Source organism: Salvia hispanica, chromosome 2 (genome assembly GCF_023119035.1).
Source record: "Salvia hispanica cultivar TCC Black 2014 chromosome 2, UniMelb_Shisp_WGS_1.0, whole genome shotgun sequence".
Classification (NCBI taxonomy): Eukaryota; Viridiplantae; Streptophyta; class Magnoliopsida; order Lamiales; family Lamiaceae; genus Salvia; species Salvia hispanica.
The window spans coordinates 24,145,941-24,255,350 of record NC_062966.1 but is presented as its reverse complement, the minus strand read 5'-3'; the positions used below and the strand labels follow the sequence as shown (position 1 = coordinate 24,255,350).

The window sequence follows — 109,410 nt, the reverse complement described above, 5'->3', positions numbered from 1 at the left end:
GTAAAAGACCCGGGCGCCGTCAAGCAAAAGGAAAACATGCGGCTGAGTAAAACATCCCCGGGGACTCTCCAAAACATTTTAATAGATTATGCCCCCTTACCTAGTGAACCGGTATGCATTTATAAAGAATATCATGGTACCCAAAAAAAATTTTAGGCCGTCAAATAATACCTCCCATTTTCTCATAAATAACAATTCCATGTCACCAAAGTGGGGCCACACACCCCAAGCCGGATAGCAAGGCGGCCCCCGATCAACTCGTACACTACCCCATGGGTTTGGGGCCCCTACTCCCGGTTTTTATATGCCCTATAGCCTAATGGAGCGGCCCCAAAATCTAGGCATCGGGCCAAAATATCCAAAAAGATTAATCGGTTAGATGAAGAAAGATTAATATAAAAGTATCTTTTCTTGCTAAAACGAACGGTAGAAACAAGTAATAGCCTTGATTCTTCAAAGATTCTTGAGTTTCAACTTCAATTCTTCTCAAAAGATGAAGAAATATTGGAGAAAAGTAGAAGAAAATTTTGAGAGAATATGGGAGAGAGAGAGACGTGAGTTTGGGGTGGGGGGCGTGTATTTGTGATCTAGGGTTAGGGTTTTTCCCATGTATTTATAGAGTGCAATAATTAAATCCCCAAATAAATAAATAAAAGATTTGGAAATATTTGATTGGAAAAGTTAACGTGAATTAAGGAGAGAAAAATAGGGATTTCAAATTTATATGCTATTTAATTAGCATATGATTTAATTTGGTATTTCATGGAGTAGAATAAAATATCACGGAGCAGAATAAAAATAAAAATCCTCCCCAAATAATTTGGTATTTTACGATGTTAAGGCTTGAAACTCTCCCCCCCAATAAGACTGCAGCATCTTGATCTTTTTAGAGTACAGATTCTCAACCAGTGCCTTAAATTGCTTAAGCACAACACACACATCACTCTTGTATTTGAGTAAATAAACCCAAGTAAATCTACTGTATTGATCTATGAATGATACATAGTAGACATAACCGTTTCTCGATATTGTGGGGAAAGGATCCCAAAGATCACTATAAATTAGCTCAAGAGGTTCAGTACATATAGATTGAGAAAGGGAGTAAGGGAGTCCATGTGCTTTAGAAACACAACATGAGTTGCAAAGGGAACTTGATTTCATTGCACTAAATGGAATGTTACAATTGTGGACCATCGGTACCAAGGGGGGGTATTGATCCTCATAGTGAGTTAAAAGGGCACAACAGATTGAGGAGCTCCAACTGATTGGGGCCTGACATGAACCAAATGAGCAGCAGGGTTGGATATATATGGTGGTTGCTGAGGTGCTAATCCTCGTTGATTCTGTGAGTGGAATCCTTGCTCAAATCTGTACCGCATCGGTAGCAGTCCCGGCTTTCCCCGTTTACATTGATTTTTTTGTCTATGACCTCGACCTCCTCTTCCTCTAAAAGATCTCCCTCCTCTAGCAGTGTTGTTGTTGCGCCAAATTCAATGATGGCTGAGATCCTTCCATGCTTCCAGCTATGTTTGCTCCAGAACTTAGACGTGATTCAAAACTCAGCAGTGTTGATGTAACATCTTGCACAGTCCACGGATCGACTCTTGTTGAAATTGACACCACCACAGGATCATACTCATGTCCTAGACCAGTGAGAATGTGAAGTATCTGGTCTTCCTCAGATACGAGATTTCCAGCTGATCCCAAAAGGTCAAAACAGGATTTCATCTTATTGAGATAATCCTTCATTTTTCATAGTTTGAACCATCAACTTGTACTGCATCGCTTTGGCCTTGGATCGGCTTGCAAAATTTTTGAGCAGCGCACTCCAAATATCCTTGGTTGTTTTGAGGCCAACCAATGCCTTGAATGGAATCCAAAAAAAGGGGTATCCAATAAATGTTATCAAATTTCCCAAAAAATAATTAAACTTTCCTTATCAAAAATATTTTTTTGGAAATAAAAGTTAAACCCCACCAAAAGATCACAAGTTTTCATAATAAAAACAAAAAGAAAAAAGTGAAGCTTTTTGGAAAACAAAACGACCTTGGGGTTTCCCAGCAGATCATGTTATTTTTTCCCTACTCAAACCCCCCCCCTTTTCCCAACCGCTAAATTTTTAATGGGGAAAACACGTAGGGGGTTTGATTTTATAATCATACTCGGTGGCCCTCTTGGAAAACAATTTTATCAATAATAGTAATTATCATCCATTTTCAAGTGTCCATAATTTTTAATTTTAGAAAGCCCCGAGGCACCAAAATATATTCTTTATCAAATATCCGGTTCCCAACCATTTTCACATCCGTTTTATCCTAAATTCTACATGAAAAGGAATGGGCCCAAAAACCCGGGAAAAAACCCGGAAAAACCCCGCCCCGGAAACTCGGCCCTAACATTGGGTTGATTTAAATGAGTTTGGGCTCTGAGGACCCGGGTCAAATTAAATCAAAGTGGCATAGCCACGGGGATAAACAGAGAAAACAAATCAAGGCATGAAAACAATATCTCATTCTCATAAATTTTGGTTTTGGGAAAAAGCCCTTTTTTTAAAAAAAAGCCCACCTGCGTCGGCTTGGCTCGAAAGTATTCTCTTCTCCTGTTTATCCATTTTGAGAGCCAAAAATATCACCTTTAAATTAGGCGTATCATAAATCAGTTTCAATCATTGATTTAAAAGCATCCCAAATTCATCAATTTAGTTCCCCTTCACTCAATCTAAATGCATGTGGACTCAAGAACACCGATTAATCGGTAGAAGAAGAGAAGATCAAAATTAAAGTACCTTTTCCAAAAGAACGAACGGTAGAAACAAGTTATAGCCTTGATTCTTCAATAAACTCTTGAATTTCAACTTGGATTCTTCTCAATTGATGAAGAAATCTTGAAGAAAGGTAGAAGAAATCTTGGAGAGAGTGGGGAGAGAGATTTTCGAAATTATGGGGGAGTGGGGCGTCGATTTTGTGAATGCTAGGGTTTAGGATCTCTCATGTATTTATAGAGTGCCAAAATAATATCCAATAATTAAATAAATTAAAGATTTTAGAAGATATGGAGAGATTTGATAGTGGTTGGCGTTGAATCCGTTGAGAATTAGGAGGATTTCAAAAGTTATAAGCTATTTATTTAGCCTATAATTAAACTCAAATATTTCACGGAGTAGAATAATATATCACGGAGCAAGAATAAAATAAAATACTCCCCAATTTAATAGGAATAGGCGTGATTTGCCTTCTTCAAAAGGGATTCAAAATCAAATCCTAATTTAATTAGGATATGGCAATATCTTCTTAGATTTGGCAAGATATGCTAGGATATTCTAGCATATTTATATTTATTCATGGAAGAGAATAAATAAGGGATCAAATAATATAATAACAATTCCTTCTTCTCCAATATATGAGATTTTCGAAAATCTCAAGAAAATCAAAGGGTGGAGTTTTCGAAAATTCCATCAACAAATAAGGAATATTCGGACTTTGGATTTAATTCGGATAATTATCCCAAGCAATTATTAAATCCAAGAAAAAATAGGATTTCTTCTCCAAATAATAATAATAGGAGGGATCGAATAATTCCACATGATTAAATAATGCTCCTATTTAACTCTCACTCATCCCTTAGGAAAAATAATACACCATAATTATATTACTCCGCATCAAATATTCACACACAATCAATCATTTCTTTACTTCCTCTTCTTTTCCTCAACGCATTGACCTTTCAATGGCCACGTCATATTTTCCACATCTTTGACTATTCAATAGCCACGTCATGCTTTCAACAAGTTGACTATTCAACTCAATCTCAATTCTCATACGCAATTAGGTCACAAAGACACCATGCAATTAATTACTCATCAAATAATCCACATATCATAGCATTTAAGGCATTTAATGCAAAAATTTAATAACCCGAAAATTAGGGTTTGAAAAAGTGGGGCGTTACAATGGCACTCTCTGAGAGAGATGAAAGCAGCCACGCACAAGCCTTTGATCCTGCCGACGCCAAGCTACATACTTGGGATTCATCACTGTGTGCCCAGCTGAGGTTCCCGGCGCCGTTTGCGGCGGAGGCTCTACTTCTCCAGTCAGGAATGATTCCATACCATATCCCCACACAGTGGCTTCAACTTGTTGTTGCCACATGAGGAAATTTTCATCGGTTAGCTTTTTCGAAATGGGAGGGATTTGTGGTAAAACAGGGACATGGAAATTTTGATGTGAGGACTGTTGGGAGTTGGCGGTTTGACTCTAGAGAATCCGCCATTTTTATGAGCTAGAGAAGGGGAAAATAAAAAAGAAGGGTAAAAGAGTCAGGATCACAATCCTGCTCTGACACCATGAAGAAAATGGAAGCTTTTCATAGTAATGAATAAAAGAGAGGATGCAGATAACTCAAAATAGAGGCTGAGTATTTTCATTCATGTATGCTTCAACACATTACAATGTATATATAGCTTGCTAGAGAATCATCTAGAATGGGCTAACAAACAACCCTAAAAGCATCTTCAACAAACTAAGCAAAAGACAGTGTTTTAGCAGTAAATCAGATATCACGTCCTCCTTTTTACACCTTGTGTTACCACATCACGCCAGCTCCGCTTGTGGTCCTGCACACTAGCTGCGTTGCTCTCCACGTCAGCAATCTCACGAGATTTCTCATTTCCTTTGCTCGTGGATAATCCTTGTTCCACGCTGGCATCTAGTAAAGCATCTCTTTGCACACTATGATCCTCAATTGGCTCCTTAGCACATGTGTTCATAGAATCCCTTCGACAAGGCTCGCATGCATTTGATTACATCCTTTTGTATATGCATGTAGAAACATTTGAGGGGCATATTCCCACCTACCAATACATTGGACCCGTTCCTAGGTGAGACTGTGCAAACTCATTATGCCACTTGGTATGAAATGATTGAAATTTTTGTTACGTGAAGCCTCCATCGTCTCTTCCATATAGATATATACTGAATTAATTGAATTGAATTGTATTGTGAGTATATTTTACAGAGAGATTACTCCTTCTTATAGAAGATTAATTATTACATGTAAAAGATGGTGAAAATAGATATTCAAATTAAAATACTAAAAATGTATATGCAAGGTAAGAGATCCTTTAAATTATGTGCTTCGTTTGATCTTCTTTAATCTTTGATTCTTTCTAATCTTGCTTGGTTGACCTTCTTGGTTAACAATCCCTTTTAAATAAAGTAATAAGGTCATCGATATTTAACTTGCCACGTACATTTGCAAAATTCTTTGAACCAACAACTTTGGACATGTGGCTAATAATATATAGTAACGGCTCAAATAAAAATCGGTGTATTTACAATATTTGATTCGCCTAAAAAGTATACTTATGACAATTATACACTCTTATTTGAGTCAAATCATCTTCTCAAATAAGTAGAAATAGATAATGTTATAAAGATAATAGAAAATTAAATAAGATGATCAATTTATTACTTATTCTTCTTAATAAAATTTACAAAGACACACATTGTGGCTAAGTCATAATGTAATTGCATAACTTTATTTTATTAAATATATTCAGCTAACTTCCAACTATTTTAAGTTCTTTTCAAACTTTTCCTTTTCTTTATTGAGAAATAACCCACACCCTGTACAAACATTTAAGAATGTATAAGCAATAAAAATTTGTTGTCGCGAGACGTGAGTGTTAGGGTGTTTGGCGCAAAATAATAAAGCAGCAAAAATTATAAAGGTCCTTGTTATTTATTTATTTTTTACTTTTGTAATAAATGATAAGGTCACAAGTTCCCTATTTAAAATATCTAGACCCTAGGGTTGGTTCGGCTATCTTTTATATTTCGGGAAAGAACCAATAAAGAAAGCCCGAAATGGATCTTATAATTGTGCTCGACTCTCTATTACAATAATTGATAAAAATAATCTAACTAATGCGGAATGTAGTCTTGGTATCGTTCCAAGGACCGCCTCACGCAGTGTGCTTTTGGTTTTCTCCTACAGGCTCGACAGTTTCCTCAATTGGGCCTTTTTGTGTGGGCTTAGTTAACTTTTCCTCAATTGGGCCTTCTTGTGTGGGCTTTGTTAAATTTTCCTCAATTGGGCCTTCTTGGGCGGACTCAGTTGTCGTTTTCTCAATTGGGCCCTCTTGTGTGGGCTCGATTTTCACTTCCTTAATTGGGTCTTCTAGTGTGCGGTTGTCGTTTCCTCAATCGGGTTCGGTTGTCGTTTCCTGAATTGACACATTTTCTTTGGACTCGTATCATTGGACTTGACACCACCGAGTGACATGGGATTGACCGATGACTTCGGTATAGGGGTTTCAGAGCGGTGATTACGATATTTCTGAAATTTGATTTTGAAAATATTAGGGCATTTAAACTAGTCTTAAGTTTAAAACCACAAATGATGTAAACACATACAACATTTTTTTATTAAAACAAGAAAGATAAGGTAATTTTGTTGAGTGTCAGAGAGAAAAATTAATAATATAGATAGTAACCTATAGAAATGAAATATCTAAATACTTATAACTTATCATAGTACTATGATATAAGTTGTTGAAAAACAAACCTGACGATGACTTGCTACTTGCATTTTTGTTAGTCCAGGCACATTCATCCTCTCCAATATCTCCTTTGGGGATAAAATCTTACTTCCATCCCCTAATTGTTCTACAGCATCCACGAATTCCTCGTGTAGCTCTTTAGTCCACTCCGTACACATCTTTCTCTTAATGCCACACTGAGGCGTAATGTAGCTGTCCGCCATCAGCCTTTCGCGCTCTCTCAACACGCGTACGGTTTCCCTCGCCACGAGCTGCCATAGATATCTCAGCATATCGGGGTTCGCTGGCCTCTTGATGTAGAGAAACGCCCCGTTCTCAATCGCACTCATGGCCATGCTCGCGTCGTCATCGTTCGACATCACTAGATGTGTACAAGATGAAATATTAGAGAAATAAATTGAAATAAATATTGAAATGAAAAGGCCCAAATTTGGAGAAAGTTAAATAGCTTACAAATTGTTGGTATTTCCATGCTTACTGCTAGTTGAAGAAGGTTCATTACATCTGGAGAGGTGATATTTGCTAGGACCAAATCGATTTCCGTGTTTCCATTTGTTAACATCAAGATAGCATCGCTAGCTAATTCGAAATGAGTAACTAATGTTCCAAAAAACGATAAAAATAAGATAAAAAAGAAGATAAATTTAAGTTAATTGAAAATATTTATGGGTTCCAAAATGCATAATTAATTATAGAATTATAATAGATTTTTGTAGGTGAAAATACAAAGATTATTTATAGAAACTATAAACTAAAATAATCATTATATATCTAAAATTTATGACATGTTCATTGGATCTACTTTAATTTTCATATTAGGTGTGTGATCCAAAAATAACTCAAATTATTTTCGTATGTATATATATATAGGCGTGTGATCCAAGGTCTCAGATTCAAATGTAACATGAAACCCCTTAAATTTATTTTCACATAACTATAAAAAAGAGAGCAAATTTATGAATATATCGATAAGACTTACATAAATAATTAAAACGTTAAAAATATATTTACCTGTATACTGGCATGCTTCCATCAGGCTTGCGGTGTTTAAACAATTGAATTCATGGTCCACAAATAGAACATGAAGTTGATTCGTAAGTACCGAAAGATATGAAGTCATTTCGAATTAGGGTTTTTGCACTTAATTTTAATCCAACAAAAATCTGCAAAGAGGCACGGAAAATGTATAAGTTGATATTGAAATAAAAAGTGAAAAAAGACAAGAAAATTATGCAAGAAAATATGTATTAAGAGTTTAAGTCCTAATGAGAACTGAGTTCTATTTTTCTTTTGTACAAATAGAAAGTATGGATACAAGGTGGTATTTATAGTGGGTTGTGGTCTTGTGGATTTCCAATACCTGATTAAAATTGTTTAATTAATTGTGTGATTTTGAGTTTAGTTATTTTCTACTCGTTTTCACACGGCTGATTTTAATAAAAGTTTTTTGAGGCAAGTGATAGTACATGATTATACTTACCATTATATGATACTAATTTTTATTTTATAGTTACCCTTCAATGCAACAACTTTTGCTTACCTATTTCACGATATTAGTCACAATTCTTTTTTCAACTTTCCTTGTAAAGGGATAATTTGCATAAACTTTAATCAAATTTTGCATAACATATTTGAAATCCATCTGTAGATGATAGAACCGTTAATTTAATTTGATTTTACAGCAAATTAATATTTCAGCGTTGACGTAGCTTACATTATCAGACGTCAACCAAAATCATGTCATGTTTTATATATGCAATGAAATAATATCAGTTTATATTAAATTAAATACTCCCTCCATTCCCTCATATACTTGAGTCATTTTTCCATTTTTGAAAATTCTCTTATAGTTGAGTCAATTTTATATACACCTTTTCTCAATGTTACTTTACTTAGGGGCGGAGCAACCCTATAAGAGAGTGGAGCAAATTCCCCTCCTCAAATATGTTTAACTATACTATTTTATTATCCAATTTTGCAAAATTTTTTAATTTTTCTTATATTTGTCCTTCTCTAATTCTTAAACTTTTCTCCAAGTATAATTTTGCCCCCTTTTCATCTATAATCCTACTCCGCCCCTGACTTTTTACTCTCTCTTATTTTATTCACTTTCTATTATTTTCTCTTACTTTTTTTCTCTTTCATACTTATCTATTTATTTTAAAACATTATTAAACATTCTCTTAAACTCCGTGCCGAAAAGTTTTGCCTCAACTATGAGGGAATGGATGGAGTAATTTCATGGTTGAAGAATAGTTTATATTAAGTCATGTTAACACCAAAATTATAATTAATTGCGAAATTCAGAACAAATCAATAGTTTAATAATTTGCAGTCGGATTTCAAAGCGTCAAAGCTGGTGTAAAAACTTGAATTTGACAAAAGTTTATATATTTACCGGCAGATATCCTAGAAAAAGTCTAGAGTATTATTTTTTGTTCAAGTAATTCGACTCTTTTATTTTAGGCACAAAATTAAGTAATATATCAAGATTAAATTGATATTAATTTAGCTAGTTCTAGTCATAATTATTATTTTATTCTAATTATAAAGTTCTAAAGTTTTTATTTCAAATAAAATAAGAGAAATAATGGATAGGAGAAATTAAAAAAATTAATTCTTATCAAAAGATGAAATGTATTAGTACTTATATTACGATGTCCCAGTTAGATTAGGAACATAAATTAGTATGCTTGATTTGAGAATTGAGATGAAAGGGGCAGTAATTTATCTCTCGAAATCGCCATAACAAATAAAGTTAGAATATCTATGATGCTGGAAATCTTAAAATTTGATCATCATTTCATTTATAAAAAGGTAACTGAAAAAAATATTGAAGACCATATTGTTGTAATATGAAAAGGTATGTCATTGTAATATCGCGACTATAATCTCAGTAAATATTAGAGCATCTCCGGTGGCACCCTTCCCACTAGGACTTTCACTAGGACTTCCCACAAAAACCTCTTGACACATCACTAGGACTTCCCACTAGAACTTCCCATCCCACTAATGTAGGACTTCCACTAGGACTTCCCACAATAAAATAAAATCACAATTATTCAATTTATACGTTTCAAATTTACGAAATTTAATGAGCCGTATATATAGAGCCGTATTTATAGAGTTTTTTTTTTTAAAAAAAAAACAAAATTTAACTCGGACGTCCGACCCCCTCCACAATGGCGGACGTCAGGTAGGACATCGCGAGGATATCCGAGGACATCCAACGGGCTAATGGGACGGGCGTGTCCGACCTTTTGCTCCACAATGGCGGACGTCGGGTAGGACTTCCGCGACATCCTACTGCGACGTCCGCCGTTGGAGATGCTCTTAGGTTGATATGATAATAAAAATAAAAAACCGAAAGTCAGCAAAAATTCGATAGTTCCTCTATACCTAAGTGGCATAGTATGTTGGGGTGTCACACCACTAATTCTCTGACAAAATGGATGTATAATTGGACTCATTACAATCAGACATCCGTAAATATTTTTTTATCGGTAAATAATCAGTGGCTTGTAAGGAGTAGACAACTTTAAGAATAAATATTTAAGTAGAAAATAAACTATTTAATTATGGAGTAGTGATTTAGAGACATAATGTCTCCAAGCCATAATAACATTGTGACTAATTTACCCTAAAAATCATAAATACCTAATTAAGCCATAATAAAATTTGGTAAGTTGCATTACAATTATTGTTAAGTTTCATACTACTTTTATTACGTCTGACTAATTCTTGATCACTAAATCAATCTGATTGATATAAGTTTGTTATGTTCAAGTATTATTTTTGTAAGTTTGTTATTTTCAACTAATCTTGTTGTAACTTTGTTATTTTCAACTAGGTTTATTATTTTCAACTGATTTACCTAATTAGTAGTATTAATATATAATATAGTATTATCAAATTTTAATGTGTTGGGTGTTATATTAAAGTGAGCTAAAAAATTTATTATTTTTTAAAGATTATTGTGAATAAAAAGTGATTAAAAGAATAAGTATCAATATTGAAGATTATAGTATTATAATTACAAAGTAATTATTTTTTGTCACATGTTATAGTAACTCTAAGTATTTACAGTTCAAAAATATTAGATAACTAATTATTTATATTTTATAGCACTAATTATTTGTTAAAAATTATTTAAATTCACATTTATAAAGACTAATTCATTAAGAAGTCTGAAATTATTTGTTTGCTGATAAATCTTATTTTATTTGTAGACAAAATGTACACTAAATCTATAAAGCTAATAAAATTAATATTTAAAATTTTAAAGAAATATCTTTAAGTAAATGCATTAAAATGGGCATATATAAAAAAAGTTATCAAATCATGTTTTAAACAATTAGATGATTGCAACATGTTATTAAATGCATGCATCATCTATGCATAATCAAAATTTATATCCTTAAATAGGTGTATTTAGTAAACAAATTAATGTAGGGGTAATAAAGTACATATACAAAATATAAATTTAATTAAAAATATAATATAATATATACTTACCATTTTAAGCATTATGGCTTGGAGACATTATGTCTCCAAAACATTTTCCTATTCGAAATTCGATTTCCATATCTCCATATTGTTGGATGAAGCAAGCAAATTAGAATTTCCTTTTAGTTTATTTCCTTTTAATTATTTCCTTTTAAGTTTTATTTTTCCATAAGTTTAGTACCTTCTTTTGCCTATATAAAGGCCTTATTGTTGAACAACAAGGACAAGACTTAGAATATTTGTTTTGCTAGGGTTTCTTACCGAATATGTAGAAAATTATTAGGGAGCGTGGTGAGATCTTCGGCAATCAGATAGTCTGGTTCGTGGACGACACATGTGCTTATCGCTTGAATATTCACAAGACATCCGAGTGAAATCTCGCAACGAAACCCATTAATGGCACGATTTTCGTTTTCAACCCAAGTACTGGCCAACTGTTTCTTAAGGTTATTCACAACAGCGTGTGGGGCGGACAAGACCGGCCTAGTCAGCTTGCCAAGTGGAAAGCTACCGAAGAAGCCCTTTCCGGCCTTGTCCGCTCACTGCCTGTTGAAGAGCAGCCGAACCTGATCATTGTGGCCCGTAAAGGAACAATGCTGTTGGATCCCATTGAAGTGCAGTTCCTCGATTTCCCGAATATTGTGATCAAAGGATGTAATGTGCTGCTGCCGTTGCTGTTGCCATTCCACAGGATTGACAAAGTTTCTGATGTGATACTCAAGGCCACAGAGCCGCAGACGGTATTGTTCAACGTGTACGATGATTGGTTGGAGACGGTCTCGTCCTACACAACTTTCTCGAGGCTGATACTCATTATACGAGCTCTTCATGTGAACGATGAAAAGGCTAAAGAAATGTTGAAGACTGATGATGAGACAATTGTCACTGAGCCCCATCATCTATGGCCGAGTTTAACGAATGAAGAATGGGCGAAGGTTGAAATAGCTCTACGAGATTTGTTACTTATCGACTACACGATGAAGAACGATGTGAACGTATCGGCATTGAACAATTCCGAGATTCGTGGTATTATGTTATTTTTCTTTTCTTTTTTTAATCTATTTATTTTGAACTCGTAATAACACGGCTGCTTTTAATAAATTATTCTTTTTAAATGCATCATGATTATACTTACCATTAGTATACAATATGATGCTGAAAATCTTAAAGTTTGATTATCATTTTTCTATAAAAAGGTAACTGGAAAAATATATTGAAGACTATATGGTTGTAATATCGCATGCACTGTAATATAATCAGTAAATATTTGGTTGATATAATTATTGTAATACTGCACTGTAATAGCAGCAAATATCAGGTTGATATAATTATTAATACTCGTGGGAAATCATAATAAAGCTGCATAACTTTATTTTTATAAGATACATTCACTAACTTTCTCCTATTCAAATTTCTTAATTCCTCCCTTTTCTTTTTTATTGAGAAATAAGCTCCTCACACGGACAACAAATAATGCTCCCTCTGTTCACCATTTAAAGAACCATTTTTTATTTTTTGTTTGTCAATGATTTATAGAACCATTTACTTTATTCCATTTTTTAGTATGCAGACCCCACATTCCACCAAATCTTTACACTAATATTCAATATAAAACTAATACTTTAAATGAGACTCACATTCCACTCACTTTGTCCTTTTATTTTATTTTTAAAAAAAAATAAACAGTTTTTTAAACCTCATGCTGAGTCAAAGGGACCCTTTAAATGATGGACGGGGGAAATATATAATATAAGCAATAAAGAATTAAAATCTCACTACAACAAAAAAATCGAATAAGCACACTTTTTAATGGTATTAAGGATGTTAATTTGTGTATCTAGTTATACCACTAACGCTTCATAAAGTGTCCTTATTGTTAGTGTCCCAACTGAAATTAGTTGCACCTAAAATACTCCCTTGTGACAATTATACCTCTTATTTGAGTAAAATTATCTTCTCAAATAAGTAGAAATAGATAATGATGTAGGAAGAAGATCAAATTACAACTAATCTTAAATGCATAACTAGAAAACACGAATTTGGGTCACTATAAGAACGATTTTAGTTTACTATAAAAGCGATTTAGTATACTATAATTTGTAATAAAGTATTTACTCTGTAAAATATTTAGTTCATTATAATGATTGTCTGGTTCACTTCATGTTTTCAAATTCGTATTGTCTAATTATACATTTAACTAGTGGTTGCCCTATATCACTAGTGGTTGTCTAAAGACACACGTTGTGGCTAGTCACAATGTAATTGCACGACTCAATTTATATAGAGAAATAAAGAATGTATAAGAAATAAAATTATTATCTTGATGTGGATCGACTTCTTCAAGTTTAAACAATACAATTATGGATACATAATTGAATAATGCTCAATTACTTTATTAAGTTACTAGCTCTAATACTCAATATCACCAAATGATAAGTCGCTTGAAGAAGATAAGTGTATGCCTTGAGCAATATTTTCTAGATTTGCGAAGAGTGTTTCATTTTGCATATTATCAAATGTGGGCTGGTTAGCCATCCCTGTTTCATTAGCCATTTCACTTATCGATTCATGATTGTCGACCCGGCCTTTTGATTTTTCCTTCATTATTTCGGGCATGGACCCGAACCGACTTGGCTTGTGGCTTGACCCCTCACCATGGTTAGCCATCCTTGTTTCAGTAACCCTACCCTCCATCTCACTATTCGTTGAATGATCAAGGGCCCGCTCTTTTAATTTGTCCAGCATGACTTGGGGCATGCGCCCGAACCGCCTCTCCTTGTGGCTGGACCCCTTACCACCAGATGACTCTGGCTCTTTGCCGCGAACTTGACGCATTTTCTAAAAATAATTTTAAAACATTAGGGTATAAGAGAGAAAATTAATTTCACAAAACAAGTAGGCTATAAAAAATGAAGTGTCTAAAATTAAGCTGTTGAAAAACAAACCTGAAGATGACTCGACACGTGCTTTTTTTCTAGGCCAGCCATATTCATCTTCTTCACTATCTCCTTTGGAAAGATATCTAAATTGAAGCAATTATTAAATAAATGTTAGCTAGTTTCAATAGTATGAAATGTTCATGTTTCAAAATTTTATATTTATAGTGTTAGGAAAAAATTCTTGCTTCCATCCCCTAGTTGATAAATAACCTCCTCAAATTTGTTGTGTAGCTCGGTAGTCCAGTGGGTACACACCTTTCTCTTCACATTTCCTTGGCTCATCATACTATCATCAAAGTTGAGTTCGTTTTCAACGTATTTTTCGTTATAATAATCGTTTCTTTTACGCTTCCCCTTATCCATATTATTGAACAAGTTGTTAGGGTTTTCCATTTCCCGAAACTCGATGCCACACTGAGGCGTAATGTAGCTGTCCGCAATCAGCCTTTCGGGCTCTCTCATCACGTGCATGCTCTCCCTCACCACATGCTGCCATAGGTATCTTAGCATCTCGGGGTTCACTGGCCTCTTGATGAAGAGAAATGCCCCGTTCTCAATCACACTCACGGCCATGTTCGGGTTGTCATCGTTCGACATCACTAGATGTGTACAACATGAAATATTAGAGAGATAAATTGAAATAAATATTGAAATGAAAATGTCCAAATTTGGAGAAAATTGAATAGCTTACAAATTGTTGGTATTTCCATGCGTACTGCTAGTTGAAGAAGGTTCAATACATCAGGAGAGGTGATATTTGCTATGACCAAATCGATTTTCGTAATTTCATTTGTTAACATCGAGATAGCATTGCTAGCTAAATCGTAATGAGTAACTAATGTACCAAAAAAAAGATAAATAATATTAAAATGAAGAAGATAAATATAAGTTAATTGAAAATATTTATGAGTTCCAAATACATAATTATAGATAGAGTTAAGCATATAAATGTACTTAAATAGAATTTTGTAGGTGAAATACAAGATTATAATTAAAATAATCATTATATATCTAAAATTAATGACATGTTATTCGATCTACTTTCATTTTTTCATATGTATATAGGCCTGTGATCCAAAAACAACTTAATTTAAAATTTGTTTCATTGTTAGCGATATCTTTTTCTTAGGATAATGGACGATCATCGCCAATGCAAACTATTTTTCATTATAGAAACCTATAAATCAATAATTAGCGAGATTTAAAATTTGCCCAAAGGATGATAATAATTCTGATAGAACCAGACACATTTTGGATAACCAAAAAACCAAGTTCAGCGATCAAAGGTCTCAGATGCGAACTCACCGTGATGAGACCCCTTAAATTTATTTTTACTTAACTATAACAAAAGCGCGCGCGCACATATATATATATATAGGGAGATGATCAAAATAAGAATGTCCTTAAACCCAGGAATGCAGACCAAATCTTGGCCCTAAGATTAGATAATCTAATGGTCAATAATTAACCTAAAACACGGAAGTTCATAATTAAGTAGTTTTAGGTCATATTATAAGATTTTGGTTTATGTCATGTTAAGATCATTTTAGGTCATGCTTTGTTAGCATGACCTAAAAATAAACTAACTATGACCTAAAAATGCCCTACGTATGACTTTGTTCTGCGTTTCTGTATTTAAATCTAGTCTTCATAGATCAAAACCCTATATATATATATATATATGAATATATTGATAGAACTTACATAAACAATTAAAACATTAAAAATATATCTACCTCTATACTGGCATGCTTCCATCAGCCTTGCGGTGTTTAAACCATTCAATTCATGGTCCAGAAATAGAACATGAATTTGATTCGTAAGTACCGAAAGATATGAATTCATTTCGATGTAGGGTTTTTGAATTTAATTTAATTCAACAAAAATCTGCAAAGAGCCACGAAAAATGTATAAGTTGATATTGAAATAAAAAGTGAAAAAGACAAGAAACTTATGCAAGAAAGACCTCAAGAGAACCGAGTTCTATTTTTTTTTTTTTTTTTTGTACAAATAGAAAGTATGTATACAAGGTGGTATTTATAGTGTGTTTTGGATTTCAAATAGCTTATTAAAATTGTTTAATTATTTGTCTGTTATTTAATCTATTTATTTTCTACTCGTTTTCACACGGCTGGTTTTAATAAATTATTGTTTTTTTTAAATGCAACATGATTATACTTACCATTAGTATATAATAAGGTGCTGAAAATCTTAAAGTTTGATTATCATTTTTTCTACAAAAAGGTAACTGGAAAAATATATTGAAGACTATATTGTTGTAATATCAGCAAATATTAGGTTGATATATTTATTGATTGTGGGAAGTCATAATATAGTTGCATAACTTTATTTTTATATGATACTACATTCACTAACTTTCTCCTATTTTAATTTCTTAATTCCTCCCTTTTCTTTTTTATTGAAAAATAACCTCCTCAAACAGAAAATAAATAATACCTTCTCTGTCCACTGTTTAAATAATCATTTTGCCAGTTTGGTTATTCACGATTTATAAAATCATTTACTTTATTCCACTTTTAGTACGCAGACTCCACTTTCCACCAACTTTTACACTCACAATCCAATATAAAACTAATACTTTAAATGAATCACACATTCCATTCACTTTCTCCATTTACTTTCTTCACAAAGTCAAACAATTTTTTAAAACTCGCGCTGAGTCGAAAGGGCTCTTTAAATGATGGACGGAGGGAATATATGAGCAAATAAAGAATTAAAATCTCTATGTGGGTCGACTTCTTAAATAATACAATTATGGATACATAATTGAAGAATGCTCAATTACATAATGAGACACTCTAATTTAGAAAGCTCATATCAATTGATGATGAAGAGTGTGTGTCTAGTGCAATAATTCTGGATGAGGGTGGAATGCTTCATTTCCCATACTATTATATGTGGGCTGGTTAGCCATCCCTGTTTCAGTAACCTTAGCCTCCATTTCACTTCTTGATCCGTGATCGTAGGCTCGGTCTTCTGATTTTCCCTTCTTCAACCGGGGCATGGACCCGAACCGCCTCATCTTGTGGCTTGACCCTTCACCACCGGACGACTTGGGATTGGCCCCTGGGGTTGACTTTCGTTCTTCGGGCGATCGCCAGTTCTCATTCCGACATTTCTAAAACATAATTTTCTAAATGTTAAGATTTTCTCAATATATTGTTAGGCATTGAATTTATATAAAATATCTTATTGTATGATATAATTAAATTGTTGAGAAACAAACCTGAAGATGACTTGCCACTTGCATTCGTGTTAGTCCAGGCACATTCATCTTCTCCAATATCTCCTTTGGAAAGATACCTATTATATCAAATTGAAGAAATTATTATAGATAAATGTTAGCTAGTTACACAATATTCATGTTATGTCTATGACTAAATTAATTTAGGGAAAAAAAATGATCTTACTTCCTTCCCCTAATTGGTTTACAGCATCTATAAATTTCTCGTGTAGCTCTTTAGTCCACTCCGTGCACATCTTTCTCTTGACCTTTCCTTGGCTCATCCTACTATTATCGAAGTTGTATTCATTTTCAACATATTTTTCGTTATAGTAGTCGTTCATTTTACGCTTCCCATTATCTACCGCGAACGAGTTGTTATTAGGGTTTTCGACGTCCCCAAACCCGACGCCACATGGAGGCGTAATGTAGCTGGCCGACATCAGCCTTTCGCGCTCTCTCATCACACGCATATGCATGGTCTCCCTCGCAATGTGCTGCCATAGGTATCTTAGCATCTCGGGGTTCGCTGGCCTCTTGATGTAGAGAAACGCACCGTTGTCAATCGCACTCACGGCCATGCTCGGGTCCTCATCGACCGGCGACATCACTAGATGTGTACAAGATTAAAAATCAAATAATTACATACATACTTAGTGAAAAATAAGTATGTTGAAATAATTAAAAGGGTCCAAAAATTAGAGAAATTTAATAATCTTACAAATTGTTGGTATTCCCATGCTTACTGCTAGTTCAAGAATCTTGAATGCGTCAGATGTGGTGATATTTGCTATGATCAAATCGATTTTCGTCTTTCCATTTGATAACATTAAGATAGCGGCGCCAACTAAATCGACATGACTAACTAATATAGGAGTACCAAAAAAAGGATGGATTAATTAAATCAAAAAGAAGAAGTTAACTATAGACAGAGATAAGCCTATCAAATATATACATAAATAGATTATATATCTAATAAAAATTATGACATCTTATTGGGAATTTCTTTCATTTTTTTCTGATTATATCAAATTAAAGGTAATTTGCTAAAGATTCTCACGATATCCTAATTGCATATGTTTAAAAAACAACAGTACTACTATTGAATGGGTTTCCGTGAATTTTCATATATTTTGTGAATTTGATAATTAGTTGAATATTTTCAAACTCAAGATGAGTAGTAGCAAAAATTCGACAAAACTATGTACACGAAATAATGGAAAAAAAATATAATTACCTCTATACTGGCATGCTTCCAGCAAGCTTGTGGTATCTAAATAATTCCATTCATGGTCCACAAATAGAACATGAATTTCATGCATAACCGATAGATATGAATTCATTTGCACTTAATTTGATGCAACAAAATCTGCAAAGATGCACAATAAATGTATTAGAGTTTAAATAAGTTGATATTGAAATAAAATGCGAAAAAAACAAGAGTTAATAAGATAAATACAAATGTATATATGTATTAAGACCTCAGTAGAAATGAGTTCGAATTTTTTGTACAAATTGAAAGTATGGATTCAAGGTGGTATTTATAGTGTGTTGTGGGTTTCAATTAACTGATATTAGTCGCATTTTAATTATATAGTTACCGAAACAATTTTTGCTTACCTATTTCACGATATAGTCGCATTTTTTTTCAACTTTCCTTGTAAAAGGATAATTTGACTAATATTTAATCAAATTCTGATTTTGAATATTAATTGTAAAATTTGTCTGTAAATTATTGAATTATTAATTTATTTTTATGCATAACTAATCAAGATTTCGGCACTAACATAGCTTAATGACTTACTTACGTACCATTATTAATCGGAACCGAAAAATCTGATTTAAATTCTAAAAAAATCAGTTGATAATTAACCTCAACTAAAATAATTGTTGTATACTTTTATGCAATCAATTTATGTAAGCAGTTCTAAATTCATGAAATTGAGAAAGAAAAACATATTTGTTTTATAGAATTCTATCTCTAGATGAGTTATGTACCCTATCAAACATACTTCATGATATGTTGGACTATTTAAATATAGTTTATAAATTATTGCGAAATAATTTAAATAACCTTTGGTTTCATTTCAAAATATTACTCCATTGTCCTAAGTTACATTGTTTCTTTTAGCACAAAAGTTAAAAAAAATAATGATATTTAATTAGTTGGCTAGATAGGAAAAAAATACTACTAGAGATGATAAATTAGAAAAATAAAGAGAAAACAAAGTGAAAAGTTTTTCTGTACGTGCATGTTCACACATAGATCCACTCAATTAATTAATTTATCAAGATTTAATTTATTTAACTACTTCTGATCATAACTAATTATATTTATTATTATTATTATTATTATTATTATTATTATTATTATTATTATTATTATTATTATTATCAAATAAATTACTAGGATATATTGAGAGATCACTTAATTTGGTGATCTAGATTATGAGTCACTAGATTCGGTGATCTAATGGCTCAAGTATAGATGTGAATTTTTGAAAATATTTATTTATTTAAAAAATATAGCAATGCCAATCTGGTAATTATGCCAATTCTTGACATTGCTCAATATTTTCATAATATGATTTATCGTCATTATTCTTTATATATACTTATAATCTGTTTACTATATTAAATGAATTTCTTTACGCGAATACATATCTGTTAGTCATATTCATGAGGTTAATCATTATTATCCTTCAGTCTAAAAATAAGATTCTTACATTTTTTCCACGCAAGTTTTAAAAGATATGAAGAAATATTAAAGAAATATGAGTTGAATAAAGTCCGTGAAATGAGTTCGACTTTTATGTAATACTAATTTTATAGTTACGCGTGATCAGTAGAAAAACTTACTAGAGTGTATCATTCTTTCTACTTAAGTACTTATTTGTTTAAATGGATTAGTTTACTAATTGGTAAAAAATGGGTTAATTGTCAATTTGATGGCTCATGGCATTGTCAAAATTGAAAATAAAAGCCTAAATAAAAAATGTTAATGACACGAAAATAACAAACTTAATATTTTGGACTAAAATTGTAAAACAATCATATATATTTAAGACCAAAAATAAACTTTTGTCTTTCCTGAAAGCATAAATCTGTCTAAACATAAAGAATGAATTTCAATGTTTTTATATACTCCTACTTTGTTTTATATTTTGTAACGTCTAACTTAATGATTATAATTATTGATTACCTAGTTAAACTTTATCTATACATATATAAAAGATGAATTTTAGTCTTTTTTAAAATATTTATATGTTTTGTTCTTATTCTGAGATATCTATAAGTTATGGACCAATTTGATATTTTAAGTAACTCTCATGAATATTTATTTAAATATTTTAATGAGCATTTGACTAATTCTTAAAGCACTACAATAACTCATTGGTGGTTACAAATATTTAAATAGAATAATAAGCATTTGACAAATTTTGTAACCTATATTGTCTTGATTTTATAATTTATGATGTTTTAATTCCATGATTTCTCATGTACTAATTTTGTACCTATAAAAGGCATAGAGTTGTGGATGAAATACACACTAACAAAACATTCTTCATTCTCTCTCAAGCTCTCAATATTTTATTGCACATTTTAGGAACATTGTTTTGTTCGATTTTGAAGCCCCATCAAGTTTATAGGTGCCTAGCAGGTTTGAGATGTTATATACGTTAGGAGGAAGTCGTTTTATCTTTGGGGGAAAATACGTCAATCGAGAGCACTAACCGTAATGTAATTTGTCTTGCGGAAAGAGGGTTTTTCTTGACTAATTTTCATTGTAATTTTCATTTCAATTATTGTTTTTTTATTATTATTACAATAGTTAGAGTACCGCGTGTATATGGTTCTAGAATTTTATCCGAATATTTCTTACAGTTCTTAGAGAGGGAAGAATTGTAACATCATTCACTCAAACATGCATAGTATTTATCTTCATCTTTACACAGTTTATTATTTTTAGTAGAGAAATATGAAGGATTGTTTTAAATATATTTTTCAAAAATGTCAACACTTAATATAGTTTCTTTATCATTGTCCAAATAATTGTGGTTGTCTTAATTCAATTTTAAATATGTTTAATTTAATGTCTTTATGTGTAAAATGAATTGAGGAGTATATATTTATTGCATTTTTATTATACAGTAGTATATTTTTCTATTTTAAATTTTATATAATTATATTGCTTTTTATTTTAATTAATCGATTAACAATTTAAAATCGCATGATAAAAAATATATTCAAACACTAGTTATAAATAATGATAACTATTATAAATGGTGGAGAATTGAGAAAAAAATTAAATGAATATATTTTAGTGCTACATTGTGCATTTATTTGTCATGGGCTTATGTTGTCGACTCTTGAGATAAAAATCTTACTAATTTATGGGCCCTAAATGTATGGGAATTTTAAACTTATCAATTATGACGCCCCAATATTGGGCCGCTTAATACATGAAAATTCAAATAATAAATTTAGGAAGAAAATAAATAAAAATCCAAATTCATATAATCGAATTAAGGGAATTCAGAAAGAAAATTTGTATATCTACTAACAAATAATCGAATTAAATACATTTTCGAAACGACAAGCAACCAAAATAATGACGTGTAAATTACATTTATCTTTACTTAAAAGAAGAAAATAATGGCACGAAAAGTAAAAATGATGCCGTGGGACCCAGACGCTAAAAACCTCCAAATAAGCCTAAACTCCAGGTCACGCCATTCATATAAATTCAAATTTCAACAAATTTAATTTAAATACAACTAATATAATCCAAAATCCAAAATCATCACCACCTCCAAATTTCGTTTTGCCAAACTGAAAAATAATCTCTGAAGCTTCAGCGCCTTCATCAATGGAGCGTCTGCGCCTCTTCCTCCACCACATCCTCTCCTTCCACATAATCCTCGCCTCCACCATCTCCCACTACCTCTTCTCTCCCTTCTCCAAAATCCGCCGCTTCCCGATCATCACTCCAATCTCCGAGTGGTTCCTCTCCGTCTACTTCAAATTCGCATGCAACCTGATCCAATGCACAGTCGATTTGGACGACCAGACCACCATGCATTTCCTCGCTCCCGCCCACCGCCGATTCAACAAGCCCAATCTGGTGATGATCCACGGCTACGGCGGCAACTCCAAGTGGCAATTCGTCTACCAGGTTTGGCCGCGTTGATTTTTGTTGTTACAGTGTGGATCGATCTCGATTTATGTGTGTAATTCACACGGAATTGTTGATTGGCTAAAGTAGAAATTCACTCGACTGATATTTGCTTCCGGATTTCACCTGATTTTATCTGAAAATTGCGGCGATATTTGTATACCAGGCTCCGCCGCATTGGTTTTGTTGTTCGTCGATCTCTATTTATGTATCTAATCTCACGGAAATAGATATGCTAAACTAGGAATTCACTCAGCTGAATTTGCTTCCGATTTTCGCCTGATTTAATCTGAATTGAAGCCAAATTTGTCTACCAGGTTTGGCTGCATTAATTTTGTTGTGGAAGTGTGAATCGATCTCGATTTTCGGATCAATTTTGTAAAGTAGAATTCAGTCGAGTGAAAATGGCTTCAATTTTGCGTCTGATTTTTATCTGAATGCAGTGGAATTGTTTAGGAATTTTGATTTTAGGCTATTTTTGTAGGCTGCCTCGCTAGCGGAATCCTTCAACGTCTACATACCTGACCTCCTCTTCTTTGGGAAATCCTACTCGAACCGCACGAACCGCACCGAGACATTTCAGGCGGAGTGCGTGACGGCGGGACTGAGGAGATTGGGCGTTGAGAGGTGCTCGATATATGCCATCAGCTACGGCGGATTCGTGTGCTACCGGATGGCTGAGATGCACCCGGAGCTGGTGGAGAAGGCAGTGATTGTGAGCAGTGGGGTCGGGTGCACGCAGAGCCAGAAAGGGGAGCAGATGAAGAACGTGGGGATTGATGTGTTGGATCTTCTCCTTCCCCGGACGCCGGTTGGGATGAAGCGGCTGGTGGAGCTCTCTGTCTATAAGTCCAATCCGCTGCGGTGGGCCCCGGATTTCGTGCTCGAGGAGTTTATTGACGTGAGTGCTCTAAATGGGAATTCAATGTTGTGCAGCTCTTTTGATGCGTGTTTCTTCTACAGTTTGACAATGCGTTAGCTCTTTTAATGTCGATGTTACTGTTGCATTTGCTGGCCTGTGATGATTATCTTTAATGCTGCTAAGTTAGTTGTGTGGTGATTGAGATGTTGAGTCTGGTTATCTTAGATGCTTTCACATTGATGATGATAAGGTGACACGTTGGATCAATCGTTGATTATGTAGGTAAGGTGTGAATATCTGAATTACGGCTACTGCATGTTCAAGAATTGAGATGTTGAGTCTGGTTATCTTTAGATGCTTTCATATTTGATGATGATAAGGTGACACGTTGGTTCAATAGTTGATTATGTAGGTAGGGTGTGAATATCTGAATTATGGCTATTGCATGTTCAACAATTGGCTGCTCTTTCAGTAGATGTCCTTGTCTTGCAGTCTTAGTGTCGTCGTGGTCTATTTGATGGAGATGTTGCAAGTTGATATTGTTATTGACTTTTCTATCTCAGTGGTTGGTGATAAAATAGATAAAAGCAGAGGAGAGGAGAGGAAACATTTTCAGATATGCTCCTAGGTTTTGTTTTCTTGATCGAGTTGGTTACATATTGCTAGAAGTAATATCTATTTTATCATCTAAGGTCTCAAGCATGAAAGTGGTAGCTCATAAGTTATACCTTGCTTATAATATTAGCAAAAGTTAACGTTTATCTAATAATTACTATGAGTTTAATCCAAACATGTCACAATCAGTGCTTCTTGTTATAAATCAAATTGAAGTTGAAAAGATGAAGTGACTAACATAGATTACTTGTCAGCTTAGATTTTTCTGCATCATTATTTCTACCAAGTTGCAAACAACTTGGAAAATCAGTGGGTGTTGGCCCTCTTAGAGCACCATCTATTTTCAAGCCCGTATCAATCATTTACAGCTTTACTTGTTTCTTTCGTGGTCCCTGATCATGAGAAGCATGTGTTAGTGAAGTATACAGTACAGTGTTTCGCAATGAATTTGTTAGAATTTGAACATATGAACTCCTTCGTTCTCACACGCTGCGTTTTTTGGATAGACAATGTGCAACACTAACAGAAAGGAGAAACAAGAGTTGGTAGAACATCTCTTGGCCAATAGTGAAAAATGCAAGGTCCAACCACTCAGTCAGGTAAATTCACATTTCATCTTATTTACGATAATACAAATCGAGCTCTCACAAAATCATGACATCCTGCGATTATGAAGGAAATATTGCTTGTTTGGGGCGACAAGGATAAGATCTTCCCATTAAACTTCGCCTATGAGCTGCAGAGGTACGCAACTTTTCACCTTAAATGAAAATCTCCATTCTGTAATTCTAGCAAAGCCAACATAAAACACATATTCATCTTTGCTAATGCAGAAACTTGGGCCCGAAAGCTAGTCTGGAAATCCTCCGGGATGCAGGGCATGCAGTAAACTTCGACTCTCCCGATTCCTTGAATGATCTGATAAAAGGATTCATCTTAGAGTGATACATACCAAGCAGGTTTATCTTCATATGGTTGAAATACACGATAAAATGTTCTTTAGAAGCGTTTTTGCTCGATTATAGATGCCGGGGCAATCTCGGATCATAGGCATAGTACACAGGCCGTGTGTGTGTGTCTCTGTGTCTCAAAAGCAGCTGTAGTGTTGTCTGTAAGGCTGTTGCTAGTTGTCCTGGTTCAAAAAAGTGGCTTGTAGAATTTGTATATTAGTTGTATTGCATGAATTTGTGGAAACTAGCAGCTGCCGTGAAATTTTAAATCATCTATAAAACTCGTTTTATTTTTCATCTGTGATTATACGGGTTTAAAAACTATAGGGATCATCTGAGAATTATTGGTATGCTTTTTATTGCATTTACTAAGATTTACTAAAATCACTTATTTCTAATATCAGAATAAAATACAGTATGATATAATTTTTTTATAGGCAAAAATGAATTTAAATCTTAAGATTGCGTCACAGTGGTGAACTTGAATTTGAGACTTTAGCTTGCATAATTTTAATTACTACTATATGATTAATGATTTTCAGGTTGGGTACTGCTATAGCTGTATAAACTATAAAGTCAATTAATGCAAAAATTAAATTCTATCCAAACAAAATTAATAGGGCCTAGTAGAATATACAGACAGCAGATTTCAGACGCAGCCCAATTTGACTTGTCTCCTGTATAAATACTTTGTGACTTTGTCGATAATCAATTTTTTAGGGTAAAAACAATTCTCAGGGTCATATGTTAAATTTAATATTAATAATAATTAAAAATGTAATGCAAGAAAGTTAGAAAAAATAACTTGACAATTAATTACTCCCTCCGTCCCATAAAAGTTGAGTCGTATTCCTTTTTAGTCCGTCCCAATAAAGTTGAGTCATTTCCTTTTTTAACAAAAGACAAAACATCTAATCACTCTTATTTTATTCCATCATACTTTACTCTCTCTTATCTTTCCTACTTTTTTCATCTCTCCTATTTATTTAATATAAATTCTTAATTTCCGTGCCCAAAAGTTTTGTCTCAACTTTTATGGGACGGAGGGAGTATTATAAATAAATTAATATAGACGTACCAAATGAAAAATATATTTTTATAGATCAAGAGAGGGTAGTGATAAAATGCAAATTCGTATAATGTACAAACTTCAAACTTTTCAACACAAAACATGAATACAATATCGACGTAGTGCAATATTTTAAGATTTTGGTGTCAATACAATCTCGACACAATAACCGTTTACACTGTGTTGATATTTTATATATTTCTGTTATTTAATAATCTGTTGATATTTTTTAACTACTAGTTTAAAATTTGTACAATATTTAAAGTTTGCATTTGATCACGGTGAAAAGAATATTTACTGTATATTTTATTTGGCATTAACCATACGTGGTACCAACTTTATGTTTTGAATTCTCTAGAGAGTTGCTGTAAATACTTTTATTACTTTGTTACATTTATAACATCTTAAAATTGCGATAATACTTTACCTATAGCACAATACTAGTAATTTCTAGTAGATATATAGATAAATATTTTTTAAAAAAAGAAATAAAATGAAAATTATTGAGCAAAAACAAAACCTTTTTTTACGCGGGGGGAAGAAATAGGCGACAAATTCACAACACACAGAGCAAACCGGAGAAGAAATTCCGAGCACTCAATCAGCGGCGGAAGAGATGTCGATGCACGACCGCGCCACGGCGGCGGTCCTGGCGCAGATGATGATGGCGGCGGACGGCGCCTTGTTCGGCTTCGGCGTCGCCTACGTGGCGTATCGCAGCGTCCGCAAATACGCGGCCACTGCATCCGCCCTACGCAAAATTCGCGACGCGCCGGAGGTTCAGCCGTCCGATCTCCGCTCGATTCTCACCGAAGGCGACGATTCTACTAGCTCGGATCCTGACGGCGGAGAGTCGTCCAGCTCGAATGGGGGCGGGAGATTGGTCATCGTTAGGGGTAGTGTGGAGGTGAAATCGGCCGCGGAGAAGGCGAATTGGAAGGCCTTGATGGGGAGTAATTTAGTCGCTTCGAAGGCTTCTGGTGAAAAGGGGGTGATTTTGCAGAGAACTCAAACTGTATGTTGTATTCACTTTATTAGCCTATTTTTAAGAGAAATTTATTCTAAAATTCAGCATTTCTACTTTTACTGATTGAGTAGGCACGAAGTGATGATGCTTTACTAGTGATCTCTAAATCATGTTTGTTGAATTAATGTTTTCTCGTTTGAATTGCCCCTTGAAGTGTATATACAATGAGTGGAAGGGGGTTTTTGGATGGACTGCTGACCTGCGCAATATGATTTCTGGATCCTTGAAAGAGCATGAGACATCGTCTACGAGGATGGTAACTTGCTATATCTTCAATTATCATTAAATTTTAACATTTAAAGAGTTTTTTTTATATGCTTTCATTTGCTTGTAGTTGTGGTATCATGTCCTGTTTTATCTGCATTTGCTTGATGCTACACATTTTATAAGTTCAGAATTAATTTTCTAAATGCATTGGTCTTCTCTCGCTCCTTAACTGCTTTAATTTGCTATATATCGTCAAGCATTAGATGGTTTTGCTGTACTAAGCTTCTAACTAGTCAGATTGCCTACATATGCAATGTTCTGAAAAATTGGATTCTATGGCTTGGTCATTAGAATATCAAGCATAAAGGTACTAACTACTAAGAGCCACTTACATTCTGCTTCGTTTCGGGATAACATGTTTTATTTTGCAAGAGATCCATCTTTATAGCTCCACTCTAGTTAGTAACTGGACACTGGATTAGACTGATTAGTCATAGAGAATATTTTTTTGTTTCTGCAACGATGATATCGAGGTTGGTCTTCAATGACATATGCATTGGATATTTGCCTTCAGGTACCTTTCATTCTTGTTGAAGGCACGAAATGGCCGCACTCTGATTATGTTGTTGTCAACATGGAAGGATCAAATCACCCGCTACCTCTAACAACAGTTTATCAGCACTTGCAGCCTATTAGTGCTACTCCTTTAACGTTCCTGCAGGCAATTTGTGGTCTTGAATATCCTGTGAGTTTCATATTATCTATACTTTTTTGTGATAAAAGTTATTGTACGCTGTTCTCTATTATTCATACTTACAAAAATAATTTTCCCTCAGGTTGGAATGCTCTATGAGGAAAAAATTCTCCCTCTTGGGAAGGATATAACTGCTGTTGGAATCTGCAGTCTAAACAACGGGGCTTTTGAGATAAAAGCCTCCAAGGATCTTCCTTGTTTCCTGTATGTGGATTTACCTCTTAAAACATCCATTGATTATGCGTTATGTGTTAGCCTGCTCGATCATGATATGTTCATTTTATCCCATGACTAACTGTGCCACCATGTTTGTCTTGTTTGTGTATTTTTCTAGTTTCCAGATTAATCTTTATGGCCTATTTGTGTACAATTTTAATTTAATTTAATTTTTTTTTAGGGGAGGGGGTATCCCTATATTCTGAGTTGTGTATTGCATGCAAGGTGTTGTGTGATAACTGTTGCATGATTTCTTCGTTTTGTTACCTTTGACAGTATACAAAGCAATATTCTTGACATTCCTGATTTCCTGCTGCTATTTAAGAGTTTGTTGAGTATTGAGATCTGATTTCCTCAACAAGAGATGTTCTAGAAAACTGACCAATCGTGTGCTCTATCTGTAGGTCTGCTTTGACAAAAGATCAACTCGTGGTAGATCTTTCCTTCAAGACAAAAGTGTTAATGTGGAGTGGGCTTGTTTTTGGAACCATTGCTATAGGTATCCTTGGCTATTCTGTTGCAAGGTATGCTTCTCTAAACACGTCTCCTACTCAGATTAGGTTTAAATCTACAAAGAGTTGGCGTTATAGAAATACTTCCACTAACTAGGTAATTTTATCCCAAATGAAGATCTCTTTCTTTCATGGTCGATCAGAAAAGCTTCTCATTTTTCTGAACTTTGATGTTGAAATAGTACATGTTTTAGACACGAGCCAGTTTCTGTGGGATCTTAAAAAATTCTTGCCCACCTTTAATCAGAATAAGACTTTAGCCCCTAGCTTATCTGAACTTCATTTAACTCCATCTCTATTTGTTTCAATGGAATTTTCATTAGCGATTACAACACTAATTTGCATATTGTTATTCTTATTGTCTTCACACTGACTTTGTGTAGGAACTGGACCAAGTATAAACAGTGGAGAAGCCAGCGGCGAACTCAGCAGCAAAATAACTCTACTATCACTGGCACTGAATCTTTGAACGATGAAGTCTTGGATGAAGAAGCTGAAGAAATTCCCGATGGAGAGCTCTGTGTCATTTGCCTCATGAGAAGACGGCGCTCTGCCTTTGTCCCCTGCGGACATTTGGTCTGCTGTCAACGTTGTGCACTCTCTGTCGAGCGTGAGATATCTCCAAAATGTCCCCTATGCAGACAGACAATCCGGAGCTCAGTGAGAATTTACGACTCCTGAGAGTACTCAAGATGCCTGCCAGATTTAGCATAGAGATAAATTACATCTGTGTGATATTTATTTTGTACTAACCGTAGATTCATTAGAAAGTATTGAGAATGTGACAATACATTTGTATATATACTAAATTTTGTGATATCATATTCGATCCATCTTCTCCTTCATTCTTGTTTCTTTTTCGTTTCCTTTAATTGAGTTGCTTTTGAATAGTGTGTGGACAGGAACCAGAGGTGACAGGACTACAAAAGGAGATTAAAATTCATTCAAACAAACAGAGGGCAAAAACCATTTCTTCACAACTATGTCAAACACTCCTTCACTCTCACATCCATCTTCCACAGTGAGCAGAACGACACCGGCTGCCCCTTCCACCACAGCCCGACGCAGCCGTCTTTCTCATCGGCCCGAATCTCCCAGTTGCTGTCGTACTTCCTCAGCAGGGCTCTGGCTCCATCAACGGTCTCCTCTCCCAACACCTCTCCTTTAAAACCTGCATTTTTCATTCTCTCACACCATTTCTCTTTCCTCTCATTCATCTCCCCCATATTCACCAGCACCTTGGCTGCTTCTGCTTCGATCATGCGCCTCTCGTCGCTCTCGCGGCCTTTGTACGCCACGCTGGTCGAGTCCAAGAACCTCCACAGATAATCCACCCTCCTTGAGAAGGCTGTTGTGAAATCTCCACAGGTATTGCAGCTGCAGTCTGTGTTGTTTTCACTCAATATTACTCCCTTTGGCTGCAGGCTTCTTAGCACTCTCAGAAACTCTGTTCTGTCGTCAGGGGCGCTATGGCTGAGGTTGTGCAGCCGGAACTGTGCGCAGACGATTAGTGTTTCGTCTCTGGTGGAGTTGATGGCTTGTGAGTTGAGATTTTGGAGATGGAAACTGTCCATTTTGCTGATCTGCAGGTTCACATTCATGTCCTTGGCGAAGGCGAGGAGTTTGGAGGCGAAATCGTAGTTGTGAGGGGCATGAGCGAAGGGGGTGGCGTTTCTTGACTCGTCGTCGGTTGGGGGCGGAGGGACCACCGTGAGGCGGACTAACGGGGGTGGCCCACCTGCGCGACGAGTCAGTTCTTCAAGGAGAGTAGGCCATTGGAGGCCATGTGAGACTCCAATGTCAAGAATGTGGAGATTGGTTGGTTGATGCTGCTCGCCAAGAATTTGAAGTATTGAGGTGTTTGCAACATTGTTTGGGATTCGAAACCATGGGTTGATGTCGTTGAATTTGATCAGGGAGTTTCTAAAGAATATGGGATTGCTAGATGCGAAAGTGTTTCCGGACGACGACGAGAAGCTGCCGGCGCTGGCACCGCCGGCGAGGTGGTGCGTGATCGCCTGAAGGCCGTGGTGCGCCAGCCGGTGGTTGGCGTCGCCGTTGAGGGAGGCGAGGTCATGCAGCACGTATAAGAAGTGCTGCACGCGGGACGGATTCCGGCCGGTGATGGCAGCGGCGCACGGGTTGAGCAGCTGCTCTGCCCACCTCCCTTCCTTGTTGTTGCCGTTGCTGCCGCCGCCGTTCCCTCCCAACTTGCCTCCTCTCTTGTTCACAGCCGGTTTTCTCGGCCCAGCCGCCACCTCCGCGCCGGCCTCGTGCCCTCGACGGCTCGCGCTCTTCCGGGCCGTCTTTGGGCTCGAGCCGTCGGGCGTCAACTTCCTCTTCTTGCTCAAATCCATGGACATCGATCGGTCCGAAACTACCGAGTCAGCTGGAGTCGGGGCCGTACTGGCCGCGGCCGCAGCCACCGGAGTGTTGAAGCTGCTATTGATCAGCTGTTCAAGACTCTGGCTTTGATCCCACCATGAGTCGCCGCTGAAGTCTCCGCCCTCGTAGGGATCGTCGAAGATCGTCGGAAAGTACGAGATCGAATCCTCGATCCATCCTACGACGTGGTCGGGAGGCGGGCCAGTCTCCGATCCATCGATCGTCATGATTTAATTAGCTATTATCTCTTTACCAAAGCGAAAAAAAGGGGGAGAGCAGCTAGATCAAAAAATGTGTGTTTTATTTCTTGATAATTTCATTTGATGAGAATGAGGCCTAAGATAGGAATCATAAGCATCATGGGGCGGTGTGTTGTTACATTATATCATGTGTTAAATAATACAACAAGAATTAGTCTATTTGGGAATGAGACAAATCGAGGAATATTCAAATTTTAGGGTGTGCTGTTATTTTGGAAGTTGTGATGTTTTTATTAAGCTTTTCTTGATGGTGATTAGTCATAAGTAAAAGAGGAGTAGTATTTTATTAATCATATTCGTCATAGTTGTTGAGTTTGTAAGAATTTGAAATTCTTGGGAAATTGGTGTGGGGTTGCGTTTGAAATTTTCAATAGACGGCATACTCTGAGACTTTTGATTTAATCTATGAAGATAATGTAATGAAAATGTGATTCTTTATTAGTAGAGATTTGTTTTTATTTGGATTCAAATTGACTTGCAAACAACTAAATTGTTAGCTAAGAATAATTCGGTTTATTAATAAGAGCTCTAGTCAGCTGTGGTTGTACGTGTCAACTATGGAAGGCAGCCCAACCCAGCCCGGCCTGGCCCGTTAAAATTTCGACGGCCATTATCAGAAATCAGGCTTGATAGAAAATTCATTGAGCTGAACCAGCAAGTTATTTAGATTGCATATTTGAAGAGTACAAAAATTGATGGTCAGATCCATAGCAGAAATATTATTTTCTTCATAATCTTTTTTTCACTCTTAACCATCAAAATGATGGTCTCATTGTGACTGAACCATCAATTTTTTACTCATGTTAGAAACTTTGAACAAAGATTAGGATTTTTCAAACTCAGATTAATCCATAAAAATTTCACTACTGACAAACCACATATGGCAATCAAATAAAGCTAGAAACTCTCTTCACAACATCCCCAATCAGATTGAAACTCCCAACAAAGATAAAGGATTTTTCATAATCAGATTAAACCATAAATTAAAATCAATCATTTCAAAGATCACCAAGCTACAAGAGTAAAAGGATAAACTAACATCATTGTAGATAATGATTTGAAACTGATATTTCTCTCAGTCGACGGCCTTCATGTCGCCATTTTCGATCATTTTTATACCGCACCAGTGTCGACATACGAAGAAGTTGCATGATGCACAAAAATATCCTTCATGCTCGTGCCTATCCTCACCACAAAGGTCGCAACGCCGTTCTGAGAAGGTGTAATTAGCTCCTCGGCTACCTCATTAGTCGGAAAATGGATAATGGCTTTTGCATCTGCATAATTTCTGTTGGACATGACAATAATTTAGACAAGTGAAGGATTATAAGTAATTGATGTAGAAACAAATCACATACTCAATGGCGCGAGGCGGCTTGTTAAAGGCACACGTGATGTGGACGATATATTCTGCAGATTCGACAATGATACATCCAATTTTTGGGGTGCAAAAGTTTGCTACATGTATCACACTTGTAGGCATAACTGATATATTCGGGTGGGACATGAAACGAAAGAGATAGGGCGCGATGGTGAACTTTCCTTTCGATGGCTAGAGGCCAGGATGCACATTTCAAATAGTCCAATTGTTTAATCAATTCCAATCGAGTCACAGGTATATAAGATGTTTATACCTAACGATTTTCCATAAGGCAGTGACGAAACATATAATTTGTAGGAGTACAAATATATCCATTTAAAAAGTCTATAGGATTCATTCGTTCATAGAACTATGTACTCGATTGCAAACATTTCTGTAATAACACTATTAACACATCTAACAGAGCGAGTGACATCCATCAGAACTCGTACTGATGCTATCATCTTTTTTTCCAGCAAAAATTAACCTTTTTTTGTAATTGTAAACGTCAAATTTGAGGAAGACTAGTATTAGTAGTCACACTAAGAGTGGAATCAAAATCATCACCTCCTAACAAGGAATGTTTGAGTAGTAAATAATGCTACTCCTATTGCTCAAAATATTTGAGTAGGAAGGCCCTCAAGTCTGTGTTTCCGATCATTTATTTACGGCAGTTTTTGATACAAACGAAGAAGTTGCACGGCGCACAATGAAATCCTTCTTGCTCATGCCTATCCTCGCCACAAATGTCGCAGCGGCATTTTGTGGTGAGAAGTTGAAAGGTGAGAGTGTGTGGGTGAGCTTCGTCGTTCTCGTAGTCCTGCCCCAGCTTGATGTTTCTCCACTCGCCGGAAGTAGTTTTGAAGCAATCTGGATGGAAGGATATATCGCAGTGGCAGCAACGATACATCCATCTTTTGGGATTCATCTGCGTTTCACATTGATCGTAGTAGAAATCACCGGGGCGGTTGAGAGTGGCTTTGTACGTCAACAGCAGCTGGTGGTGCTTGTCCCATCTAGAGCTGGCGACTGATGCCGGCAACATCATGCATTGAAGGTGGACAATGAAATCACATGAGCTGCCCCAACCCCAGAACAAATTATATACACGATATCCACAACCAGCAGCACACGTCAAGCGTCGTGTGTACTTATCTTCTCCTAGAGAAGACAAAGTCACACGATTGAGGAGATGCTGCGGGTGTGCTGCGTGATGTATGGTATCCGGCATACAAGCGCACTTGATGTCTGCCTTGAAGTCGCACTCTCCACAAGCATAAAACAGCCCATTCGTATTATACTTACAGACATCGCAATAATGCTTCTCCCAAGGTTTAAGGATGTCGGAAGAGTGAAGAAGTAGGTGGTGACCATCTTTGTGGATCGGAAGAGAGGAGACCTGATGTGGCAAGTGAAAGCGCCATGTGAAGATTGTACTTGCATTCACTGCAACTCATGTAGTAGTAATATTTACTACTTGATGAACAAGAGATAGGAGTGATGCACCCGTCACATATTAATTCCCATCTTTTTCCGTAGTTCTCCTCGTCTTCTTCTTCTTCTTCTGGCCTTTGATTGTCATCAGATGATGATGAGACTAAACTGAGTTGATGTTGATGATGAAGGAATTTATATTTCACATTCACATTCATAATCTCATCATCATCATGAGCTTTGATGAGGGGTGGTAATAATGTTCTTCCAAATTCTTGTCTATTACAAAAGGTGTGATTAGTTCCTCTGCCACCTCATTAGTTGGAAGATGGATAATGTCTTTCGCATCTATATCATTTCTGTTGGACATGACAATAAATTAATTAGATAAGTGAAGGATTATAAGTAATGATATTTGATGTAGAAACATACTCAATAGTGCGAGGCGGCTTGTTAAAGGCACACGTGATATGGACAATATATCTGCAGATTTGGCAATGATACATCCAATTTTTGGGGTGCAAACGTTTGCTTCATATATCACACTTGTAGTCAAATCTGATATATTCAGATGGGACATGAAAAGAGAGAGATAGAGAGTAATGGTGGACTTCCCTTTCCATGGTTAGAGGTAAGGATGCGCATCTCTCGTGGATCCAGTATTGACAAGCTTCATTGGTGCATGTATACGAACTCCCCCTGCGCGTGGTGCCACAAGCATCGCAGTTGAACGAACACCTTCTCCTCCACAACTTCAATTCATGGCTGGGGTGGCTTGGATGACGTATCATGGCGCACCTTTGCTCATCACCATCCATCACTCCACCTCCTTGCGCGCATCTCAGGTGCATCCTGAAATTACATCCTGGGCTTGTACATTCGTAACAAATGGAATTTAGATTTCCACCACAGAATGTACAACACGCCTCCCCAGGCTCCGACCACCACCAATTTATGGGGGGTCTTTGGCTGAGTATGTGTTGAGGATGCAATGGATGCTGGATCTTTTTCGCCATCACTGCACATTCTTCATGTAAGAATTTGGGATCTTGACATCCCTCAATGAAGCATCCATAAGCTTGCTCTCCACTACTGAATAGTTGTTCACAACCATAACATTCATCTTCTCTACAAGTTTCCACCAAAGTGAGTGGATGCATGTGGCTCCAATGAACCATATCCTCTCCTGCTCCGACTCAGACGGCATCTCCTTTTCTTTTCCTTTCTCACTCATTATGTGTGGTTAACTAACTTCTCAAAAACTGACGAACTATATATCTCATCTTTGAAACATTTTAAAGCTAATACGTATATAGCACCACCCACCAATAGAATCATACAAAACTTCCAACCTCAGCAAAGAATAATGTATCAAAACAACAAACTATTTCATTCAAAGAATCTCCTTTTTCTTTGGCAGTTGGCACTGTCTGTCCTTTTCATAATGATGTGTCTAATTTCACTGTGTGGAATAACTCTTTTCTTGATGCATCTGACTAAATATGTATTCCCATTTATTGTGATTTGAGGATTTCTCTTTTTTTTAAGAGAACAAACATTGAACGGATCAAACTGATTCTCGAATACATAGTTTCAGATTAAATACTTACATCTAATAACATAATCATCTTATATCAGACATGAGAGAAATGTGCAAGCAAAAAGAATAATGAGGCTTATATACAAAATAACAAATTGTCATCATTCATTCTTATGTCAAATAGGGATCTGCTACTTCGTTTTGTCACACCTTATGTTTCTTTTCATAAAAGTAAGTTATTGAAATATTTCTTCATTAGGTCTAATATAGAGAAAATGCTACATTTACTAGTCACTCCTCAGCCAGAAAGAATCATATAGTTAAAAAAGAGAAATCCTAGATAAATAACCTCATAAATCCAATCATCCAACTATTGAATACTTGAATTAGATCTAATAGAGTCACATGTATCTAACGTATTCATACCAAACGATTTTCCATTAAGTGGTGATGAAACGGATAACTGGCACAAATCTTTCCATTTTCCAGCTTGATATGATCCATTCATTCTTAGAGACCTATTTACTCGATCACAGACATTTATGAAACTCCTCTAGCAAAGCGAGTGGAATTCATCAATACTTGTCAAAAATCCACCTTTTTTGTAATCGTAGGATATAAAGACTGTAAAAATGGACTCGAACCTATCAAGTATCAAATATAAGATCTTCGACCCCAACATTAAAAATCAGTCTATTTTTGGTCAACAAGCAGATTATAATTAATTTTGAGTTAATAGTAGTTATATCCCAATTTATTTTCTACTGATGTATATACTCCAATATACCTGCTTTTCTGTGCATTAACAATCCTACCCCTAATAAAAGAAGTTGAGACAAAAGAAATAGAAAAAGAAAAAGTAAACGAAAAAAGAAAAGAAGAAACAAAAAAGAAACGAATTGACATAGAATAAAGTATATATCGGAACACAAAATGTTTCACTTCACAGTCTTCACTCCAACAATCTCATTTTTCTTTTCTTGATTCCTGTTACTAAATATATATTCTCAATCATTATGCATTGTGGTTTCAGCATTTCTCTTTTTTAAAAGCACAAACCAAATGGAGCAGATTGATTTTCGAGTATATATAAGTTTAGAATAGTCGTTACATCTAATCGCATAATCTTTTTATATGAGTGCAAAATAGGAAATAAGAGAATACTGATACACTTTTGCTTTTAAGTTCTGAACAAATAGATAATAATTCAATCAAACTAACAATTTATTGATATCAATAAAACTAACAATCAAACTATCAAATGAGTTGATGCTTCAGTCACTACAATGATAACATCTTTATGTTTAACCTATTCAATCATAATAGAGCGTCTAGGCTCGTTGGGTACAAGTAATTATGGTGCATAATATGTCTATAACACTCGATATCGTGTTTGGCCCTTTATACAACAAAAGCTCGATAATATCATATCACCACGTACGTATAAGTTATAACTAATGCAAATCATAATAATAACAAAAACAAGCTTTAACACGCCATACCAAACAACATTTACATGTATTTCAATACTTCCTACCAACACATGATATCAATGCTTCAACCATATCAAGCCTTATCCCATAGTGAGTACCAAACATACCGTATTTATGCAAAGGAGCTGCACACCACCATGGGCTGAATCCGAACTGGCGATGGAAAGGCCCGGCCCAACCCAGCCTAGCCAAGGAACTGAGCTGCACAACCACATTTTACAAGTGAAAACAAGATTGATCTCAGCATTCTTGATCACCTCTTTTGCAAGTTGCTTTACATAGAATGAAAGGCATTTTGTTCACACCACTTGAGCATTCAATGTTTGAGCAAATAAGACCATTCCATTTAAGGAAAATTCCTGTCCAAGAGTCTTTTTATACAAATAGGGATGAAAACAGATCAAACAAGAAGTAGCCAAACATTGAAAAATATCCATACAAATTTCACTACTCACCAACCACATATGCCAATCAAATAAAGCTACAAACTATCTGTATAACATTCCTAATCAGATTCTAGTTAAAGATAATCAAGTAGATATCAACAAACTCATGTGACTTGTATACATTCGAGTCTAGATTATTGGATAGGTAAGACCAATCCATTTTAACCATGTATATAACAAAATGAAAGCAGAAATCTAGAAGATAGAAAAAGGAAATTAATTCTTGAGCTGTATTCAGTTATTCAAAATCAATAAAATTCCAACAAAAAGCCATCAAACATCATCCCGATTATGTTGGTCTCCCCTTTTGCGGTGGTGGGGCCAAATGTCTGTTAAGGCGGAGATCGGTGATTCGTGCGTAGAGAAGAGAGGTAACTAGATTCAAAATCGGCAAATCCATAAAAATCGAAGCTTTCGAATTTAACTATTCGATTTTTGTGTTAATTTTAGTTATTTTAAAAAATATATGGAGTAATCTGTAATCCATACCAAAAAAAATCACAAAATAACTTATTGTGCTAATTTTTTAAAATTAGTTGTTTTTTTTGGTCTATAAGTGCTCTTTTTCAGCCATTATATTGAATTGTATTTTTTTGTCATATTATAGTTAAGTGACTTTTTTATAACTAAACACAACACAATTAATGTCTATCAGTATTTTATTCTTTTTTCTATTGGGATATTGGTCTTCAAAATCAGAAACTTTGCCAAAATTTGGTATTTTCCATAAACTTTGAAATTGGTCTATAATATCACAAACTTTGCATTTTATTTGGTATTTCCTAGACTCACTTAAATAAGATATTTTCATCAAAATCTTATTTTACGTAAACAACAGTGATACGTTTTATGATATTTTAAACCACTTTTTAAGTTTATAACATGTAGGATAAAAGTTACGTTGAAAATCACGTTGATTTAATTGTGTCAAGTATGATAATAAAAGCCTTGTAAGTTAGTCAAATATTGTAGTAATAGATATGTCGTGGTAAATACTAAACAAAATGCAAAGTTTGTGATACTATACTCCCTCTATTCCATAGTAATGGGACAACTTTTTGGCACGAAGATTAAGAAAAATTGTGTTAGGTGAGTTAAGTAAATGGGGAATAGAGAGAAAAGTGAAAAAGGTAAAGAGATGAAGAGAGAAAAAAAGTAAGAGAGCGTAAAGTAGGTGTGGAAAAATGTGTTAACTTTTTACTAAAATAGCAAAATGACTCTATTACTATGGAACGTACCAAAATGATAAAATGACTCTAATACTATGGAATGGAAGGAGTACTAAATTTAAAGTTCGTGAGAAATATCAAATCTTGGGCAAAGTTTATGGTTTTATGGACCAATTTCTCTTTTCTATTTTACTCTATCATGACTTGTCATTATTTATTTTATTTTTTAATTTTATTTCATTGTCATTCATCCTATCTCATACTACTAGTAATACTATTTTATTTATCTCAGCATAATTCAGACGGCACATTAAAGGCAAGGATGCGCATCTCTCGTGGATCCAATATTGACAAGCTTCATTGGTACATGTATTCGAACTCCCCTTGCGTGTGGTGCCGCAAGCATTTTAAGGATTTCACTCATTATGTTTTGTTGATCAAAATAACTGACAAACTATCCATCTTTCAAACATTTTAAGGAAAGAGTTATGTATCACAACACAAACAAAGTATTTCACTTAAAGAATATCATTTTTCTTCAGTATTCACCTTCTTTAGTTTCAACTTTCAAGGTCTGGAGTAGTTCTTTTCTTGATGCATGTGACAAAATGTGTATTATCAACTATCATGTTTTGTGCTTTGAGGATTTCTTGTTATGATTTTGATAAAAGATCTTGGATGAAAAAGAACAATGGTTGAAGCTAAGAATATGAGATGAGAGATTGGGGAAAACCGAGAGAGAATTTTATTCAACAATGTGTAAAATCTTATGTGTTAGACTCTTCTCATTTCTCTATATACACTCAGCTACTAATTGCTGCTTACTGAAAACAAGAAAAGGAAAAGATGCAAAACAGAATTGCAACAACTATTCTAACGGCTAGTTCAAGAGTTCCTTTTCTTCACTTTACTTCTTGCTTAATGGGCTGGGCTTCTTGTGCACAACACTCTTCACATTTCTCTTATTTAAAGAGCACATCACATTCTGAAAGAAAAAGAAAAGGAGAAAAGAAAAAGACAGAGAATTTATCTAACTTATTGATATCAGTTTGGAGAAAAAGTAAAGAAAGGGCAAAAATATTATTTCTCAGATGCACAAACTGAACACACAAAGTAAGATAAGTATTTGAGGATTAAAAGTGTTACTCACAGTAAGATTGGAATCACAATAATCGTCTCCTAACAAATGGATACAATGTTAACTAATGTTTGTTAACTAATGTTTGTTGACATTACATTACATGCATTAACCCCTTGGACTAGAATTTTGAAAGACAATATGGTTTGGACTTGGTGTAGTCCAAACAAATCAACGCTAGTTAACATTGTGTCCATTCCATTTATTAAGTAGTAGGAATATTATTAAGTACTCAAAACATTTCTTGTTAGGAGGTGATGATTTTGATTCCACTCTACTGTGATTTTGCGGTGGTCGCCGAAATGTCTGTTAAGGCGGGGATCGGTGATTCGTGAATGCGAAGGGAAGAGAGGAGACTAGAATCAAAATCGGTAAATCCATAAAAATCGAAGCTTTCGAATTTAACTGTTCGATTTTTGTTTTAATTTTAGATGCTTTATTAAAGAAAGTATATTATAAGAAATGTTATTGAAAAAATACTCCATGCTATAAAATCACAAAATAAATTATTGTGTTAGTTTTTGCTCTTTTAAATACTCACTTTCAGCCATTGTAGTTGATTCATATTTTTTGTCATATTATAGTTGAGTGACTTTTTTATAACAAAACGCAACACAATTAACCTATTCATTACTTTATTCTTTCTTCTATTTAATTCTTTTATGCATTGTCATTATTTATTTTATTCATTTTATTTTATTGTCTCTCGTCTTATCTCATACTAGTAATATTTTATTTTACCTTAAGCATAATTCACTAAACATATACTTCGTATGCTTAAACGAAATGATTCATTTTAAATTGTTAATGTTCCAAAATGAAGTAATAAATTGGAATATTATTACGTGGGGTTTAGGGTTGGATCAAAATCTTCTTTTGGACAAATATTAGTGATTTTCAGTGATATCTCATTGTTTACTGAAATGTTATCAAAGATTCACACATGATAAACTTGTTTGATTGATCTAAAAGACACACAAAAAAAAACATAACAATACAGGAGGAAAGTGGTGACCAGTATCTCTAACAGGTTTCTGATACAACAAAAGAGTAGTGAACCAGCTTATATTTCTCTCAGTCGGACGGCCTTCATGTCTCCTTTTCTGATCATTTCTTTACCGCAGTTTTTGAGACAAACGAAGAAGTTGCACGACGCACAGTGGAATCCTTCTTGCTCATGCCTATCCTCATCACAAATGTCGCAGCGGCGTTTTGTGGTGAGAAGTTGAAAGGTGAGAGTGTGTGGGTGAGCTTCGTCGTTCTCGTACTCCTGCCCCATCTTGATGTTTCTCCACTTGCCGGATGTAGTTTTGAAGCAATCTGGATGGAAGGATATATCGCAGTGGCGGCAATGATACATCCATCTTTTGGGATTCATCTGCGTTTCACACTGGTCGCAGTAGAAATCACCAGGACGGTTGAGAGTGGCGTTGTACGTCAACGGCAGCTGGTGGTGCTTGTCCCATCTAGAGCTGGTCACTGATGCTGGCAGCAAAACGCAACGAAGGTGCACAATGAAATCACATGAGTTGCTGCTGCACCTGTAGCAATCATATAAATATGCAGGTTCACCACAACCAGCTGCACACAACAAGGAAGCAACCAAGTTTATTGAGAACCGTTCAAGGAACATTTCTAAACTAGTCACAAACTTGAGGAGATGCTTCGGGTGAGCTGTGTGATGTATGGTATCCGGCATACAAGCACACTTGACGTCTACTTTGAAGTCGCAACGCACACAAGCATAGAACAGCCCATTCATATCATACTCACACACACTGCAATTTTGATACTTCCAAGGTTTAAGTTTGTTGGAAGATTGAAGAAGTAACCGGTGATCATCTTCGTGGATTGGAAGAGAGGAGATGCGAGGTGGCAAGTGAAAGCACGCCATGTGAAGATTATATTTGCATTCGCCGCAACTCAAATAGTAATATTTACGACTTGATGAAGAGATAGGAGTGAGGCACCCGTCACATATTAATTCTGATCTTTTCCCATAATTCTCCTCGTCTTCTTCTTCATCTTCCTCGATTTGATGGTCATGAGGGGATGATGAGACTAAAGTGAGTTTATGTCGGTGATGACGGAACTTATACTTCGCATTCACCAAGTCATCAACCCGAGGGATGATGGGTGGTATCAATGTTCTTCCTCCCCTTTGTTTCATCACAAAGGGTGTAATTAGTACCTCAACCATCTCGTCTGTTGGAAGATGGATCGTGTCTTTTCGATTGGGTGCATCAGCGTCATTTCTGTTGGAAAGGACAAAAACTAAGATAATTGAAGGGTTATAAGTAATGACATTAATGAAGATTTAAATCACTATGCTAGCACATACTTAATGGTACGAGGCGGCTTGTTGAAGGCACATTGGATGTGGACAATATATCTGCAGAGTTGACAATGATATACCCAATATTGGGGGAACAAAAATTTGCTGCAAACATCACATTTGTAGTCAAACTTGATATATTCAAGTGGGACATGAAACGAAAGAGAGAGAGAGTGATGGTGGTCTTTCCTTTCGATGGTTAGAGGCAAGGATGCACATCTCTCATGGATCCAATATTGACAAGCTTCATTGATGCATGTATATGAACTCCCCTTGCGTGTGGTGCCACAAGCATTGCATTTGAAGGAACACCATCTCCTCAACAACTTCAATTCATGTTTGGGGTGACTTGGATGATGTATCACAGCCCGCCTTTGTTCATCATCGTCATCTTTTGTTGCATCCACCACGTCACCTCCTTGTGCGCATCTCAAGTGCATCTGAAACTTACATCCTGAGCTTGTACATCTGTAACAAATACCCCAAATACACCTTTCACACCATTCACACTTAAGTGAATGACGTTCACGTTCCCACCAAAATTGATGCCGTTTTTGGATGAGTATGTGTTGAGGATGCAATGGATGTTGTATCTTTCTCGCCATCGATACACATTCTTCGTGAAATAATTTTGAATCCCGAAATAATTTTGAATCCCAACATCTCTTGCTGCATCCATAAGCTTGCTCTCCACTACTAAACGGTTGTTCACAACCATAACATTGATCTCCTCTTTGAGTTTCCACCAAAGTAAGTGGATGTTCGTGCATCCAATGATCAAACATCTCTCTCTCCTCCTCCTCTTCCTTCTCCTCCTCATCCTCATCCTCTTCACCCTCCTCATCCTCTTCCTCATCCTCATCCTCTTTCTCTTTCTCTTCCTCATCCTCCTCCTTCTCCTCTTCATCCTCCTCATCCTCATCCTCATCCTCATCCTCATCCTCATCCTCATCCTCATCCTCATCCTCATCCTCTTCCTCTTCCTCTTCCTCCTTCTCTTCCTCCTCCTCCTCCTCCTCCTCTTCCTCTTCCTCTTCCTCTTCCTCTTCCTCTTCCTCTTTCTCCTCCTCCTCCTCCTTTTCCTTCTCCTCCTCCTCCTCAGACGAGGAAATCAACTTTACTTTCTCACTCATTATCTGTTGTTAATTTAACTGACAAACAAAATATCCAATCTCAGCAAAGATATTGTATCACAACGACAAAGTATCCCACTCAAAGAATCTCCTTTTTTTTAGCATTCTCTTTATCTTTTATCATAATGATGGGCCTAATTTCACTGTGAGGAATAATTCTTTTCTTGATGCATGTGACTAAATGTTTTTTTCTCAATTATATTATGTTTGTGAGGATTTCTCTTTTTTAAAGAGCACAAACTGAATAGACCAGATTGATTTTCGAGTATAAAGTTTCAATGGATAAATAAAAGTAGAATGTCCACATTCAGAGAAGTGAGTTCTGAAATACTTATATTCTTCATTACGTGTAATAGAGAGAAAATCTTATTGGTTACTAGTACTCAGCCATCACCACCCAAAAAGCAAAAAAGAGAAAAGAAATAGTACCAGTTTCCAAAAATATTTTTTATTCAGTCCCAATCAAGTAAAATGTATCTAACACATTCATTCGTAGAACTATATACTCATCTCATACATTTAAGGTGGCGTTCGGTTGCTATGACTAATTGTCATGAGACTAGGATTAAGTTGTAGGATTATTTTAGTTGGAGGGGGGAGGCTATGACTAATTATCATGAGACTATCCATCTAGGATTAAGTTGAGGGGGTCAATCTTATGAACCAAACATGATACATGTTTAATCATGAGATTTAGTCTTGCCAACCGAACACCCCCTAAGAAACACCTCTAATAGAGAAGAAACTGACATTCATCAGAACTCATGGCGTTGCCATCATATTTTTTTGGGGGCAAAAATCCAGTTTTTTTGTAATTGTAGACATTAAATTTAAAGATTGTGTCAAAGTTGACTCGATACGATGCATTCGTTCATAGAACTATTTACTCCAAGCTACCTGCTTTTGTGTACATTAACAATCCTACCCCTAATAAAATAGGTTGGGATAAAAGAAAGGGGAAAGAAAATTTTGACAAAGAATAATGTATGTATCAGAACACAAAATATTTCAATCAATTATCACTTCACTCCAACAATCTGCTTTTTCTTTTCTTGATTCATGTGACAAAATATATATACTCAATCATTATGTACTTATTGTGCTTTCAGCATTTCAAAAATTTAAAAGCACAAACTGAATGGATATAAAGTAAGTTTGAAAATAGGAAACAAAAGAATACTACTAAGACTTTAAATAATGGATACATTATGCTTTCAAGTTTTGAACAAATAGATAATAATTCAACCAAAACTAACAATTTATTGGTATCAAGTTAAAATGAGCACCTTAGTTGTTGGTTTCAATCAGTACAATAATCACTTCTTTATGCTACACCACCATGCTCCAAATCCGAACTGATGGAAAGAAAGGCCCAGCCCCGTCCAGCCTAGCCCGGGAACTGAGCTGCTCAGCAGCATTTTACAGGTGAAACAAGATCTATCCTCGCATTCTTGATTACCACTTTTGCAAAGTTGCTTTACACAGAATGACGGGGCAGCTGCACCACTAGAGCATCCGTAGTCATTACAATACGTGGCTGTTTAATAAGAAAAAAGGACAGAAATATTATTTCCCAGATGCACAAACTGATCATGTGAAATAATATAAATAGTGCTTTGGGGGAAAAAAGTTTAATCACAGTAAGAGTGGAATCGAAATCATCGTCTCTTTACAAATATTCGAGTATTAAGGCGCTTAACCATTCCTCAAACGGACAAAATGTTAACTAGTGTTTGTTGGACTAAACCAAGCCCATTCAATAGTATCCTATGAGGATATAAAGTTCATGTCAAAGAAATACCAACAGCCTATTTCGAAAATAAAAGAAGTAGCCAAATGTTGAAGAAAATCCACGAGCACTTCTATCTACATGCAATGTGTCAGTACAAGTACATCAAACACAGCAACTCCTGTACCTATGCATTCTTCAAAACTTCTATCAAAAACATCATTCGGCAATTCAAAAGTAACTCAAATGCAAGAAGCCAATATGAAATATGCATTCTGCAGTTCTTTACTAGAATGACAAATGATTTTTTCCCTGAGATGTTCTTAAATATTTAAAGCAGAATATCTGAAAAATATATAGATATTTTCCTAATATAAGATCCCCACAAGTAAATTGACGCATTTCGTTCAACCAGCAATTATCTTTTGAAAGAATCGCTGGTTTCGTGAGTTCACATCCTTCATACTAAATATTTCACTACTGACAACAACCAACATATGCCAATCAAACAAGACTCACTAGCTATAAGCCCTCTTCATAACTTTCTTAAGCAGATTTCATTCAATTCACCTATTCACAAAACATGGTCACATATGTTTCCAGCTAAACAACATATTGTTAATGATAATTAAGTATACTGGATATCAACAAACTCCCGCGAACCCTCTATAAACAAAAGCCTACAAAAATCCCAATACAACGCCTTGAGCCACTCAGCCACCTCTTCCTACATATTAATTATGAATCAAAAACCGAGTGAATAGTGAGTTCTTTGTAGTATTCAATTCTAGAGTTGGATAGGTAAGAAAATCCTTTTTAACTACTATGTGTTACAACTAAAGTTAGAAATTTTGTGCTCTATTTATACAAAAGCAATGAAAATCCAACAAAAAGCTACTATCAATTATTACCAAGCCAGAAATTCTTCAAATTCTTCAAATTCTTCATTCTCAGCAACATTGCTCCCTCAAGTTTCAGCTCCAACATAGCAACCACCATCAATAAAGGAAGAATGAATGAAACACTCCACTTAGATACAAGTATATGGATTTTTGAAACCAAGTTCAATTTCTTTGATAGCCATTTTGAGCTTTCAAGAGCTGCCTTCTGCTGATTAGCAAGAAAGCCACAATGCAAACTTGCAAAAGCGAAGCAACTCCCACAAACATCAACCCGATTTTCTTCGCCTTATTCGCCTTCCCCTTTCGCGGCGGTGGGCCCAAATCTCCGTTCCTTTTATGAGCTGGGGGCTTCAACGGAGGCGGATGGGGGGACGCCAGCGATACAAGAGACGGCGTCGGTGGTGATTCCGGCTGCTGGGGATTGGGGATTCGTTGCGATTCGACTGCGAATGTGAAGAGAAGAGCGATGGCCAGGATCAAAATCGGTGAATCCATAACAATCGAAGCTTCCGAATTCAACTGTTCTATTAAGCACAGATTTTTTTTCAAATTCCTCTATGAAATTGAATCAACCACCAAAATATGGGTAAAAATCGATCTTTAGCTGGAATTTGGGATTGGAGTGAAGCAGGGTTTCGAATTTTCGGAGAATCAAGTAAAAAATCGGAATGATTCTGGCCCCAAAAACGGAATGATGAGTATAATTCAATTGGTAATATAGGGTTTATGAGAGATTTGGAATTGGGGAACAAATGGATTCTTGAATCAAGGTGAAATTTTGATAAATTTTGGAGAGTGAATTTATGCTGTATTTTTTTAACTATTGCTGCCAGATTGCTTGAACTTTAATCTGGGGACGAGAGTCAACGTTGACTTGACACATGTGTATATTGACTCATTAATTTTAAAATATGTACGTATTGTTTATCTTCTATCAATAATCGAGGAAAAAGGAATAGAAGAAATGGAAAGATTGAAAAATAACTGTTATATTAAGCACAATTTTTTTTTTCAAATTCCTCTACGAAATTGAATCAACCACCAAAATAAGGGTAAAATTCGATCTTTAGCTGGAATTTGGGATTGGAGTGAAGCAGGGTTTCGAATTTTCGGAGAATGAATAAAAAAAATCAGAATGATTTTAGCCCCAAAAACGGAATGGTGAGTACTCCCTCCGTCCCCAATTAAAAGTCATACTTTTTCATTTCAGTCCGTCCCCAATTAAGAGTCACACTTCATTTTTACCATTAATGGTAAGTAGGTCTCACATTCCATTAACTCACTTCACTCACATTTTATTATAAAATCAATATAAAAAAGTGGGTCCCATGTTCCACTAACTTTTTCAACCACCTTTTCTTTACATTTCTTAAAACCCGTGTCCGGTCAAATTGTGACTCTTAATCGAGGACCGAGGGAGTATAATTCAATTTGTAACATAGGGTTTATGAGAGATTTGAAATTGGGGAACAACTTGAATCTACACGTCAAGGTGAAATTATGATAGATTTTGGTGAATGAATTTATGCTTTTTTTTTTTTTTTGCTGTTCTTATTTTCTTGCCATATTGATTATGTTTATGCCTTAATCTTGGGAAGAGTCAACGTTGTCATGACACAGTCACATATGTGTATCTTGACTCAATGACTTTATCTTGTCAAAAAATATAGTAATTGTATCTACAAATACGAATTGGGCCTATCATCAATTCTCTTAGGCTCATGTCCATCTCCTTCCCTCAAGCTCAACTAAGCCCAGTCAAAACTCAATCTTATCTGGATAAGCTAATTATTTTGAGTTTTGAGATTTGACAAATAATATTTAGGAATTAGTGAGGAGCAATATATAATACTAGCAAGTTCTTTTTCCCGGCCCCTCATTGACGGCTAGCTTAGTTTATATAATTAATGAGCTTAAATGGCCAAGCATATGGGCTGATGGGCAAGATTAATTAATTTTATTTGTTGTTTGGCTTAATGGACTTAAATTATTGTTAATAAATGTTTAGTGAATTTATTTTGTTGATGTTGATAAAAATTCATTTTGATTTTTTTTTAATTATTGTTTTTATATGTACTAATAATACTACTTTCTTTCATAGTAGGGGCGTTTCTTTTCTGACACATAGTTTAAGAAGAAAATGTTTATTGTGTTAAATGGAGGCCGAGAAAAGTAAGAGATATGAAAAAGTAAAATTAATATGTAGAGAGAATAAACTAGGAAATGAAAAGTGAATTAATTATCTACCCTATACGGAAATGATTCAACTATAAGGAAACTTTCCAAAATTAAAAAAAATGACTCAACTATGAACAGAGGGAATGCTACTAGAATCTTGAATTTAGATATTTTATTTTTATATGTACATCTTGACATGAGTTTTATGTATTTTTATTTGAATTATAATATTATTGTGGTATGTTTAATGTAGTGGGGTTAATGCGTACTTTAGATACTTTCTCTGTCCCATAGTAGATGTACATCTACTATGTTATTTTGTGTGTTAAATGGCGAGAGAAAATATAATTTTATAATTGATGTGCGGTGGGAAACTTTTTTCTAAAAGGAGAAATGTGACATCTTTTGTGGGACAAACTAAAAAGAAAAGTTTGACATCTACTATGGGACGGAGGGGGAGGGGGTACAATATAGTACTATCATGTATGATTGAACATGCATAAAAATACTACTTCTTCCGTCCTATAGTAGTAGAAGCATTTCTTTTCAGCACGAGATTTTAAAAAAAATATTTTAAATGAGTTAAGTGAAAGGAGAATAAAATAGAAAGTAAAAAAAATAGAGAGACGAAGAGAAAGTAAAGTACTTTTTGCCAAAAAAGAAAATAACTAAGCTATAATAGAAGTATGGAACAATCCAAAAAAGAATACAACTCAGCTAGGTAGATATGAAGGGAGTACAATTAATGATCGAATCTATCATATTCTATAGTGATTTTATCAATTCTTATCCCAACCTTTGAACTTCATCGAATTTGTCTCTAACTTTATTTTATTATTATATCCTTATTTCTCCTGACTCACCAATATAATTCAATGAAAATCTATTCAGCTTTAAGGAAATCACTCCATGCACTTCCGTAACCATGATGAATAATCTAGCCTTGACTTGTTATCATCAAAAACGTAGTCAACGGAACTATTGGAGTACTGTATACATGTGTTGTTTTATATGCAAAGTCTAGTGGAAAGGTTCAGCACACATGATTCAGTTCATTCGGTAACTACCCAATGCACTACTGTAACTTAATACGACGCTCAGTTGAAGCCGGAGATAATACAACTATATATCACAAGGCTACACAAGTTCTAAGAAACCCTAACATCTTAGATGAGACTGAGACAAGTGACAAACACCACACAAACCCTAACAGCCCCAAACCTGGCCTCTACCACGACTCACGAAACCACATACGAACACAGATATGATTAAAAGGTCAACTTCTCTCCGAACTTCTACCGGAGAAGATGATTGCAAAAAGAACTCAAAGAGACATACACACACACACGGAGAGAGAGAGAGAAAATGACGCGTATTGTGCCTTTAAACAATAACAAATGGTCCACTTACGCTTAGTCAATAGTATTAATCCGTCGGTATACACTATATATATGTATCCTTGTTAACATTATGCCGACATGGATCTCATCCAAGTAATCCTATCGTTCATTAAATGTACCATCATCTTCAAAAATCCGACCCTTTTCATCCTAGGTAAAAAATTTGCGAAATGAATCCAGTATAATATATTTATATATATGTATTGATTGTGCTACAAAAACTCAGGCCTCATATGGAGCTTCAAGATCTTGGAGAAGACACTTCTCAGCATATTAATCACGCGCCTCGCCACAGGGAAGATGAAGAACGATCTCCCGGGTTGTGTGGTCGTCGTGAATTCACATGAACTAATAACCATTGTTTACTCGGTCATAGTCACCGCCTATGTAACCGACGTTTACAGGGGCCTCCTGAAACGGTTCGTGATCGTGGTTTTCTCCACAACAGTAAGCATTGTAAGCATAGTTATTATCAAATTAATAGATTTGTTTGTCTTCCTAAGCTTTGTCACACTAATTATTCATGGATTTTTTATGAGTACTATATAGTATATACCATCCTTAATTTGTTTGGCAATCGATATGCTTTGACTAATAATGACTGACGAGTTGAAAACATATGAGTACTTTTGGCTTAAAATATAGTACATCCGAGCAAAACTTTCCAGATTGATGTGAGCTAGGCCAAGATTTCATTTCTTTATTTACCGAATGCACACGTTGAGTGCAGTGTTAGTTTTGCATATGTAATAATAATAATGGCAGGTATTGATAGGCAACTATGTGGAGGATGGAAATGACGATGAAGGGCAGCTTGATTTGCAGTTATTCTTCCCTGTTATGTCGGTAATGGCTTTTACGCAGGCAGTGCTGGCAGTCACGCTGAAAGCATTTCTTGACGATCAGTTTAGGCCGGAGTATTTCGATAATTATGAGAGACGAGAACGCACCAAATTCTGGTGGACTCTGGTCTCCTCCTCGGCTGCCATCTCTGGCCAGGTCGGGCTAACAGGAATTCACTTGAAGGAACTCGCACAAATAATAAGCAATACGATGTTGTATTCCTTGTTTTTATTCTTATTGGGTTTCGAATACTACTACGATGATGGGGAGAAGATCCACAACGTCACTTCGATAGCAAAGGTGAAGCGGCCAGTGAACATGGTGCCGTTGTGGATTTGTTTGTCCATTTTAAGCCTAGTTTACGCTTCTGGAAGCGCATTCTTCTTGTTTGAAGCCATCACACTCGCTGGCCGCGACTATCTCCCCGTCATTCTCTTACTCGACAACGTGGCCAGATTCACGAGGTTCGCAGTCTCAGAGTGGTCCAGCCTCATACTGGAAAAACTCGGAGAGAGAAAGCGATTCAACCCACAGAAGATGGAGCTGCTGAGGATTGGCATTGGAATGTGGTGCTGCGTGCTGTGCTGCAACTTCGCTGTGGGGGTTTCGACACACAGGAAGTACGGCGCAGGTGGCGGGGCCATGAGCGTGTATTTGCTAATTCCGCAATACTTTCTACTTGGACTGATGCTGGGACTCGCTAGAGACGGGTTTCAATCGTTGTAAGAATCTCAGACTGAATCTCAGTTCAAGAAAAACGGGTGGGCTTTGGGTGAACTCGTGAGGGGAGTTGGTTTCTTACTGAGTATACTCTGCGTTTCCATCTTCAGCGGGAGGCGTTTCAGATGGCTCGAGAAGAATATAAGCAGCAGTAGCCTCAACAAGTATTATAGCTTTCTGGCTGTTTTGAGCGTTGGGAACGCTATGTTGTACTGTTGCATTGCGGGTTGGTACCTAGCCTGGCCCTTCCTAGTGAGAAATGGAGATAAAAAGCCTACGGTAACGCACAATCCACAAGCCAAGACGTTCCAAGTGAAAGATGGAGATAAACGGCATAATGTACTGCACACTACAGAAGCCAGGCCGTTGCTAGAGAATGATCGAGATAAACGGCCTAGAGGAGGAGCGGTTAGCAGAATACACACGCGAGAAGGAAGCTCATGGACATGCATCAATAATGAAAAAAAAGATGAAAGGTGATAGTAAATCTATATATGTGATTGATTACTGGCACGATTATATGTTCTGAAACAGCCATAACTTGATTACATCAAAATTCAGATCATTGCTGCTTATATTTTTTTTGTTTCTGTTTTGTCGATGTATTGTTCCGAATAAAAATGTAAATGAATCCCTTGTTTATGTAACGTACTACATTGCATTTTTTTATTTACAGATTTTCCAACAATTTTTCAGAAAGGCAATGGTAAAACGGTGTATAAGCTCGACAGATAAAATAGAGCATATATTTTGTGATAAAGATGCATAACTACGAAGAATAATTTAACGCAGAAACGAAAGAGTCAATTAAATACATGTACTAGTAGTATTGTTTAAATATTACTACTACTTATAACAAAATGATGTTTTGCGCGTTGGATCATGCGTGACTGCAACTTCAAGTTGAAATATCAATACGAGTATAATTAAAGATGCGTCGATAGTTGAAACTTCGACCTCAAAAATTAAATTAAAAAATTGATTCAACCGTCAGTTGATTTTGAAAGTTAAACTACTACGACGATGTATCATATATGATTTTATTTTAAGGTTGATTGAAGTTAAACTACTAGGATATCTGATGATATATAGGGGAGCACTAGGGTGCCCCCTTATTTAGAGTCACAACGTACATCCAATCTGGTGCTGCCATGTGGCACAAAACATGCAATATTTTAAATACAAAAATGCAATCTATTTGTATATGCATTTTCGCAGATTGCATTTTTGTTGTATGTAAATTGCATTTTATAGTGTTGAGTTTTGCATTTTCACATAAATTGCATTTTTTATTGTTAAGTTTTGCATTTTCACATATAAAAATGCAATTCGTCTATATATAAAATGCAATTTAAACAGTCAATATCTAAAATGCAAAACTTAACAATAAAAAATGCAATCTGCATATAACAAAAATGTAATCTGCCGAAATTCATTTATAGCCTCTACAAATGCGTATTGCATTTTTCTGTATACAATATTGCATTTTTCGTGCCATGTGGCAACACGTGGTTGGATGTACGTTGTAACTTTAAATTTAGTTGTTATACTAGTACACCCCTATCTATACATATATAAAAGCGGAGTTCTGGGGATATTTATGGAATTATCAAGGGGAGTTTTGGGGTATTTATGGAATTAAAATTTTTGAGGCTAGAATGATTAGAATAAATTTAATTTTGATAATTAATTTGTATATTGTAACCTCTTTTGTCATCACTTCATGATTTATGGTACCTTAATTTCAAGACCTCTTATGTTGTCTATTTTTCCTATGAAAGGCCTAGAATTGTAGATGAATTATATATCAACAAAAGCATTCTTCATTCTATCTCAATCTCTCAACATTTTATTTTGCATTTCAGGAGCATTGTATTGCTAGATTCTCATAGCTCCATCAAGTACGTCAATGACTAGCTAGTTTAAGATGCTTTTACACGTTAGGAGAATGTCGTTTTATCTTTAGAGATAATATATCAATCTGAGAGCACTAGCTGTGCCGTAATTTGTCTTGCTTTAAGAGGGATCTCCTCGACTTGACTTATAATTCGATTTATGTTATAATTTTCATCGTAATTTTCCTTCCATTTATTATTATTCTTTTTCTTAGATTGTAAAGAGTTAAAAGTAGGGAAAAATTGTAACACTTTAATTTTCTCCATCTTTACACAAATTATTATTTGTGTATCTATACTATCACATACATTATAATTATATTATGTGGTAAATGATGATCACTTGTGATGAATTAATACATTCAAGTATAGATAATATTTGTATGTATATTTGCGTGTACTAATAATGTCAAATGTATGTCTTTGTGACAGAAGACTTATCCAAGTATAATGATAAAATGTATGGGAGTTTTAGGAATATTTACAAAACTGCCATTTAAATTTAAAAATTATAAACTATAATTAAAACTATTTTTTAATTACATTTGTCTTAACTACGGCAGTTTCAAATGTGAGGTTACGAATATTTATTTTCCTCTTTTATATCATTAGAATCTTTATTTCCCTCTTTTATATCATTAGAATAATAAAATAAAATAAACTAGACAACAATAATAGAAAAAATATTATTTGATCGATCTAACGTCATTCTGCCGTTAATTTTATCTTTATTCTACAATCAATACTCATAACATATAAATTAATATAGGAATAAGAAGGTGAAAGAGTCATTGAATCAAAAAGACTTTTAGTATAAAACAAAATGTTTATAAATACTCTTTACAATGACAATTTTTTCAATCAAAATGCAACCTAGCCAAACTAACGTGATGTATTCACAACAAAATTCAATAAATGAAGGAAATATATAAGTAATACTCCCTCCATCCGCCATTAGAAGTCTCATTTGTGGGCGGCACGAGTTTTAAGAAATGTTAAGGAAAGTGGTAGGGATAACGTTTTCTTAGTCGCTTAAGAAGTAGTAAAACAGAGAAGGTATGAATTGCATGCAACAATAAAATGGCCTAGAGAGTAATAAAGCTCATGTATAAGTGTTGAAAAGACACATCATGATTTTCCCTGTCTAAAAGAATTTGCCACATCATGCACACTAACAAACATGTGTTATCAAGTAGATAGAGTTCCATTAACAATTTGAATACCATCATCATCATTCTTCACAGCATTGTGACCAATATTGAAAAGGTTAAGAGAGTTTTGGTCAAAATGAAAAAGTCTGAAATTTCAACATCAATGTAGCAGGCTTCATTCACTTCCGTTTCCCTTTCAACACATGTTATCCTCCACAGTTGTCAGCAATGCTGCAAACAAAAATGAGCATTCAACATAATACCAAGGACCTAACTTTAAAGAAATTAAAATATCAATTCAAATCATATGTAGATCATATTTGATAAGAGGCTCACATATAAACATAGAATAGACCTAATCTCAATCCCAGTTCATGTCTTCAAATAAAGATGTTACACTAGGACCAGATCTGCACAAAATAATAAAAAATTTAGAAAAACATATACAAAACTAAAAAAAAAAAAAAAAAAAGTGGAAAAATACAACCAAGCTTACCTAGTCGAGGAACTTTTAACGACTATATTGTTGAAGGTCCTCACCACGTCCAAAAGTAACTCAGGGGACATACGCATAATCTCATGATGGTTGCTACGATTGCTACGTTGGCCTTTTACATTCATCTGTTAGTGAACATGTTCATAATCTTCAAAATTAACATTAAAATACCAAAAATATAGAATATAGTAATAATTATATAAATGGTACATACATGTACGGTGCAATTCCTCGAAAATTTCAATTGATCAATCGAAAGTCGGTATGAATTAGGGCTGTAATTCAATACCGTGGTCAACTGTTGACTGCCGTTTTGAGCCATTTGAATCCAATTATGATCATTAAAAAAGTGTTGATAAGAACGCCATTTTAGATCCTCAAAAATCAGCCGAAAGCAAAATAGCATAAAACAATATACGTCACGATCATTCCAAATAATTGGAAGCCTCATGCTCCAATTTCTTTCAATGGACATAACACCAAAGTTGGGTGATAGACTACAAAAAGAAAGTTAGTGTTAAGGAAATTATTTGATAAGAAATATTAGAATAATTCTGTAAAAAATTAAGTATTACCCAATACCCAGTTGGTCCAAACAGACTCGACACTCCTTCACAAGTCGAGGAAGCTTTGTTGCTCCAGCAAACGGATATAGGAAAAAACCATTTCATCAACTGTATAAGATGTCGGATGTCTTGTATTTGATGAGTTATGAGATTTTGACTTTGTAGTAAACACAAATTTGGGTGGTCCATCATGTTGAACAGTACATCCTGAGAAGGATCGTCCCCTTTGCCCTTTACAGCAACACCATCCAATAGATTCTCATGATATAACTTGTTCCAATGTATAACTCGAAGTCCAACAATGACAGGACCAAAGATTGTTCTAAAATCATCTTTTATGTCATCCCACCAAAGTGAGTTATCACTTCCCCTATGATAATGTGCAATCGCTCTCTGCTTCTTATTTCTATTCCATGTAGTGCCTAGTAGTTTCGTTAATAAAAAGTCATGCAAATTGAAACTAATTTCTTACGCCAAAGCATAATCATTTAAATCATCATAGAGCTTATACTTCAAAGTTTCTGAATCTTTGATAGAGCTGAAATCATTTTGAATGTTATACCAATCTAGATTTTTTCTAAAAACAGTGGACATGACACAATTTGAAGACCTAAATGCATGTTTAGAGGTCATGCAAGTTTGGCCCAAGTAGAAAGACGTGTCAGGAGGATTGTTGATTACTTCGTAATGGATTATTGGGCTGCAATTAATTGGCCGTATACCCTTTTTGTGATCTGACCTCGGAGGCTCCATTGAGTATATGCTGAAAATGGATTGTAAAATAACAACAAAAAATATGTAATCATGTTGTAAGATTAGTCATGTTCAAATCAACCAACACATATGAAATTCATTAGCAAACTAAGTGCACAAATCCACTTGTCTGCATTCTATAACAAAACACTAAAATGATCTAATTATCATCTCCATTAAGTACAATAGACATTGTTTGGTGTGCCTATTTATGTTTCAACATATGAGGACCACAAAAGCAATGTATGTTAGGACGTGTTTCATGTATAGTTCTAGTAATTTTGTTTACTCAAATTTCTCTATTTTGCTTGAACAAAAATTATGGTGGCTCTAAAATAATTTATAGAGAGGAAAATTCAGACTATAATGCAAATGAATTATGGTTGATTTCAGATTGAAGTTCTAGATTCAAATATACATAGAACATTAATTAGCAAGGTAACTATTTTTAGGGATAACGTTTTCTTAGTCGCTTAAGAAGTAGTAAAACAGAGAAGGTATGAATTGCATGCAACAATAAAATGGCCTAGAGAGTAATAAAGCTCATGTATAAGTGTTGAAAAGACACATCATGATTTTCCCTGTCTAAAAGAATTTGCCACATCATGCACACTAACAAACATGTGTTATCAAGTAGATAGAGTTCCATTAACAATTTGAATACCATCATCATCATTCTTCACAGCATTGTGACCAATATTGAAAAGGTTAAGAGAGTTTTGGTCAAAATGAAAAAGTCTGAAATTTCAACATCAATGTAGCAGGCTTCATTCACTTCCGTTTCCCTTTCAACACATGTTATCCTCCACAGTTGTCAGCAATGCTGCAAACAAAAATGAGCATTCAACATAATACCAAGGACCTAACTTTAAAGAAATTAAAATATCAATTCAAATCATATGTAGATCATATTTGATAAGAGGCTCACATATAAACATAGAATAGACCTAATCTCAATCCCAGTTCATGTCTTCAAATAAAGATGTTACACTAGGACCAGATCTGCACAAAATAATAAAAAATTTAGAAAAACATATACAAAACTAAAAAAAAAAAAAAAAAAAAAAAAAAAAAAAAAAAAAAAAAGTGGAAAAATACAACCAAGCTTACCTAGTCGAGGAACTTTTAACGACTATATTGTTGAAGGTCCTCACCTGAATTGCATGCAACAATAAAATGGCCTAGAGAGTAATAAAGCTCATGTATAAGTGTTGAAAAGACACATCATGATTTTCCCTGTCTAAAAGAATTTGCCACATCATGCACACTAACAAACATGTGTTATCAAGTAGATAGAGTTCCATTAACAATTTGAATACCATCATCATCATTCTTCACAGCATTGTGACCAATATTGAAAAGGTTAAGAGAGTTTTGGTCAAAATGAAAAAGTCTGAAATTTCAACATCAATGTAGCAGGCTTCATTCACTTCCGTTTCCCTTTCAACACATGTTATCCTCCACAGTTGTCAGCAATGCTGCAAACAAAAATGAGCATTCAACATAATACCAAGGACCTAACTTTAAAGAAATTAAAATATCAATTCAAATCATATGTAGATCATATTTGATAAGGGGCTCACATATAAACATAGAATAGACCTAATCTCAATCCCAGTTCATGTCTTCAAATAAAGATGTTACACTAGGACCAGATCTGCACAAAATAATAAAAAATTTAGAAAAACATATACAAAACTAAAAAAAAAGTGGAAAAAAAAGTGGAAAAAAAAAAGTGAAAAAAAGTGGCTCTAAAATAATTTATAGAGAGGAAAATTCAGACTATAATGCAAATGAATTATGGTTGATTTCAGATTGAAGTTCTAGATTCAAATATACATAGAACATTAATTAGCAAGGTAACTATTGTGCAACAGAAAAAACTTCAAAAGCCTTAATTAGTTAGTAGGATAGGTAATCTTTTTTATGATTCAAGACAAGAGAACGATGAGATGCTAACCTGTGAAAGAGAAGGCAAAGAACAACAATGGCGCGATATCCCTTTGCCCGAAAGAGAGCGCACACAAATAAAGAGATTGAATGTCTTTCGAACTCAAATGGAGAGAGGTGAGGAGAAGGATACCAACAGCTGCATCAGAGAGAGATTTAGTTACACGTAAAATACCTAAGATAATGAAAACTAAGAGTATTATAACTTTTTATTAAGGTTGTGCACACACATCAAACTTTACATCCCTATCAAATCTATAGAAAATATATAAATATTGGCAATTTAGCAAATTAGATAATGAATGATAAGATAAAATACTAATTATATACAAACATTTTTATTCTGGTTGTGCTCTAATATTTATTAGTGAAGTAGTTGGGAATCTGTTATAGGTAAAAAGAACTATTATATGGAGTGAAAAACAAAAAATAACTAATGAAAATAAACACAGAAGCAATCCTCTTAACGAGGCAGTGGTCACAAAATTTGATACAAAATTACACAGACTAATTGATAAAGACTGCAAATTTCATTGGCTAGGAATAATAATTGAATAACAAAAGATAAACTAAATCTAAAAGGTTACTGCTACTGCCCATAACAAATTCAAATAAAAAAAATTCCCTAGCAATTGATTACAATTCATCCTTGTGAACTTGCCACTTTTAATTATCGAATTAGAAACGATATCTCTAAATAATAATAAGGATTAATATGTAATATCTTAAAATTTTTGCAGTAGCTACCCACTTATGGTATTTACCCTAAATTTGGTGTTGTTTTATTAAGACCATCTCCAACCATACACCAAAAATGAGTTTTGGTGTAGAAATCTTATCCAACCATACCCTAACTCAAACTCATTTTTTGTGTTTTTTGTGAAACAACACCAAATATGGTGTTACTGCAAAAATTTTGTGAGACAAAAACTCAAAAATGGTGTAAATTTTGAATTTGGTGTAAATGGTTGGAGTAAAACTACTTTTTGGTGTAACATATACTCAAAAATGGGGTTAGATTGGTGTAAATGATTGGAGATGGCATAAGGTACTGAAATCACACCTTTCAATTTGGAAATTGCCGCGAATTATACGGCGGCGATGACGGAGGTTGCAGGTGGTGGTTTGCTGGGGTTTAAGGAAATAATGAAGAAGTGATAAAGGCTGGGGTTTGAGGAAATGGTGAAGAAGTGATAAAGGGAAAAATTGACAAATGAATATTGGAGACTGAAATTGTTGTGGGCAAAACGCAAAAAGTAATTCATCAAACGGCAGTTGACTGTTTAGAGGTACTACTTGTTGGATTATTTGATTCACAAAATATAGGAACACTCAACAAGGATGAAATATGGAGGATAAGTATTTGTAAAGCGGCCGGGGCAAATACGACTATAATCGATTGCCTTCGCTTGCCCTTTTCGCCACCAACCCCCCTTGTACCTTTGCACTTCCCGTTATTTTTTTTGTTTTGAACACCCTTTTCCCCCATTGTTTTTCGACCACCAATGTGCCCAAATAAATTCTTTTTCTATGCATTGATTTCCTCTCCTTTGAATTTTCCCATTTCCTATCTTGAAAGATTGCATAACAAGGGATGACCCAAAAAAAAACAAATAAGATTCACATTTTCCTCTCCTCCTAATTTCCCAAGGTACTTTATATCATTCTTTGATTCTTTTGGCCTTCGGACCTTGAGATGATGTTGGTGAATCGCTCTTCTACTTCCGTGCTTCTTCTTTTGATCGGAAATATCGGCGAGCTTTTTTTTACCTCCCAGCTCCATGTTTGTTTTTTCCAAACACCCATAACTTATGATCACCTTCTTTGGTGGGTTATAAATTTGCCCATTTCGATCTCCATACCCCAAAATCACTTTTCACCTTTGTCATCAAGTTATTGGACTTGGGAAATGGCTGAATAGCAAAAACTCGGGGCAAGGGGGCAAACAACCCAGCTTCTTCAAACTTTAAAACATTTTTGGTTGGCATCGATTAAGAATCCCGCCGTTGCGCGCTTCCCCCCAAAAAATTTATAAGCCCCCTTTCATCTCTTCCGCCATATCAAGAATTGTTCGTTTTTCCCTTTTCAAAAACCCATTCGGTTGAGGGTATATGGAGGAGTAAGCGGTAAATATTCCATGCTCCTTTCAAAACTTTTTAAGGGCGGGTGTAACCGCCATTGGTAAACAGAACTTTAATATAGGCCCTCGTATCTCCAAAATTTTTAACTTTTGAAAAAATCAAACACTTGATTTCCTTTTAAGAAATAAACCCAAATCTTTAAAAAATCATCAATAAGTAAAAATTTGGGGAAATCCATTAGAAAGGGAACCGAGAGTGTATAAACGATCTCCAAAGGGGGTTTTTCCCCTCTCATTTCTTTAAAACTTGGTTTGATGTTTTCCCTAGCTCCTTAAAAAACTTCGGATGATCAATATACCAAACCTTTTACTATATTCTTTGTGAAAGCTTTAAGCCACCAAAATTGGATGTCCAAACGAAAAGCCATAACCACGATTTATCTTTAACAATAATTATCACTTAACATATCATGTTTCCCTTAAAACAAATAATCTTTTTTGGGCATCTTCACACAGCACCAAATTACCACAGATCTTGATAGTAAAGGGGGAAATTTTTGACAATAACATCAAATCCTTTCTCCGAATTTAAAGCTAAAATATTACTTTTTTATGGGAACAATAATAGAGTCATATATAAAACCATGATTTTCATTTTTCCCTTTAAACAAGATGTTACCTTTTTTTGAACAACAACTTTTGGGAAAACTCCAAAAATCACGTCCCCAAAAATGTCTCTTTTTCACGAAGAGTTCTTTTTTCCCGATTGTGATTGCTTGTCCGTGTCCCATAGATAGGATCGAGTGGCTCTAGATACCAAATTTGTTGGATTATTTGATTGAGTGGCTCTAGATACCAAATTTATTGGATTATTTGATTCACAAAATATAGCAACACTCAACAAGAATGAAATATGGAGGATAAATATTTGTAGACTTCTCACAGAAGGATTACAAATACACACAAACAAAAGTGCTTCAGCACTACAAAGATTTCTTCTCTCTTTCTCTCTATGAGCTACGGCTCTTTCCTCCTAACTCTCACTCACAATTCTAACTTGATTGATTATTACATTGAACTGCTACTACCCATATTTATAGAGATTCAAAGATGGATAAACTAGTCAACTATTGCTAGCTACAATACACATCAACATAACGTGGCTTCATTAGCTTAATTAGGAAGAAAACAAATGTAATCCACTAATTCCACCGCCTAATAGATGTTAATGAGGTAGATAGGTTGTGGCATCCTCATGACCAAGGATTACACCACTATGATAAGGTGGTGATGCAGCACCTTCATCACCATTCCTTAAATGTGAAGAAATTGAGTTTACTAATTTCAACACTACTGTAATAATGCAAAAAAAATCGAAACTTAATCCTGGAAATTGGCACCAATAATTTTTAAGATACTTTTAAAGTTTGAAGAAAATACTATGCCGTTGATTATACTCTCTCACCTTAAAATTACAAATTTTGGTAAGTATTAATATAAAATTGATGAAATAGTAAGAGAGAGAGAAATACTAGTAATTAAAAGAATACGTAGTATTAATGAATAGTAGAATATGCAGAAGGGTAATATATGATGAAAAAGTTTTCAAAAATTTAACGGTCAACTTGATTTGATTAATGAATTAATTATTAATATATAGACTAAAACATAGACTAATAGCATATGACATGCACACGACATGGAAAAATTAATTTTGAATTATGAAGCAATTCATTCGATTCAATCGCAACGTATTAATTTTTATTTTGCTCTTTCTCGACCCATCTCTGACTAGATATATCGTATTGATAGTGCATGGATGTTGGCGTTAAAAACGACATCAACCAATCTAGAATCGAATGATATCGTAAATAAAACTGCTCTTTTATATTTAGCATATATGGCAGTATTTTCTATATCAAAACTAATCAGATAAAGTATTGTTGTAAATTGAAAGAAATAAATGTAAGTAATAAACATGATATTTATTAATAACTCACACATACAATGGCTTGAGTACAGTACTTGAAGAAAGCGAAAAAAAAAAGGACTTTATAAATTCAATCGACAGACGATAGTGCATAAGACTATAGAATACCAACAATAATTAAATTAAATCCAGTTCAATGACAATCTAGAATATTAAATTAGAAATCCAAAATACTACTACTTTTAGTATCTAAAAGCAAAATTCATTTTCAAACATTCCACTATTATAATGTAGCAATTAGTATTGTTTTCCCCAACTAAGTCTTCTAAACTAAAAATCGGCCCTTTGGAGTACAAAAATTTGGCAAAAATCGCCCCAATTGATTAATTGATGTCACCTCTTAAACTTTCATTTCGGTCTATTTTTATGGTAATTTCTCTCATATTTTTCCTCAATTTCCATTCCTACTTTTCTTTAAAAAGCAGTACCCCGTCCCATATTTGCACTTTTTTATCTTAGCAGCATAAATTTGAATATAAATAATTAATGTAATTAAATTAGAAGTTTAGGACCATTCACTTTGCCTTTCTTTAAATATTATTTATATTTTGTGTGAGCGTGTAGGAACACATTTTAGTTATACAAAATCAAAATAAAGAGATTAATTTTGTTAGATACACAAATTGATACTCTGTAATAATAATCACTGTTCCCAATCCAATGGTAATAATACATCAAAAATGATCATTTCTGACAAAACACATAAACACACGATTCAATCATTCTATTTGTGGCAAACACCAATCTACTTAAACAGAATCTGGTCCCAAGTAAAACCTTTCTAAAATGTTTTTCAATTTCACAAGTCAACCTAGAGTAAAAAAAAAACCTAATGCAAATTATTATTAATGATCATTATATTTTTATGTGTAATTAACTATAAATGTAATACTAAGTCTCAATAATTCAATCGATCAGCATACTATACAACAAAAATAAGAAAATGTGGTCATTCTTTCTTGATATATTTTGCATATTTTGGTTTAGAGACCTTTCATTCTTGGCAAGGTATGTTTCCTGATTTGTATTCAAATTGGAACAATAAGAGACATAACAGCATATGAGACAAAAGAACTCCCATAAAGTTTAAGCATCTTTAATTATAAACACATTTATTTCGTATTAGTACTAAATAATAAACCCAAAATAGCTATTCTTTTTTACTTCATAGTATTGCTGCTCTATTGAGACACATATACATATATTTATAAGAATAGAGATAATCTGTAGAGAAATGATAGTATGTTCTTAGGTGAGCACTACATGACAACATTATATATCAGCATAGCTTTTGGGATATAAATTAAAATTTGACCACTAGTATTAAATTTCATTAAGAGCCACTCTTCACTCTCCAGCCTTTGACATAAAGAAGCTTGATTTGGTAAATCATTGTCATTAAATTTTAATATAGATGGATGTAACCAAATATTATTGAGAGAATACACGAGACAAAAATTGTAGAAAATAGACTTCTATATTGTTCTGCACACATACATGGCTCCTAATTTGATTTTGTGGCTATTGTTGTTATTTGAAAAATAATGATGCACTCTTCAAAATCATTGACAGCAGCATACGTAGTATTCTCCAAAGTAATGATAAATAAAATTTCATTAGCTACATGAAATAATGATTTAACCAAATCTAACCAACTTTTTCTGCTATTGGCCCTAAAGTAATTTATTAATATTGGTAAGATTATTGTTTTACTCAGAGTTAGAGAAGATGTACGTAATAATTTTGAACAGTTAAGATTTTGCTATTTTATTTCCATCTTTAAGTTGAAATCATATGAATATAAAGTTTCGAAAATAGTTTGGCTGGAGTTTCAATATATGTTTATCGAAGCAAGCAACTAATGGGATTTGTGATCAAATGAAATGCTACATTCAATCTTGAAGTGCCCTTCAAATAAGTTCGAAAGACTTTACTTATTTATTCATTTATAAATTACTATTAAATACTACTAGAAAATAAAGTAAAATTCATAGTTAAAGTTAAACGAACTACAATTTCTCACCAATACATGTATTAATAATAACTCGTATCCTTCGATACCATTGATATGTGATGGATTTCTTCTATTTATCCTTGCATACTCGGTAAACAAATATTATAGAAAGGCAAAATAAGCATCGATATGTTGAGAGTCAATCGAATGAATTGCTTCATATTTCAAAATTAATTTTTACCATGTTGTGTGTAATGTCATGCTATTTATATGTGACTAGTAATTTATTGTATCTTTTTACATATTTTTTGTGATATTGCTATAATAGCAAGATCACTGTCCGCATGCTGCTGATTATCCTTATTTTAATTTGTCATCCATGCTTTTTATTTCTAAAGAGCTTATCGCACAAAATTTCGTATTTATAAAATTTTGTGCGTCTTTTGGTTGTGGCTTTGAGAACTTCGTCTGTGTACCTTCAATTGTTCGCCGTCACCAAAATAGCCAGATTGTTATTTTACTACCATGAAGTTAGAGATGTACAGAAAACAAGTTGAAGCAAAATAGAAAATCGTTTAGGGAGATTTTTCCCTACCGGTTTGGAGTTAGACTTCGACTTGTTGCTGCTATTGTTTGAGACTAGAGATTTTTCCTTCTGCTGTTTTTTGGGTCGTCAAATGAATACTTGAGAGTTGCTTTTGTGAGTATGTATTCTACCATTGGAATTCTTGAAGAGGATAGCCGACTCATTTAGGGTCGTCTAATGCAATCGACACAAACTTCCCACATCCACTATACAAGAAAGGCTACTGAATACTTTAGAGTTGCTTTTGTGAGTATGTTTTCTACCATTGGAATTCTTAGAGTTGAATGATGAAATCATAAAACAGAGGTTCTTGATGTCGAATGCCTTAAGGTGACTGAAAAGGTTCACTAGCACACTTTATCAGGTTATTTTCTCGGACCCTTTAACTGAAAAGGCGACAAGCACACCCTCAGCCATCTCCCATCTCTCAGAAGCTGCATATATATCGATAGAAGCATATAGTGATGAGGAAGCTCAGTTATGAACTCCAACACTTTTTCTGTCATATAAGTATCAGAGTTGGTTCTACATGCTCCCAGCAGCGACCCAAGGATCGCGTCATTTGGCTCCATATATAGGCATCCTCAAGCCTCCCTGCTCGTCCCAGAAGATCAACGAGACACCCATAATGCTTCACACTGTGTTTCACTCTGTATCTCTCCATCTTTGAGAATGACCACAATCCCTCTTCGACTAAACCTCCATGAGCACACCCTGATAGAGCAGAAAGGAATGTGATCTCATCGGGTCTCATGCTCGACTCCTCCACTCCATGGCCTTCCAAGCATGGGCGGACACAGTAAGGGAGAGGGGAGGGCTTAAGCCCTCACCCAATTTTTTGTTTTTGTTTTTTTCTACTGTAATTTTAATTAAAAATTTCAAAAAATACGTTTAGCCCTTCCCAAATTGACGTTGTTGAAGAGTAAAATATCGAAATTTGAAGGTAAAAAAGGGCTGAATTGAATTTAGAAATCAAAAGTTGCGGAGGTGAAGTGAAGAAACAATGGCTGCATAGTTTTTAGAGAAGAAGACTCCACTTTTTGAAATGGATTAAACAATAGTATTATATTAGCACCTAAAAATGTCCTATTATTGAGTACACGTATTATTTTCTTCTCAAAATGAAATTTTTATTTGGGGAGTGAGTATACACAAAAATTCTAAATTGCCAACCAATTAACAATTTCAAAGAATGAATATTGACCAATTCAATAAGTAGTTTACGTTATTATTATAAGTTTTGTTACTCTTATTCTTTAATAATTGATTTTTGCGTGTTTAATTGAAGATTTAAGGTGGGGAGATTAGAGATATTTTAATTGGACTTTCAGTTTAGTTATAATTTGTGCATAAATTCAATTTACAGTTGTCGGTTTGATTGGATAGATAATATTCAATTTTCTATTTTTTTTTTCTCGTCAGTATTATTAAATTATGCAATTTTTTTTTTTTTTATCATTCTTAATTATCATTCGAGGATAAGAAAAAGAATGTGTAAATATGAATTGTTTCATTCTTTTAATTAGGTATTTGCCAATTATTTTCTTGCAATAAAAAAAAATATCTATGCATTTTCATAGATTTATAATTGTGATATGCTATTACTTCAAAAAATATATAAAAAGTTAACAATTTTTTTGGAACCAGATTCTACTTTTTAGTATGCACTGTCTATTTATTAAATTAATAAAAAATAAAGTGAAATATATATAAGTAATTTTAAAATAGAAAAGTGCAAACAAAAGTATTTTCTTAAATAACATATATACATATTACTGTATGAAATACTCGTTCCGTCTCTCATTATATGTCCCAATATTTTTTTTTGGTTTGTCCCTTATTAATTGTATCATTTGACTTTTACTACTTTTATTAATGGATTTCAAATTCAACTAACTAATTTCTCTCCCATACCACTAAAATTTTTACCTCACCTTACTTTATATTTCTTAAAATCGGTAACGGATCAAAGTGTGACATATATTGGTGAACGAATGGAGTATATATAATGGAGCCCCTACTGAAAAAAATTCATGCGTCCGCCACTGCTTCCAAGTTGCATAGTTCTTTGCCAATGCCTCCTCAAACACCAGCCTAGCATTTCCTAGATCTCCACATTTTGCATAAATGTCGACCAACGAGGTAACAACGAACTCATTCAACTCAATCCTGCTTTTAAGAAGCCTCTCATGAATCTCTCTGCCAATATCCAACATCCCTGCTTGAGCAACACTTACAAGAGTGACCTCATCCGGTTCAAAAAGGTCTTCTTACATCCTCGTAAAAGCATCCATCACTTCACTAAACATCCCATTATGTTCATATCCAGAAATCAACGAATTCCAAATCACCAAATTCATCAAACTCATCACGTACCCTCCAATCATCGCATTTCAAGAGATTAAATTTCTATCAGGCATTTCGTCGAACTAGGATCAAAATCGGTGAATCCATAACAATCGAAGCTTCCGAATTCAACTGTTATATTAAGCACAGATTTTTTTTCAAATTCCTCTATGAAATTGAATCAACCACCAAAATATGGGTAAAAATCGATCTTTAGCTGGAATTTGGGATTGGAGTGAAGCAGGGTTTCGAATTTTCGGAGAATCAAGTAAAAAATCAGAATGATTTTGGCCCCAAAAACGGAATGATGAGTATAATTCAATTGGTAATATAGGGTTTATGAGAGATTTGGAATTGGGGAACAAATGAATTCTTGAATCTACACATCAAGGTGAAATTAGTATAGATTTTGGAGAGTGAAATTATACATTGACTTTATCTTGACACATTGACTTTATCTTGTCAAAATATTTAGAATAATATGTGGGAATCGAGCCTAGGGGTGGGTCGATACGATATATCGTATCAAAAACTTTGTATCGTGTATCGTATCGAAAAGAATTTCATATCGTTATCATATCGAAAGTTTCGATATATAGCGATATATCGAAATTTTCGATATATATCGTATTTTCGATATAAAACGATATATCGCGATATAAGGAAATTCATATCGTTATCGTATCGAAAACTTACGATACGATATCGTATCGTATCGAAAATTACGATATATAGAAAATTTGATAATTTTTTGATATTTTTCAATACGATACGAGTGATATATCATTTTTTCGGTATTTTTCCCCCGCCCTAATCGAGCCTGTCATTATTTAATGTTTTTAAAAGCATCGTTTATTTCTCTTAAACAATGACCATTTTTATTACTTGTTGATTGAACTTTTACGTGTATAGAATTTGACTGAATTTTATTAAAAAGCACTTTTATGTGTTTATAGGGGAAAAAGCACTTTATAGTTTTGACAATATTTATTAGTACTTGATTCAACTTTTACGTATATATAGAGGAGAATAGTAAACAAATTTATTTATAGTTGACAATTTCACTTTAGAATAACTCTTAAGCAAATGAAATGCCACGTTCGAACTTAATACTATATGGCTTCCCTTAGAGCATCTCCAATGGTACATAGGCCAGCAATAAGTCAGCAATAGGCTAGCCATTCTCTCCCCTGCCACGTCAGCAACACTAAAAATTCTACCTGCCACATCAGATTTAGGCCAGCCATAGGCCAAAGCAATAAAAATAATTCAAAATATACTACATTTACGGAATTAAAATTACGATTAAAATACGGAATTAAATTTACGAGACATATACGGGAAAATTAATCCATTCCATTAAAAAAAAGTACAAAGATTTTTAAAAAAAAGTACATGATTTTTTTTTAAACAAAAAGGGCTTCCACACACGAGTCCCGCCACTCTCTACTCCTCATCGCCGTCGTCGTCGCCGCCGTCCTCGCCGTCGCCGTCGCCGCGCCGCCGCCTCCACCCGTGGTATCTGAGCCCACGTCGGAACCCGCTAGCCGTGCCCTCGCGATTTCCAAATCAACCCGCATGCTCTCGAGCATCGAGTGAAGAAACATCTTCTCCGTGGGGTTAGTGGCGGTCCTCCAATCTTGGAAGACCTTGTACATCTGATCCCGCGTATGGTTACGCGAATGGAGAGTGTACTCGAGTGGGGCGGGTGGGAGGGCGGAGGACTGGACCTCGCGGGGCGATAGGGGGGATCCGCCCCTCGCAGCCCGTTGCGCCCGCTTCTGTCCAACCGGGCGGGGGCGACCGGCAAATGAAGGAGGGGATGGAAACTCCTCGGCATCCGGGGGGAGATCGTGGGATCCGCCTCGAAGTCCTTCAGCCAACAAAAAGCACTCCCGGAAGGTGAACTCCTTGTACGTCCCCGCCAAGGGGAACTGACTCTCGGCTATCCTCCGGGCGTCGTCCTCATTCCGCCCACTACTGAGCTGACGGAGGGCGTTGGCGTACAAATTACGTTAAAACGGCCCCACCGCGGCCCTGATGCGCTCCCACCCTTCCGGACCTCCTCCCAGCGCTGAAGTCCTTCCCCGTGCGAGCAGTGCCTCCTATAGGCCAGCTCTGATCTTCGCCCACATGTTGACGACCCACCGGTTGTTCGCAACCGGCGGATCGTCGCACACCTCCAACCACCCCCTGGCCACCCCGGCGTACTCATCCTCCTCCGTCCACTTCCTCCGGCCGTGGGGTGTCGTCAACAGCGGGCTGCGACGACTCGCCGACCGCCTTGGCCTTCCCCCTCCGTCTTCTTCTTCGGCGCGGCCCGCCTCGCTGGGGAACGGGAGTATCCGGATCATGGAGATCGATCCCCATATCATGCAATGACGAGAAGGTCATCGCCAGTGAACTGCGTCTCCGACTGGGGTCGACGTGGGAGACGAAGCCGTCAAAAAATCAAGCGAGGACGATATCACAAGTGTCCCACTCCCGGTGACCCACGCATCCGGGATGCATACCGTCTTTGCATCCCCCCACCATCATGCCACATCATCCGGCATCGCTGCTGACATCATCTGGCTGCTGTCCACAGGAGCATACCCCACCCCGGGGCGGCGCGCCCGCTCCCTTGCCCCCCGCCCGGCATCCCCCCCGGCATACCCCCACTGGTTCCCCCTGCGCCCCGGCGCACCGGCCATCACATCCCCATCATCGATTCCAAGGGATGTTAAACCCAGGCCAGCACGCCCATCTGCCCATCCGGATCCCAGTGCGTGGGGGTCCCGAGAATCCACTCGATCGGCTAATTGGGTGGACTCGTTGTTGTGATCCATCGCTCGATGATGCTCTTGTACAGAAAGTTAGAGAGAGAGAAACTTCGTTAAAACAAGTGGTGCAAATGAAAATGAAACGAAAATCGCGTTTATATAGGTTTTAAAAAAAAACAAAAAACAAAAATCGGCGCGCTGGCCGATCGGGCCGCCACAATGGCGGCTAGCCGATCGGCCAGCCCACGCCGATCCGCTCGCCGATTTCGCGCTGGCCGCCTCCAATGGATCGGCTATGCCGGTCGCTAGCCGACCATTGGAGATGCTCTTATATGTTCATTTATAAATTTTACTATCAAATAAGTACTAGAAAATAAAGCAAAATTCATAGTTAATTGAACTACAATTTCTCACCAATAAATGCAATATTAATAATGTCATTTCATCTAAATCATTGATATATGATTGTTTCTTCTATTTCTCAGTACTAAGGCAACAGTATATGATAGACGCCAGCAGTCCGCCAAGAGCAACAGCGAAACCTAAGACAATACCGATTGTAACTAAAATAGGTTTTTTTTTCGGTCATCGACGTTTCGTAATTTAATCAAGTTCGACAACGGGTTTTCCAACAAGCCTTGCAAGAGGCTCAATTGGGATTTTTTTTGGAAATTGGATGGCCCACATTTTGATGTACTAAGTACTTGCAGTTTATTTCTACGTGGATTTTTTCGGCTATTAGCCCTAAAGTAATTAATATTGATAAGATTATTGTTTTATTTAGAGAAGGTGTATGTAACAATTGTGAATAGTTAAGATTTAACTATTTCATCTCCGTCATTAAGTTGAAATTATTTGATTATAAATTTTCGAAAATAGTTCTGGTTGAGTTAAATTTATTTGTAAAGCAAGAAAGTGAGCAATTAACGGGATTTGTTATTTAAGGGTCCTTTAATTTCCTTATAATTTTGTAAAAATGAAAATTTTTATTACATGATTGAACTTTTAATTACGTACGTACGTGTGTATAGGGGAGAATAGTAAATAAATTTATAGTTTTGACTTTTGACATTTTACTAGAGAATTGATCAATCAACAATAGATAGTAAAGATAACTCATCAGCAAAAAGAAATGCTACATTCGATCTTTGTGCCGTGTGCTTCAAATAAGTTCATTAGAATCTACTTATTTATTCATTTACTATCAAATTACTAGAAAATAAACAAATTTCACGATTAAATACTACTATACTAAATCATTGATACACGAATCATTTCATCGATCTTATGTGACACCTTAAGCAATGCCACAATCCGGCAGCAAGACCAAATTGATTCACTATGTTCATAGTGAGAAGGAGCAAATTGAGAGTGAATAGAATAAAACTTTCATATTTTATGTTAATATTACCATGTCATACTAGTATTTATAAGTGATGCATAATTTATTGTGCATTTCTATAATTTTCTTAAGATATTGCTATTATAGCAAGATCACGGCCACGTGCTGCTGATTATTATAATTTCATAACTAAAACACGCGACACGAGGTTGTTATCAAGATTAATACTATCACTTTATGATAAGCAATTAACACTTTAAAATAATATGAATAGTAAACTAAATTAAGGAATTACTACTTTCCTAATTTAAAATTAAAATTGGAGATATCAAATTTCTACGAGAATATGTAGACACAATTACAAATTTAGATAAATTTTACTATTTAAATAAGTACAATTTGAAAAACGTTAAATTTTTTACTAATTCGTCGAGTTAATAACAATTAATTATAAACACATTTATTTTGTAGAATAATGAATAAACCCAAAATATTTATCGAGGCAGACACACATAACATATGTATAAGTGGCCTTTAAAATTTTAGGTTGAATAAGACCAATTTTATTACTCCATAAAGTATAAGAGTATTTTTTAATATACTAATGCCCCCTATAACGAATAAGTGGAAAGAAATCATTAAAATGATTTGATTGAAAAAACTATGGTAAATTATTATTGCATAGTGGTAAATATGTGCTATATTAATTCATTTTGAATTAATTAAGACCCATGAACTGATTTAATTTTAAGTATGGAATAGCTAGAAAATCTAATTACATAATTTATGACCGACTAATTCAATGTAATTTTTTGGACTCTCTCGCAACCTTAAGTAGGTTGTAGAAAACATTCATAGCATATGATAATCATAATGATATGTTTATTCCCCGTTAAGGAATTAAGGTGTTTATTTAATTATGTTTGAATTGGTGAACTCAGAGTACATTGTTGTTAGAGGTCCAAATTTCTTCTTTAATTGATTTCTTCCTCAGATTTATTCTCCCAAATCCTCGTCGTGGCGACAATGACATTGTACCCAAAATACGAAAATTGTCTCAACTATCTTGAGAAGTGTGTATTAATGGGTGGCTTATTCAAAATGGAAAACAAGTGAAGGTTACTTCTCAAGTCTCAAGTTTCTACAAATGTTGTGGTTTTGACTTTTGAAGATTGAATTGTGTCACTTTCCGCTTCTCCAAGAGCTTCATCTTAGTGATTTACACTTTAGGGATTCCATCCCAAAACTAAATTTGGGAGATAGTACTAGTAAATAAATTTGTTGATAGTTTTGACATCGGACAATAACAGTAAATCCAATAATAGCTACTACTAATGATACGATCATTCCTAAACTTATAAGAGCAGCTTCATTTGTCATCATTCGTTTCTGGATTAGTTGATGGGATGAGAGATAAAGCAAAATAAGAATGGATACATTGAGAATGAATTGCGTCATATTTCAAAATTAATTTTTACTGTACCATTTTTATTTATTTCCTGATTATAGCAAGATCACTGTCCGCATGCTGTGCAGATTATCCATATTTTAATTTTTTGATATTATAGCAAAGATCACCGTCCGCATGCTGCTGATTATTCATATTTTAATTTTTTTTTATTATACTTATAATCAATAGTAACACTGTTTCTTAAAAGTAACAACACAATTTGTAGGGACAATACTACGACTTAGAAACAAATGTGAGAAAGAAGTTAAACTTCATATAAAAGAGAAATAAGTTAAACTTCATATAAAAGAGAAATAAGTTAAACTTCATATAAAAGAGAAATAAGTTAAGCCTTAATCCTACAACCAATAATAATAACAATAAAAAAGATTCCCCAATAAGATAGTGCACATTCACAGGTTAGGCCTTGATATCTTAGAACAAGGGTGGGAAATAATTAACCAGTTTTGGAATAGGTACAGACCTAAGGGTTTGCAGTCCAAGCGACGGCTACTGGCGAGCTCTCTTGTTGCTGCACGAAGGACACTTGTACTGCTTGATGTGCTCGGCTCTGGCAGGAGTGATCTTCACGCATTTTCCATGAAACCACTTCTCGCATATGTCGCAGCAGATCCAGAACTCGTCCGATGCGTAGTTCTCTCCACAGGCACCGCATAGTGTTTCCCCATGCTCATCCTCGTCTTCCTCATCTAGTCCCTCATCGTCATCGTTTGGCTCTTCGTCTTTTGGTTGTGGCTTTGAGAACTTCGTCTGTGTACTTTCAATTGTTCGCTGTCACCAAAACAGCCAGATTGTTATTTTACTACCATGAAGTTCAGAACACTGAGGGTGATACAGAAAACAAGTTGAAGCAAAATAGAAAATCGTTTAGGGAGATTTTTCCCTACCGGTTTGGAGTTAGACTTCGACTTGCTGCTGCTATTGTTTGAGACTAGAGATTTTTCCTTCTGCTGTTTTTTGGCAGCACCTGTGACGACTTCAAACACAGTAGGGACGTCGTTGATCATGTTGAAAAGCCGCTTCCTGTACCACATAGGGGAGAATTCCATCATACAAGTAAAACTCAAACAAAAAAACTTAGCAAATTATAAACATGGTGTCACCCGTCTTCTGAAACCCTAGAAATACACCATCATGAATAATTTGCCACAATTAGCGTTCATATAGATACGTCATACGATAATCTGCATATTCTAAAAGACTACGACAGAAATCAAAAGATAAACTGCAAACCAACCCAATACAGACTTAATTATTAAGATGAGAACTGTCCAAAAAGATATAACCGGCGCACGCACCTGTCAGCTTTATCAAATCCGAATCTGGCACCAAAGTAGAAGGCGACAGAAAGTAACCATGCATCACTGTGGACAGCAACTAGAGATAACCAGTCCTTTTCTTGCATCCCATCCCTAGCAAAGTTGATTCCCAGCGCAGGCTCAGGGAGTTCCGGGGGTACTTCTTCAGCAGGTAAATTGACCTCCCATTGCTCACTAGGAAACCCGTACAAGCACAAATTCTCCTTTTCTGGAAAAGGGAAACATCAAATATGTAAAACTAACTGCATAAGACACACTTGAAGACGAGAAAAATTGGTGCACGCACAATTAGTTTCTACCGCGAAAAATAATGACAAAAATGATACAGGCGTAAAGATAAAGGTATATCATGCGTCACATCTATCACAGGATATCAAATTGTGAATGCAACAATACAACATTCAACCTTCAATATCACAGTGATATTAAATGATTCGTTGCTCCCACTTCAAACCACAAACAGCAAAATGTGGCCTCTCCAAGTAACTGGTTATTACATATATATATCTGGACATATATATATCTGGTTCTCACTTGTCGTCACGCCAATGGAAGAAACATTACAAGGACTTTAAGAAGACAGCTGATGCAATTAGGGTCGTCAAATGCAGAAACTAATGTAATCTACACGAACTACTAACATCCATTATTCAAGAAAGGCTAATGAATACTTGAGAGTTGCTTTTGTGAGTATGCTTTCTACCATTGGAATTCTTGAAGAGGATAGCCGACTCATTTAGGGTCGTCTAATGCAGAAACTCATGTAAGCGACACAAACTTCCAACATCCACTAACTATACAAGAAAGGCTACTGAATACTTTAGAGTTGCTTTTGTGAGTATGTTTTCTACCATTGGAATTCTTAGAGTTGAATGATGAAATCATAAAACAGAGGTTCTTGACGTCAAATGCCTTAAGTCACTAGCACACTTTATTCGGTTATTTTCTCGGACCCTTTAACTGAAAAGGCGACACACATTCCCTCAGCCATCTCCCATATTTCAGAAGCTGTATAGATATTCGATAGAAGTATACAGTGATGAGAAAGCTCAGTTATGAACTCCAACACTTTTTCTATCATATAAGTATCAGAGTAGGTTCTACATGCCCCCAGCAGCGACCCAAGGATGGTGTCATTTGTCTCCATAGGCATCCCCTTCACTAGATTAAAAGCATCCTCAAGCCTCCCTGCTCGTCCCAGAAGATCAATAAGACACCCATAATGCTTCACACTGCGTTTCACTCCGTATCTCTCCATCTTCGAGAATGGCTCCAATCCCTCTTCAACTAAACCTCCATGAGCATACCCTGATAGAATAGAGAGGAATGTGATCTCATCGGGTCTCATGCTCGACTCCTCCATTCTAGAAAAGAGCTCTATGGCCTCCCTGCATCAGCCATGAACGGCAAATCCAGTTATCAAACTATTCCAAGTTGCAGAGTTCTTTGCCAATGCTTCCTCAAACACCAGCCTAGCGTTTCCTAGATCTCCACATTTTGCATACATGCCGGCCAACGAGTTAACAACGAACTCATTCAACTCAATCCTGCTGTTCAAAAGCCTCTCATGAATCTCTCTGCCAATATCCAACACCCCTGCTTGAGCACAAGCTGATAGAACACTTACAAGCGTGACATCATCCGGTTCAAAAAGGTCTTCTTACATCCTCGTAAAAGCATCCATCACTTCACTAAACATCCCATTATGTGCATATCCAGTAATCAACGAATTCCAGATCACCAAATTCCTCAAACTCATCCCGTCAAAAAGCTCTCTTGCCTTCACCACATTACCTCTCTTGAAGTAACTTGTGATCATAACCGACCACACGTAGAAATTCCTCGCTCCCACATTCTCGAACACCTCCCATGCCGCCTCCATATTCCCATTGCTGGCGTACATGTTGACCATCACTGTCCATGTCACCACAGTTTTCAAACCCTCGGGCACAGCATCAAAAAACTAACCTAACCGTAGCATATCCCCATTTCTGGCATACCCAGCGATCATGGTGTGTTCCATGTGACCGTCGCCCTCTCCATCATCATCCCAAACAAGGCCAATGCAGCTTCCACATAACCATTCCACATGTACCCACCCAATCATCACATTCCAAGAGATTAAATTTCTATCAGGCATTTCGTAGAACTGTTGTCGCGCACTCGCTATGTCACGACATTTTGCCGTACATGTCAACCAACAAGGTCCCCACCATCACATTGCATTCAACTCCCGACTTCAAGATTTCAGAATGCACAACTTTCCCGAAATTAAGCAGAGAAAAGTGAAGCGCAAGCTTTTAGGACTAATGGGACAGCTGGGATCACAATGCCTCCGCAGCAGCTGCGGCTGCGTATGTACGTCAAGATTGCGGCTTTAGGTGTTACAAAGTTTGATGGTGTTAGGTGAGGCACAAATAAGTACTACTACTAAATTGGCGTTTTAAGTTGGTTCAAAATCACAATTCGCAGATACATTAATCTTCACCCAAACATATCAAAATGAAACTCCGTACGAACGGAAACAAGTAGCGAATACACAAATATGCATCAAAAGGTCCAGTCAAACCGATTCAAAACCTAATGTAACACTAAATTTCACTTCAAGTTAACTTTGCAAAAGTCAAAACATTTTGTCCGCGCATATTTTACAAAATCGAAAATCAATTTCCGAAACACACAACGAAGCCGGCAATTAAAAATGTACCAAAAAAAAATAAAGTTGATCAGTGTACAAAACCGGAATCCTACCAGGATCACATTGCTGGAAAAATTCTTCAACATCTGCAAACAGAAACAAAAACAAAAAATCAACAGGATGAAATGAAAAAATAAAAACAATGCACACACCGTAAAGCTAGGAAGCAAATTATTTCGCCAACAAAAATACGATGAACATTCGAATTTCGGGAAGAAAAATTGGACAAATAAGACACAAGACACAGATATATATACCTGTGGTGAGGGCTTTGATGAGTCCAGTTCTTCTGCCCTTAAAATCCCTAAAAACTTCTTCAACAGTCCGAGGATTGTAGCCTTGCTCCATCTCCGATTCTCGAGCTCAATTTTGCGGGAGAAGGCAACAATGAGGAAACGCGGCAGGAATTCTGTGTGGGGGTTTAACGGTAGGGGATATCAAATTGTCTAGAGAGAGAAGATGAGATGATGGAGCGGATTTGAATCTAACGGGTTTAACTATATTTGAGAATTGGGTGATGAGTCCGACACCCCAAACTTAACTTCTTTTAAATTTTCTCCATTTTTTTATTTTTTCTGTATTTTTTAATGATAATTGAATATTCTATTTTATTTTATTTAGGAATGGCAAAATGTAATATTGCCCGTCGCATCAGTTTTGTTTTTGTAAACGAATATTTGCAAATAAATGACTAAACCAGCGTGAATTATAAAGCAATAATCCACTCAAAAGATTTGATTCAGATTATTTTATTTGGATTTAGTCATTTAGATAGCATGATTTCGTTAATCTTATTTCTCCCTTATTTCTCCCTAACTCAACATTTCATTTTTACATCATCACTAATTTAATTGTTTTATTTTTATATATAATAAAGCTAGCTTATTTAATTTATAAAGATAAATCAAATAAATAGTAATAAAGTTCGTTGTATTAAACACGGGTACACATTACAACGAAGAAAATTAAAAAAAAAAAAAAGTACACGAATGGAAATAAAAAATCAAAAAAAAAATTCAAAGAAAAAAAAATTCAAGGGCGGTGGGCGCGGTTTCTATTTGCCCACAATTCTTCGATGATATCGTGTTGTAGTGCTTGATGGGCCTCCTTCTGGTGTATGTCCATGAACGCCTGGAACCGTTCATGTTCGTTGTGCGGTACACCCTGGCGGGCGGACTCGGTTGAGACACCGTGACTCGATGATGCAACACTTGGGTCGTTGGTGACGTCGAGGACGCCTTCGTGTTCATCTTCGATGATCATGTTATGCATGATGATGCACGCATACATGATATCGGCAATATCCCCCTGGTAGAAAAAGCGCGTCGGACCCTTTACCAGTGCAAATCGCGATTGGAGCACCCCAAATGCCCTCTCCACATCCTTGCGCGCAGACTCTTGCGCTCGGGCAAAATACCTTCTTCTATCTCCGAGTGGGCATCTGATCGTCTTCAGAAACACGGGCCATTGCGGATAGATGCCGTCAGCCAGGTAGTACCCCATGTTATGCACATTGCCATTGGCCGTGAATTCGATGGAGGGGCCTAATCCGTTGATCCGCTCGTTGAAAAGGGGCGAGGAATTGAGAACATTTAGGTCGTTGTTCGACCCGGCTATACCAAAATAAGCATGCCAAATCCAAAGCCGTTGGTCGGCAACGGCTTCAAGAATGATGGTGGGATGCGTACCTTTGTAGCCGGTAGTAAAGCGCCTCGCCACGCGGTTGGGCGGTTCTTCCACTTGCCGGTGCATACGATCGATCTTTGCCGAGCATCCCCGGAAAGCCGTGGGTCCTCCGGTGCCAATCCAGTAGGCGCGGTCAGCTGCGTCCGGCGAGCGAAGGTAGTGCTCCCCCGAATATCTCTCGCACGCCCTGACAGAAATTCTTCGGGCACTCGTTGCCGGTCGTCTCGCCGCATTGCAGATACTCATCGAACATGTCGGCGGACCCTCCATATGCCAAGCTGCCGGATGGCAACGGTGCATTTCGCCAGGGGCGATAGTCCGGGCTTCCTGCTGCGTCTCGCTGGAGCCGGAACTCGGGGTAACGCGCGGACAACGCATTAACAATGCGCGGGAAGAGGAGCGCGCGCATTACGAACCGGCGACGAAATACATCTGCCGGATAACGTGGTTCCTCCGCGAAATAATCGGCGAACAGCCGATCGTGCGCACCAGTGTGGTTGCGAGGGATGTATCGGCGCCGCCGGCAGATTGGCCGTTGGGGGGTGGGGCTGCTGCATTCGAGCGATCTCGCTTTGTATGCGGCGGGAGATATAGTTGTTGATTGGGTTGTTGGCGAAACCCGCTACATCCCATCCGGTGGGAGCGGGAGGTACCTCTTCTTCGGAAGAAGAATGTGATATTTCCTCGTCGGACTGAGCACGAGACGATGAATCAGAACTCATTTAATAAAGATGGAGAGAAAAAAGATTGAAAATTTGTGTGAATGAAGTTTGTGGGTGATGAATGGAGGAAGAGGATGAAATATTTATAGGGGTGGGATAAAATAGCCGTTCGGCCAAAAAAAAAAAAAAAAAATTTTAAAAATCGCCGATTATCGCCGAGCGTCGCCCACAGTGGCCGGCGATCGCTCGGCGATAATCCGGCGATAAATCGCCACTCGGCGAAGCAACGGTAACATTATCGCCGAATTTATTTAGGAATGGCAAAATGTAATATTGCCCGTCGCATCAGTTTTGTTTTTGTAAACGAATATTTGCAAATAAATGACTAAACCAGCGTGAATTATAAAGCAATAATCCACTCAAAAGATTTGATTCAGATTATTTTATTTGGATTTAGTCATTTAGATAGCATGATTTCGTTAATCAAAATTTGGAGTAATTAATTACAATTGAGCATTGACCTTTAATTTAAAGAGAAATAAGTTCAATGCTAATGAATGAGGTTACCAAAGGAGTGATACTATGCTACACAATGAACTAATGTTGCAAGGGTTACGAATTATAGTTCCGTAGAGTATTTTATATCTTCAAGTGTCATGTTATTTTTTCTCGTTCAATACATAAGTATGTTGGTCTAGCTTTATAAGATTTAAATAAAATCGAATCACATGTGACTGACTTTCATCTATATTCTCAATCCAGTAACAAGTCCAATATTTTAATAACTTCGCTCCATAAATATAAATAGTAAAAAGCCAAATGTTCTATCTCTAACCATGACATGAATTCATATCAAACCCAAACAAAGAATGTGAAAAGTGATTTGTTAAAACCAGTACACGAAAAAAATCCCCTAATGTTACAGATGGCCTCGTCATCTCAAGACCGAGACCGACACCGAGCTCGAGCACCACATCAGCTGCTGCTGGACTCACACCATAAAAAATCCCAACCGGCCTTGAGTGAGAAATTTCAGCTCTCATAAAGAGATGTAAATATGGTGTTTTCCAGCATCTAGTAAAACTGTTCCTTCACTTGTATTGTGCATTTAGTCATTTACTGCACAAGAATATAAGATTTCACGGGATGACATAGTAACGAGTCGACAGAGTCGGGATTATGAACAGCATAAATGGAATGAACACTTGAGCTCTATGAATCAATTTAGATTTTCAAAGATAATGGAAGCCTATAATGCTTATATTACTATACGAAAAGGGATCCATGACAATGGGGTTGTCCAGATGCAAATCGTGATTTAGTTCTCTCTAACACATCAAAGCAATTCTAATCAAGGCTTCTTCAGCACGACATAGGAAAGTGTAGACAGAAAAAGGGGAGATGACTGTCTTACATGAGGATATGTTGGCATGTAGTAAACAGGCCGGTGTTGTCCTACTGTCATCTGCTGGCCATACTGCAAGAACACTAAATTAAAGTTTCCATAGTGCCACAGACTGTGGCCAGAATCCTTAGTAGAGCAAACTACAACGAACCTGAGGTCCATTTGGATGGTAATATTGTTGCGTCATTGGTGCAGCCGGTGGATTATACATAACTGGCTGTTGTGGAGCAAAAGAAGCCCCAGCCTGCATAATCATAATAAGCCCAAATATGGATCAGTAATGAGTTGAATATACCTAAGAAAGTGACAAGAATGCAATGCCCAAGAAGTGCCATTTCCTTCTTTGTAGACCAAAAAAATATTAAGGCTCTGATTAGTAGTTTTGTACCCAAAGATATTTCTTCCCAAATTCTGTTATCATTAAAACAAACATAAACATGCATGAGTCCAGGAATTTTATTCTAAACGTCACATTATCAGATAAGAGCATTTCCTCTTTATTCTCAGTCTCTTAAAACACTGAAAAGCCACCCTTACAGTATCACTGGACATGCAATTGAAGGGCTGATTAACTGAATGAACAGAACTAGCATCCATAAGTTCTTATGTCACACGTGTTTGACAAAAAAGGTAAGCTTGATTCATTGAAATATTAACGGCAATCTAATGATCTAAACAAAGAAAAAAAACAACTAGCAACAAAGATGTGTGTATTCACCCCAACACCAGATGAAAAGCCATGCAGAGGTGGATAGTAAAAGGAATTCTCTGCAACGGGAGAAGACGGCCTAGGCGTCTGAAATGGGACAAAGCTCTTAGCATTTGCATTCATTTTAAACTCCTGAAAGATATGAAGACGGGTAAGAGGGTTAGCAAAACACAAACTTGACATGCAAATGTGATGCACCATAGGACATGATCACACTAAATTATAAATGGCATGCATCAAATTTTCCAAACTGTAGTCACCTTGGCATGTGGATTAAGTGTTGACTTCTCTGAAGACAACGAAGCAACAGATGAACTAGGAGACAGTCCACGGACAATGGAAGCTGAAGTACCTCCTCCACGATCAGAAGAAGATGATGCGGAACTACTAGTCCGAGCAAGAGAGGATGCAATCCCTTGTGCTACAGGACATGAGGTGCCCGCTGGTAACTCATTGAAGAAGCTTCCCTTATCCGGACCTTTGGATGAAAAACATGACGGATCAAATTCGGTAGCATTTGCAGATAATCCCACCTTAGAACAGCGTTCTTTATTCAATGAGTTTGAATCTGAGAATGTATATGTACGTCAATCTTAATGAAGACAGATAAATAACATTGCACCAATTGACAAAGCAAAAGTAAAATAAGGGTAGAATTGTCTCAATCAATGAAAATGCCAGTTCAACAACCCTTATAAATATTACCAAAATTTGAAAAAACTCATCCAATAAGACTAATCAAAAGAAGGAAGAGCCAAAAAAGGCACCTAATAAGAAAGGAAAACTTGATTAAGATTTAAGAAGATTCTTGCTTATTATGAAAGGAAGATTTGCTATCTGGACCAAATATATGTATGTGGCTGGAACAATCCTAACAAATAAGAAAGATCGCTCACCCTCAGCTTTAGATGCTTGATTCCGTAAATGTACCTGCAAAATAGAAAGAACGTGATGGTTAGATCCATCAACAACAACACTTCAAAGAAATGTTGTCAAACTGCGGAGTTCAATAGACTCTCACTTCTTGCATTTCTTCGTCCTCCTGAGAGTATCTGTTTGCAGTATGCTTGGCATAACCCACCAACACTGGATGATGTGCATCCCTGCTAATAGCAGCAAGTGAAGATAGCCTTTCTCCCTAATCAGACAAAACAGGAGATATAACTGGAAACTTATATTTCAAATGCAGCATAGAGTAAATTGGGCCAACAGTGTGAGATATAACTGTAATGAAACTAAGCAAGTTGTATAAAAATGGGAAACTATAATAAAGATCAGCTGTCTACTTAAGGATAATAAACCCTTTTACTGTGACAACTACAGTAGGCGCACACAGTTAATAATTTTGAACTCAATTCTCAAATAAGCGGATTCTCATATGGCAGCTTCCAGCATATTGAAATTCCTTTAAGCGGGATGAATTAGCAAATGACACCCTCAGAGGTGGAAACATATGCATAGAAAGTTTAGTTTTACTCTCAACAGAAAAGACCTAACCGATAAATCAGAGAGCAAGAGGGAAGTAACAAATAGTAGACATATCAACTATATATGTGTTTTGTTCACCTAATTATATTGGATCCAATATATACTGCGAGCAAAATTTGTAGCAGTAGCACAAATCCTGATTTATACGGGCGTTTGGCTTGAATACTAAGAATAATTGACCACTTGGTCCCTGCCTCTACCAGAAGCATAATCCAGAAGGGATGGACATCAGATAATGTAAAAGGAGAAATCAAGCATAGCCTGAGTGTCTGTGGCAGAAAAAATTGTTTTTCATTACAAAACAAAGATAAAGAAGCAGAAAAGACAATTAAAGTTGCCTGTTGCCTCTAGATGAAATACCAGAGTGTGCTGGGATTTTGAAACTAAAAGGAACTTTGATTATATCCAAGGTAATTCATGGATTAAATGAACATATTGTTACTTTTTAGGAATAATTAATGAACTGGAAACCCTTCCCCTTCATCACTATCTAAAGTATTGATAATCAGAAGACTGAAGTGAGATTGTGGAAGTAACATAAGAAAGCTATCACTCCTCACGACAATTGAAAGAATACCAATAATAATGCCAGGTATAATGGAAATCAAAGAACAGTTACAGAAATTGAGAAGTACCGTTAGTAAGGATTTCAGTGACACTTGAGTCCCACTGCTTTTCCCCCTATTAATGTCTGTGTGAGTTCTGCCAGTATGCGAAACGGAGACATCTCCAAATGTTTCATCATTTTGCGAATCCAACACCGTCTCCACAATCTCTTCGTATGTGCTGCCATCAGGCCCCCGGTAGACTGATGAAAAGCGAGTTTCTTCATCTATCTCAATGTTTCCATCAATTTGAATACCTCTTTCCTACACAATGACATGACTGAGATAAACAAAAAGCAGAGTCGCACACACTAAAGGAAAGAAAAAAGAACAGTAAGTCAAGTTTCAGTCCAACCTCTGCAAGATGAAGATCAAGAGTTTGCTCGCCCTCAATCTCTCTAGCTATCTTTAAAGCTTCTCTTTCCAATTCTCTCGTCTGGGGACCTCTATCAAGTTTCGTTGTGTAAAGCTCCTCATCAAAGGTGCTCTTGACTCCAAATAAAGTTTTATTAACCTCAAACTGATCCCAGCCTCTGGTATGCAAATAAAGGTACCGTACTACTCAAAATAGCATCACAATACTAAATTAATTGGAGATTTGGAGGAACTTTGTCATGAATAAACAGTAAGTTTAAGAGAGTAAATGTGATATCTCAACCTGTTCCAAGGGCCATCAAATATATTCTCCAGTTCTGGACACCCAGGATCATCTTCATCCGGAACCCATCGCTCCAATTCTCTCCCCGCATCTACATGCTGTGATTGTGATATGCAGGAATCTGTCATAAGCTCATGATGCTTTTCGCGCTGGAGCTCATTCAAGAACCCATCCCTAATTACAGGTACGTCCTGTTCCGATTACAATTTACAATTAAGATTTACTTTAGGATGTTATATCCAATTACAAAAAACCCATGCTAGCAGAATGCTCTGCATCACAATCAAGATCACATAATACAAGTTACAGGTAACTTTATCAGTTTATCAACAAAATGTGAGGGTAGCAGTTCAAATTTGTCATCAGAAAACAAGATTTACGAGGACAGAAATTGTTGAACCTTTGCTATGACTTGCACAAGATCCGTAGCAGGTATGATCAAAGTCTTAGAAGGCGTCTTAGAAGAATCTGAGATATTTTTCTGCCCTTGAGAACCATTCCTAACTGAGTATGCCATTTTCAGAATAACACCTATACCAGCGAAAAAGAGTAAAGGGACATTTCATAACAGCAGGGTTCAAAATAGGTCTTACACCATACAAAGATGCTTTTATCAATAACCATATCCAGCTATATTTTCTCAACATACCATAATCCCCCTCGCTGATAGCATGAAAGATTCCGGAATATACAGATCCATCGTGCACCTGTACTTCCACTTGATGTCCGATGAGGCATGTTGTTAAATATATAAGTCTATCACAAGAATTGGATTCATGTGTTTCTGCTACACCCAAAGTTAATCGGAGTTAGATATATACACAAACTATGAGTGCACAATCATGAATTCTCAACTAAACCACCCCAGCTATCAGCCGAAACCTACTATTAAGAAAGCTTGTTGCAGTGTCTCCTTTGATTTTATGATGACCATATCCATTAGAAGAAGATCTGGGTGGTAGTAGAGTTTGCTGCATATTCATCTTCAGCAGATGCAAGCAAATAAATTAAACCCAGGTCCAGAAAACGTACTGCAAAGAACACAAACATTACATTTAAAATCTTTCAACACGCATAAGAAAAGGTTTAACAAAAGAGAATGAGAAATAACTAAACAGAATCGTAACAATAGTCCAAGGCTTTCAACAAGTAAAGTAACTTCTCTTGGTAATATGAAAGGAACAACGCGCCATCACCATTTAGGTGTATCCGTAGATCATATTCAGAGAGTTGCTAAGGATTCAGTGTAATACTTATCCAACTCACATAGTTTTCACAACACTAGATTACATTTCGTGCACAAATAAGAAAGGTAACGTAGTGAAAACCACAATGTATGAAACAATGCTGCCAAAATCTGATGCACTAATACATAATTTTTTAAATAATAATTAAAAAATGAATTCTAAAGATTCCACAAAGCCAGAAACGTGGTCATGGCATAATACAAGATTAGGGAAACAACAGAAAAGAAAGAAAAAAAAACAGGTAATACAGAAAAACTTGTGCTTGATAACAATCATCATCAAATAATAAACCAACACAAAGAATGAACTGCTTCCAGCGCACCTACAACACGGCTATTTAGTTTATAGCAAGCACCAAGCAATAAAATGTAACTAAAAACTGTTGCAGAAACAAATTGATTATTAGTATATTCGCCGCTAATTTCCTTTGTTCATGTTCAGCTATAGCATTTTCCGAATAAAATCCAAACGAATATCACTGGAATGGATACAATTAACTAAATTAGGAGCTAAATCACCCAAGAAAATCCCTCCTTGAACCTTGATGCAGAGAGGGATGACGGAGTATACTCACGCGAAACAGAATGGGAAGATGCAGAGAGAGAAAGGGAGGCAATCACGGAAGAGGGTTTGATCGAACAACTAAGCGACGTCGTTCAGATACGTCGGAGGTGAAAAAACCGGAGCCGAATCAGGAAATGGGGCTAATTGTGATATGCTTTCGGCAAAATGGAAGTGGGCGAGTGCACATATACGGTACCCGGCGACCCGACTCGACCCGAATTGGATCTGCCATTGCATTTCGCGGAAGAATCGGGTTGGAAATTAGGGGAATTTTGGTTTACTGTTTTAACCCCATTTGATTTTGTTTTCTGAAACCCTAACTTTTTGTGATAGTACTCCTATTTAAAATACAATCATTTTTTATTTTTGTTAGAAAAGAATTGAAATCGACTAAAATCAAACGAAATGCAAAGCTTATTATGATCCTGCATGTAGCAATTTTGGCCAATGACATACAATATTGCGAAAATTTTACTATTATTGTTAAGGGTACATTGTTAAAAAACAACATAAAATTTAATTAAATTATGGCCAGTTATACAATTTTAAAATTTTGTAACTACTGCATGATTGATTATGTAGTGATTGAGTGAATGAATTGATACATACGCAACGCCATTAAAATAATTAGATTAGAAGAGTAGCATAAACCACAAGTTTATTGATCCCGTGGAGGAATATGTAAGATGTAGATACCTATCATTAATTCATTTCACGTATAAAACTTTGTTTAAATGTAAATCAGACTTTTATAAATTCGAATACAATTTCGTTTAAATATATTAGAAAATGCAAGCGAGACTTTTTTTCCATATGAGATGAGATTTAAAGAGTGTTTATTGATAAATTATACTTGGATGATAATTTGTTCAAATGTAAAAAAAAAAGATTTTTCAAAAATTTAAATAATATATTTTCTCATCATTAGTCGTTTGGACATACATAGGTAAAAGTGTTACAACAACCACAATTATGGGAAACCACATTTTGGCGCCACAAGTCTCAGCTTAAAACATCAGCAAGAAAAAAATAAAGGTACTGGGTTTATATATATTGATAGATTTGGCATTAGGTAATCCTATGTTCCTTGCTACTATGAATTAGTCGTTTGGACATACATAGGTAAAAGTGTTACAACAACCACGACTATGGGAAACCATATTTTGGTGCCACAAGTCTCAGCTCAAAACATCGGCAAAAAGAAGAAAGGTATTGTATTTAAATATACATTGATAGATTTGACATTAGGTAATCATATGTTCTTTGTTATAAATTAGAGTTGCTCAAAAGGCAAATAAGTTAACAATCAATCTGACGAACACACAACCTTCAACAATCCCCGATTCCCCATCTCCCGTCGAAAAGACCTCATGTTGCTCATCCGGTCCAGGGGCAGCATCTTCCATCGGCCCAATCAGCCCTTCAACAATCACTGATTCTTCCATCAGCCTATCAATAGTGGTCATTTCTTCATCTTCTAGTGGCTCACCGCATCCAGCTACGACACCATTATTCAACACACCTCAATTCATCATCTCCATCTGGGATGACGTCCTCACCCAATCCAGATGGGAACCAAACAGTCGGCTCATCCATGCCATCTCCCTCTAGGAAGGCATCATATGCGTACCAATAAGATACCAAACAATATATGACGGCATTCCCTCCCAACACTCAAACTGTCCATGAAAGGTAATATCTATCCAGATAACTATGTTCTAGATTCTTTTGAATCCATTTGAATGGCGCATTACTAACGAAATGAATGAAGAGTATGCTCGTAAATTCTCCTATCCCCTAGCCAACTCTCCAAGTGGAGGTCCAAAGCTCAACAAGCTTCCAAAACTCTGAGTTTTGAACAATGACCGGAATCTATCACCACACAACCCTGCGGTGACTCCCAATAGAATATACTGTGGAGTTAGCCAGTATACGCTCATGTCGAGGCTCATCCGTTGCACTGAGATCGCCCAAGCCGCGAGGCAACATGGCACGCTGCACCCCATCCCAATGCCAATTCTCACGAGCTCCATCTTCTGCTTGTTGAATTGCATTCTCTCTGAGTTTGTTGATGATGAAGCGAGAGAAAATCGAGACCACAAACTCCGTAACAGAAGCCAGATTGTTGAGGATGATTATTGGGGCTAGATCATAGTCATGTACCAGGCTTGTGGCTTCAATAATGAAGAATCTGTCGCCAGTAGCTAAGACAAGCTCAGGATGAGAAAACATGACCACAGTGGAAGCAATTTAAGCAGGCGCTTCACTCTACCAACTTGTTCTGATCCTTGCATCGTTGTTGCTTTGTCTAACCACCTATCATAGTTTGGGACGACTCTTTGATGTTAGTCCATGGCATATAGTACTCCCTCCGTACTCCCTCACATAAATATAAAAATTATATTTTCTCTCTCCATTTAACACACAAAACAAAACCTCCTAAAATCCCGTGCCGTCCTATAAGTGTGACATCTTTTGCGAGACGGAGGGAGTAATAGAATTTGAATGTTATATAAAATTTGATCTATATAACGAGTATAATAAATAAAACACCAGCCTTAACTATGGAACCGGAGGCAAGATATGCTTATCACTACTGTAGTCGGCATTTTCATTTTGGATGGCTCTGATGATGTGTTAGAGTTTGTATACTAGAAATCACGTTTCGAGTGATTGAATACTGTAAAACTCTTATTTTATTTTCCAAGGAATAAAACAGATTATTTTTGTCATAATATTGTTATGTTTTACATTTAATGGATGTTAATGCATGTTTAAATGTATAAGTTAACGTAACAAAGTCTAAGTCTTTGTTTTAGCAGACCGGTTGTGGGCGTCGTCCACTTTAAGGTAACACGGTCAGTTCTAAACAGAGAAAAAGATGAATTTCACAACCTAGATGGAATTTGACTATCCATCGAGAAAGGTTGCAATGTCAGTCCGCATATTTCTAAGCCTTACTGAAATAAGATGACTTTGGTGTGGTATAGCACTGAACGGATCAGCAAGACTTGTCCTTGGGCTATCTACTGAAAGGTGAGGTCTTGATAATATTTGTTTCTTAATCAATGTAGGTTAGCATTGAGCATACGGTATTGATTATGCACTACTTTGACTTATCAAATGGTGCGGGTTTTTCGTAACCCAATTATCCTGATATATTGGGTAGTGGTGATCAATATCTAGCGGTGCTAGGATTGCTATTATATTGAATCGTGGGCGAGGAGAGTCTTGTTTGATAATGTCCTCAAGAGGAGTGCGAAACAAGGTTTTATTATTCGGAACCTAGCTAGTTGGAGTTTGATTACTCTATGAATAATAAATAAGCGTTTCATGCTAAGTCCACTCTTGGAATTAATAAGAAGTTAATTAATTAAGTTAATAGCAGACATTAATTAATTAATGGACATTTTAATCTTAAGCACGGGAAATGAAAGTTAAACGGAAACCCGGATTACTTGTAATTTCGGATTTGGATGGGGAGAGTTCAATATTACTTCTGTAGTGGCTGCTCGTAATATTCCAATTATAACTTATATTAAATTGTGGGTTCAATTTAATTAGTGAAAAGTAAATTGGATGAGCCCATATCCAAAACCTTCCATAGATCCCTTTCTGGGCCCAAAAGGAACTTAACATAAATAGGAGAATAAAGGAGACAGAAATAACGCATTTTTCATTATTGAAATTTTTGAAATTTTTGGCCCTAAGCTGAAGAGAATTTTGAATTCCTCTCCTATTCCAAAAAGGATTTCTTCTGTCTTCTTTATTTAAGTCCTAGTATTCTAGTAAGATCAGCCCACACTGATATTGGGATACAGTTCGGGAACCAGAGAGAAGATTTGTGGTCTAGTACTCAAAGCATCACGTGGAGAAGAAGCTAGTCATCTTCAATTCTTTGGAGAATTAATTAGGTATTTATCTACTCCGTAGAAAAGCATGTTTTAAGTTTCAATATTCTTAAAACATGATTAATTCATGTTATGAGCATGATACATGTGATAATTACGCAAATAGGTTTTGTCTAAATAATCTGCTAAATAAATCTGATTATTATGTAATTGATTTATGATGAGCGCTTCCGCTGCCAGTCCCTTCTTGATGACCATTGCTACCTCTCGAAGTGGCTTTTCAATTATGGAGACAATGTTGTAAAACCTAGTGCCAGACATGAACACCACAAAGAAAACTCCCATCACTGAAGCTAGTGCGACTGCAAGATATTTGAGGGTAAGATGTGTGGCCCCAAATACAGAGAATATGGCTTCCGCAAATGATACCAATAACTACCAGAATTTGGTGTGGCACCTTCTCCGATACTCATCATCATTCATCATCAGTCTCCCGGAGCTGATCGTCAAGAAACGCTTCAAGCGTCACTGACAATGCCCCCTTTGCAGTAGCCATTACCACTAGCGATTTGTAGAATAACCTAAAATTAAGCGCCTCGTTGCTAGCTGCTCTAAAGCTGAGAATCAGTCCTTGCAACACAGATACATATACTTATTAAACATCAAAATATTGAAACTCAAAACATTTCTGCTTTGTACATATTGAAATCGAATAATAGCATGCACAAGCACACACTCAATCTACTCTCTCTTTTGATGCAGTTCAAACGTAGAAATCGGGCTAAAACCTTCAGTGTCATATTGACTTAAAATTCGCACGATGCATACGAATCGCGATTTGGTTACATAGTTAGTGGAGATAAGTGATGAATTAGTTTGGTTACTTAATTGGCACACTTTGGTCTATATACTATGATGCCAAAGAGTATTGAACTGGGGAAACGCGCCACAATGCTAGGAAAAATGTTGAAAAGCACCATCTTGTAGCGGTCGATATGAACTTCCGCTGAATAAGTGAAGAGCAGTGCACTAACCGCGGTCAGCCTCACCTCCAATGTTCTCGTAATTTCTTTTGCAGTTAGCATGAAGATGGCTTATTTTCTTTTACAGTAGCTAAACATAGTAAACTTTTTTTGAAGTTTTCTTCTATAATTTTTTTCTAGAATATTAATCTACTGTATGTTTTCTTTTGTGTGGCATGTTTTCTTGCAGAGATTGAGATGTCAATTAATTATACAATGTATGTCTTAAACATCACATTGTAAATTATTGCATTGCTATTTTTGTTGTTATGATGTTTCGTTTTATTTCAATTTTAGCAATGTCAATTAATTATACATTGTATGTATTATTATTATTCTTCTCTTTGATGCAACTACTTTCTTAAACCTTTTTATTAACACTTTATCTCATGTGACTAATTTTTAAACCATAATAAAATTTAATGCGGAAATTATAATTTGAACGATACATTTAATTTTGTGAAATTAAATGATATAGCGTCGATCTAAGTTCGGAGTAGATGACCGTGGTATATTCATTTTCTCAAATCCGATTCCCGGTGAGTGAGAAATAATGGATTAAAGTTGTGCAAAATTGCAAACTTAATGAGCTATGAGAGAAGCTTAGAGAATAATTAAGAGAGTTAATTATCCCACATTGGAAGTTACAACCTTATTAAACTAGTATTTAATAAGAAGGATTATTACATGTAATAATTATAGTGGACTAAGATGGGCTATAAGAGCCCACACGCCCCCCCCGCCGCGAGCCGCGAGCCTCGAGCCCGAGCCCGCGCCCGTGCTCGTGCTCGTGCCCGTGCCCGTGTCCTTGGACTTGGATCTTGGCAATTGGTCTTTGGGTGGTTTTTGGGCCTGGTCGTGGGCTTGGCCCAAGGCTAGTGGGTCTAGTTCTTTTTAGACCACCACCGTTTCCACGTCAGCGAGCCAAGTGGGATGACACCTCGTCAGTATGACGCGGTAAGCCAACGTGGCTGACAGTTACGGTCCAGCATTGATGACAGCCATCAAGGCTGTGTTGACCTCTGCAGTGGACACAGAAACTAGAATCCACACTCTGCATCATACACTCTCTCTTCCTCTGCATTGTTCTTCTGTCGAAGCTCTTCCTTCTCCTCCATCCAGTTCGCCGGAGCTCTGTTGATAGCGGTGCTGCTTCACCGAGACGCAGCCGTTTTATCTTTGGGGACGAAACGCCAATCCGAAGAGCACTATCGGGGCGTATCTCGTCTTGCGGAAATAGGCTTCCTCGACTCGGCTATTTTTATAGTTTCGATTTCCATTTGTAATTTTCGTTTCAGTTCTTTTCTGTATTCCTTCTTGGGTTGTATTACGCCCGGTTATCTCTTGTAATTCTAGAAAACCCAACAGAACTAGTACTATTTTTTATTACATGGAGTAACATAAAATGAGTGTTTTTATTATGTAAACATTCATTTTCCATGACGTTTACTTGACAACTTTATTTAGAGTATCCGCATCGGTTCTCTCTGGGAAGGACGACGCCCATGTTGCTGGCACGACGACACCGTGTCCACCGTTGTGCTCTTGCTACTGGCACGGCGCTGCTCGATGCATCGAGCACGTCCGTGCCACTGAGCAAGCGACGTGGTGCGTTTCTATTCGCCAACGGATTAGCCGTTGGATTTTCTATTTTTTTTAAATCGAAAATAATACCATAAACTAAGAAAATATATATTTTCTGATTCCCAAAAATATAGCGTTGACTGCATGCAATGGAAGTGGAAGAATTGTCCGAATGCTTGGAGGGGGCAACACTTAAGCGGCCACAAAGGCGGCGGCCCAACGCTTATCCTTGAAGCGGTCGCCGACTACCGCCTATGGATTCGGCATGCATATTCCGGTTTGCCGGATCCAACAACAACTTGAACACACTCTATTCTTCACCACTCTTCAATGATGTTTTGAATGGTGTAGCACCGGTGATCGACTTCACCGTCAACGGAAATTCATACTACATAGGTTGCTATCTCGCTGATGGTATCTACCCAAGGTGGTCGACTTTTGTGAAGTCGTTCAGCAATCCGCAAGACCCGAGACGGATACTTTTTTCGCAGCATCAAGAGTCTGCTCGGAAAGACGTCGAAAGAGCTTTTTGGGTCCTTCAAGGGCGATTCAACATTGTGAAGGCCCCGTCTCGGTTGTGGTACGTTAAGAATATTGCCAACATCATGTACACTTGTATTATCTTGCACTACATGATTATAGTTGATGAAGGACCAAGGGCGGCTAACTTTTACGACGAGGATGAAGCCGGAAGCTCAACCGCGAGGCCTCCCCCACGCCGAGGTGTGCATACGATGGTGCACGAGAGGATCGAAACAAGACACACAATGCGCGATACCGAAACCCACATTGAGCTACAAGAAGACCTAATCAAACACATTTGAGCAAAATTTGGCCACGAGTAGTGGGTTTTTTAATTTTATGAATTTAATAAGTAATTTTTAATTTTTAGGACTTTAATTATGTAATTTTTAATTTTTAGGATTTAAATTATGTAATTTTTAATTTTTTAGTAATTTGTAATAGTATTCCGGGTATTTTTAATGCATTTCAATATTGTAGAAATGTTTTTATTTAAATTGAATAATAGAATGGTGGGACCCTTGAGCATGTCCTTGCGGAATAGCATAAATGTGAGTGTTGTGCTACTAGGGAAGAGCATGAAGTAAAAAATGAATGAAAATGAATCCGGGAGCATAGATGGGAATGCTCTTGTGAGCACAACTTTTGGAAAAAAAAATAATTTAGAGAAAACACTAGACATAAATTGTAGAAAATGGACTTCTATAGTTCCATACACATGCTCTTAATTTGATTTTAGGCTATAGTTGTTATTTCAAAAATAATGATGCACATAGTATTCTCCAAAGCAATGATAAATTAAATTTCATTAAGCTTCATGAAATAATGATTTAACCAAATCTAATCAACTTTTTTGGCTATTAGCCCTAATGTAATTAATATTCGTAAAATTATTGTTTTATTATTATAAGCTCTATATATATGTCATACTGTGAACAGTTAAAAGATTGAACTATTTCATCTCCATCTTTAAGTTGAAATTATTTGAATATAAAATTTCGAAAATAGTTTGGGTGGAGTAAAATTAATTTGTCAAAGCAACAAAAGTGAGCAATTCATTGGAGTTGTTTTTCAAAATGGATTGAATTAGACTAAATTTTTAAAAGCCCTTTCTTTATATTTCTGTAATAAAATGACAATTTTTATAGTACATGATTGAACTTTACCTTTATATAGGGGAGAATAGTAAATAAATTTATGGTTTTGACATTTTATCATAACTGATAAAAGTTAAAATTTTATTATATTTAATTTCTGTTTAGATAGGCTAAAATAAAATATAGTGCTAATGTCTAATAGATTACTTCCACAGACGTAGCAATTACATTAGACTATACAATTAATAATGAAGTCATTAACAATATTAAAGAATCCAAAAATTCTGCCCAAAAAAAAGAAACAAGAGTTCTCCTGCAGCATAAAATCTAAACCAAAGAATAGATACACCTCTTTCGTTTATCTCTACCCTGTTGAATGTTGATCCCATGGAAGAACACTAAAACCATACTCATAATAATACAAATATCAGCTGCAGAGGGAAAATAAAACACACAATCCCCAAAGAAACACACACTGTTGTAGCAGCGATGAAATGTTATTACCTATCCAGTTACAAGACATGATACCTTAACCAGAATACTAGTACGCTGCTTCAAAAGCTCGATCATGCTGAAGCTGACGTCTCAATCACGATGCACCATCCTACTTTACAAAATGAAGCTGTGGAAGCCTATCATACATGTTAGCTTTATAGAGGTAGCTTGATCCTTTCGGACCACTTGAAGATGTCTGAGTACACCCGGTCACCTCCCAGCTCCTCCCCTGTAGCCCCGGCAGCAACCCTCATAATGTCCTCGATCAAAGCAAAGTTTCCCATGATGTCAACGTGAGCACCACTCTGGGTGCCGCGGCCTTCGAGAAGAGTGGATGGAGGAGCATGATCGCACTCCCTTACATAAGTTTTCATTCCTGAAGGATTAAATCTGGTTTTTCCACGCCATGCTTTTGCACTCATGTAGCCTGCACTTAAAACAGGCACAGTTTCATCGCCATCAACGGTGAAAACACCATCTTTTACGCATCTATCTATATCTTCTTCAACTACGGATGTATCAATTTGAAATGGAATGTAGCAATCTGCAGCTGGGACCTGCTTGTACACATAAGCTCTTTCAGTTGGAATGCCAATTCCATACATAGAGAAGATCTCCATGTCAGGGGCATTTGGTAACCTGCGAAATGAGTGTTGTTAATGTTTACGAAATGCTGGACACATAAAAAATTGCGAGAAAAAGTAATAGACATAGATCAGATTTTAGAAATGGCATGCTCATTGGCTAACCTTGTTTCTAATGGATTTGACCAATATTTGTAGTGCGAATACTTGGGGTCGTCCAAGTTATCAGCAATACCATAGGAAAAATGAGCACTTCCACGCTCCATCATTTTTGGGGCAATATAGTTTAGCAGATCTAGTAAATCTCCAGCAGTATAAGCTTTATATTCAGAAACAGCTGTGATGCCACTGATACCCATGTCATGATACTCTGTCCACACATCTTCACAAGTATCGTTTGCAAAATTGTTGCCCTTTACAGCATCCTGCACAAAAACAACTTCAAACATCAATATAAGGTCTAGTAACAATCCTTGGCACAATTGAAAAGACACATTCAACTACGTCGCTAGGGTCAGAGATCGCACATGCACTTGGTGGGGGTTTCCCTCGCTAACCCAATACATTCATTGAAATGACACAATGTCGCTTAGAGAGGTTTTCAATTTAAAAAAAAACATATTTCAGAGGCAGGCATAGTAAGTTGAAAGAGATTGAGATATGAGCAATGCCCCCAGCATGACAGGAATTTCTCATGGCTCGGTTGCTGTCCTTTTATAAATGTAAAGCACATTCACTTTGGCGCAATCAAAATTTGCTTTAACTAATCTTCACACATAAACTATAATGTAGCGTTGCTTTATATATTAAGCTGTTGTCATGAAATCTTTACTTGGCCAGACATATTTATTCTTCCAGTCTCAAGAAACTTACCCAAGAATAGGTAAACTGTGAAACTGTTGGAGACTAAATGAGGCACTTCCCATAGTAGGGACTAAATTAGCATAATATAGATGAGTATGACATTGTAAAGTATCACTGAACAAAGCAAGAAACGTTACCCTAAAATCAATCCTCTGAATCTCGGAAGAATGTGCCTCAGCTACATCTTTCCCAAATGATATTATCCTTCCATAATGGGCAAATTTAACTTTCTGTTTAACATTTCCGTCTTCTGTACAGGTTAAGTCCTCAGGTTGGCTGGTATTATGTTTTCTTTTGCTTGCAGCATAACCCTGCTCCGGTGACCAATCAAGTCCACCCCAAATGGTATCTCCGCCTTTAGGTATCATGGACATTGTTGAATCCCATGTCCTAGTCATCTTCATTATGTGCTGCAAGGTTTGGATTCGGAATAGATCCTTATCCAGGACACCAGGAGCAACAGCCCTGAATAGAACGATTGCCCAAATAGCAGGTAACAGTAAGCACATGAACTAACCATAGAAAAGATGGGCTGGTAAGCAATTTCAGCATTAAAATTTTCACTGAAGCAAACAAGAAGTTCCATGTTCATAAATCTACCTGGCAACAGCAATATCTCTACCTTCTGCAGAGAAAAGCCCAGAAACAGCTTTAGGGACACCTAAAAATGGCCCCCCAATGTTCATCACAGCCTTTATATGTTTAGCACACCAATCCGGTCCACCTCCTCCGCCCATCGGAGCAGGTGCCTCCACCCATTTCATGAAATGGAGAAAGTATAGAACACCCATGGAATGTGGAATAATTACTGCCCTGTGTCCACTTGTAGCAACCATCAGTTCGATATTACTTTTTATTCTACTCAGTGCTCCATCACGCACCTGAAAAGTAAATAGGAGTATTTCATAAGAGAAGTGCATCAATAATCCAATTGTCTTGTAATTAAACCTCTCAAGATTGATAAATGTTTAACATGTACTTCTGTGTTCTGGAATGAAAGCCTCCAATCATATGCAGCCATGTACATGGCTTTCTCTTCATACCCAATCCGAGCAAGATTAGCTATTAGAACTGCCCAAACAAAATATCCTGGAGCAAAGTAATCTGCAGCAACTAGGCCGGTAACAGGCCTGACTCTGACACCGGGAGGATCCAAGCCAGTTTCATTATCCAACGACATGTGATCCACCCAACATAGTGGCCTACAAAAGAATTTAAAGGAATCAAATTCATACTCCACAAAAGATGCAAGACAATCTCTTTGTAGTGTTTTTACGAGTATAAATAAGAATACCAGTTAAGAACTCATATAAGAAGCAGGTCAATGATTGATAAGAATCTTTTGGGGAGTGACTGATGTACTGATACTCAGATACCACACATTAGTGAACTATAAATTTTTCAAAAAAGTTTATGAGATATATAGAAATTGAGAAAATGACTGCACCTCAGGTCATGTGTCTCAGTAGCATGAAAACATCTTACAGCAAACTCAAGAGTCTCAGACACACGCATGTACGCGCACGCACACACACAAACCAGCAGGCATCCACTGATCCACCAATAAGTGGGAAGTGATACCAAAACTAATTACTTTACATGGTTAAATGTTCATTTAATAATCCTGCAAATTCCATCTTACTCCTACGCAGAAGATCTAAACTTTTGAACTGTTATCAACAGCCCTTACAGCTAAGTACCACTATATCGGTCTTCTCTAATCAAGTATAAATTCTATTCCCTCCAGTGTACTGAGATCGCTGCCATTTAATATTATACTGTACCAGTAACTAGCAAACTTACTGCACAATCATCACAGTAAAGAAAGTTATCATTGTTGTTGTACTTAGTTGCCACTTCAAGCCAATGGCAAGAAAATCTAGCTTAAATCACACAAACCAAAAATCAAAAAGCATTTTCCTGCCAAAAAATGAACATTAAATCGACCAACACACGATTTGTTGCTTCTGCACAAACAAGCCTCTAAACATAGAAAATGAAAAACACAAAGAAACCAATTTCCTAAATTCTAAATACTAGCATAACAACTAATCTAACTACTCCAATTTATGGAAAGAAGCTCGAATCCAGTAAATCTTTCTAATGGAGAATATCGTTCCTACTCTATCCCCCTCTTTAAAAAAAACAACCAACAATTTCTTCCACAAATTCACTTCATACCATCACAGGGAAGAAACTCCAAAAAAAATCATCAGCACAAAAAGACAAATCAACCGACAAAAAAAGCCAAATCAAATCTTCACCTCTTGTAAACTTCACCGAACGTGCCTCCCCACAGCCTCTTCCTGAACAATCCTTCAGCACAGCTATGCCCCTCCCACAGCTCCAGCCCTCCCGTCACGATTCCGGGAACAAAAACCACCGGATGCTTCGCCCGCAGCCCCTCCTTCTTCAGCTTCACCCCCGGCGGGTCGGGCATTGGCCCCGTAATCGCCTCCGTCACGTACTGCGGGAACGAGGAAGGCATCATGTTGTACGAGAACAGCAGCGCCCACCACACCACGCAGACGCACCCAATAAACCAGCAGCAATTGTCCAGGCACGACCATTTCCGCTGCTTCTTCGGCTTCCGGAGCTCCGGCCTCTTCTCCTCCGGATCCGGCGCCCGGACCGACTCCTCCGCGGCGGCGCGCCTCCGTCGCAGCGACGGCATCGCGAATTGACTACGCTATGGCGGGAAAATCGACCCGATCGGAATTAGTAATTGTGTTTTTTTTCTCCTTTGCGAAATAATTGGATTATTTTTAGTTTATGATAGAGATAGTGAATTAGTGATTAGTACCTAGCTGCTGCTTCACTAGGGATTAGCACCGGCGGCGGCGGCGGAGGAGGATTTGGTGGCGCGGGGCGGAGTTTTAACGGTTGAACGATTCTGTTTAGTGTTTCGCCGTTTCACGTGTTAATACTGTAATCAATAAATCCCATCTAGTGGAAGTTGCCACAATCTAGTTGAATTTATGGGTTTAATTACTGAATAAAACAAGAAATTAATTTTAAAATTTTGGGCGAAAAAATTGTGAAATTTAATATTGTAGCTGAATAAATGAAATTAATGAAGATTCAGATATATGGTTTCATACAATTTATACGAATTAGTATTAGATTTTATATTTTTACAGTCAAATTTTTAGTTTGTGAGAATAAATTTGATTTTTGCTGATGATTTAACAAATGTTAGTTCTAAAGAAAAATGTGAAGGTGATTTTTTTATATATATTTTAGATTAATTATCTGACATAAATCTCTAACAAATCGGATGCTTTTTTATAGATCTATGACTTTTAATTTATTTATTGTTTGTTCTTGGCACGAACTTCAAATCTTGATAACCCTGTATGACGTGGCACGTACATAAAATCAAATGGAGTAGTTTGGATTTTCATTTTTCAGTCTCACCTCGTATTTGTTTTTTGTTTTGTTTTTTTTGTTTTTTTGTTTTTTTGGGTTAGTCAAGTTGAATTTTATTTATTTGAAAGTTCTGGATAATATTACACTTTACAGCTTCTTTTATGCTCTATGTATTCTAAAGTTTCTAGAAAATTGTTTTACTTTGCGTGTCTTTTTTTATTTTATTGTCTTCACAGATATAAAAACGGTATTTTTGTTCATATGAGTAGTAATTTTTATTTATATATTAATCACTTCAGCAAAAATTGTTTTTATTATTTATGTATAAAAATAGTAAACAATATATATATGTTTATAAGAACGGTCATTTTAATTTATAAGAATAGTAATTTTATCCAGAGTAAAGGCCAAAATTGGTCCTGAACATATGTTCATTTTATCATTTTGGTCCTAAACTTTATCTTTTGAATTTTTTGGTCCTGTACATTTCAAATCGGATCACAATTGGTCCTCCGTTAACTATTCCGTTAATATTTAACCGTCAACGATTTTAATCACAATTTTGACCAATTTAAGCAACTTTTAATTATTTAATCATCAAAATTATTTTTTTAAACAAAATCATAAATTATTGAGTGAACTTCAAAAATGGTCCCTGGACTATGGGTTTATCTCGTAAATGGTCCCTGGACTTTAAAAATATCACCAGCAGTCCCTGGACTAAGGCTTAATATCAAAAACGGTCCTTTTGTACTGTTTCGAGATGAAAATGCCCTTTTCAGGCTTTGAGCAATTTTGACAATTCAATTTCGTCTATTGTTCATTAAGTCAGCAACTCATTTAATTTTGCAGGTTTTGTCATAATTGCATCTCTCTCTCTCTTCACACCTTCTATAAATATTGACCATATTCTCTCTCCCCTGTCTCATTTCCCTTCTTCTTCTTCTTCTTGTCTGAACCATTTAATCCGTAAAAATCTAGACGCGATTCTTCTTCTTCTTGGTCCTGCTTCCCTCCGCAACGTCGAGCTTGCTTGCCTTCATGTCTTCGCTGTCCGTTAAAAATTCGACTGATGGAAGAGGAGGAGGAAATGGTTGTAAGTGGCTCCGGTATAAGTACGAAATTTGTATGTACCGGCACAGAGCGACTCTCAAAATCGTTGCCGACGCAAGAAAGGCATCATTTGGAATGTTGTATTTCGTATGTGAGAAAAAGGGCACAGTTGGAGGCTGCAATTATTTTTGGTGGTGTCATCCGAAGCGTGTGGATTTTGAAGGCTGCAATTACTTGGTTGGAAACAATGGTCATGAAGACGAAGTCGGAGGAGAAGATGAAATTGGAGGAGAAGACGAAGTTCATTCTGAAGTATATCCAAAGCGGTGTGAAGGTGGAAGTAAAGTGAAAGATAATATTCTTGTGTTAGTTGCTGGGTTTTCGTTGGTGGTTTCATTTGTAGCCATTATGGTCAGTTTGATGAAGTAGGATTGAACAAGTACTCCATTGCAATGTGCGGGGGAAAATATTGGTGAAGAAACATTTTGCGAAGAAGAATTGTAATTTGAAGTGCTGCATTTTGGGGAAAAAGTTACTTAATTTGCATAGTTTGACTTTTAATTTGCAGATTGTGATCTTGGGGATGAACATTTCTACGTTTGAAGTTTTAGTTTTTGTGATTTGAATAGTTTAATGGCCGAAATGAGTTTTGTTCGATGGGTATGAAATGGGTTCTGAATTGAATACAATATACAGGGTAACTTGCGAGAATTAAAATTTGTAGTGTGTGATCAGAACCAAAAATTTGAAGTGATTAAATTGATGCAATTTGATTAACAAGATTTATGTATTGTTAAGTATTAAGTTTCTGGTTTTAAAATTGTGATTTGAAGATTTGGCTAATTAACCACGGCGAAATGAAAGTTGTTGAAATAATAACATGACTAGTATTCTATACAGCTAAATCAACTCTAAATAATATCCAAATTGCACTTCAAATGCCTACAAACTAAAATTAGATGTAGTACAACAAACTAATATCAGATGCAATACAACAACTTAGATGTAGTACAACAAACAAATATCAGACATGGTACATTAGTGTTTCAAAAACTAATATCAGATGCAGTACAAAACTAATATCATAACGGGTGTTAAAGTAATATCATATCAGGTTTTAAAGTAATATCATATGTCGTCCCAGAATTGGGCATTTCAAAATTTAAACTTTTTCAAACTGTCAGACTCACCCGGATTTGCATGTACTGTCATATATACACATATGGGGTGTTGACACGTAGAGAGAGAGAGAGGAAAACTAGAGTGGCTTTCGAGAAACCCTTCCATCTTCCCACCACTTTTTACCTTTTATCGTTCATCTCCCTTCCCTCCCTCACACCTACCCTCCAATTTCCCTCTCATTTTCCTCTCACCACTTGCTAACATATGCATAAACTCAGTCTCACTCCTCTGTGTCGTGATTGGTGACCAAGCGAATCGTCGTTGCCCACTCCACCAAAGTTGTATCAGCGACCAGAATTCCGAATGGGACGAATGAGCGATCGTGATGCCGCCAAAAAAAAGGGGTCGAAAGAAGAATAACGATGAAGGTGCTAGCTCTAGTCGAAAGACGACGAACAATGACGGTGCTAGCTCGCGTCGACATACGAGGAACAATGGTGGTGCTGGCCCAAGCCGTCCGGTGATAATAGACCTTGATGAAGAGAGATGGAAACTTCGTGGTGAAGATATCTCCATCTTCCACCCGGAGCTTGAATATGGTACGCATTTCATCCTTAAAATTCAAAGTGTTCGGCTATGTAGTTGAAAAATGAAAAATTTGCACTTATGTTATGTTGCGGTCGGTTAGGGTTCTGTGAACATTTATCGAATTTATGCATCCCAAAAATTTGTAATTTGGATTTTGTTGTTTTGCGTGACTTTGCACAGAGACTAGGCCCGATTGTTTTACAATTGCCCTTCACCACCATGGTGTGTTTCGCGCTGGAGAGTACATTACGGGATTGTTAAACTACATCGACTACGTGAGCATATTGCAGTTTAACCTGTTCGAATTGGCAAGTATGATGGTCAGAGTTGGGTATCCAAGACATGCTATATGTGAGTCTTACTATTGTCATCCTCATTTCAATGATGGATGCGTGGGTACTAAAATTGGGCATCCTACTGATCCGCTCATGGACGAAGACGATGTCTCTCGATTTATGAAGGTTGCTAGTACCTCAAAATCGAGGCTCGTTCACGTCTACGTGCTTGAGATTACACCTGCAGATGCTCGGGCACGACAGCAGGAGTACCAAATTGAGTTCTTTAAAAAAAATTTGGAAACAAAATCGTCTAGTAGTGTAGTCATTGAAGAAATAGAGGAGCCCCATTTAGGGGTACCGAAACCAGTTAGGAAGAAGGCAAAGGTTATTCCACAAACACCTCCAAAGGCTATTCCACAAACACCTCTGTTAGGCTGGTATGAACCTGATCCCGAGTTTGAAAAATATCTCGTTGATAGCTTGGTGAAAGCACGTGAAGGATAGAAGGCGAAAGAAAGTGAAAATGAAATCGTTCACAAAAATCTGATGGATGAATTTGTTGTGGTTCAGGTATCCTAATTCGTGCTATAGTTGGTTGTGTTATAACTATAATAACTACCATATCTAAATGTGAACATTACTTTGTAGGATGATGATGGTGGTGTTACTGTTGGACATCCAATTGATGTTGGAAATGATTTTGTTGATGTACAACAGGTATTAAATGTGGAGTTACTTATTGCTATGCATGTATATAGTTGTTAACTGTATACTTATTGCACTTATTGCTATGCATGTATATAGTTGTTAACCGCATGCTTATTGCACTTACTGCTATGCATGCATATTGGTTTTGATATTAGTTTGCATGCATATTGGTTTTGATATTATGTTTTGTATTTGAGGAGGGATATGGTTAACAAATTGTTGACTTTGCAGCCTACAAAATCAGTTGAACAAGGTTCTGAAGTTCAAGTTCAAACTGCAACTGGTGTACATCCATTATTTTGTGTATTTTGTGGTATCCAATAACTCTCACATCTCTGATGACTATTACTACGAAGATTGTGTTTTATTTTTGCCATGTATTGCATCTGATATTACTAGTAGTACACACTTTGTTCAGTAAATTTGATATTAGTTGCCATGTACTACATGTGAGATTAGTTTCGTATGACATGTGATATTAACTATAGCCAATTTGATATTAACTATACCCAATTTGATACTCCCTCCGTCCCAAGATAAGTGACTTGTATTCCTTTTTGAGGTGTCTCACTATAAGTGACCTATTTCCATTTTTAGCAAAAAGTCATCTCTCTTACTTTATTCTCCACCTACTTTATTCTCTCTTCTCTCCTCTACTTTTCCATCTCTCATACTTTACTCTCCCCACTTTAACTTATTTAAATACCATTCCTTAAATCCCGTGCCCAAAAAAAGTAGGTCGCTTATCTTGGGACGGAGGGAGTATTAGTTTTGAATACTGCATCTGATATTACTAGTGGGAGTACTATCTTTTGTAGTATGAAATTACTATGTGCATTTGAAATTATTTTCATATCTGCATTTGAAATTATTTTCATATCTGTATTTTCGTATCAGATCAGGCGTTAAGACGCATTCGATTTAATGTATTTTCCAACTTCCAACTTCCAACTAACTCATTTAATGATACACTATCAACCTATATAAAAACCTGCAAAACCAAATACATACACCTAAACACAACAAAATGGAGACTACCACAAATCAAAATCCAGTCGTTGGTGAAAAATTGTCCGAGGAAAAGTTGAAGAATATCTTTGCAAGATTAAAGCGACCCCAAAATGCAAACGACACGAAGGCAATACCGACACCATCCAAAACTGAGGTCCGTTTCTCAGCACTGGTCTCAGAAACTGCCGCCAATGTCACAGTTGTCTCAAGCTCAACTATGACAACGACGTCTAACAATCAACACCCATTCGAATGGGCAATGGAATGGGAAGAATGGGTGGAAGAAGTCGAACAAGATCCATTCGAGTAGATGTCTATCAACATCAATTTTAAGTGGGGTAGGATTTCCAACATGATCCACACGATTGTAACAAATATCTATATTTAGTGTATGACCACACGTCGGACTGACAACTGAAAAAAATTTTAATGCCCATTTTTATAATTCTACTTCTGAAGACGGTGCATCAAATAAAATTTCAATGCAATATTTCATTCAATCCAACATCAGAAACTTCAAACTTCATAAAATTTGATTGTTCGACCTTAGAAAAAGGAAATTCAAACTAAATTGATGACAATAAAATTTTTTCCCAATAATCACGTACTACAATCTACTCCCTCCGTCCCAGAGAAGTTGGCATACTTTGAAAATGACACGGGATTTTAGGAGGTTTTGTTTTGTGTGTTAAATGGAGAGAGAAAATATAATTTTTATATTCATGTGAGAGAGAACTTTTTCCAAAAAGGGAAATGTGACATCTTTTGTGGGACAAACTATTTATGGACTTTATTTCATCCAAAAATGATCTAGGGTTTTCGGCAAGAAAAATCGAAAGGGGTTTTTGGCATATATCCCCTTTTTTTCCGCTTAAAGTAGTAAGTATTTTGTTTGTAGCGTTGATTGTAGAAGAAGAATTGGTTGCAGGTGGTAGAAGTGGGAGAGCTATCGGAAATATTTCAATGGAAAGAGGAGGTGGCAAAAGGGCTTCCTGGGTGGAAAGAGGAAGAGAGAACTCACGTCGGAGAAGAACTATCAGACGCCTTCCTATACCTCGTACGGCTGTCGGATATGTGTGGGATTGATCTGGGTAAAGCTGCCCTCCGCAACATGGAGCTCAATGCACTCAAATATCCGGCGCCTCTCAACAACAATGACTGTGGAAATCAGTAGTAATTCTTCAATCAATGATGACTCTGTTTTGGTTTAACTCTTTCGTATTGTGGGTCTCGATTTTACGAGATGGAACTGCTGCTGCTTTTGTTGTTCTGTTTAAATTGCTCTTCGATCGTTCGTGACCGGCTTTTCTACATCCCCTATCAATAATTTATGATTTTATTTTAGTTTTTTTTATGATTAAATAATTAAAAATTGCCTAAGTTGGTCAAAATTGTGATTAAAATCGTTGATTGTTAAATATTAACGGAATAGTTAACGGATGACCAATTGTGATCCGATTTGAAATGTACAGGACCAAAAAATTCAAAAGATAAAGTTTAGGACCAAAATGATAAAATGAACATATGTTCATGACCAATATTGGTCTTTACTCTTTTATCTATAACAACAGTCACTTTTACAAAATACTAGTTATATGATTTTGTATTTTTGCTTTTATTATTAATTTATAAAAATAATTGTTATTTCTTGAAGGCTGAAAGGTCATTAGAGGGACAGTTTGCGCACATTTTTTTTTTAAAATAGTGAGTCAAATGATTTCTAGATCAGTTTATTTTTTAAAACATGAATAATGATATTTGATTATATTGGAGTATTTGTTGTCTTAGGTGATATTGATGGCTGGCTATAGTAACTTAGTAGATTACTCCTTTTAATGGAGCACTATCCAATAAACTCAGTCGCTTATAGAGCAAGTGCAACTACTACTAGTTATTATTAATTTTGCATAATAAATTATCCGTAATGAATAATTAATATTGTTTCAAGTTTAATAAGTATCTTAGTAATGAGAAATCACTAATGATTTATATATTTCATAGGATTCGGATACATTAATATATATTTTAAAATCTATTAATTTTATAAATTATAAGACGTGTAATTAATGACATCAATAAATTAAAACTCAAATTTTTATTTGAAGTAATAGAGAAACAAATAAATCTACCTTTAATATAAAGTATCAGATCACACATCTCGTACCTCCCGGTAGCTAGCAGGAGACTCTTGATCTCCTTCATCTTCTCCAACGAAATGCAGAAAGCCGTGGGCGCCCTCCTAAACATCACTAATATCTCACTCTCCGAGACTCCCATATCACGAAAGCCCTGCATCTTGAGCTCCAAACTCTGTTTGCTACGCGAAGCAATAGCACGAACAGCATGGACAAAAGTCTTGCTCCTTTGATCGACCTCCATCTCCGTCGCCCTCTCCACCGCCTTCCTCATCAAATCAGGCTTCAACAAGAGGCAACGCGGGTAATTATGCAGAAATACGCGTATACCCTCTGTAGTTACTCCACAGCTCCTTAAGAAGTCAACATTTGGGAGGAAGATTTTCTCCAAATCCACAGTCATATACCACACGGATCTCTTCACGAGCCCTATCACCTCGTCGTTGGATCCCAACATGCCCTTGAGCGTGGCGAGCTGCGGGATGATCTTCTTCTCCGCGCTTGAATGTTGAATCGCGTTACTGCACGACATTATCTTGGCAATCTCATCGGCAGAAAAGCCGAAGTCCCTGAGGATTTTGATCTTGTGTAGTACAGGAGTATGTGTAATTAATGACATTATATTAGAGCATCCGCAATGGTCCAAAGGGCATCGTCCGAGCGATGGATCACAACAACGAGTCCGAGTCCGGTGACGAGTGGATCTCGAACTCCCAGAGGTACTGTGGGATGCGGACAGGGCGAGATGGGCCCGGGGTTTAAGCATCCCTCGGAATCGAGATGATAGGGATGATGGGCTGGTGCTGGCGGGCGGCGATGGGGAAAGCGGGAGGGTATCAGGGGTATCCGGGGGATGCGAAGCGTGCGGAAGCCTGAGCATCAGGCCCGGGGTGGGTATGCCCAGGATCATCGCGAGATGATCTTGCGCGAGATGATGGATGATGTGGCGAGGCGGGATGCGGGGGATGCGCACGGTAGCATCCGGATCGAGGAGTGCGGGTCTCGAGAGGGGACACGGTATATCGGCCCTCGCTGATTCTACGGCCGTCTCACAGTCGACCCGGTGGATACGTGTTCTCTGCGATGACCTTGTCATTGCATGATATGGGGATCGATCTCGAGGATCCGGATACTCGTTCCGCGAGCGGCGCGCCGAAGAAGAAGCGAGGGGAAGGTCAAGGCGGTCGCGAGTCATCGCAGCCGCGTGACCATACCCTGGCGGAGGAAGTGGGCGGAGATGGTACGCGGGGGTGGCGAGGGTGTGTTGGAGGTGTGCGACGTCCGGTTGCGAACAACGGCGGTGTCCATGTGCGAAGATCGGCTGCTATGGGAGGCCGCCCGCGGGAAGGACTCGCAACGAGGAGGTCCGGAAGGGGTGGGAGCGCACGGGCGCGGTGGGCCGTTTTGCGAATTTGTGCGCCAACGCCCTCCGTCGGCTCGGAAGTGGGCGAGAATGAGGACGACGCGCGGAGGATAGCGCGAGTCGAGTTCCCCTGGAGGAAGTATAAGGAGTTCACCTATGCAGGAGTGCTTCTTTTCGAAGGACTCAGAAGTTCCGAGGCAGGTCGTCTTGGGTGGCGAAGAAGGCGGCCCGAAACTATAGCGCGCTCTCCGGCGGCAGCCGCGGATCCACGACCTCCCCCGGATGCGAGGAGTTTCCATCCAGTCCTTCATTTCTGCGTCGCCCGCCGGTTGGGACGAGCGGCGGCGGCAGGGCGGATCCCCTATCGCCCCGCGAGGTCCGGTCCTCGCCCTCCCACCCGCCCCCTCAGTACACTCTCCATTCGCGTAACCATGCGGGATCGATGTACAAGGTCTTCCAAGAGTGGAAACGCCCCGACCCCACGAGAAGATGTTTCTTCACGAGATGCTCGAGCATGCGTGTTGATTTGGAGATCGCGAGGGCACGCTAGCGGAGTTCCGACGTGGGCTCGGATACACGGGTGGCGGCGCGGAGCGGCGCGCGGCGACGCGGCAGCGATGGCGATGAAAGGAGTAGAGAGCGGCGGGGCTCGTGTATGAGCCCTTTTTTAAAAAAAAATCATGTACTTTTTTTTAAAATCTTTACTCTTTTTTAATGGAATGGATTATTTTTCCCGTATATGTGTCGTAAATTTAATTCCGTAATTTAATCATAATTTTAATTAGTAAATGTAGTATATTTTGAATTATTTTTGCGGGCGGCCATGTGGCCTAAATCGACGTGCGAGTGAATTTTTAGTGTTGGCGTGAGGGGAAAGAATCGACCTATTTTGCGCTATAGGTGCCTAAGTATACATTACGGATGCTCTTAATAAATTTTGAGGTATTAGAATTAACCCGATTATATAACAAAAAAAGTGTTAACATGAAAGGAAATGAGAGTGGTGATCAAGAATGATGCCTACATAGTGTATCTAAGTTTAAACATACTGTATTTCTCATTCACATGTAAATTAGTAGTAGTATTAAACTTGTAAAATAAAAAATGATGATTATGGGCTCGGATCATTTTCCAAATTATAACTTTCAAGTCAAATGCTGGCCATATTTAATTGGGCCCAAAAATTCAGGCCAATTTAGCAACAGTCCATGTATATTTATTTGGGATTTGTAAAATTACAATATTTTTATATTTTCATGAAATAGAATTCATAATTTTATCTAATATATTGAATTTTTATGTACGTCATATTTTGTTGCATTTTATTTAAATGCAGGGACGAATTAATATGGGGACACTTTCGATATTTTTCTTCTAATATATAGCAAGTTATAATTTTTTTAATCCACATCGTTTTTTGTGAATATTGTGGATTATTTTATAATATAATTTAGTTAAAATTCTATTGTTTTAATTTATGTTATTTAATAATATCTAATAAGTACATTTATCTACGACGTAAGCAAAAGCAAGTGCAAGTGCACTTTCTTTTATTGGATTAATCTTCTTTATATGTGAATTGGGTTAGTTTCTCGAGACTCTATAAATTAAAAAGGGGAAAAACCCCATAAAAATAATTGAGAGTCTATAAATTAAAAAGGGGAAAACCCTAAAGTTTGGGACGTATTATTGAATTCTCCATTTTTTAAAAGAATAGGAGTATATATTATAAAGAGAAAATTAGATGTGACATGTATGGATCCACTTACATTTACATGACTATAATGTATGTAATAAAGAAGTGTACCTCACTAAAAAAAATAATACAAATTAGCTCACACTAGGACTAAACACAGACCATATTAATAAGAAAAAGGTACTATCACTATCATACTATTAATTTAGAAAATGAACTATTACTTATGAGTACTTATAAAACCTCAACATTAAAATATAAGTATATTTTTCTTTTAATTTTTTGGGTGGTGGGTAGATGGATCCCGAAATGCAGGGGTTGGCCATGTGGTTGGATCAAATAATCTAAGCAAACAATTAATTTAAAATAAATTGTGAGTATGATGATGATTAAATACGGGTGCAACTACATAAAATTATTGCATTGTCACGTGAGACTCAACGGCTCTATGTTGGATTTAAATCAAAATCCCATTTAATTCGATTATCATAATTTTCAAATATTCAATTCTATCCCAATTCCTACCATTTTAGCATTTTAATTAAATTATATAAACCCCAAATTAATTACAAAAAAACATAATA

General features: G+C 36.4%; 10 protein-coding genes, 3 long non-coding RNA genes, 1 other non-coding gene and 1 pseudogene across 18 annotated transcripts; 2 read left to right on the top strand and 13 right to left on the bottom strand.

Annotated features, from left to right (window-relative positions):
- Nucleotides 1-1,550: 1,550 nt before the first annotated feature.
- Nucleotides 1,551-1,686, bottom strand: LOC125208687. Its single transcript, XR_007174170.1, has one exon. It is a non-coding gene; the product is annotated as a small nucleolar RNA Z247 (small nucleolar RNA).
- Nucleotides 1,687-16,867: 15,181 nt separating this feature from the next.
- On the bottom strand, nt 16,868-17,856 carry LOC125206548 (two-component response regulator ARR14-like). Its single transcript, XM_048105794.1, has 3 exons — nt 17,436-17,856; nt 17,252-17,328; nt 16,868-17,143 (listed from the first exon to the last, which is right to left on the bottom strand). Exons 1-3 carry the CDS (start codon nt 17,854-17,856, stop codon nt 16,868-16,870), a joined length of 774 nt encoding a protein of 257 aa, XP_047961751.1.
- Nucleotides 17,857-22,021: 4,165 nt separating this feature from the next.
- LOC125203804 (2-hydroxy-6-oxononadienedioate/2-hydroxy-6-oxononatrienedioate hydrolase-like) lies at nt 22,022-25,148 on the top strand. The gene is made up of 5 exons (XM_048102259.1): nt 22,022-22,424; nt 22,909-23,325; nt 24,408-24,500; nt 24,578-24,645; nt 24,735-25,148. Exons 1-5 carry the CDS (start codon nt 22,119-22,121, stop codon nt 24,844-24,846), a joined length of 996 nt encoding a protein of 331 aa, XP_047958216.1. The 5' UTR covers nt 22,022-22,118; the 3' UTR covers nt 24,847-25,148.
- Nucleotides 25,149-26,453: 1,305 nt separating this feature from the next.
- LOC125205927 (E3 ubiquitin-protein ligase SPL2-like) lies at nt 26,454-29,481 on the top strand. Its single transcript, XM_048105139.1, has 6 exons — nt 26,454-26,935; nt 27,102-27,203; nt 27,729-27,899; nt 27,991-28,112; nt 28,529-28,648; nt 29,020-29,481. The coding sequence occupies exons 1-6, from the start codon at nt 26,537-26,539 to the stop codon at nt 29,315-29,317; spliced, it is 1,212 nt and encodes a 403-aa protein (XP_047961096.1). The 5' UTR covers nt 26,454-26,536; the 3' UTR covers nt 29,318-29,481.
- Nucleotides 29,482-29,553: 72 nt separating this feature from the next.
- On the bottom strand, nt 29,554-31,463 carry LOC125205926 (protein NODULATION SIGNALING PATHWAY 1). The gene has a single exon (XM_048105138.1). The coding sequence runs from the start codon at nt 31,246-31,248 to the stop codon at nt 29,617-29,619; it is 1,632 nt and encodes a 543-aa protein (XP_047961095.1). The 5' UTR covers nt 31,249-31,463; the 3' UTR covers nt 29,554-29,616.
- A 9,342-nt stretch (nt 31,464-40,805) lies between these two features.
- LOC125208141 lies at nt 40,806-43,102 on the bottom strand. Its single transcript, XM_048107716.1, has 3 exons — nt 42,203-43,102; nt 41,514-42,116; nt 40,806-41,402 (listed from the first exon to the last, which is right to left on the bottom strand). Exons 1-3 carry the CDS (start codon nt 42,979-42,981, stop codon nt 40,925-40,927), a joined length of 1,860 nt encoding a protein of 619 aa, XP_047963673.1. The 5' UTR covers nt 42,982-43,102; the 3' UTR covers nt 40,806-40,924.
- A 101-nt stretch (nt 43,103-43,203) lies between these two features.
- On the bottom strand, nt 43,204-46,126 carry LOC125204845. Of its 2 annotated transcripts, XR_007173652.1 has the most exons (3): nt 45,970-46,126; nt 44,616-44,866; nt 43,204-43,347 (listed from the first exon to the last, which is right to left on the bottom strand). XR_007173652.1 is itself a non-coding variant. In XM_048103590.1 (2 exons), exons 1-2 carry the CDS (start codon nt 46,055-46,057, stop codon nt 44,646-44,648), a joined length of 309 nt encoding a protein of 102 aa, XP_047959547.1. In that variant the 5' UTR covers nt 46,058-46,126; the 3' UTR covers nt 44,513-44,645. The 2 variants fall into 2 exon arrangements, 1 of the variants encoding a protein (XP_047959547.1); XM_048103590.1 differs by lacking the exon at nt 43,204-43,347 and having other exon boundaries at nt 44,513-44,866.
- Nucleotides 46,127-54,077: 7,951 nt separating this feature from the next.
- Nucleotides 54,078-54,609, bottom strand: LOC125203501. Its single transcript, XR_007173382.1, has 2 exons — nt 54,484-54,609; nt 54,078-54,378 (listed from the first exon to the last, which is right to left on the bottom strand). It is a non-coding gene; the product is annotated as an uncharacterized LOC125203501 (long non-coding RNA).
- A 1,875-nt stretch (nt 54,610-56,484) lies between these two features.
- LOC125203407 lies at nt 56,485-57,014 on the bottom strand. Its single transcript, XR_007173361.1, has 2 exons — nt 56,891-57,014; nt 56,485-56,785 (listed from the first exon to the last, which is right to left on the bottom strand). It is a non-coding gene; the product is annotated as an uncharacterized LOC125203407 (long non-coding RNA).
- A 125-nt stretch (nt 57,015-57,139) lies between these two features.
- Nucleotides 57,140-59,266, bottom strand: LOC125203189. Its single transcript, XR_007173307.1, has 4 exons — nt 58,976-59,266; nt 57,923-58,051; nt 57,546-57,619; nt 57,140-57,440 (listed from the first exon to the last, which is right to left on the bottom strand). It is a non-coding gene; the product is annotated as an uncharacterized LOC125203189 (long non-coding RNA).
- Nucleotides 59,267-64,696: 5,430 nt separating this feature from the next.
- On the bottom strand, nt 64,697-66,909 carry LOC125206547 (annotated as a pseudogene).
- Nucleotides 66,910-72,726: 5,817 nt separating this feature from the next.
- On the bottom strand, nt 72,727-77,008 carry LOC125207526 (PHD finger protein ALFIN-LIKE 4-like). Its single transcript, XM_048106907.1, has 5 exons — nt 76,718-77,008; nt 76,514-76,546; nt 73,742-73,970; nt 73,331-73,466; nt 72,727-73,214 (listed from the first exon to the last, which is right to left on the bottom strand). Exons 1-5 carry the CDS (start codon nt 76,806-76,808, stop codon nt 72,933-72,935), a joined length of 771 nt encoding a protein of 256 aa, XP_047962864.1. The 5' UTR covers nt 76,809-77,008; the 3' UTR covers nt 72,727-72,932.
- A 2,514-nt stretch (nt 77,009-79,522) lies between these two features.
- Nucleotides 79,523-85,787, bottom strand: LOC125207590 (polyadenylate-binding protein-interacting protein 3-like). 3 transcript variants are annotated; one of them, XM_048106991.1, is made up of 14 exons: nt 85,495-85,787; nt 84,560-84,704; nt 84,323-84,460; nt 84,074-84,204; nt 83,674-83,864; nt 83,371-83,548; nt 83,046-83,279; nt 81,944-82,060; nt 81,819-81,852; nt 81,183-81,490; nt 80,932-81,054; nt 80,365-80,457; nt 80,223-80,285; nt 79,523-79,927 (listed from the first exon to the last, which is right to left on the bottom strand). In XM_048106991.1, exons 2-14 carry the CDS (start codon nt 84,654-84,656, stop codon nt 79,925-79,927), a joined length of 1,710 nt encoding a protein of 569 aa, XP_047962948.1. In that variant the 5' UTR covers nt 84,657-84,704; nt 85,495-85,787; the 3' UTR covers nt 79,523-79,924. The 3 variants fall into 3 exon arrangements, with proteins under 3 accessions (XP_047962948.1, XP_047962950.1, XP_047962949.1); XM_048106993.1 differs by having other exon boundaries at nt 81,183-81,400; XM_048106992.1 differs by having other exon boundaries at nt 84,323-84,457.
- Nucleotides 85,788-93,857: 8,070 nt separating this feature from the next.
- On the bottom strand, nt 93,858-98,445 carry LOC125205938 (phospholipid:diacylglycerol acyltransferase 1-like). Of its 2 annotated transcripts, none has more exons than XM_048105156.1 (7): nt 98,307-98,445; nt 97,768-98,192; nt 96,483-96,705; nt 96,104-96,384; nt 95,641-95,968; nt 94,805-95,064; nt 93,858-94,694 (listed from the first exon to the last, which is right to left on the bottom strand). In XM_048105156.1, the coding sequence occupies exons 2-7, from the start codon at nt 98,175-98,177 to the stop codon at nt 94,211-94,213; spliced, it is 1,986 nt and encodes a 661-aa protein (XP_047961113.1). In that variant the 5' UTR covers nt 98,178-98,192; nt 98,307-98,445; the 3' UTR covers nt 93,858-94,210. The 2 variants fall into 2 exon arrangements, with proteins under 2 accessions (XP_047961113.1, XP_047961114.1); XM_048105157.1 differs by having other exon boundaries at nt 97,768-98,187; nt 98,307-98,439.
- Nucleotides 98,446-105,187: 6,742 nt separating this feature from the next.
- On the bottom strand, nt 105,188-106,299 carry LOC125206546. The gene is made up of 2 exons (XM_048105793.1): nt 105,797-106,299; nt 105,188-105,191 (listed from the first exon to the last, which is right to left on the bottom strand). Exons 1-2 carry the CDS (start codon nt 106,297-106,299, stop codon nt 105,188-105,190), a joined length of 507 nt encoding a protein of 168 aa, XP_047961750.1.
- Nucleotides 106,300-109,410: the final 3,111 nt, after the last annotated feature.

What these genes read in the sequence shown, in the direction of transcription:
- LOC125207590 (XM_048106991.1), bottom strand. Translation starts at nt 84,656, where the DNA reads ATGAATATGCAGCAAACTCTACTACCACCCAGATCTTCTTCTAATGGA. An exon ending in TGCAACAAGCTTTCTTAATA is followed by an intron (nt 84,461 to 84,559) that starts GTAGGTTTCGGC and finishes CTTTGGGTGTAG; the next exon opens with CAGAAACACATGAATCCAAT. An exon ending in TATCAGCGAGGGGGATTATG is followed by an intron (nt 84,205 to 84,322) that starts GTATGTTGAGAA and finishes TCGCTGGTATAG; the next exon opens with GTGTTATTCTGAAAATGGCA.
- LOC125205927 (XM_048105139.1), top strand. Translation starts at nt 26,537, where the DNA reads ATGTCGATGCACGACCGCGCCACGGCGGCGGTCCTGGCGCAGATGATG. An exon ending in AAGGATCTTCCTTGTTTCCT is followed by an intron (nt 28,113 to 28,528) that starts GTATGTGGATTT and finishes CTCTATCTGTAG; the next exon opens with GTCTGCTTTGACAAAAGATC. An exon ending in CTTGGCTATTCTGTTGCAAG is followed by an intron (nt 28,649 to 29,019) that starts GTATGCTTCTCT and finishes GACTTTGTGTAG; the next exon opens with GAACTGGACCAAGTATAAAC.
- LOC125206548 (XM_048105794.1), bottom strand. Translation starts at nt 17,856, where the DNA reads ATGTCGCCGGTCGATGAGGACCCGAGCATGGCCGTGAGTGCGATTGAC. An exon ending in AAACCAATTAGGGGAAGGAA is followed by an intron (nt 17,329 to 17,435) that starts GTAAGATCATTT and finishes TTGATATAATAG; the next exon opens with GTATCTTTCCAAAGGAGATA. An exon ending in AAGTGGCAAGTCATCTTCAG is followed by an intron (nt 17,144 to 17,251) that starts GTTTGTTTCTCA and finishes ATTATGTTTTAG; the next exon opens with AAATGTCGGAATGAGAACTG.
- LOC125206546 (XM_048105793.1), bottom strand. Translation starts at nt 106,299, where the DNA reads ATGTCGTGCAGTAACGCGATTCAACATTCAAGCGCGGAGAAGAAGATC.
- LOC125203804 (XM_048102259.1), top strand. Translation starts at nt 22,119, where the DNA reads ATGGAGCGTCTGCGCCTCTTCCTCCACCACATCCTCTCCTTCCACATA. An exon ending in AGTGGCAATTCGTCTACCAG is followed by an intron (nt 22,425 to 22,908) that starts GTTTGGCCGCGT and finishes CTATTTTTGTAG; the next exon opens with GCTGCCTCGCTAGCGGAATC. An exon ending in TTCGCCTATGAGCTGCAGAG is followed by an intron (nt 24,646 to 24,734) that starts GTACGCAACTTT and finishes TTGCTAATGCAG; the next exon opens with AAACTTGGGCCCGAAAGCTA.
- LOC125208141 (XM_048107716.1), bottom strand. Translation starts at nt 42,981, where the DNA reads ATGTTTGATCATTGGATGCACGAACATCCACTTACTTTGGTGGAAACT. An exon ending in AAGCCGCCTCGTACCATTAA is followed by an intron (nt 42,117 to 42,202) that starts GTATGTGCTAGC and finishes CCTTTCCAACAG; the next exon opens with AAATGACGCTGATGCACCCA. An exon ending in CACCCGAAGCATCTCCTCAA is followed by an intron (nt 41,403 to 41,513) that starts GTTTGTGACTAG and finishes TGATTGCTACAG; the next exon opens with GTGCAGCAGCAACTCATGTG.
- LOC125207526 (XM_048106907.1), bottom strand. Translation starts at nt 76,808, where the DNA reads ATGGAGCAAGGCTACAATCCTCGGACTGTTGAAGAAGTTTTTAGGGAT. An exon ending in CATCAAAGCCCTCACCACAG is followed by an intron (nt 76,547 to 76,717) that starts GTATATATATCT and finishes TTCTGTTTGCAG; the next exon opens with ATGTTGAAGAATTTTTCCAG. An exon ending in GGATTTGATAAAGCTGACAG is followed by an intron (nt 73,467 to 73,741) that starts GTGCGTGCGCCG and finishes TATGTGGTACAG; the next exon opens with GAAGCGGCTTTTCAACATGA.
- LOC125204845 (XM_048103590.1), bottom strand. Translation starts at nt 46,057, where the DNA reads ATGGTGGTTGCTATGTTGGAGCTGAAACTTGAGGGAGCAATGTTGCTG. An exon ending in TTTGAAGAATTTCTGGCTTG is followed by an intron (nt 44,867 to 45,969) that starts GTAATAATTGAT and finishes CTTATTAAACAG; the next exon opens with CCACGTATTGTAATGACTAC.
- LOC125205938 (XM_048105156.1), bottom strand. Translation starts at nt 98,177, where the DNA reads ATGCCGTCGCTGCGACGGAGGCGCGCCGCCGCGGAGGAGTCGGTCCGG. An exon ending in AGAGATATTGCTGTTGCCAG is followed by an intron (nt 95,969 to 96,103) that starts GTAGATTTATGA and finishes CGTTCTATTCAG; the next exon opens with GGCTGTTGCTCCTGGTGTCC. An exon ending in TCAAATCCATTAGAAACAAG is followed by an intron (nt 94,695 to 94,804) that starts GTTAGCCAATGA and finishes CTCATTTCGCAG; the next exon opens with GTTACCAAATGCCCCTGACA.
- LOC125205926 (XM_048105138.1), bottom strand. Translation starts at nt 31,248, where the DNA reads ATGACGATCGATGGATCGGAGACTGGCCCGCCTCCCGACCACGTCGTA.